The 144,179-nt window shown below is 42.5% G+C and overlaps 2 protein-coding genes across 14 annotated transcripts; both read right to left on the bottom strand.

The window, feature by feature from the left end:
• Positions 1 to 59,604: 59,604 nt before the first annotated feature.
• KCNA2 (potassium voltage-gated channel subfamily A member 2) lies at positions 59,605 to 63,999 on the bottom strand. Of its 3 annotated transcripts, none has more exons than XM_048496696.1 (2): positions 63,334 to 63,999; positions 59,605 to 62,112 (listed from the first exon to the last, which is right to left on the bottom strand). In XM_048496696.1, exon 2 carries the CDS (start codon positions 61,965 to 61,967, stop codon positions 60,468 to 60,470), a length of 1,500 nt encoding a protein of 499 aa, XP_048352653.1. In that variant the 5' UTR covers positions 61,968 to 62,112; positions 63,334 to 63,999; the 3' UTR covers positions 59,605 to 60,467. The 3 variants fall into 3 exon arrangements, with proteins under 3 accessions (XP_048352653.1, XP_048352654.1, XP_048352655.1); XM_048496697.1 differs by having other exon boundaries at positions 59,605 to 62,109; XM_048496698.1 differs by having other exon boundaries at positions 63,870 to 63,987.
• A 13,115-nt stretch (positions 64,000 to 77,114) lies between these two features.
• KCNA3 (potassium voltage-gated channel subfamily A member 3) lies at positions 77,115 to 125,986 on the bottom strand. Of its 11 annotated transcripts, XM_048496520.1 has the most exons (8): positions 122,424 to 125,986; positions 119,008 to 119,089; positions 117,832 to 117,903; positions 117,552 to 117,643; positions 116,911 to 116,994; positions 113,822 to 114,146; positions 94,455 to 95,037; positions 77,115 to 77,125 (listed from the first exon to the last, which is right to left on the bottom strand). In XM_048496520.1, the coding sequence occupies exon 1, from the start codon at positions 125,842 to 125,844 to the stop codon at positions 124,057 to 124,059; it is 1,788 nt and encodes a 595-aa protein (XP_048352477.1). In that variant the 5' UTR covers positions 125,845 to 125,986; the 3' UTR covers positions 77,115 to 77,125; positions 94,455 to 95,037; positions 113,822 to 114,146; positions 116,911 to 116,994; positions 117,552 to 117,643; positions 117,832 to 117,903; positions 119,008 to 119,089; positions 122,424 to 124,056. The 11 variants fall into 11 exon arrangements, with proteins under 11 accessions (XP_048352477.1, XP_048352478.1, XP_048352479.1 ...); XM_048496521.1 differs by lacking the exon at positions 113,822 to 114,146; XM_048496522.1 differs by lacking the exon at positions 116,911 to 116,994.
• Positions 125,987 to 144,179: the final 18,193 nt, after the last annotated feature.

Genomic DNA, 144,179 nt, shown 5'->3' with positions numbered 1-144,179 from the left:
GGTAAAAAGATCACTAGATTAGCCATTTTTGAAAAACCTGGGTTGAGGGAAATATAATGGACCAGTCCCTCATTGGTAAAGGGACCTGTGTGAACTACTTCCCCAAACCGGAATATTTCCTTCATTAGCTTGTTATATTTCTACTTTGCAGAATCCACCAGGCAAATGCAGTGTGGGAATGGGAGGAGGAGGAGCAGGAAGAAGAAGAAGAAGAAGAAGAAGAAGAAGAAGAAGAAGAAGAAGAAGAAGAAGAAGAAGAAGAAGAAGAAGAAGAAGAAGAAGAAGAAGAAGAAAGAAGAAAGGAGAAGAGAAGAAGAAGAAGAAGGAAAGAGAGAAGAAGAAGAAGAAGAAGAAGAAGAAGAAGAAGAAGAAGAAAGAAGAAGAAGAAGAGGGGGAGCTACAATTCTTCTTCCCCAACAAACACTCCTGTGAGGTGGTGGGTGGGGCTGAGAGCTCGAGAGATCACTTAGCTGAGTGTGTGGGGAGTGCACAGGCTGATAGATTTCCCCAGATAAGCCTCCACAGCTCAAGTGGCAGAGCTGGGAATCAAACCCGGTTCCTCAAGGTTAGAATGCACCTGCTCTTAACCACTAAGCCACTGTTGCTCCACTTGTTGTATTTCCTTCACTTGTTGTATTTCCTCCACTCATGTAGCTGTTAAGGCACAGAATCTTCACCAGGGAAAAACAAAACAAAACAAGCTGATGATTGATATTCCTAGATGTCCTCTGCCTTTTTACAAAGCCTTTGAGGCGCTCCCTTAGTGAAACTGAACTCTATGTGCTAGATTTGTGCTAAAACTCACCCTGGAAACACAGGACAGAACTATCCTGGAATGGGTGTGAATGAGAAACGGTGTTAAGAATAGTGGTAACAAACAGCGTTTCAGCTTGGAAAGATGGATCTGAAGAGATCATAATTGCATGTGGCTCCTTCTAGTTTCTTCAGTAACTGCAGACATACTGCCCTTTATGCCTGGAATTCTCCCCCAGGGCACTTGTGTGGTGCTTCCTCTCTCCTCTCCTTAATACCTAAGTCTTGTTCTAACTATCATACATTGTGACATAGGATGTTTGGATTTTCTGTTGCCATTCCTTCATAGTTCCTCCTCTGTATTGTGTTTTCCCCAAACACCCACTGACTGTATACCTCCTCTCTATAGTAAGGTCTGTAAATACACAAGCCTACACATCGCTAGGGTAATAGAACCATTGTTGCTTCTCTCTGCCCTCTTCCCATCTTCTCCACCTCCAATGCGCTGTGCCTCTGCTGTTTAGAAATCTTCCAGCAAAATCCCTCCGGGTGCCAAAGGGAGGCAGGGGAGAAGCTGCAGCTGTGCCTTCCCCTTTCATCAACAGCTCTCGTGGCAGTGCCCTGACTCAGGGCTGAGTCCCAGCTGTCAGCTATTCTTCCTTCCTTGGAGGAAGCGGCTGCCTCGTTCCTCCATCATTATGTGCCATTTCCATCTCATTCCACGTGCTCGCATAGCAAGTCATGACACACAAGGGAGGGCAGGCAGCCTTTGTCCTGCTTTGGCCATGTGAGAGAAGACTCTCTGCTGCACAGTAGTTTGCACTGCAGAATTGTCCTAAACAAAGGCTTCCCTGGCTTGATGCTGGCTTTCAAAGAGGACGTTGTATGACGATCCAGTTGGCTCAGCCGTCAGAAATAGGGCAGCTCTGATTGCATCAGTCATTCAAAAACCTTCCTGTACAGAAATTACACCATGCATGTGCACATAGGACATATTTTCCAGCATTTGGGAGGCAAAAGGAGGGACACTGGCTACACCCTTTGTTGTGCTGCCTTTTCCCAGGAAATAGATCATTTTTTGACATCTTTTATGGGAAAGCTTTCCTTTAAAAAAAAAGAGTCCTGAAGACTTATGGTAATGTTCTAATAATTTTATAAATGTTTAATTTAAAATGATAAATATATACCTTGTGCCAGCTGTATTGTGGTGTATTATGGGATACAGAAGCAAACAAGTAGGCAGGCAGGGATTTATCAACAGCCCCAAAATCCCGCCTCAGCTAGAAACTCCCAAAACCAGCTTTCACACATCAAATCCCTAGAATTGCTGCTGTTCAGCTCTCCTCATATTGTCCAGAAGAGAAGTACAGAAGTTTGCTCAGCATAAAATAGCAGCAATACAACAATACTGTGTGAGAGACTAGCTTGTAGTGCAGTGAAATATTATGAAATGTTATGAGATACAGTAGTCCACAGAATAATCTTGGAATTTCTGAATATTTTCTTTCCATCTAGACAGCACATATTCTTACACCAAGACACTGCAAACAAATATATATCTTAAATCCTTCCATTTACAGAACATCAGAAGAGTGTAGTCTAACATGCTTGCATAGATGTGAGTAAAAAGCTGGTATTTTGCCAGCAAGATAAGTACATGCAGATGGCACTTCAGAATTTGGCATCAATTCAGTGCAGAATACTCAGTGGTATACATTCCAACAACCTGTTGTTAATGAGCAGTGTTCACTGGAAATCCAGTGTAATAAAGATGTCTGGGCACCCCATAGCCATTACTCACTGGCCAAATCAGACTTGAAGATTTTGTTCAACAAGTAGTGATTGTGTAATCTTGGACCCCTTTCAACAACTCATTCAATTTGTGAAGCTCCTGCTAACTACAGTTCAGTGCAGATGTGTGGGGAAAACTGGTGGTCTGAACCCAACTTGTTTTGCTCAAACAAAAATACCATTATAATACATTGCAATACCTGCCTCAGAGAAAGACCTCTCACTTTATCCCAGAGCACTGTTTTGACCAATAATACAGCCAGTCAAATGGTTGAAGATTGGCCTGGCTGAAAATAATGGCTTATAATCAGTGGTGATGTAATTCAGGTTGTCAGTGGTCCATTGTTAATTATTTAGGAAGAAAAGGCTAACCTAGACTTCATAGGGCAAACATGGGACAAGGTCCCCTGTTCTATGCAAAGCGGCCATAAGAAATAGCAAATATTTCTGGGAAAACAGCATGATGGACAATTCCCATGGTCATTGTTCTAATCTAAATTTAAACTCTCCTCTAGGAATGCAACCATACTTCTGGCCACACAATGGAGAGAAGCCGATAGAGAGGATGAAATGGAACCCCAATGGGGAAAGATTACAGCCCTTTTTCCCAACCCTCTATGCAAAGTCACACCTTTAAACTGATATTTAAGAAATGGGGAGACTGTTCCTGATACCTGCAGTATAGCATCTAGTTTGGCCTTTGCTTGCCTATATAATGAATGCTGCCATTGCCAATCAAGATCCTATTTCAGCCACTGTTCTTATAAATAAAATATATCAGAATTGATTACAGGCAATTCCCTCCTCCCATTTCAATCCACGACCTCTTGCTTGGTTGCATTATTGCTCAAAGCAGTGCTCTGGCAGAAGTAGAAAGGGTTTTTTTGAAGACTGCAATGTATTGGGACTGTATTTTTATTTGTGCAACCTCTATTTCAGCCTCAGTGTAACAGATCAGGGAGGAGGTTCAGCTGGAGCCTTTGGATGATGGTGCACTTAAAAAATATTATTTATTTTCATTTGGATCAATGAGGAGAGGGCTCTGGAGGGTCATAAATCTTCTATATCATATCAGGACTTTTATTCTTTTATGCAGTAATGCAGAATGTTTACAAACAATAAATTTAGAATAAACCAAATGTTTTGTTCAGTCATCATTGATTTAGGCTGAGATGGGACTGTAGAATGATTGGTACTCAAGGAGTGTTAGCTTTCAAATACAGAGGAAAGTGTTCTGCTCTGCACTGCAGGTTCTATATCAGTTACTTAAAGATATTTTTATGCATTTGTTCCAAAGACTTTCCGTAATCTTCCATAGACTTTGGGGGACATGCCATTGATACTGGTGTTGTGGAGAGACTCTGGCTTATTCTGCCCAGGCCAATTAAAATGGGTTGAGACCCTTTGTAAAAGTGTTTTTTTGGGGGGGTGGGAGTTTCACTTACAGACTTGTCCCCAAAAAAAAAAAAAACACTGCTAATCTGTTTTGAATTAGCCAGGGCAAGGTTTATTAGAAATCGCTTTTTTTCTGTAATTTTTTCCCTCGAAACCTGTTGGCTGCAACCCCGCTTGTGTAACCCCCCATGCCCAGAATGGGCCGGGCTCCAGAATGGCTGGACCCAGCAAGGTGGAGACTCGAGCAGCAGAGAGGTTGAAAGAGCCTTTCGCAGAAGAACAAGGCTACCAGACTCGACCTTGATTTCTATAAGCCCTTAACACCTTGGTGCGGTAATTTCAATATTGCTGGGAACTACTGAAGGTAGCTGCTTGCCTTTGCTGTGTTGTAAATGTTGAGCTTATTGTTTCAGGTTTCCTTTTGTGGCTGTATTGCGAGAGTTCTCCTGGAGACCTTCATCATGTTGCAACCTGTTCATCAAGCCCTTGGAGTCTTCAGGAGCCAGCCAACTTGCAAAGAAGATTTGGACTTGGCAATATCAGTAGACTGTAAATAGAAGGACTTGAAATGCAACCTGAACAGGACCTTGAATTGTAACGTTAAATGTTGATGTTTTAAAAGTGTAAATTGTAAAGAAAAGTAAACCATTTTGTTGTTTAAATTTGGTTCTTTGCAACTCATTCCAGGTTCTGCCCCACAGAACCCACAGAAGGAGGTTACACTTGCCTGTGCGAACTATGGCAAGCAGGAAGCATTCACTCCCCACCCCCTTCCCTCCGCCATTATGGTAGATTGTCCAGGTGGCCACCATTAGAGGGGATATTCTAATAGGTAGGTGGGGGGATTCTCAGGATGGGGAAGGAATTCTCAGCTGTGTGGTTCACACAGCATTTCCATGTGAACTGTGCTGCCTTCTCCCAGCAATCCCAGTTGACCCCTGCCGTGCCATGCAAACAGTGGCAGAAGCAGCAGAAATGGGTTCCATAAACCTGTTGCTGCCCATGCAAAATCAGTCTCTCTGAGTACTAAAAGAAAAAAATTCCACTGGAGAAGGTTCCTGTGGGCTGATGGCAACCCCCATGAGAGGGATTGAATCTTCCACCATCACTACCCCACAGCCCCCACTCCTCACATTGTGGACACGTGCCCCAGCCAAATTGAAACCACGACAAGACTATCCCCTTAGTCGCCCTTGTGGGGTGGGGGGGCACAAAAGGAAACTCAAGATTTTGCAATCGAGCTTCATTTTCCCTGGCTCCCGCTATCTGCTTCCTTCCCTCCTTCTTCCTTCTTCCATTGAGGGATGGAGCAGGGCCATTTCCTGTCCACCCCTGAATCCCTGTCCACTCTTACACATAGGTGGGAAACACAAATATTAGTGCAGTAATGACATTTTAGGACTTTGTTTTTATCCCTATAGCACACATAGGGAAGAGGCTAAGACTGGGAGAGAGAGACTTGCTGAAAGCTGCCTCATGAGTTCACAACTAAGTTAGTCTTTGACGCTCACCACAAGAATCATACCACACCTGTTCTGAATGAGGCCAAATATTTGGAGATGGAAAACTCAAACAGAAAAGAATATAACACCCTGCTTAGCAAATTCAGATGATGGATGAAGGAGATCTTTTAGGAAGTTACTCCAAACATATCTTCTTCTAACTTCACGAGAACTGGATAGAACCTTTTTGTATTGAATTATTGTTACATTTACTTATTTCCCCTCTATTGTAACTAGTTTAAGTGGTTATTTATTTATTTATTAGCTTATTAGCTTATTAGAGATATTCTAAGTAGGTATTTATTGAGAGGGATATGAGCTGTTTACAAGTTGTTGTTATGAATGTGATGTATGTATGAATGGATAATTTGTTGATATATTCACTCTTTCACACTGTTAAATTCCTCCCTTTGCAATATCAAGGTTTGCTAAGCAGGGTGTTACATTCTTTTCTGTTTGGCCAAATACTTGGACCCTTATACCTCCTGCCAACAGTAGCGTAGAGCCAAGAGGGCAGAGGTACGCACGATGCACCAGGCTCGTGCGATGTGGGGATGTACCAGGGGTGTTCCGGGGGTTTTATGGAGTCATTCCAGGGTGTGGGAATTGGGCGGGAAATTTGTAGCGTAGCCACTTTGGGGCGAAACCTCCAACCCATACTCGGCAAAGAGCACTAATGCTTCCATATAGAGGCAAGACTGGGACTTTCCAGTTAGGCTTTCTTGGAAAAAAGTGCAAAGGACTGATTCTGTCCTTGGGGAGGTTACAGCCTTCAGTGACCAACAGCTGGTATACATTCTCATGACTTTGAATAACTGAATGTGACATTTCATGGGGCTGATCTGGAAGTGTCCTTGCAGTACTTAGTCCAAAAGTATATTTTCTGATCTCTTATGAAAAAGGTTCTATTAATTTTCAGCAAAAACTGGCAGTGTATAGTACTGATTGGTTAATGCCTGTGCTGTCATCTAGGAACCTTTCGCACAGACTCCACCTAGCCCCAGAGCCAGTGGTATCTAAAATCTTTTCTCTGGGTTTTTCTTCTCAACTTTTCCTCAGTATTGGATTTGAACTTGTCAAAGAAGCCAATCGGATCTAGCCAGCTCGCCAACCTTTATTGCTAGTGAATTAAATAGGTACTCTACCTCTCCTATGCTGTATTGAACTAATCTTGAAGTACCTAAATATCAGAGGGCTTTTACTCTGGCCCTCCTTTTAGCTGTCCTTGAAGGCTGTCGGGAAAATTCCTTATCAAGAGAGACAATATCCCTGTGGATCTGGACACATAGAAACAACAGAACATGTGTTTCTCCAATGTCAGTACAATTAAACTATATTCACTAGTTTTATTTTGCTACTGCTGCATAGATTTTCATGCCACACTGGACAATTTTATATTTTCCTTGCTGCTTACAGATACCAATCCTGATATAACATACAGTGTTTTATGCTAATAAAAGGCATTGACTAACAACATACAGTGTCGCCAGGTTTTGTGTAATAGCACTTGAAGTATATCGCAGGATGGTGCTATAAAACAGGCTTAATAAATACTAAGGTAGTCTTACTAGAGCAGGGGTCTGCAACCTGCGACTCTCCAGATGTTCATGAACTACAGATCCCATCAGCCCCTGCCAGGGGCTGATGGGATTTGTAGTTCATGAACATCTGGAGAGTCGCAGGTTGCAGACCCCTGTACTAGAGTATATTGTGATCTAATAATTATAGTTTTTATCTGCCATTTTTGATAGTTAGTTTTAATATATTTTATCCTTTCAGTTGTGAGTATCCTATCTACCATGCTGGTCTATGACCACAATATTGATTGATTCATAGTTTCAGAGCAGTTTTACATTTCTAAAAAGATGATTAAAAAAATTAAGGACACACTAAGTAAAAACTTAGGAGCCGCGTGGCATAGTGGTTAAGTGCTTGCACTGCCACTCCACCTGCAGTCAGGAGTTTGAGCCCCCGGTGGGTCAGATATCCTGGCAGCTGGCTCCATGGTCAATATTAGCCATCCATCCACTTCTTGGTCCTAGTAGAGTGCCGAGGCTCATAGCTAGGTGGAGTAAAGAATGGCCATTAGAGAAAGCAGTAATGGCAAACTACTCCTCACAAAAGTGACTTTGCTCTATAAAATCACTGCTACGCAGTGGTACCCAGATCAGACACAGATTGAATCGGGAAACTTTACCTTTTAAGCATTAAAATAATAAATGTATAAAATACATATAGTGTGTAAAAAAAGATGGGATAGCATGCTTAAAATATATGGGAGGGGGAGAACTGGTAGCTAAGCCACTGAGGAGTTTGATGATATGCTCACCTTTTATTTGAGTTGCAAAGCCAGGTAGAAAATTAGCTCACATTGTGAATGATCAATGCACTGTGGGTTCTTTTTTTTATGTTACATTTGTCTTCACTTCAGTGGTTCAAAATGGTCTGATGTGAAAAGCCAAGCTACTAGAAATAAGAATATTCAGACTGCCAATGTCAATATGTAGCTCCCTAGACCCTCAAAAGAGAAAGTTCTTTTAAAATATTTAGATGTTACAAACTAGCTAGGCATGATCATTTTCAGAAGCTATAGGAAGTAATGGCTTCTAATGGCTGAAATTATGGGAAGTGAATCTATTCCACCAGGCACGGGTGGAAAAGTGCTCCATGCAGTTTTTTTCCCCTGAACTTGTTGTTATCTTTTGCTCTGCAGCAGAATCTGAAAACTGCATTGCAGACAATCAGATCTGCTCTGCCTCTTCTAGCAGGTATTTGGCTCAGAGCTACACAGACACTGCTTGGATTACATCTATATGTTGCATGATGTAGCTTTGATTCCCTGAGGACCTGATTATTTCTCCACAGTAGTATTTACAGGCTCCATCCTGTACATGGCATTGTTCTTGCCATATCCCATATTCTACACTGCACTTCCACACAGCAGAAGAAGGCCATTAATAGGGCCAGATCTAGGGTGTGAGATGGGCAGGTTCCTCAAGCAACAGGCAGAGAGGAGGCAGCAGTCATTGCCTAGAAGAAATGGCTTGTTCTGCAGCACATGCAACCATTCCCCAAATTAGGATCCTACTAGGAGATGAGGGGGCTCAAATGTCCACCAGAAGTGGCTTGTTCTGCAGCATGTGTGACCTCTCCTCTTATTAAGCTGCTTCTAGGAGATGGGGGAGAGGGAGATGCCAGGCCCCAGTTTGGGAGTCACAGCCCTTGGTAGAGCGAACCTCTGGCTGTTAACTGCAGACAAACTATATCATGCAAAGAGGAGGGGGAGCTAAAGGCTCCCAAGGAGATGTTCAAAGATGTCAAGTTCTATGCAGTGGGAGACATAGATCCCCAGATAACCTTCCTTGACCTCCCTAATCTCCCTTCTTCTCCTGGCTGAGGCACACTCTGCTCTTTCACCTGCAGGACCTTCCAATTCCTTGTCTTCCTGTCCACTCCTTTCAACTGTGGATTGACAGTGGTCACGTTAGGCTTTGGGTGTGTTCTAAACACAGGGGAAGATAAAGAGTTTTGAGAGACTTGTGATCACATTGAGGTCAATCAATCCTCATAGGTGGGAAGGTCTACTTCTTTTCCAAGTGCTATGCTAATGTTTCCTAACATTATTGTCTTTTCCAGTTAGTCTTTTTCAGTGACTATAGTACAGCAGGCTCCTTTTAGTCATTTTAGGGTCTAGCAGCAGAGCTACCAGATAAAGCTTTTCTTGGACTGAACTTTATCAGGCTGCAAAGGAGTGTGAGGTGTGGTTGGTGTTTCCCATGTCAAAATTATGTGTGCTTTATTTTAAAAAATGTTTAGACTGAAAAACTTTCTCCTTGGGTTGGATTATTATGTGTGCAGAGGTCTTGAGGGAATATTCAAACATTATACCGGTAGATAGAAAAAATGATGTAAAAGTATAATTATTCATTAACAGTTCATAGATGTCAAAGTAATTTATTCCACCATTTAAAAGAGTTGTTGATTATATAGAAAGAAAAATGTGTATATAATATATTGGGATGTCATTTTCTACTTTTACTCCCCTTCAAAAAATATAGATTCAGCTCTAGCCAATAAAATATAGTGTTACACAAACACAGGATGTTGTGGATATCATATTTGCCAGGATATTTAATGTGCTTTGGTATCCAAATTATCCTCTACTAGAAACACTACCCCAGAAATGTTTAAAGTGATAAAATATTAGCTAAGTGGAGAACACTATCAATTAACAACTGACTTGGAGCGGTGTGAATGTCAGACTAGGAATTTGAGAGTTCTCATTCTCCTATCAAGGTTACCATGTGACTGTGGGTCAGTCACTCTCTGTCAGCCTAACCTACCTTACAGAGTTGTTGTGAAGATAAAATGAAGGGACAGCAATGTACATTGCCCTGAGATCCTTGAAGGAACACTGGGGTTTTTTTTAAGTTACTGAATAAAAAAAGGGAACGGCACAAACAAAAATTGGTCAGTTATCACATAGAAGGATGGTACAATTCAAGAAGCTCAAATCCTTGCTCATCATGAAACTTACAGGATCTTGAGCTACTCATTTTCTGTTAGCCCAATCTACCCCACAGGGTTGTTATGAAGATGGTGGCAGGGAAAACTGTGCATACCCCTGAGAGCCTTGGAAGAGGGCTATGTTAAAAAGGTAATAGATAAATGGCAGGTTTCCTTTATATGGCAGATATGTGATGCACACAGCAGTGTTAGCTGTGGCAAACACTAAAGCATTAAGTGGAAACGTGTGCCTCTAAGCATGCTGTGGACATAAGAACAAGCCAGCTGGATCAGACCAAAGTCAAACCTGGTCCAGCTCTGCTACTACTTGAGAGTGGCTCACCAGGTGCCTTTGGGAGCTCACGTAGTGATGTATGAATTTACAAATGGGCCTTCTCGCGGCTGTTGCTCTCGATCACCTGGTTCTGTTAGGAGCTTGTTTACAATCTCAAGATCAAAGAGGATCAAGATTGGTAGCCATACCAATCGACTTCTCCTCCTCCATAAAATGCCTTATCCATTACCTTTTAAAAGCTATCCAGGTTAGTGGCCATCACCACCTCCTGTGGCAGCATATTCCAAACACCAATCCTGCGTTAACATTGAAGAAGTGTTTCCTTTTATTAGTCCTAATTCTTCCCCAGCATTTTCAATAGATACTTACCTGGTTCTAGTATATTGTGAGAAAGTGAGAAAAGTTTCTTTCTCTGTCAGCATTTTCTACCCCATGCATAATTTTTGTAGACTTCAATCCATATCCCCCCTCAAGCGCCTCCTGCTCAAACTAAAGAGGTCGGCGGCTGCGAGCCTCTCCTCATGAGGAAGGTGCTCCAGTCCGCAATCATCCTTCAGTTGCCTTCTGCACTTTTTTCTATCTCCTCAATATCCTTTTGAGATCACGGCTGACCAGCAACTGGACATTACAGTACTCCAAGTCGCGGTCGCATTCACTGCGTTTCTTTATATAAAGGGCATATTAATCACTTGCAGTTTTATTGTCAATTCCTTTTCTAATGATCCCCAGCATAGAGTTTGCCTTTTTCACAGCTGCCATGCATTGAGTTGACATTCCCATGGAACTATCAACTAAGGCGCCCTAAATCCATAGTCCTGGTCTGTGACCCAATTAGCACTGACCCCTATGGCGTCATATGTGAAGTTTACTTGGATTTTTACTATGTGCATCACTTCTTTAACATTTTGCTACGATTAGACTGCATTTACCATTTCTGAACCCACTCACCTGAATTTATCAAGGTCCGCTTGGAGCTCTTCGCAATCCTTTGTGGTTCTCACCACCCTACATAATTTGGTATCATCTGCAAACTTGGCCACCACGCTACCCACCCCTACTTCCAGGTAGGGGTGGGTAGACATAAAAATCAAGTGCAATCACAGGTTGACATAAAAATCAAGTGCAATCACATGTGTGTCAGTCTCAAGAGATACCTCAAGTATTATGCTGATATACCTGAAATGTGACACCGTTCTGAACTGTGGGATTACCTATCGCTTGTATTGGGATCAATAATTTTATTATATGTCTTTAAAAACAAAATGATGAAATATTGCAGTCATTGATTATGAAGGAGGCTTGGGCAAACCTGTAGAAAGAATTTGGAGATCTTGGAATCATTGTGGGTGGCTTCTGAAAACACTGATGCAATAATGACCCAAAAAAAGTGACAGCACAAACGAAACATTATGGGACTGAGAAAATTGTAGAAAACAAACAGGGCTGCTTTGTAAATTATTGTATGGCAAGTCCAAATCTGGAGGTCTGGGTGTACCATTCTGAAAATAGCAGCTAAAGTATGTTTTCTTGCTTTTTAGCTCATTCAAAACATTTCTTATTTCCTGTTGCAAAAGCTCCTCTGTCCTCCATATGCCAGTTTTTAATCTACCCGGAAACTCCCGTGCTTTGCTTTTTATATGAATGAGTGTTTGGTGAGAGTTTCCATTGCAACTTACAAAAGTGTGATTGGGCACATTGCCATTTTAACAGATGATTGGAAATGCAGGAAGCCAAAAAGGAACATGCCAACATTTAATGTGTGCACTAAGGGCATAAATCCCAAAGAGAACATCCAAAAGAATCTGCTACCCTGTAATCAATATAGACCACACCTACCAGACCAGAGTGAAAATATGCATTTCACTGGGTGCTGATACTCTTGCAGAGGCCAGTCACCAGTGCATACAGATGGTGTCACAGATGTTGAATCATGCAAAGCAAAATTCTCTAGAAGCACATGGCATCGAGGAAATCACGTTCTTGAATCCTGCTTGTGCTGTGAAGGTTGTTGGTGCTAACAGACATGGCTAATCTTTAGAAGTTTTAGAAAAAATGAGCGCTCAATTTCTAACAAGTTACCCCAGAAGAAAACTGAGCTATCGGTGGGCCCTTTTGCTTATCAGGTACTGTGCCTTTAAAAGTTTCATGAGAAGGAAAATTCTGCTAGGTATCTTCCCATACACACACACAAATATGAAACATAGCATGCAGCCCTACAACACAATTTTAATTCCTATGCAACTCTTAAAAGAACAGAAGCTCTTCAAAATCTTGGTATGGCAATATTAGCAGCCCTGGATTTTATCACCAATTAAGCCATCTGCTAGGATTTGCCTTTCAAAACAATGCTGAGTCACTATCAGTGCCAGCAACGGGCATGGAAGGAGGGAACTCTGCTTCAGATGACACTGAAAGGCTGCAAGCATATAAGCCCATTTGTGCTTTAGGTCTGAGGTTTGCTTCGGTTGAAGAAATCTCTCCCAAGGATGAGGTTCCTCTGCAGACAAGACCTAACCAATAAAGAACTGTACTGGCCGAAGAAGGCACTGAGAGTGAACGGTGTGGACAAGTTTGTGGAAGTTAACTCACCCCAGCAGCATTTTGTGATCTCATTTATTGAGCTTTTCTTTTTATGGAGAGCGTCTAGTGTTTGATCCATGACTTTGCATTCTACATTGAGCAAGCAGCTGTATCGGTATTGATGAGAGCAAAGGGAGGAGAATTCCTGAACATCACCAACTGCAGTGACAGCTGCAGTGCACAGCAACACTCATGACCTCTTCTGGAAATAATAAAGATAAATCAAAAGCACTGAAATATCATGTGCTAGAATTTGTGCAGGTCCATTGGATGGGTTAAAAAGGCTTTGGTTATTTGTGAATCATTCCTTGATCTTCCTTGATCTGAGGTTGCAAATGCCTTAGCAGACCAGGTGCTCGGGAGGCAGCTTGGCAGCAGAAGGCCATTGCTTTCACCTCCTGCATGTGAGCTCCCAAAGGCACCTGGTGGGCCACTGTGAGTAGCAGAGTGCTGGACTAGATGGACTCTGGTCTGATCCAGCAGGCTCTTTTCTATGTTCTTATGTTCTTATTCTGTGTGCATGCGTGTGTGCGTGTGCATGGTAGAAACATGGTAGAAACAGGCAGACAATATGTCTGTGAGAGAGACAGCATTTGTTTCTTGCTTTCTTTTTTTGTAATAGTCATGACTCAATAGCTGCATTTGATCTATATTACTCTCAGTTGTAATCAGTTTTAGAGACTATAAAACGGGACTTCAACTGAACATTGAACACCTACATAAAGCTTCTCCAAAATCTCCATGTCCTACACAAGTTTTTTAAAATAGCTGCTTACCTGAAAAATAATTTGGATTCCTCATCTTCATTTTATTTTTAAAAATTATATTCCACCTACTGTGTGTACCTTTAAAAAGTATCTGAAGATACCACTGTAAAACATATAGGGAAAGACGATATTGGACCCTGGTGGTAATTCCAAAAATCCTCTGCTGGCTGCAACTGCCCAAAAATATCCCTAGGAAAGGGGGGAAAGGTCTGAATTTTTGTTGTTGCTTTGTTTTTAAAACAGACCCCATTGGAATGCAGAGTTCAGTATGAAGAGCGAAAACTCCAGGGCAGAGGAGGAAATGATAATTGAAGGAAACTAAGAAAAGGAAGGTCTTAACAGTTGCTACTACAGAGAAGCCTGAGGGTCTGTCATGGGCCTGGTTGATCTTCCATTAAAAAGAAATGCTGGAATGATCTGAATTGGTCAGTAAGATTTATAGAGGGTCTTCAGATATGCGAGTCCTAGCTCATGAAGAGTCTTAAAGGTCAAATACCATCACCTCAAATTATGTCCAGAAACAAATCAACAGTCAATGTAACCGAAGTAATTTGATGTTATATGTGAAGGCTGCCTAGTATCTACTGAAAGGCAGACTATCATATTTGCACTCTAATGAGAGTGAAAGTTTTGTGATAATTTAGTTGGTACAACAAATGGTATTACACAAATTGTGTTGCTGTGTTTAGATTTTGTTGGATCAATATGGTTGCACAACTTTTTCTATTAATTTCAGCCAGAAAAGAGAGGGAATGAAAGCAGACACAAGTAAATACTGTGCTTTCAAAACAGAGTAATACCACTTAATTTAGCTTTAATCAGCTGTACTACCTTGTAACCGCTTAAATTAAACATTGATAATATGTACTTCCTATGGTTCTCAGCTTAAAAGGGAACAATGATTCTCAGTTGGCATCTAAGATAATTTTTAGATGAACTTTGGTGATGCTGCTTTACTGTGAGCAAACAAAGCCTACCAGAGACCATTCTGTAACTCTACACCACAGCCAAAAAGTGAAGAAGCTAATTGCCTGCCAGCATCTCACAAATGTTGCCAGGAAATGTATGATCAGGCCTTGAGATTATGGTCTGAGAAACTGGGGGCAGGCTAGGGGTGTTCCTGGGGGTGGAGCCAATGTCAGTCAGCTTTCACCATCCTTTCAGGCTTGGATTTTCCTCAGTGCTGACCTCAGAGTTAAGCTGTTCAGAATCCCTCTGGAGTCAGCATGCTGGTGCAACGGTGGTGCCATTCCCAGCCACCAGAGTTACTGTGGATTGGGCTATTAGTCAGCAGAATAAAAAAGGAATGAAAGATTATGAAATAGATGTCCATGGTAAAAAGCTCCCCTAGCAACTACTCTAATCTGTTTTTTCAAAAAAACAAGGCAGGGTCCAAAAGAACTTTTCTTTGCTTGAAGTGGCTAGGTCATTTAACCCATCCAGACTCAGAGAGTCCAGATCTCAATGTTCAAATGTTCAAAAACATTTGCTTTTTCAACCATCATCCCCCACATCTTGTCTGGACTCAAACTTCTTGTTCATCGTTTGGCCACAGTTTCTGACCCTGATTCAAGACAGGGTCATCTGGATGTTTAGGTAGAGACATTTATATGAACAAAAAGAGCCATTGTGGTGGAGTGGTCAATTGTAGGTGGACTCTAATCTGGAGAACCAGGTTTGACTCCCCCACTCCCTCCACCCAATAGCGAGCTGCAGACTCCTAATCTAGTCCTACTTAAAATTTGATTTCCTTCTACTCTCTACATTTCTGCTACCAGGTGACCTTTGGGAAGGTCAGTGCAGATTCTTTGGAACTCTCTCAGCCCCACCAACCTCACAAGGTGTCTGTTGTGGGGAGAGGAAGGGAGAGGAGGCTGTAAGATGCATTGCATCTCCTTAACAGGAGAGAAAGACAGGGTATAAATCCAAATTCTTCTTCTGGTTCTTTTTCAAAGAAAGCAAGATTGTAGTCCTCATGGTGTCTCTAAATATAAGACGTCACAGAAAAATAAGATTTGTACATGCCCATTGCTGATATAAAATATATGCTCCATGTAAATACCAATGTTTGTTCTGAGTATGCACTAAGCAGATTTTTCTTTACAATCGTGAAACAGAGATGTCTAAACATCTTTAATGCATTTCATAGTTTTAGGAATTCCAATTATCACAAAAAGATAGTGAAACAAAAATTGGGGAAAACTGAATTTCCCTGGTATGCTGGGAATAACTCACAAATGCTGGGAATAACTCACAAACAACTTGCCTGGGAGCCACTGTGGTGTAGAAATTAAAAGCAGGTGTACTCTAATCTGGGGAACCGGGTTTGATTCCCTGCTCTGCCACTTGAGCCATGGAGGCTCATCTGGTGAACCAGATTAGCTTGTACACTCCAACCCAGGCCAGCTGGGTGATCTTGGGCTAGTCACAGTTTTTCAGAGCTCTCTCAGCCCCACCCACCTCACAGAGTGTTTGTTGTGGTGGTGGAAGGGAAAAGAGATTGTAAGTCCCTTTGAGTCTCCTTACAGGAGAGAAAGTGTAGGATTATAAAATCTAAAGTCCCTCCCTTCTCCTCCTCCTCCTCCTCTTCTTCTTAAGTTTCCCAGTCTGTATGATTTCATGGTCCTTTTATCAGGTGTTTTCTTTTTAATAGAATGAATCCTCTATGACTGTTGCTTAAAGAGACCACTTTGGGGATGAGGCGGTCTACGAAAAATAAATAAATAAATAAATAAATTATGATGGTGATGGTGATGGTGATGGTGATGGTGATGATGATGATGATGATGATGATGATGATGATGATGATGATGATGATGATGATGATGATGATGATGATGATGATGATGATGATGATGATGATGATGATGATGATGATGATAGTGCAGGTGGGGATTGGCTATTTATTTATTTGCAAATTATGTTACTCATGCTGTGTTGGACGTTGATAGTGAGGAAAAAATAGTGAGGTAGTGATTTTTCCCCATCAAGGTCAAAAGCAAATGGAAAGGAAATGTTCAGCATAAAAATGGAATAAGATGGAGAGTTACAGAACCACTCGTCCCTCTAAACCCCCACCCAATACTGCCCCTCAATGTGAAACCACAGCAGCTGCATAGCGTTTTTAAATACCAAAATGTCAACAAATCATGGAGCTACTAGTGACAGGATCTTCCACTCTAATGAACCAGATCTTTTTTTACTACACATATCAATGACATGTGTAGTCGAGTTCCATTTGCTGAACGAGTCGAGACACGGAGGATAACATCTGAATGGCAGATTTATTTATTCCATCCGCATGAAGCGGAGCTCCGTGTTCCTAGCGAGTCTCCCGCGTGCTGGTTCCTGGCACCTTTTATTATGATTCTAATGGGGGCGTGTAGGGGGGCGGGATGGGAGAGTCCGGGAGAGCGGGAGAGCGGGAGATCATCATGTGATGCAAATCTCACCTGACTGCATACGTGCAATAATGCGAAACCGGTTCGGACGGTCGCATCCTCACCATGGGGGCAGATGAAGTTGTCCCATTGTCTTCAACGCCCGGTGACTCAACCAGATAGTTCATGACTATTGACTCCTACGGGGTTCAGTTCTGGGGGTCCTATACGACCACAAGGCCCAAGGTCAACGTCGAAGTGATAGCGCGCTACAACGCTACTGCAGGATCCAGCCAGCGCATTACCACGCGCCGTTGACCGTTATACATCTAAGCAGGGGGACCGAAATGTTCTAGCAAGTGATTTAAAGGGACGCATGTCTCCTCCGCCCGGCCTGCCCAACGTTTCCGAGTTGCTTGTGTAACATTAGAACCTTGGTTATGGGTAAGGGAAAATTCGATGCCTCTTACACACGTCAGCCAGGCAATATTAGACAATAACACTGAACGAAACAAAGATCCCACAAACCAGGCATACCATTTAAACTAGCTGTTAGAGCTAAAGAAGGTGACCCTTAACCATCCCTCCAAGCCAGCCCTAGAGGGCTTTTAATTCTACCAATAAGCAAAAGATCATATTTCCCCTTAGGATTAGATACAACTTCTTGCAGCTCAATGTGATTTTCATATGAATCAATTGGGAATTGTCAGAGAGGTTAAAGCAACACATATTATGTAAATTCTCACAACCCTGGTGATGCAATAACAACAAATAATCAATGGATGCACGATTATCTAAAAGTCAGCTTGATCGAAGTTCCTGCTGCCTCGGAGGCCAGGGCATCCAGGAGTAAATGGGAGGTGGGAGCTGAGGGACTTCGCAGCGGCACAGGCCAGCCGGCCAATAGTCTTGGTGTTACAGGAAACAAGTCCTGGGACTCCCACAAGGGAAGTTGGGCGAGGGAGACACACTCGGCCTATTAGGAGCCGCCGCGTCACTCCGGCAAAAGGGGGGTCGAGGGGAAGGGCGGAGCGGCGGCTGTGCTTGGGCTTCCGGGGTGAAGCCTGAGGCAGAACGATGGTGAGGCGGTAGCAGAGAGTTCCGGCAGACACAGGCGGAAATGCAGCAAACAACAAATAACATAACCGGTAAAATTAAGGCATGCACAATCCCCAGCAATAGTTGGTTCACAGTAAGCAATAAAACATGGCTAAACGTATACATAGGCTGGATGATGTATCGAAGGAAGGCAAACCCTCGGTTGCATAATTGTCCAATGCATGGCTCTTGCTGTTTGGACTACCAAAGCTACAGAGCCGAAGGGCGCTAGAGTCCATGGATTTCTCAAGAGCGTAGGGAGAGCTACTGATAGTCTCTTTAGCATTGCAGGTCTAAAGTGATTCTCACGCAGCAAGGTTGTGAGAGAAGGCTTGTTCCAACAATATTCAAGCTGCTGAAAACAGCCGGAGAGTCCTAAGGGTTAATCTATCAGGAATGTCTCTTGGCTGCAATTCCAAGTTTCAGCCAGGGGGGGCTGCAGAGAGGGAGAGAGAATGGCGACTGTGGGATGAGGGGCAGCGACACACAGTATCAAACTCTGAGCCATAGCTGGCCCAGGCTGCCGCTCCCCCCCGGGGTGGCCCCAGTGAGGGCTGCGATCTCCGTGGAAGAATGGGTGTGCTGGCTCCAGAGAGATCCCTCCCATCTCGGCCCAGGCTGGGGGGCAACCGGGCCCTCTCAACAGGGCGGCTGGGTTGGGATTCTTCCAGGGAGGCCCGCCTTCCATCTCCTCGGATGGGGCTGGCCTGGCATGGCGAAGCTGGACTCCTGTATGGAAGAGAAAAACAAGCAACGCTTTTCCCCCAGGGGGTCGGCGCGCATTGGCTGGGCCAGTAGGATGACAATAGAGGACCTGAGCCCTGAGTGGGGGGGGGGCGAGCAATTTTTGAATGATTGATAGAGAACGATACTTTGGATATGGTCTGCTGGATGAGACCTTGATTGGGTCGATAAGGGGGGGGGACTACTCCCCTTTCTTTCGTTTGTTTTGGCCAAGCTTTCCTTAGGCGCAGTTGGCCCATTAGAGAGAAGGAGGGTGTGCAGAAAAGAAGGCGGGGGGGTTGGAAGTCAGCTCTACCTTCCCCTCCTGTAAGGGGACTTTGGCCGGTTTGAGCTTGCTTCCTACCTTCACAGCGGAGGCTGTGTAAGATAGGTGTGGCGGGGAGACCCCCCCCCGGCACTGTGACTAGCCAGGGGGGCGCTCAGCAGAAAGTGTGGGAGCATGAAAATAATTCTGGCGCCACGCCAATGTGGCAGTGTAGGCTCAGATGGACGTAAGGAAAAGGTTCACCGGCGAAAGGTTTGAAGAAGAGTTTTGAAGGTTTAAACTAAGCATTGAAGGCTTGAAGCAGGTCCCATCGGGTATCCTAGGGAGCACGCGACGAAGCTGTGTCCCGCTTAAGGCGGATGCTGTAATGGGCTAAGCCTTTCAAGGCATTTCACACATAATCAGAAGGAGAAAACCTTTAATTGAAACACATAAGCATAGCTTAGAAGCTAATGGAAAAATCCCTCTTATGAGGGGAAAACTTTAGGGGTCTCTTTGAAAGGGGGCAAGACATACAGAACATACATAGGCATACAGAGCAATATATAAAGTAACCAGGGGGATTGCAACTCTGATTTGAGATCTTGCTCTCTCTGAGGTAAATTGACGCATTTTGTTGCCACTGGGAGCTTTGAGCTTAGGCCTTTGCACAGGCTCAGAGGCTATGAGATCTGGTTTGAACCTTACAGCTGAGAGAGGGCCAAGGGGCTTCTTCTTCTTCGCTAAGGACTTCATTTAAGGCCATTGTGCGAGCTGCCTTCCTCTAGCCATGCCTCTACTGGTCCCTGTAGATTGGCTATGGGGTATCTTCTGAGTGGGGAGGGAGTTCCAAAACCCGCAGTCCCTCTTTGACAATGAGATCGGATCTGGGCATAGTGCCAGAATGTTACGTTCTCTCCGGCCAGCATTTCTTTCTGTTGCAATTCAGTGACTGTGGACTCTGGCAGAGATTTTGAAATGCGTACATTCTGGGGCACCATGGAGGTAATGGTGGACTTTGGAAGTAGAAGGGGTTAGCATAGCAGGAAGTATAGACGTAGGGGGGGAGCAAGCTGGCGCTATCCAGCCCAATGGTCTCCCGTGGGGATGGGATCACCATACTGAGCTGGGGCAGCCAAGATCTCATGGGGGAGCTCCGGGGGAAGGGTTTGAGGCGCGGATCTTGGTTCCGGGCTGGGGAGATGCCCGGGCGCTGGCCTCCCCTTACGGGCATTGGGAGCCCTCGGGTCTTAGACTTTCCTGGGGGTCTTCGCCCTCTGGGGAGAGACCCTCCTCCGTCAGGGTTGTAGGCCCCCCCGCCGGGCAGCCTCTGCCAATTCCTCCGGAAATGTCCTGGTTTGCAGTTTACTGGAGCACACTCGTCCCGGGGCCGTCTCATGGCAGCGGAGAGGGCGGCGGCAAGGAAGGCTGGCTTGACGGGCGAAAGACTCGATATCCCGGCAAGCTTTAAGCATGTCGGCCAGTTCAGGGTTCCTACCTAGCTCCGTGGACTGCTTTGGCGGCATTCAGCTGGAGGCGCTCTCCTTTGGCAAGACGCTTTGAGTTCGCCTCTGGGCCTCCTCGTTGTCAACCTGCCTTTTGAGAGCTTCCTGGAGCCTGCTCACAAACTCGGCATAGGGTTCTTGGGGTTTTTGCCGGATGGTGGGAGAAGCTCTAGTGGGTTGGCCGGCATTGGGAACCCTGACAAACGCTTTGTGGTGGCGCACTCGATATGCGATCGTAAGGGTGGCCTCAGGTAGGATAATCTGATTGTAGGGGTTACCAGGCATCGAAGCCGCAGTGCCGCGGCGGTGTAGGCGCCGCCGGAGGCGGTTGCCTTGCTGAAGCATTGCTGGCGGAACTCGCTCTCCCAGATCACAAATTGTGCAGGGCTCAGGAGCATGCGGAAGGTGGTTTTCCAGTCGCCCCAGAACCATTAAGTGATTCATCGCGATTGCCTCTGGCATGCCTCTCAATGAAGCAGCTAGTGGTTCCTACGTCCCGCATCGCTTTATGCGGAGCTCAGTGAGGATGTTATAGCTTAAGGGGCTGTACTCGACAACCTACCGAACAACGCCATCCCTCCCCTCGGTATCCGGGTGGAAATGGATCGGGCACAATGCGAATATATCGGGTATCGTCTTCCGCCAGGGTTTCTTTCCCTTTGCAGATCGTATAATAATGCTCTCCATGAGTTTTGAAACCCGCGCCATTACGCGGGCGCATTGGACGGAGGCGCGGTGGCTTCGGAAAATGAAGGCGGAGCAAGGGGAGGGCGCGGCTGAGCCGCGGGAGAGTTTGAAATGGGCTTAAGGAGCAAGGGGGGCAGAAGGAGGACAGGCGCCCAATTTAGCGGATAGAGAAACTTCCGGGGTTGAAATTGAAGGTGAAAGATCGAAAGGAGGGCCGCCTACAGCAAGGGAGCCATAGGTCTGCAGGCTGATGGCGACATAACATTGTCTCCACGTCAGTAGCAGTGACCTCGGCGCGCGAGGCTCTGTGCGTAAGAGTGCGCCCGGCGTTTTCCCAGTCCTTAAGATTCAATGTCCCCCCCTCTGGGTACCAAGGGACACTGAGCTTCAATCTCCTCAACCACTCTTGGCGCAGCTCCCTTCTCTTTACCGGGACCCTGCCGCATTTCTCGCTAACGCTTTCAGTTCGTCAACGTGCTTGTCATAAGCCCTGCTTTTGCAAGCTCCCACACTCACCGGGTGTTCCGCCGGACGAGAGAGCGTCCCAGGACGCTGCGAAATCTCTGGACGCGCCGCATCCAGAGGACAGGCGACACCGGGTATCCGGGTGGTCCCTGGATGCCGCCGATCCAGCGGACTTCGGCATCAGCGGCCCCTTCCCAGGCGACGGTGAGCAGGGTGGAGGTTCGAGGATTCCCGGGTTTCGGCACCAGCTTGTGGTCGAAAGCTACACGCGGGTCAGTGCAAGAACGCAGACGAGACGCTGAGATAACATTCGGGTGGAGATCGCCAGCAGCCGGGAGCCGCTGGAGCTCTGTGGTTCCTAGCGAAGTCTCCCGCTGCGGCTGGTTCCTGGCACCTTTTATTATGATTCTAATGGGGGCGTGTAGGGGGGGCGGGATGGGAGAGGCCGGGAGAGCGGGAGAGCGGGAGATCATCATGTGATGCATGATCTCACCTGGCTGCTACGTGCGGAGAAGAGCGTAAGCGTCTGGGCCTAATCCTCACCTGGGGGCAGATCATTGTCCCTTTGTCTGGGACGCCCGGTGACTGAGCCAGATAGTTCATGACCCGTGACTCATACGGGGTTGAGGAGTGGGGGTGCGGTGCGACCAGAAGGCCGTAGGTCCGTTGGTGTGCCAACGTTCTACCACGGTGCTGCTGGATCAGCAGTGCATTACTACAGACATGAAAATAGAAAATGGATAAATAGCTCTTTCACTGATTGTAGCACTGCCCCCCACCCGTTTAATTAGCTGCAATTGTATCCCAAGTTAGTAATATCTAAGATCACTTCAGCAGCTGGCAAACAATCTGTCAAATGTTGGTAGATTTATCCCAAACTTCCCATCATCTTCCAGCCTACTCTTGGCTGTGTATTCAAGTTGGTGGACCACATACTCAAGGTAATGTGGGATAACTGAAAACTGTAAAAATTAACCCAAACACTGATGTATGGGATAATGAATAAACAGCAACATCAGACAATTTAAAAATAAAGGAAAGGGGGAAATACAACTGAATCACTGTTCACATTATAGGTTAGAATTCAACGTGCCAAAGGTCTTCAACGAAGAATTTTGCATATCAGCACCATGGACAGCTCACCAGTCCACCTGCATTCATCTTGTTATCATAGAAAAACTTCATCCGTTGTAAGCAATTGCCTTTGACTGTACATGTAGCCTCTCCTAGGAATTGTTGCCAGGGGATCATAAAGGCTTAATTGTCCATGAAGATTTCTATCTCAACCAATCTGAGGCCAATTCTTTAAAGTCCAGCTACTCCTGGAAAAGTTAATAATTGTGCAAATAATTCACCAGAAATACTAGAAAAGAGACCACCCTGACCCAGAGGAGGGTCAAAAGCAGGAAACTGCATGCATATTCATCTAATTTAAAAGAATCCTAGGTCTGTTGACTGACAGATATACTTGTTAGATAAATGGGAGAGTATTGGATTATAAGGAATTACACAACAAATGTGACTCTAAGTACTGGAGTTGTTGTTAGGTATGGTAAGATAGATGTGATTCTTAATTATTATCATATGTGCACAGTGCCATAACTGTACGGATTGTTTTAAAATACACATGGGTCCTGCCCGAGGGAGGGGAAAGAAAGAACAAGAATGACTTTGAGCAAATGCATGTGCGTGTATGTGGCATATCAGCTTGCCTTCAGGCATATCTTTTGGTTTTTACTAAAATATACACACACACATGTTATGGAAATGGAAGGACACTGTTTCAAGTGAAGCGCTACATGCATCGAAAGGCTAGAATTCATGGGGGAAAACAGAGAAGCACTCACCCTTTATATCATTTTCTTTAATTGAAAGGGCTTTAAAAACACAATCAAAATCACACAGGCATGTGATGAGGGGAGAGGTTGTCCCTGGGATGAGCTCTATGCAATGAATGGCAATTGTGCAAAAACAAAACAAAACCCATACATATTTCTAAGACAGCAGCACTGGTCACATTTGGGAGCAAGTTTTCAGATTTTACAGCCATAGTTACTATGCCCTACAAGTAACTAGAGAAAGGCAAAAATGTTTCCACATCTCTGAAACCCTAAGGAGAACTAATGCGAAAGGGGTGAACCACACTTTTGACAGTTGTGGGGGAGGGGTCATTGCTTTTATGTCCCATCTTCTCTTTACTACCCGGATGTTTTTTTTGCAGCAGCAGCAGCATGATTTGCGTAAGAACTGAGAAGTGCAGCATGCTATCTAGGCATGGAGAGACAGTGACTGGAAAAGCTGCACCTATTGGATTTCTGCATGTTTAGCTTTTAAAAGCACTAAGCCTCTGCCAAGTGTCAATGCTAAATCTAGTGGTACAAGGACATTTTGTGAGTATCTCTCAGGACTATATTCTTCTGTGCGATTTCAAGCAGTTGAAGCTCCTTGTGGTAGCATATTTTTGGTTCTTAAATATCTGACCTTTCCATTTGTGCTCCTAAATTTTAGCTCATATTTCATTCCACAATCCATCAGAGGTTATCTACTTGATCACTCCTAAATTTCTGCTCTATATTTAACACATGTTCATTTAGTCCAGGAGTTCTCAGGGTTTTTTTTTGGGGGGGGGGGGTTGCAAGGAGACCCATTTCTACATTGGCTCTCCCTTTTGATAGGCTCATTCCGCACATGCAGAATAATGCACTTTCAAACTGCTTTCAGTGCTCTTTGAAGCTGTGCAGAATAGCAAAATCCACTTGCAAACAGTTGTGAAAGTGGTTTGAAAACGCATTATTTTGCGTGTGCGGAAGGGGCCATAGAGAAAATCTATGTAGTAAATCAGTGCTATTTTCCCCTCCCCAAAATAAAAGGCAGCAAACAAATTACTGAACAAGATTATATTTTATTTTTCATTTTAACATTTATAAATGTAGAGCAATTTCAAACTGTATAAAGATCTCGATGTGAAGATTTTATTTAACTATTTATACCTGTATTGTTGAAGGCTTTGCCAGCCGGAATCACTGGAGTGTTGTGGGATCTTCTGAAGATGCCAGCCACAGATGCACGCGAAACTGGAACACAGTCATACAGCCCAGAAAACCCACAACACTCCAGTATTTATACCTGCTTTTTCCCTACTGGGGACTCAAAGTGATCTACAACACTTTCCATTTTGTTTATTAATTTAAATATTTATATCCTGTCTTTCCTTGTGGTTTTAGGTGGCTTACATGTCACAGTTAAAATATTATAATTTAAAACCAATGATATAAACTCAGATACCCCCTCCCCTCAAAAAGCATGTGTAGTTTATACCCCATTAAAAGCCCTTTCAAATAAAATGGCCTTCCACCACCTTCTAAGGGTTTCTTAAAACAGCAGCCCCTTACCTTTTCAGGGAATATATTCCACAGACTGAGAACTAGAATGGAAAAGGAACAGGCTCTGGGTGATACCAGGCAGACATTCTTAAACGGAAAGGGGGGCAACCAGAAGGTGGCAGCCTGAAGATTGTACTTGAAGAACAAAGACATGTGGGAGGAGATGGGTCTCTGTGGGTCTTAGGCCACGAAGAGCTTTAAAATTCATAACAAGCACTATGAATTGGACTCAGAAACAAATTGACAGCTATTGCAGCTATTTTCAGACGGGCAAGACATGTTCCTATCATCTAGCTCCTGACAATAATCGGGCTGTTGCATTCTGAACAGCCCCCCATACTTTCCAGGTTGTCTTCAAGGATAGCCCAATGTCTATATGCCATTAAAGGTTAAAATGAAATCAGTAGGATTTAGGATAGCCCAATGTATAATGCATTGCAAAAGCACATCTCAGCATGACAAGACCAACCAAGTCTAAGAAACTAGAGGACTGGCAAAGCAGATGCAACTGGATGTTATCCTCGCAAAAACAGTGTGAGCAGGATTTACAATAGGCTTGGAGAAAAGATATCCTGCCCCCTTGGTATGCATAAAAATGAGCAAGTGAAGGATTTCATTGGATGAAGGCACCTGGCAAATAACATCCCATTAATCCTCTGTTAAAGGGAAGGACATTTTTTTCTCTAGGCAGTTGGCATCTTTGCAGGGACATTTAAGCTTTTAAATTAACCAAGGAGAAAAGGGCAACAAAAGTGAGGCAAACTCCTAAGGAAAGAGGATTCACTTCAAAGAGGCTGCAGTTGCATTTTTTCAAGGGATGGAGCAGGTGCTCAGTGAATTAAGCTTATTCTACTTTCCTGTGGTAAGCATGTCCTTAAGAGTCTACTTCTCATATGACAAATGAAGGTGCACAGGAAGGAAAACCGAGTTAGCTAAGGGCAAAAATGCTGCAGATGACAAAGCCTCATACATGGTAAAATGCAGAATGGCTTTGTAATGCTCTGTTTGTTGCTGGCCTAGGTGGTATTTGATTTAAAATTCATACCTCCTGCATTAAGGTTTCTGAAGATAATTGGTTTGTTGTATTATTTTATGCTGTTCCCAGCACTAGCAAACCATTGGATTTACAGGATCCCTTGCAGTTTTCATTGCTTAGAATTAGTAGATTCATAGAATCACAGAGTTGAAAGAGACCACAAGGGCCATTCAGTCCAACATCCTGCCATGGTGGAACACCCAGTCACAGCACTCCCAGCATGATATAGTGGTTAAGAGCAGTGGGCTCTAACCTGGAGACCCAGGTTTGATTTTCCACTTGTTCACATGAGTGGCAGGTTCTTGCCTGGTGAACTGGATATGTTTCCCCGCCCTACACATGAAGCCTGCTAGGTGACTGGATTACTCACAGTTCTTCAGAACTCTCTCAGCCCCACCTACCTCACAAGGTGTCTGTTGTGGGGAGAGGAAGGGAAAGGTTTGTATATCATCTCTTCTTTGCAGAAGAGATAGGCAGAGTATAAATCTAAATTCTTCTTTTTCTTCTTCTCCTGAAAGATAGCCATCCAGCTTCTGTTTAAAAACCTCCAAAGGAGGAAACTCCACTACCCTCCAAGTAGCATACTCCACTGTTGAACAGCCTTACCATCAGGAAGTTCTTCCTGTTTAGGTGGAATTTCTTTTCTTGTTGCTTGAATTTATTACTCCATATCCTAGTCTCTGGAGCAGCAGAAAACAAGTTTGCTCCGTCTTCAACAAGACATCCCTTCAGATATTTAAACATGGCTATCATGTCACACTTCGGTATAAACATATTAGCTCCCCAAATCTCTCCTCTCCCTATGGGGCATGAATTGCAGACCATTTATCATTGTCAATATTCTTCTTGAATTGTGGCGCCCAGAACTGAATGCAGTATTTCAGGTGAGGTCATACCAATGCAGAATAGAGTTTTAATATTACTTCCCTTGATTTAGACACTATATCCCTATTGATGCAGTGCAGAATTGTAGTTGGCTTTCTTAGCTGCCACATTACATTGCTGACTCATGTGCAGCTTATGGTCTATTAAGACTCCCAGATCCCTTTCACATGTACTGTTGTCAAGCCAGGTGTCTATATCTGTGCATTTCATTTTTTTCTGCCTAAGTGTAGTACCTTACATTTCTCCCTGCTGAAATTCATTTCTGTTCATTTTGGCCCAGCTCTCTAATTTGCCAAGGTCATTTTGAATTCTGACCCTGTGGTATTCACTACCCCTCCTAATCTGATGTCATCTGCAAATATGATTAGCATGTTTTCTATTCCATTATCCAAGTCATTGATAAAAACATTGAATAGCACTGCACCCGGGACAAAATCCTATGGCACCACACTAGTCACTTCTCTGATGCTCTGATGTACTCTGATGCTGGGAGGTATTAAGCATGGATTGGGATATATCTAGTGATTTACTGGTAAATCTTAACTGTTGGCACTGAGTTATCAGGCTCCGGCATAGTGTAATATTCATGCAATGTCATCATATTTTGTAACTGGGATTGCCGTTTCCTATGCTTTCAGCAATCCTACAAGGCAGAAATTCAACCAGGATTGCTTTTCCCCATTGCATCTTTGTAATAGGAAATATGCTCCTGTTGGATTCACCTGCCATGTAGTTCTTAAAGGCACAGAGTTCCTGTCTAGGAAAAAAATAATAAAAAGTGACAACTGTATATTTGTGGGGTGTTGTGTGGTTTCCAAACTGTAAGGCATTGTTCTAGTAGCATTTTCTCTGTATATTTGTGATTGTCATAGGTGTAGGCATGTCCTATTCTAAACATTTATTTTCTGATGTATCACACAATAGTAGTCTGATCCATATTTTGTAAAATAACCATTTGCTTATTTTGTATTTCCATAAAAAACCAGTAATGTGTTAAAAGGATATAATTTTTCCACCCTTGCAAATAAAAGACAGGAGGAAAATATCTTGCATATTTTAAAGTCCTTGACTGTGATAGCAAAAGCTGGTTAACATTTATTAAGAGCTCAGTGGTCACTAGTACTCTTAGAGCATGATTTTGGTTATCCTTCCTGACCTAGAATTTTGCTGTCTATTTTGGTCTCAAGAGAGCCACAAGATAAAGCGACACCCTGTTCTCTTAGCATTCAGTCTCTGAGCCATTTGCTACACACCCGAGTGGGGGAGAGTCAATGAGGCAGTTATATGTTTGTTTTGTTTCCATTTATTCCCCACCCTTTACCACTTCAGGGTGGGTTACAATAAAAACCATACAAAATCTCCAACAATGGTAAAATCACAATAAAACCTCATTTTAAACCCCTCAAACAATCTAAAATCTCGAGCATCCACCCCACAAAAAGGGATAGATGTGTGGATACCTCCTTCCAGTGGGACAGTCAGCCAAATGCTCAGGTGAAGAGTCTTCGCCAGGTGCTGAAATTCCAAGAGAGTAGGTGCCAAGTGAACCTCTGGAGGATGGGCATTTCACATTGTAGGGGCCACTGTAAAGAAGGCCCTCTGGGGCATTACACCCCTTCACCTCCAAAGGGGGTGGGACAGTCATGTGGGCCTCCCCTTCTGATCTCAGTGCCTGGGCAGGAATATATGGGTGGATGCACTCTCTCAGGTACCCAGGACCGAAGCTGTATAGGGCTTTATAGGTTAGCACCAGCACTTTGAGTTACTAGATAACCTCCTAGTGTCTTGTCCTGTAATATTATAGAAACCTACCTGCTAGCTTCAGTCATCTTTGGAAGCACTACTTCAATGATTCCTGCCATCTGATACCAGACAGCTGGTGACCTGAGAAAGGGCCCTCTCAGTCATGGCACCAAAGCTTTGGAACTACCTCTCTAAGGAAATTCATCTGTCCCCTATTGGTGTCTTTCACCAGCAGATGAAGCCTTTTTTAAATTTCATCTGGCATACTCCCAGTAATGATTTTCAGCCCCCCCCCCTTTAGTGCTGTTCATTTCTATGTTTTTAATTGAATTTTATATCTTAACTTTATTTTAATTGCTTAAACATTTTAATGTTTTTGTGTTCACCATCATGTAGACTGTGAGGGGAAAGGCAGCGTATAAAATTAATGAATATAAATAGATAAATAAATCGGGTAGAAAGGTGACATAAAATGTTTTAAATAATAAATAAAATACATAATTTTTGGCATTGTTCCTCCTCCTTGGAAATCATTGTATCCTAACTAAACTGCATTTGTGTGGACTTAGGGCTAAACTGTAAATTACCCTGACACATAGGAACCAGTCAAAATAGTTGGGATATTCATGTATGGAGTTAGAGGAAAAGAGGGGGAAATGTATGATATAAACTGTCTCATTGTAGCGAGCAACTTGTATGACTACCCCACCCCTCACCAGTCACTTTATCTTCATTACCCATTGAATTACTGCTTATCCTGGAAAACCAACATGGCAAACACACAGAGGCACCACTAGTTTTGGCCAGGTCATTGCTGTGACAACAATTTAATGGGTTAATATTTTACAGTTATTGGAGCCTATATTGCTTATTTATAATTTGTATTTTATTTACATGTTCCATCTGTTTCATTGTTTTATATTATGTTGTACACCGCCCAGAGCCCTTCGGGGGTAGGCAGTATATAAAATTAATAATAAAATAAATAAATAAATAAATTGTGATCTGCATAACATAATGCATAGAGAATATCTTTGCCTCTCTATGACATGAATGGCTGTGGAGATATCTGAGAAACATAAGTCACAAGTGGGAGCTACCACAGATCATTCCTGTGACTGGGTTGTCAGTAAGAACTGGTGAATGAATCCTTGACAAGGGATAACTGCCTCTAGATGTTCTTCCAAACCACAAGGCACAGTATAGTTCTGCTTTTCTTATTTTACCATCCCCCTTGATGTCTACATTTGGAAATGTACTTCTGGGGGCTTCCATATCATCAGTAAGACAATACTGATCCAATTCAGAGGTGAAGTCATCAGAATGGGTTTCACCTATAGTTGTGGTAAGAAAAAAAGATGGGAATATACGACTTTGTATAGACCTGAGAGAACCAAACAAAGCTATAGTCATTGATAGCCACCCATTGCCTCATATAGAGAAGATATTTTCTGACTTGGCAGGGTCAAAAATGTTTTCTACTCTTGACTTACAGAGTGCATACCATCAAGTTACATTGCATGAAGAAAGCAGGGACCTTACAGCATTTATTACACATGATGGATTGTTTCAATTTAAATGTGTCCCATATGGGTTGGCCTCAGCTCCTGCTGCTTTTCAAAGGATGATGTCCTTAATACTAAAAGGGCAGAAAGGAGTCCAGTGTTATTTAGATGACATTATTGGGTTTGGAAAGACTCCTGAAGAGCATGAGAGTAATTTACAATCTGTATTGCAGTGTATTAGTGTAGCTGGGCTGAAACTTAATATGGAAAAGTGTAAACTTAGGCAGAAAGAACTTTCCTTTTTGGGACATAATGTGTCATCAGCTGGGTTGAAACCAGATTTAAATCATGTGGAAGCTATTTTACAGGCACCACCCCCAAGTGATTTAGAAAAGCTGTATTCCTTTTTGGGTCTGACTTTACGGTATGCAAAGTTTGTTCCTAATTATGCTTCAATTACTGAACCACTTAGAGAGTTATTGCGTGGGAATGTAGTTTGGCCATGGTCAACTGAGGCCCAGGCCAGTCTTTGATAATTCGTTAAAGATCTGATTGTCCATAGCCCAGCTTCTTTAGCATTGTTTAATCCATCACCGCCCACAATTGTAAATAAACGGATGCCCTCAGAATATGGCTTGGGAGCTGTAATGACCCAGCTCCATGAGCGGGTGGAAAAAAACAGTTGCATTTGCATCAAGGCAGTTAACCCAGACTGAAAGGAAATATTCTGTGGTTGAAAAAGAGGCGCTTGCTTGTGTCTGGGCTACAGAAAAGTAGAGAGCTTACTCAGGGCCATGCTTTTAAATTGCGTAATTGATCATTGTCCCCTGACAACATTGTTGACATCAAAAGGTTTTAGGGAAGGGCAGGGAATCGAATTGCTAGATGGTCAGCACGGTTGCTTTCTTTTACTTATGAGATGGAATATAAACCAGGAAAGGAGAATGTAACTGCAGATTGCTTGTCCCGATTGCCTTTGTCATCTCCAGAGACATCGCTAGAGGAGGATATAGAAGTAGTAGCACACCTTTCAGGCAGTCCAATTGCAGCAACACTGGAAAAGCTTCAGGCTGCATGTCTTGTGCATGCCCAGCCCAAAGTAGAAGTTAAGAAGGGTTTCTTTTGATGACCCTCAAAATGGCTCTAGTAAGGGAAAAAATGGGCTTGAGCCAGAATTCGATGCCCCCATTTTAGGGCAATGGAGGAGTTATCCTTACAAAATGGCTGTATATTACAAGGAACACATCGACTGCTGGTCCCAGAATCATTGTGGCCTACACTGATACAGCTTGCGCATGATACACATCAGGGTATTGTGCGGACTAAGCAGAGATTGAGGGATCTGTATTGGTGGTCTGGGATGGATTTTGAAGTAGAAGTGGCCATTAAGGCTTGCGTTATTTGTCAATCTCATGACAAAACAGCAAAAACGCACCCAGCACCATTGCAGCCAGTTCCGTTTCCCCATTCTGCGTGAGAGAAGCTTGCTATTGATATTGTGGGACCTTTTGAGAATGCCCCTATTGAGTGTCGCTATGCGATTACCCTAATAGACTATTTCAGCAACTGGCCAGAAATAGCATTTACATCAGGAGCAACTTCTGCTGCTATAATTAAGTTCCTCTCTGTAGTTTTCAGTAGGGAAGGGGACCCCAAAGGGCTGGTCTCTGATAATGGTGCTCAATTTACTTCCTGGGAGTTTGAAACCTTCCTGGCAGAACGAAATATTATACATAGGAAATCATCAGTGTATTATCCGCAAGCGAATGGTGAAATTGAGTGCTTTAATAGAAGTTTGAAAGATAGCTTGCAGACAGCTAGATTGGAAGGGAAGGCATGTGTTGCATTTACCACTGATTTTTTGCAAGCGTATAGGCCCTAGGGCAACTAAACATGCGACAACTCAGAGATCACCAGCAAAATTGTTGCATGGGAGAGAAATGCATACTAAGCTGAATATTAGCGGATTCCCGAAAGTAAGAACTGTTGTACCATCTGAATCTGGTTTGAGGAAAAGAGTGGATCAGAGGCAAAAGCAGTATAAAGCTTCTGTTGATGAGCGTAGGGGTGCTAAGGATATTTCATTTGAATGTGGATCATTGGTGAGAGTAAGAAGACCAGATATTGTGCGAAAGGGAGAATGTAAATTTACACCACCCTTTAGGATAATGGAAAGGAAAGGATTATATACTTATAGATTGTCAGATGGTCGTATATGAAATGCTTCACATTTGGTACCTGTACATGGTAGAGGTAGCAAAGTGGGTTCTGAAATAGATGATGCCTTTTTGTTGCCAGTAAAGAATGAGGATGAAGTGGTTGGTGGAGAAAATAACTCTGATTCACACCCAGGATCCTCAGGCATGTCCCAACAGATGCCACCAGGACAACAAGGACCTGTGGATGTACCTCCACAGATACCATCATCACCACTGACCCACAATATACCACCTGACATAGTGAACAGAAGTAACAGAACGAGACGACCACCTGTTTGAACTAAGGACTATGTTTTGGGTTAAAACATTTTTTAAAAAAGGGAAATGTGGTATAGTGTGTATGTTCCTTTAAGAGATAAGTACTTAAGGGCATGTAAGGAAGGGGAGTGCATGCAACTGTTAGAGTGTTTTATAGTGTGCTTGGTCGAACTTTAATAAAGTTGGATTACAAAGTCTGGAGGCTTATTGTGAAGACATAATAGGTTTCTATTTGTATTGCTTCTTATATCTTAGCTCTGATCTTGCAAGGAGGAATACATCACAAATGGTTGGCTGGTCATGTCAAAAAAGAAAGCAGAGTTTTTGGTATTCACCAACAAAAATGACTATGTTCCCCACTGACTTCACCAATATATGGTGGGAGCATGCTTGCTTTTGAAAATGTGTGCCCCATAGAGCTTCCCATTATGTAGGTTGCCAGCTCCAGGTTGGGCTCCACCTGGAGGGTGGAGCCTGAGAAGGATGGGGATTGGAGGGACTTCAATTAGGAATAATGCCATAGAATCCACCTTCCAATGTGGCCATTTTCTCCAGGTGAAATGATCTCTGTCACCTGGAGAGCAGTAATAATAATGGAAAATCTCCAGCCACCACCTGGAGGTTGGCAAAACCAACCTGTATGCCTTATATCCTCTGTTCCTAACTGTAGTGAGGTTCTTACACCAGTATCCTTTAATTATTAGGGGCATGACACTCTGTAGCCACATGCCTGTAACTTTTCTCCTGGAGCTTAGGGGGCTGATAAAGGACATGTGGGACTTCTGCTCTGAGACGGTCTTGTCTGCAATGGTGAGTCCATACCCTTGCTTACCTTTTGGGTCTACTTTGGTTTTACAGCCCTTAATGCAGCTGTGAAGCGGGAATTCCTGGTGGATATGAAGTCTGAATTCCTGCAGCAGAGTACCTACAAAGAGCCCTTGAGAAGACAAATGTTAGTAACCAGTTCTTCCTATTTCCTAGTACCTCTGGCAGTTTGTTGTTTGTGCAATGAAAACATCTCATTAATATGACAGGGAGTAAAAGCTGATGTAAATTTTATATTTACTTGTATAGATGCTATTGCCCATTTAAGACAAGAGGAGATGGCAGTTGGCAGACTGCAGCACTAAAGTGATTTTGATTCCAGAAGTGTTTTAGTGCATATTTAGTATGTTCAGAAGAAATAAAAGCCATTTTTCCCTACATATTCTACCTTTTCTGCTGATTGGAGTGTAACATTAACCTCTGTGGGAAGAAGAGTCTTACCTGTGTTTCTTGCCTCTTTCACTCTGTTTATTTTATTTATTATTGATTTATGATTTATTTTAAACCCCACCCTTTCCCTAGGGGCTCAGGGTGGCAACAACACCATAATAACACAATAAAATCATAATAAATAGTTAAAACAGTTTAAAACAGATGGCGATTTACACATTTTAATAGATCCCCCCACCCCACCCCCACCCCCACCCACCACTCTCCCTTGGGAGACCAGGAAAAGATGTTAACCCAGCTGGTCATCTGGGAAAGCCTGGCAGAATAGCTCCGTTTTACAGGCCCTGCAGAAACTATTCAAGTCCCTCAGGGCCCTGATCTCAGATTGGAAGGTGGATTCTATGGCATTATTTCACCAGGTAGGGGCCAGGACTGAGAAGGCCCTGGCCCTCTTCGAGGTCAGCCAGATAGTTTTTGGGCCAGGGATTTCCAAGAAGTTCCCTTCTGAGGAGCGGAGGGACCTACTAGGGCAGCATGGGGAGAGGTGGTCCCTGAGATATGTAGGTCCAAAACCGCTCATGGCCTTAAAGGTCAAAACCAGAACCTTGAAAATAATCCAGTACTCAATAGGCAGCCAGTGAAAGAGGAAGTGGAAAGGTTTTATATGATCCCTACTCAAGGCTCCAACTGGAAGCCTTGCGGCTGCTTGATGAACAAGTTTCAACTTCCGGATTAGATTCAAGGGCAGGCCAGCATAGAGTGAGTTACAATAATCTAATCTAGAGGTGACCGTTGCATGGATCCAACCCCACAACCCACATCCTGTGGGATAGGCTGCAGGTCAGACAGAAAGTGAGCATTTCCATATCTCGCCCTGTGCCTCTCATGTGGCCTGGGTCTACCACGATACCTCCCCTGCCCAATGATCCCTGCCCCCCCCCCCCCGGTCTCTCAGGGGGAACAGTAATAAAGTCAGCAACCTAGACTAATAACTCAACAAGTGCACTGAAAACTAATCCTTACCACTATCCTACAGTGCACCTGCTACCTACCCCCAATATCACTAGTGAGTAAACAATAACAATAAAGAAGCCTATCTATTAAGGAACAGAAACCTATTAAAGGGGGAAAGTAACTAACAATTTCTAACTAACTACCCTACAACCCCAACTACTATCCCTTAACTAAACCCCCTAACCCACAACTTAAGCTTACCCTAGAGACCCTTACAAACTTTACAGGACAATGTGATAAGTGCAGTACAGATCTCTTTCCTTAATATTAGTGATGGTATTTTTCCTCAGGCTCTCAGCCCCAAGCCCCAAAATCTTGATGTTTCTCAGCTCTCTGCTTGTCTTGATCCACTCCACACTCCAGCTCCCAGCTCTCTCACCACTGGGACGGGAGTCCTTGTTCTTAAGGGCTCTGAGGGCGATGGGGACTCTCTCTCACTGCTGGGGCATCAGAAAGTTATGAGCAGTCTTGATGCTGATAACAATGCCCCCTTCCACACACGCAGAATAATGCACTTTCAATCCGCTTTCACAATTGTTTGCAAGTGGGTTTTGCTATTCCGCACAGTAAAATCCAGCTGCAAAGTGAATTGAAAATGGATTGAAAGTGCATTATTCTGCATGTGCGGAAGGGACCAATAACTTACACATATTAACAACCTCCTTAACAATTAAAAAATAACATGATCAGTGCTGCCATTAATTATTTCTGGACTTCATGCTCTCTCTCATTCTACAATTTGGCATATAAGTCAAATGAATAAACAAAATAAGGGAAGCTTGAATTTTTAAAAAGCTGGCTGCATACTATGGCTAGACTGAACACACAAGAGTAGCCATTAATACATCTTAGCCCTTGCCATGAACTGTCATCTCTAAGCTGTTACCTGCTGGATGTATTGAATGCTGACCAGAATCCATCCTATTAAGCTAACAGGCCTTGACAAATGCTGGAATTGTGAATCTTCCCAAGACTTCATAATCACTTTGCAATGGCACTGCCCCAAGGTTTTCCCGTCTTTGGCAGGGTGTTTCTAACAGAATCGATCTAGGACTAAAATCAAAACTAGTGACCTGACCATGTTTTCCTGTTGGCCAAAAGCCTTATATTTGTTGAGCTTCTGTCTGGGCCCATAGCTAACAGTCTACACATTCTCACAGTCCATTGCCTGACAGAGCCAAGGCATCCTTTAGGAATGATATGATATGAGAGGACTTATCCCATGTTTCATATCACTTCTGATTATTCCACAGGGTCATTTTTTGTTCTGCACATTTATTATTGATGTTGTTAGTATAATTGTTATTGATAATGATTATGATGATATTAACAACTAAATGGTCCTCTGTGCTACTTATGAACGTCATGGGTGACTTTTTGAGTTGTGTTAGTTATAGCAGAATATTTAAAAAGGCGCTGCAACTCATGCTTTTAACATACAAGTGGGTTGAGGGACGTGGCAGTTTACTGCTAATTGCTATTTTATGAAACAGATTACATGATAGATATTGTGTTTATGTTATTTATTTGTTTGTTTTTACTTCATTTATACCTCATTTTGCTCCACAGTTGAGACCTAAGCAGCTTGTAATATTATCCCCTTCTCCATTTTATGCTCACAACAGCCTTCTGAGGTGGTCTGTGGGTAAAAATGTGGGGCTGGCCCAAGGCTGCCCAGAAAGCTTCCATGGCAGAGTGGAGATCTGAACACTCAGATCCTAGTCTGACATTAACCATGAAACTATTTTAAAATTTAAATAAAGCAGCAGCAAATCTTTAAAAACTAGCAAATTTATGGATAAAGCAACTCTGAACCTTTCTAGTAATCATTTTTTGTCCTGGTTTGAAGAATAATTTCAGTCATCGTCCTCCTCCTGTGACAGTGCAACCTGTTGGTTATGTTTGCCAGGAGTCTAGTATGATATGAAATGGCTTGAAAAGAGCTCAAAGTCGGGTATATCTATACATGAAGCAGGATGAGATGGTAGAATCCTGAAATGGCAGAATGTGTTATTTATGGCTAGGGGAAAGACACACAAATTTGAATGCTTCCTTATATAAAAGACTTCCTAGAAGAAGAAGAAAAAACAGCACAGTATTCTAGTCAGCTTGCTCCTTGCTGTGCTTTTGTGGTGTCATGATTAGGTGTCAGACTAGGATATAGAAAAACTGTTTAAATCCCTACTCTGTCTTGAATTTTGGAGGGGGCTGCTAAGTGTCCAGGAATTGTGTTTCTCCAGATTAGGAACTACACCCCACGCCGGGCCACCGGCCATGCTGAAGGATGGGAATTGTAGTTCCTGAACATCTGGAGAGCCGCAGGTTCCCTACCCCTGGGCTAGTCACTCTGTCAGCCTAACGCTGCTCACAGGGTGTTGTGGAGAGTTGCATAAATCTCCCAGAGCTCTCTAGAGGAAGGGGAGGGTTGCCATGTTCCCCCAACAGGTCGTGCCCACTATTTATCAGCTGAGAAATATGAGGGAGTGCTGGAATGATCACCAGCAGCCCAAGACACTGATGTCACTTCCAGCGCAATAGAAGCATGCTGATGACACTCTAACATTTGATCAAAACTGGAGCATTGAAGGTGACACAATGATGTCACTTCTGGTTATGCTGAAGGTGATGCATCCAGTACCATTATTATGTTACCAACAAGCACCACCATCCCCACCCACCCCCCGGCCAGCCTTGTGAAGGCACCCCTAGGGAAGGGTGGATTGAAATGTACCAAATGGATAAGGATTTTTCTACGTGGGCAAACATTTGCAATAATCCATCTGCAATCTGAAGTGGTGTGATTCTTTCTACCACCTCAAAAGCTGCTAATTCATTCTGCTGCTTGTATAGACCAGGCCCTGTTCTGTTCAGGTAAGAAATCTGACAAGAGTTTACTACTCCCTTTTCTGGCAAATTAAATTAAGCAAATTCAAGTTTCTGTTTCTGGATTTATGCTAAGCTTCTAGTCCTTTGGAATTTCACATCTAGCACTAATTTTTCATCCACAATTACAGTGGCAAGTGTATATTCTTCCTCAATCAGTCCTATCATGTGATATCTATATCATCTTTTTTCAGTGCCCATCAGTCAACCATGTTTTAATACTCCAATATTTTTAAGTAGTGCTGCCAATCTTCAGCTGGGGTCTGAGGATCTCTCAGATCAATTCCCCTGAAGAACATGGTTACTTTGGAGGGTTGACTTCATACCATTATACCCTGCTAAAGTCCCCTGCTTGTCCTACCCTGCTTCTACCTCCAAATATCCAGGAATTTTCCAGCCCATTGTTGGAAATCCTATCTAACAGATATTGCCACACCTTGATGAACTGGTTATGTTTTTGAAATAATAGAATTGAATTACAAGCAGACAACTTGTTACTGTTTTGTATCTAATTTTGTGTGCTTTGCACAGTTCCTCAATCTATGCCATTTCCTCATTACACCATCTGGATTGCATCTAATTTGCAGTGAACTGAAACTGAGATAATAATCCAGTAGCCTGCAAGTGATATATAGAACTGATCAACACTTCACTATGTAGTAAGTCCCATGTCTTGGCCTTGGTTCAAGAGAGGGATGTTTGCTACAGCCCAAGCATACTGAAAGACCATGTTTGGAAGCGGGAAGCAAAGACATTGCCTGGCTTGTAAGCATGCAATGGAAATTAAAAGATTTGAGCATCCACATATTAATTATATTAGGGGACTCCAGCACTTCTCTAATTGCAATACTTCTAACATTATTTATATTTTAAAGTACCCAGTAAGATTCTGCCTAGCTGAACTCATTTGTACAGACTGTATTTAGATTGTAACCAGCAAACACTGGTCGCTGGTTAGAAGTGATGTGATCCAGAAAGTTCATTATGAAGCATTGTGGTCCAAGAAGTATTGTATTATAATTGGTTTATGCGTGATTTGTATGTTTTTAATTGTAATCAGTATCTTTAAATATTATCTATATGCCCAATAAAGGTGGTGGTTGTTGTTGTTGTTGTTGAATTACGAACATTATCAGCATCTATTATTTTGTATTTAATTTTTTGTTTTGAAATTTCTATAGAAAATATTGATGCTACAGACTAATCATAATTACCAGGCCTTTGAAGGTATTCAAGCAAACATTTATCTAGAGATCTTATAGTTTTGGTAATAGAAGCAACATTGTATGATTTATTGAAAAGAAATTGACACTGCCTCTAATGGAATTCTACTGCTCAGCTGATTCAAAGAGATGGGTTTTTTCCTCTCAAGGACTACTTTCTGGCTGTAGCTGAAGAGATGCTGACATTTACTCTCATGGAATGGTTTTCTTTTGGCTAACAGGAGTATCATATTTTCATGTTAACTGAGTGTCATCACACCAGGACTTTTGTTTATAGACTGTATTAGAACAACCATTTTTGGAAGTGGTCACAGTCACTTTAAGATACAGACTAGCAATCCATTTTGAACAGCCTTGGGCTGTGCTTTGGGAAGTTTATTAGAGCAATCATTGTTGGAGTGGTCATTGCCAGTTTAAGAAACAGATCTTTTAGTAATCCCTTTGGAACAGCCTGTAGCTGCATTTTGGGAAGTACAATCTGGACCTGAAGAAGTTTATGTTGATGTCTGAATTTTATTTCTTTGTTTCATTGTTGATGACCAGAATGCATGACAAAAAATGTGTTTGATTTGTTCATGAGATTTGTATTATTATTATTATTGTTGGAATTTGTAATATGCCAAGGTCTCGTTGAAACACTAATTAAGCACCACTACATTTGGCTGAAGCAATATTATTTATTGCTTAATTTATAGAACATTACATAGTTGATTGGTACTTACCTGGACATTCTGCAGAGATTGTCTACAGGTGCAGATTGTTGTTTATTCCTTTTTGTCCACCTTCTTTTTATTTTGTACCACCTGGAGTTTGGCAACCCTCCTTACAAATGCTGCAGTAAGTAAATATAAAGACTCTTGAGCTTCACTCACTCACAGTACTTCCCCAAGAGCCAGATATTTGGTATATACATCATTCAAAGTATCACAATTGCTAGAAAAATAATGAAAAATAATGAAAATAATAAATGAAAATTTTTCTCAAAGCAGGATTCACAGTGTGTTAAAAGATTTCCTGACTACCTTTGGTATATGTATTGCACTCAATGTTCTAATTATTACAGAAATCCAAAAGGGTGATGTTTATATACCTTATCTGGAAGTTGAGATTAAAAAGTGCACTCCAAATGATTAAGGTACTTCCAAATGACATGCAGTCCAAGACCCTAATTACCAAAATATTATCAAATTGGAACATATGTCAAAAACTGGGACATGATGTTTATTTCATAATCACTCATACTAATAGTTAACTGGCTGGATTCTGCACAGTCAGTGAAAGCTGCCATACAAGACCATCCTCATACAAGGTATGGAGGAAGTATGCAATTTGTTTTTTTAAATTTTTTAAATTTTAAATAAATTTATTTTGTTTATAGACTGTATAATTTGTAATTTATTTAATTTGTAATTTATTTAATTTATTTTGTAATTTATTTAATTTTTAAAATAGCCAAATGAGGACTAGGTATTCTTTGTAAGGAATTGAAAGCTGAAAGTCACTCTCAGTTCAGGAAAGACAGGGGAGGAGAAATCACCCTTCTCAAGCTCCTGAAAGACCATGGAATCCTTCAAACTTGGAGGATGGTGGGATTGGGGGTCATTTCCAAATTGCCTCCTCCCTTATGCGATTCTTCAGGGGCCCCTAGCCTGTATTTACTTATGAATGAAATCCTAGAGCAGTCCATATATATTGGAATGTGGGAGTTCTGTTGCATCTACAGAGTCAGATTGAGGGAAGGGGAAACTTTGGAAGGAAAACCAGTCAAGCATCTATGCTTGCAGAATGTGAGATTTGTTTGATGTACATACAACAAAGCCTGCTCTCTTGTTACAGTCTGTTGGTCACACTAGATTTCCAGTGGAGTTCACTTTCTGGGAGTCCTCTGTAAGGCACAGGCCTTCTGCACTCACAAAAAAAGCAAAAGATAAAGAAGGAATGTCACAATTTGTCTGCTTTTGGGATTAGGCTTTTTATATTTTACATTATATGTGGGTGCCTTATTGTGTTACTGGCTACTCTGAGTTATTGTAAAAGTGGAGCATCATTTTTAAATAAATGAATGAATAAAATGTCTCCCATTAACTTTTACGGGACAAATATAGGGGCTGCAATTGTGGAGAAAATATACCTCCCTCTGCTAAAACTGGGGTCATCACTCCCGGCATAGAACCTTTTCTGCCCCTACTTTGACTTTGTCCCCATTTGTCACTGATTTACGTAGAAGAAACTAAATATAGCCCATTGTGCTGATGGCCCTTTGCTAGTTAATAATAACAAGGTGATGGCACTGGAATGAACAGCAGCTCTGATGAGCTTGGCAAGAGTTCCAGAAGAAACAGTGTGTAACAGCTCATAGGGGATAAATTGCAACCTTTTTACAAACTGGTTCTCTCAGTGTGGATAGAGACTGAAAGGGCAGATATGTCCAAAGTGGGATGGCAGGCTTTGCAACAGCCCTGCCTGCAGCAATGTCCTATAGTCCTAAGAAGTGTGACAGGAAAGTACAATTGATTAAACCACTATTCTTGAATCTGCACACACTCTAAAAAGAAAACATAAACAACAATATCATGCATAGCATCAGTGGCAGTTTAGGTGTATCGTTTCTAATTTTCTATCAAACAACACAGTATTTGTTAACATTGGAGGACCCTTGATGTGGTTTCCTAGACCAGAACTAGAGGATTACTTCTGACAGAAAAGAAGTTTTTTTTAAGTCTCAAATGAATTAGATGGCAGAAAGCAGGCCTAATGCCTCTGGCTGAAGAGCTTCTCATTTGTTAACATGAGGGTAAATAGGGTCCATGGGTCCATCTTTTCATGTCCTGAAACTATGTCATGAGTCCATGTTGCCTGACTCTCTCCCTTCGGTTATTTTAACTTGGCTTGAAGCCCAGGAAAAAAGGGAATGTTGCTAGCCAAGCTTTGTGTTTATGTTGAGTTTTTTGTCACCATGGAGGAGAGAAAACATTTCTTATATCTTAGTAAGACAAAGTTTGGCAGATAATTCCATGGAACCTGTGTTGAACAAGTCTAGGATTTGGAACCTGTCACACAATTCGACCTTCAGAAAACCTTTTGATCCCTGCAATGGTCCATTAATCCTATGGATACATTTCCTAAGGAAATCTGTAAGTGAGGCTGAGATAGTTTTCAGAGGCTATTTGAGCATGTACTACATACCTCACAGCTGCTTACTTCATAGTAGAATTTTCCCATGGTTTCCTGCTTACACAGATTCTTCCCCATGCAAATTGTCCCTAGCCAAGTTGATCCATCATTTTGCCTGCTGCAATTTTCTTATTGTTTCTGTGCAATTTCCATTTGGGGAGGTCGCCTGCCATCTTTTTTCCCTTCAGTCTTTGGTCTAGCATTACTTCGCTACACCATATTTATTTCACACAGGCTCCAGTGACAGACCTTCATTGTTAATTTTTTTTAAGCCATTACGATCATTCTGAAATGGTGGCATGAAGGATGGGAGGAACGACCATAGGGTGGGTGAGGGAAGGCAAGGAGGAGTCAGAAAACAATGAAATTGTAATACATTATGATCTCCTTTGCCTTTTCTGCAAAGGGAGAAAAAATATTGCACTTTCACAGCTTTTGGACATTGTGGGGATTCTCTGATCTGAGAATGCAGTGCATTCCAGTGAAGGGAAATGTACTTTCCCTTCATTGGAGGGAATGCTTGTTTAAAGCAAATGATACCATGTGAGTTAATGGTCAGAGAGTGGGCCTTCAAAGCTCTATATCATTCCTGATTCTCCCCAAATTTAACAGAAATTCTGCACCGTAACGATGCGGGGGTGCGTCGGCATAAACAATGCCAATGCACCCCCCTGGGACCGTTCGCATGGACGGTCCCAGGAGGGCGGCAGGCGGCAGCACAGCCTTCGCACAGGCTGGGCCGTCACCGAATGCCTACCTTGTCTCCTGGCTTCCATCTCGTCGCAGAAGCCAGGGGACACGCCCCTGCAGCCTGGAGCGACGGCTCTGGAGTCGCAGGCCAGGGGGGCGTGTCCCCTGGCCTCTCCGACAAGCCGGAAGCCAGGAGACAAGGTAGGCGTTCGGGAAGGGGGGGAATGGAGTCTTCCAGCAGCTGCCGTTTGCACGGCAGCGGTTGGAAGCCGCTGTTTCCGAAATACCTCGCCCAGGGAGCAAGGTTCAGAAGCAGCGGCTTCGCGCCACTCGGGGGTTGCGAGGCCGCTGATGCTGCGATGCGGCGGCGGCGGCTGTGCGAACCCCTCCCCAGGGACACTGTTTTTAGCGTCCCTGGGTCGCTGTATTCCACCTGTGCGGAAACAACCATAGTAAATAAAGGTTAAGGAAATATATGTAATATAATGCACATCTATGCTTTCCTCACATGATCTGAGTCGGCTTATATTTTTATTCTAAAACTTCTGTTTCTCTTATACATTTTCTACCTGCCTTCCCATTTTATTTCTCTTTTTCTTTTCTATACATCCATTTTTCGTACTTGTCAGTGCAAAAGAGTAAGTTAGATTGGCCTTTCGCCAGAATATATTTTCCTAGTGACATATCACTTTTCGATTTGCCCTGGCCAATTGTGCATATGGAACCCAAGACGGCCGCCTGTTAACCAGAGGGATTGATATAGTCCAAGCGAATGTGCCAAACATACATGGTTTGACTAGTCACATTAAGAGCAACTTTCTTACATATTGATGCATTGATTGTAGCCCAGCATTAACTCAAAATTATGAATCATTTTATCATTACATTGAACAACAAAAGTTTCTTAATTGTAAAATGCAACTTTAAAAACATTCAGAATGTATATGGCCTATACAAATATGGGAAAGCAAAGATTTTCCTTTCTCTAAATCAAGAGAAAAGAAAAGGGAAAGAAAATTCTGAGTTTTGACCCTCAAAGCTTTGATCACCAAGAACTTTCATATAGGCAAACCATGGGTTTATTTAAACATCTGCAGGCTCATGAGCTACAAATTGTGGTGCTCACCTTTACAAAGAGACCACATATTTTGAAGGCCTTGGTTCCAGTGTTCCTCTTCTGTTTAAACCATGCTGGATTCAAATATCTTGTTCAGAGTTTAACACATGGGATATGATTCTTCCCGATGAGATGAAACAGTTTCTTAGAATTTTACCAGTTCAGTCTTTTAAGGCAGATCCATTTGTGCTGACAAATGTATGTTTCAGAATGAGGACAATAACTACAGAATCACTGCAACATTGTGCCTTCTGGCTTTGGGCTGACATCATAAGCCGTCCCGGAACACCATGCTTGTACAACTGCATGGGTCCATCCTGCAATATTGGCAACAGACTGTTACGCAGACTTGGATCCAGCCAAATGTTTCTGCAGACAGAAAGTTCCCCCAGGAACAGCCTTTCAGAGGTGTGTGTTAGGCATCAGAAAGAGGTGGGAGGCAAGGAAGTCATTCTCCGTGGGTAGAAATCCTCCCATGCACAGAAATGTTCAGCTATATCTAAGCCACAGTAACGACACAAGAAATGGTTGCATGCTGGGGAAAGGGAATGATGCGCCCTCCTTGCCTCATACAGGCTGCTGCTGTAGCTACATCAATTAATGTTGGTTAGTGTTTTATGACAGGAAAATTTATCTGATCATGGTTCCCAGAAGCAACTTTTTCTACCACAAGGTCTCTTCTAAAGAAAGCAAAGTATCATCATGGCTTTTACGAATAAGTTCTGCAAATAACATGGGCACTTTTCTTTAGAACCATATTGTAGCTTGTCTCAGAACTGATATTGATTTGTTTGTACAGCAGTAAGAACTGTACACTGACGTGCATCCTATCATTCTACTCATCAAAATTTGAAGCCTTCCTCCATCTAAAGTGAAGCCTTCTCTGATGAAACTAGCACTTATGTGGGGGAAAAATCTCTTCAGACTGGAGGAAAATTTCAAACTTTGCTGAGCATAGTGGTAGGATATAGGCCACCATTTATTTAACAATCATTTATCATTCTTGGAAATATTCCCCTTGAAACAATTTGTCCCCTTTTGAGAATTCTTTGTTAGGCCAGTTAAAAGGAAATTACCCATTAATAGCTAAATCACTCTCCTATAACTCCAGGAACTTAAGCCAAACATTCTGCCTTGACCTCCTAATTCTGGTGGCTGAAAAGATTCTATGAGGAGTGAGAAGGGCTCAGGGCAAGCTCAGAAGCATCATCTATGTTGGTTCTTAAAAGAGGAGTGATTCAGTTTCTAACTTTTCAAACCAGCATCAGCAAGCTATGCCTCCAATTAAGCACTAGGTAACAGTGACTGAAAAGACTTTTCCATGATGCAAGGAGCATTGCATGCAAGAAGGATGAATTCAAAGCCAGAACATAGACAGTGAAAGTGGAATTTAATGCAAAAGGCAGACGTTGGGATAATATTGAGGATGAAATATTATTAGTGATAGGCATAGTTTGGCTAGGAAACAGAGAGATAAAGAAGCAGTGGAGGAGGTACTAATGCAGCAGATGTTACAAATTATGTTTCATTGATGTCCTACAAACAAGACTTGCACAATGGATTGTCTTTTATCAAGAATTAAGCAGAACAACATCATAATAGAGCTTTCCTGCAAGTGACCTAAACAAGAAATGAAAGGTTTTTTTTAAAAAAAAATCGTTTTGTCCATCATTTAAAGAATGTATGAGCCGGAATTGGTGTTTATGGAATTTAAAACTACCCGCAACTCTATGAGAATGCTTGTGTCCATATAAATTGAATATGATCTATGAGCATAGCCCATAGAAGATAAAAAAAAGCATATGTCAGGTCAGTAGGGCTTGAGCACCTTTCCCAGTTACAGGAAAGGTTTGCAGTTTTCAGTGCCATGTCTGCACCAGCCCATTGGCTTTTTCAAGAAGTTGGTGCTGGCTTGTCCAGCTGGTCTCTTGTCCTGTTTCCTGACTGTCCCTCATAAGGTTGCCACCCTGGGCACTGGTGGGGGGCAAAGCACTATGGTGTAAACAGGCAGCCTTTTGTAGTTAGGCAGTACAGGAAGGAACTTTGCACTTCACTGGAAAGACTGTTATTGAAAGTTGGTAGTGCCTTGTGAAACCATAGTGGATTCTGCAGTCCATAGTGGCCATTATTGCAGTCATTATTTTTGAATCCGGGTATATTTTATTCCATTTTTGTCCTTTGCATGGGTGCCCATTTTCTGTGAAGGAAACAATTCATTTTCTTCTCCTTCACATGAACCCACTGTTGTTGTTGTTTTTTACAATGCAAAGCGCAGGCGCCAACATCCCATTTTTCCTGTGTTCTGATTGACTGTTCCATCACTACAGTCCCCCTTCCACCCACTCCCACCCAGTGGTGGGATTCAGCAGGTTCACACAGTGGTGGGATCCAAAAATTTTAGTAACAGGTTCCCTCGCCAGCCCCCCCTCAGCAAAGGGGGCAGAGGCGTACCTAGGCAAACCTGAGCCCTGGGCAAAACCTGAGTTGGATGCCCCCCCATGGGCAGCCACCCCACCACGACCCCCCAAATTTTTTTTCCCAAGGTCATTTCTAAATCATCATCACATTATAGAAAATGCCCCAACTCACAGATCTAAACCCAGCAATGGTGAAACACGAAGGTTCTTTGATAGAGACTGGTGAGATAAAAGGTATGAAAGGCTGAGAATCAATGAATTGCAGTACCTGGAAGGGATTAACCCAGTTCAGGGAGTTACATTATTAGTCACAATTGCTATATGGAACCTTCACGTTCAAAGGCAGGATGCCTTTCGGGGGGGGGGGGCGAGGGCGTGGAGGCGGAAAAGCGGACCCAATTAGTAACCCCCTCTTGGCACACATAAATAATTAGTAACCCACTCTCGGGAACTGGTGAGAACCTGCTGGATCCCACCTCTGGGTTCACACCACTTCGGCCGAACCGGTTGTTAAAATGGTGCTTGTAAACAAACAGTTGTTAAATTATTTAAATCCCACCACCGGAACCGGTTATTAAATTATTTGAATTCCACCACTGCCCCCACCCTCTGCTAAGGGAACGCCTCTGATTGGTGGAGAATCTACAGCAATCCCAGGAGCCCAAGCAAGATCTCCCACTACCACTTCTATAGCATGAGGGGAAGTTTAGGGCTTTGAACCACGACACATGTAAACATGAAGCAGGCAATCCCCCACCCCATAACATTATGATATACAAAATAATAAAATCTGTCCAAAAAGGGAGCAAAGCAATATGTCCCATCCACATCCAAAGGTGTGCATCTGCCTAACTACATGCTCTGAACACACAAAAAAGAAAGCATTTGTTGTGAATGAGTGCCTATACAAATATGGGTGAAATGGCACTCACAGTCGCTGCCAAGGGGAGAAAATGTGCTTGGTGGATGTTTCTGAAATGGTGAGCTATCACAATAGCAGAAACAAAACTGAAATGACGGAATGTAGGAGAATGGGCAGCGAGGCAGGACAAATAAAGCAGTTAGGCACCTGTGCTGTTCCCTCAGTAGCAGGTTCAACCAGGGATTTTTCAAAAACATCATGATTTTGGCATTTTTTGAAAAATCCGGGTTGAGGGAAATATAACAGGTCAATCCTGCTTTGGGGAAGGGACCCATGCAAAGTTGTTCTCCAAACCGGGATACTTCCCTTTGTCAACTGGTTATATTTCTACCATTTAGCATCCACTCATTAAAGCCAGAGTGGTGTAGTGGTTAAGAGCAGTGGACTCTAAGCTGGAGATCCAGGGTTTGATTCCCCACTGCTCCACATGAGCTGCGGACTGTTATCTGGTGACCTGAATTTGTTTCCCTTTCCTACACATGAAGCCTGATGGATGACCATGGGCTGGTCACAGATTCCTCTGAATCCTTTCACCCCCATCTACCTCACATGGGCTCATCCCGCATATGCAGAATAATGCACTTTCAAACTGCTTTCAGTGCTCTTTGAAGCTATGCGGAATGGCAAAATCCACTTGCAAACAGTTGTGAAAGTGGTTTGAAAACGCATTATTTTGCGTGTGCAGAAGGGGCCAAGGTGTCTGTTGTGAGGATAGGAAGAGAGGGAGTTTGTAAGCCCCTTTGAGAGTCCTTACAGTTGAGAAAAGCAAGGTTTAAATCCAAACTCTTATCATCTTCTTCTGAAAGCAATTTCTCTTATAGGAGAGAAAGGTGGGGTATAAAATCAAACTCTTCTTCTTCAAAGGAGTATTCACTTTACCATAGGCAAATATTTTACCCATGTGCTGCACTTCCTCCTTTATAAACAAGAAAATCCCATTTCCCCCCTAAAATATACTCAATGTGCCAAATACCATTCACTAACTGATTACTGCTGCAAATGTATTTGGATAGTGACAGAAGGTGGGACTTCCCTCAGTCATGACCTCATTCAATCTGTTTGGCCTGGACATTGTCTCTGACCCAACTCCACCAATTTCATGATCCCATTTTGATGTCTCTCAATCTCTCCCTCCAAGTTTTGCATGCTGTATTGAGGTTATTGCTGTTCTAGTAAGTGGAGGGAAGAAGGGAAGTCATTGCAGAAGTTTAACATTTTTCAACGCATCCTACAATCCTAAGACGAAGAAGAGCTCATGCTTGGGAGACAACAAAAGACATGAAGTTAAATTAAAAGAAATGCAGAAATGGTGAAGATGGAATGTTCCAGTAGAACCAGCCGAATAACAATAGCATCTCTATACAGCACAATAATGCAAACCACGCAGATATGTAGAACTGGGTAGGGGTTTCTTTTTCTATCACTGTCAATGTTGTTGAAATCCTCTAAAAGGATTTGTCATAATAATATCCATGAGAACTTAAGAGTCCTGCTTGATTAGACTAAAGGTCCATCTAGTCTACCATCTTGTTTCCCACACTGGCCAAACGGAAGCCCCTGGAAGCTTACAAGAAAGCTTCCACTATAGTTGCTCCCCATAGTTGCTCCCCCTAACCTTTGTATTCAGTGGTACAGTGTCTCTGAACATGAAGGTTCCACTTAGTCATCATGGCATCATTATCTGCAGTTACATGGTCATAATTGCACTGGGGTACAGAAAGGGAACAGTTTCGAACCATCATAGACTGATACAGTAATTTCTACTGTCTCTGTTTTCCATCAGCAAACAGCTTCATAATGCATAGAATATCACTGAGCAGACAGGAGAGTTAGGGAAAGACATCATCACAAGGATTCCTTTGAGACTATTAAAATACATCTGACTTCATTAGCCTATCAAAAGTTTATTCTTTTGTTGTCACACACAACGTATGTCAAAATGAATTCTCAGCAATATACCTATTTATTTTTCACCCGAGCTGATATTTACAAAATTGGTGGTACCCTATGAAGAATATTATGTACACACACAATCAACCAGACAGCAAATGTCCATTTGGGGATATATATATATATATATATAATATATATATGTATGTATGTATATATACATATATATATATGTATTAAGGATAGTATATATATATATATATATATATATATATATATATATATATATATATATATATATATATATATATATATATGTATGTATGTATGTATGTATATGTATATATATATACATACATACATATATATATATGTATGTATGTATATATACATATACACAGATAAATGTCCTTTTATACAAATAATTTATCCTATTGACTGGAAATATTTCAGTTCCAAGGGTCCAGTTAATGTTTAGGACTCCTGTGAATTGTCATTAACAATGAAAAGGACTATACACATTGTGCAATTTAAATACAGCTGGTGTCTAAATTTTTGTCAAGCAAACACACGGTTAAATGACTCGACATTCCCATGAGTTCTTTCTTTAGTGTCCTCTCACCATTATTGGTCCGTTCCTCCAGTAACCATGGAAACAAAAGATTCAGTTCCACGGCATCTTTATTATGAGTCCTTCTTGGATTTCCTTTCCTTATTGATTCTCTCAAATTAGGCGAACACACACTTATTTGATCCAATATCCTTTCTTTTGCATTTCAAGCAATAATTAGTAATATGACTTCGTAGGACATCTGCAACGTCTCAGGTAACAGGGAAGCAGGTGCAGTTGGCTAATTACATTCTTTGTACTCAGTAGAAAACAGCCTTACAAATCTTGAAATAATACAAACAGTTCCATTACGTATTTACACATACACATAGATTTTGGAATTAAATTCTTAATAGCACAACATTGCACATTTCATAGAAGCCAAAATGTACCCGAGAAGATATGAACTAAGGAATTCATTTGCCAGCTACCACCCTAAAATGTTTCTTGCGCCAAATGTTGGACTGTTACCAGTTTGATATAGTGGTGATGCAGCCAAACCAAACCTTAAATGTTTTAAAATTTGGAGCTGTGAAATTACAAGCAGGAGCAATTTAGGAGGAGAAGTTGGAAGAAAACAGTTTGAAACGCATTTTAGTCTTAGATTCACCTGGGACAGAGAAGTAAGATCAAAGAAATCATACTTTAGCAGCAGGGATTGAGTGCTAGATGCAGAGGAATGAAGAGCTCACAAACAACAATGAACATTAAAACCAAGGCAGTATCAGATGTTATGGCACAGAGTCATCTCCCTCCCCATCCATCTTTTCAGCAAGGGCATAGGAATCAAGAAGAAGGTGTGTACAAAGATGCAGTTTATCCCATAGTGCCACAAAGACTGCTGATAAGAGAGGGGAAGTATAGAAGAGGACCCAAATCAAAGGAAGAGAACCTGATCAAACTCTGACAAAATGGAAATAGAGATGTGTAAAGGGGGAGGAGGGGGAGAAAAAGATACCTGGACATCTAAAAGTATGCTTTGTGAAATCCATTTGAAGCTCCTGCAGTATGGGACTGTGAGCAGCATCAAGCATTAGGGGAGGGTTGGTTGCTTTGGGTTTTGTGCTTCAAAGAGGACCTTACCCTGAGAATCCATCATAACATTTAGAAAGGGGTGTGTGCCCAATGTAGCAAAAGCACCCAAAAATATTTTCACATCTTCAAATCCTAAGCTTTTGAGGGTAACAAAGTGAGTTCCAGCTCACAAATGTTACTCCTTAATAGATTTGGTAAACATCTTTCCATAAGAGAGAACCAATGCGTATGAAGTGTGGGGATGTGGGGGAGAGCAGACCAGGAGGAGCTGTGCTGATTGTTAAAATGGGATTGTCTCTTCCTACTATAGTGCTCTGGGAATTGTGAAGAATGCCAGGTATCATGCTACAGGTGCCAATATTTAGTGCTAAAAGCCTTCTCCTCTATCTTGGCAGGATGCAGGATGTAGAAAACTAACATGGTGCTCAAAGTAATTGTGTTGCTGGCCCCTGAGAAACTCTCATGGCCTTGTAATCAATGCATCTCTCTCCACTGTCTTTCTCCTTTTCACTTGAAGCCAGACACCTGCCCCTTAAAACTGCACTGACCTCCAGTGTGCTACTGAGTAATTTCTGGGTTCGTTCCTCTGCCTCCAGTTTAGAGGATATTTTCTTACCAGTGCTACAAGTGGAGTGGAAGGCAACCCAGGATGATTCAGTTTTTATGGACCCATGAAAGTGATGTTTAAATTGGAAAGGTGCACTGCAAATAAACAAATGCCTTAGCTCATGATTTGGCTTCACCTGCATAGTAACATAAATACTAGGGATGGGTCCAAACTGCAGACTTCAGATCCAGTTTAGAGTTCACACAAGGCAGAAGGGGATTCGGTTTCACTTATTTGAGAAAAGGGAGAAGGGATATCAGTACATTTCTTCGGTGTTTGAGAGTGCAGTGTCATGTTTCAGCACATTTAACCTTGTAAAAGCAACTGGATCTGTTGAGAAATTTGGGCCCTTCTCTAGCGTATTGCAAAGGCTAGGAGATTTCAGAAGAAATTCAGTAGCTGATCCATGCATGAATGATCTGATTGCAAAGCATGGCCTTTCTTGAAATTCTATCTTTTATTGTCTTATATGTTTATGTATAAATCCTCATGCTGCATGCTCTTTAACACCATTCTAGGTATAGCACAGTGTTGTGTAGGTTATAGAATACAATGCAGAAGAAAGCTGCAGAGATATGTACACCTATATACATTTCTAATAGCTGTTATGATTTATGAAGTTGACCAGTTCACCATATGCCTAGCCTTAGTAGATATTTTAGTCTTTTTTGTGTGCATTTGGGTGGCCAGGTTATTTTTCCTATTTATAATTATGTAAATATCCTGCATCATTATGTTAGAAAGTCAGAGTTTCTAATTCCATCTCCCTTAGTGACTCTTTCTCTGGCGCTGGGAAACTTACTGCATGTCCCCTAGTAATTCTGAAAATTTAAAGTAGCTACTAAGCATTTATTTTGAGGATTACTGAATATGTGCTCTAATATAATTTGATCTTCATGTCACAGTTCTGCAAGTCCCTAATCAAAGGCAACACTACAATATCGAGGTCATATCTTATGTGGTTCATCACGTCACAGGCAATATCCAAGCTAAGAGGTATGATATACCTCACAAAACCACAATAGTTTTTCTAGTAGAAGAATTGATTTTTTTTCTCCAGGTATTAAAATGCAGCATCTCACAACATCAAGCTAACCTGGGCAGTGGGAACCCATTTGGCCTATGCATACAAAAAGAGCAGCATGTTTATTGAATTAAAAAGTAATGGGGTTGAAGGGCTCTAAATCTCACAGTTTTGATGGATGCCAATGCAACCATGTTTTTATTCTGCTGGGAAAGCACTGCTGCTGCTATATCTAAAACCCAGAAAATGTGTACTGGATGATCTTAATGAACGAATGGATTATTGTCTCATCCTCTGCAATAAGCACCATTAAAGAACCCAGTGTTCAGGTGATCACTTTGCCAGTTTGGATACTAATCCAGTTTTATATGGACAGTTCTTCTGCTATATTGTGTAACAGCTATCAGTATCTAAAGGTCACGGTTTGTCTTCAAATGGAGGCCAGAAGAGGTTGTTTCATGTTTTTTATGTGATGCCCAAGTTGTTCATCTAACCTGGATTCTGAGAATGCTCCCTGCCCTGAGGCTCACCGGGTGACCTTGGTCCAGTCACTAGGGGACCTAGGGATCCTCTCGAATGACAGCTGATTTCCAGATGACACAGATCAGTTCCTCTGGAGAAAATTGATATTTTGGAAGGTGGACTCTATGGCATTATACCCCATTGAGGCCCTGCCCTCCCTAGGGTCCATCCCTAAATCTCCAGGAGTTTCCCAAGCTGGATTTAACAACTTTACACCTCCCGTCCCTGCTGATGGCTGGGGTGGGGGTTGGGGACCTGGCAACTCTACCAGTCATATACTCTCAGCATAACCTACCTCTCTGGAAAAGCAAACCTTGAACCTCTGCGCTTCTTGGAGAAAGGGTGGGACAAAAATTTCCTTGACAGATAGACAAGCCTGTAAATTGTTGACCCATCAAACCAAACAGCCCCACCAGCTATATCCTGCAGTCTGCCAGATGCTTAATAACACCAGTCCTCACACTCCATTTTGGGACTCCCACAGAAGCAGAGAAACAGGAGCCTTAGACAAGCAGGCTACTTTGCAAGACTGGTGGCCTATATTTGGCTTGGTGGGTCTCCAGTCACTCAAAAAATTTTCTATGCTTTCTATGCTTTTCTATGCTTTACAAAAATAACCTCTAGATCTCACTGTTGGGCCGTTTCCGCACGGCAGCGGAACGGTTAGTCGGCGCTTCGCCGAAGACGCTTAATCATCTCACATCGACGGTCCTGGAAGAGGCGGTGTCGGGCGCACGGAGCGCCGGTACCGTGATTTAATTCGGCTATGCCCTGGTGCCTGGCGCGCTTCGCCAGGTTGGGGACACGCCGCGCCGCGCCTGATCGAAAGCGGGCGAGGGCAGGCCCCTAGGCCTTCGGGCGATAGCCGGAGGCCCGGAACAAGGTGAGCGCTGGGTGGGGAAGTGGCATGAAGCCGCTGCCGTCAGCCGGGTAGCGGCGCTTCATGCCGGGCATTTCAAAAAGAGCGCCAGCGCCTGGGGAAACGCCGGCTTCAGGCCAGCCGGGCGGCGCGAGGGCGGCGCGGCTGCGTTGCAGCTGCGCCCCCCGTGTGAATGGCGGCCTGGAGACGGTGTTTTTACCGTCTCCAGGCCGCCATGATTTGCCCGTGCGGAAACGGCCTTGGAGAAATCAGATAGAAAATGTGAAATTTGCCTGATATCAAAACAAAAGTTATTAACTGAATCTGATCCATTCTTTATAGCCACCAATAGGGAAGTCTGTCAACTGTCTGGCAAGCAAAGGAGGTAGTGGAGAACCTTCCTATCCTATACACTGGCATATGCAGGATGGTGCAGGGCTTTCCTTTGCTTGTCCACTGGAGTCATGATTTTGAGCTCACACCTTAAGAAGCATGAATGAATAGTCAGTTACATTGATATCAGCAGCTACAGTGGCTGAAACAAAAATAAGGGAGCGAGTCCAACAGTTGGTTTTTATGATCAGCAAAACCACACAGAGAGTAATTTAGGGTTTAGCCGTGGAACCTTTGTTGAAGGTCAAAACTCAGCACTGGAAAATGGAGAGGATGAAGAATTAAAAAAGGATGCCTCAGAACACCTGTCCTCAAACATCCAGGTTTCCAGGCAAGTTTGAACTCTGTAACTGTTCTGGCATTGTAACAAAACCACATGAAGCACTCTCTAGGTCCAAGAGATAGACAGTACAAAGCACACCAAGCCTTTACCACAAATTCAGAAGCAGATCTGAGTGGCCTTAAATACTCAGACCTTTTAGACTGTCATACCTTCCTTTGACCAACCAAGTCCTCCATTCCTCCTTCCTTTTCTTCCCCTCTTTCTGTCCACCTTATTTTATCCCATCCATGTAGTACTGCCTGATTGATCAGGGTAGATGTTTGAGTTCTAAACACAAGAATACACATCTGACCTCTTGACTCAAACACACAAAAAAGTGTTGTTCATATAACGTGTCAAAGTTACACTTGCCTAATTTACATAAGCTTTTTGATTGCACAAGAACTTCTGGGTTCATATTTTCTTCTTTTGTGATACAGTATTCATCCTACTAGTTGCCCAAGTAGCCAGAGCTGCCATTTTTTCTGGAATGTCATTCAGGTGAGGCAACAGGCTTCCCATACATGATTGTAAGACCAGTGTTTACTGAATGTCCCTCACATTTGTCTGCTTTATGTTTAACTAAGGTATGCATGCAATGGGCTGCCCCTGCTTAGTATTTGGATGGCAGACATCCAAGGAATACGAGGGTGTCTATGTAGAGGACAGCAATGGCAAACACCTCTGTTAGTCTCTTGCCCTGAAAACCCTACTGGGTCACCAGACGTTGGCTGCAACCTGATGGCACTTTACACACACACACACACACACACACACACACACACACACACACACACACACACACACACACACACATTTATGCAGTCTGTCCTTAATCCCAAATAACCTTCCTCAAAGACACATATAGTATTAGCAGCTAATTCGCTGGATTGCTATCCAGATACTGCATAGGCAAACTGAACAATCCTACGGTGAAAGAAAGCCCCGTCTTAACCCTGCCTTCCTTATTTCTGCATTCACCATTAAGCTCCAGTCTTACCATCTGCTTCTTCCCACCTGTTGTGGTCTGCAGTTTTCGCTCTGCACCACAACACTACTTGGCAAGGTACAAGTAGTTAAACTGTGGTGGAGTTAAGATGGTAACTCCCTGCTGCTATTAAGCTGCTAATCTTACCTAGGCTCCAACCAGATCCTCATACAAATCATGCATAAATCTTAAATCTGACCTTAGAGGGAAATCTACACCCACAAGAGTTTCTCTAGGCTTCCTCTCTCACCACCCTTACAAGATATCTAATTACAAATCTTACTGTCTAGAATCAATATTTTGGCATCTCAGCATTAAGCCACAATATATTCAACTGGGCAATTTAGATCTCCTAATTGTAAAGATGCCAGCTTTTATTTGTTTGTTCTGCAGCATGCAATAGTTAATGAGGGCTAAAGCCCACAGAGTATATTGCTTTGGTCTCTGTTAGGCTTAGGTCCAGTCTGATACTGATATGTATGAAAAGCAATAGCAGAAGTCACACACAGATTCCATGTCTGACATTTTAACTTTACAATACATGACACTATCATCAAGATTTGATTCCTGCTTTTATACCCCTTCCAGGTTGCAGGAAGATATTAGCTGAACCAAGCTTAAATACTTTTGCAGAGTCACTGAGATGGCACCTAAAGGCTAAGAGAGACCTAATGCAGATACATCACCTGTGCCAGTACCAGAGTACCTCTGTGATATATGGGAATAGGGCTTAATCACCATCCTAAACTCTTTTGCAACTTAGCCTTTTGCAACTGAACCACTCTGGAATAGAACACTTGCCCATGAACTTGTTAAGAATAATGTTTTATAAATTCAGAGCCTTCTAACTAGCCTTGGGTTATTTCTACTATGCATGGAACAGTCAGAACACCAACAGTAATTGTGTTTTACTCTAAACCTGCTGGTTCACAGGATCTGCTATGCAAAAAGGGAGTCCACTCAACATCTCCTGGCAACTGCTGTTCCTGACCAGCCACAGTAATTTCTGTCTAGACCTCTACCCAGTTTTTTCTTGTAGAAAGCTTCCTCTAGTGCTTCATAAAAGGGGAGCAAACTTTTCTGCAGCAGGGCTGCAAGTACCTAGTCTAATGCTCCTTCCCTCTCTCCTAGGATATTGCTCCACTTTTTATCACGATGGGAATTTTTTCTTTTTGAAAAAAAAAGATACTGGATTTGAGCTATTGCACTTGTATACCCATTCGCCACTTTCTTCTATTAATTTTATGTTAAGGCTCCTCTTTCTGGAAGGCACACTTTTGCATATGCTGTGGCTCAATTATTATGAATGTGTTGTTGCTATCACAAATATTTCAATATTACTTTATATTTGAAAAAAAATCAAAAATCTGAAATTGCAAGAAGAAGAAAGAGAAATACATGAAAATAAGATACTGAGCCACCATACTAATATACGACATTAAATAAAATGGGATTTCTGCTAGTTTGCTACTCAACCTAATGATAGAGAGCAGCAGTAATACCCTGAATGAGAATTCCCTACTCAAGAATGCTAAATGTCATTATTATTGCCCTAGAGTGAGTTCAACTAACATAAATAGCAACAACTACTATTGAAGTATGTTGACTTAACTCTGGGCTAGCTAATCTCTGGAGCTGTTCAGATTCTAGTCAGTAATTACATGAGAAATGTGTCCAGCCAGAGCCCCTGAGGTAACCTCTACCCCTGTGCATTTTTGCATAGACATTTGCCCTCATCTCCTGGATAGGCAATCTGTCCTATCTAGGTCGTTAACCAAGTGTATTCATTCCTTTACATACATGGAAGGGTGGAAAGAGGAGTCAGAATATTTTTAGCAGTGGCTTAAGGCAATAGGACGGATTATTCCATCCCTGCTCACTGCAATGAAAGATATTCCAAAATTAGCCATTTAAATTTATGGCATACTTGGAGAGCAAGTAATTAGAAATGTAGTGCCAAGCTGTTCCTTTGTCAGCATTCTACAATAATGGTCTGAGGCACTATGACGTAGATGGACCTCATCCTGCTATGCCAACTCCAGCACTGCTGATTAGAGGATAGTTAAGCCTGCCAAATCAGAACAATCATGACATTTGGGGGGAAGTCATCATTTGTTTTCTGGCCTTTTCTAGGACATGTTGCTTTCAGTAACAGAAAACCTGCCTTTTTTGGAATGAAAAAAATGACAGAATGGCCCAATTTTTTTCACTGGAATATAATTATGCTTGTTAGGGAATTCTTGACATTGTTAGATCTGTGTTAAAACTGTGGGAGTTGGTTTCCCCGCAAATGTGTGTAGAATTAAAATAAACCCCATGCCAACAACCAGCTCTGCAGGAATCTCTTACATTCCTTTTCAAATGGAATTGTAGTGACATCTTGGCCCCTTTATACAAACAGATTTCATCCAGGGCCAAGTCACAGGAAAGCAGAGCTCTTGAGAAATATGGATAGAAATATGGCATGCAACGCTTCGTAGCTCAATAGAGGTGTGTCACACCACTGCAAAACTGCTGAAAGTAAAATGCAGCATCAATCAGTGAATTGCTTACAAGCTGCCTGCGTTAGTGTAACAACTGCAAAATCGCTTTACCACACACCAAACTCTGCTCAGATCCATTCAGTTCACATTCCCAACATGCCAACTTGGTCTGTTGAGTAGGACCAGTCAGCAAGACATCTGAGTCAGACTCGGAAGGGCCAATTATTCTGTTGGAAACTGTAATTGTGTACCATTTCTAATGGTTTGGAACCATTTCAAAGTGCCTTTAGACCGGAGTTGTTTTTTAATAATAATGTCAAAAACATATGTACCCTGTAAGTTTAGATATTGTTGAGAGGCACTAGGTTCTGTGTAGTCGTAAGGCGTCTCCATGGCACCCTGAGGATCAATCTACCATCAGCAAAAAGCAGTGAATTAAGAAGAGGGGATTAACTCACAATCCTCATTCTTCTGATAGTCCTACTGATTTCAAAAGCGTTTTTCACTGGATGGTGATAACAGTGTGGGACTGTACCAAGGTGCAATCATGCCTCTTGAAAGTTGAAGCAGCGGTATCAACAGAGTGCCAAGCCAAGATGTCAATCCATGAATTTTAAGAAAAGTCTTTTGGTCAGTACTTTTACCTCCTTTAAACAATTCTGAAATGTGACAATGGTCAAATTTTGCTACCACTTGTTACACTTGAGCATTTTTAACAGATTTATTGGTTTAGGCAGAATATGGGCTCTTTTTGTCTAAGCTGCAGAATGTTGACTGCTCTGCATAACAACACTCCAGTGGAAACCTTTACTCCTAAGTCATGCACTGCACGTCTTCACTCACAGCCACCTCCTCAGCTTCTGTAGACAACTGGTGCAGCTCTGTTAATTTCCACTTCCACCTGAATAAGTAACCTTGGTCTGACATTACTGCAAACACCATACGCACCCAGAAGACGTTCTAAAAAGTTCACGGTAGATCCCGTGCCCGACAACATAGTCAGAGAACCAAGCTGTCAATAGCATTCTGGACCTTGACATATTAGCTGTGATTTTCAAGCTTCCTACACTTTGCAGCACTATGAGTGATCTCTGTTGGCTCCAGTTTTATATGTATGAATATCAAATGTTTGTTTAACATTTGTTTAATAGTATCATCTAGAGATTCTTAACTCACAGTTATGTCTGATAGTCCTGTCATTTTGGTCATCTGTAGGTCTCTGCATATAATACCAAGATTAATTAATTACCAGTTGCTCCCTATATGCTGAAGACAGGTGCATAATCTTCATATCACCTTCTCTGGCTTGCATACACATGCCAGAAAACAAATGGGGCAACTGCCTTGCTTATCAGACCTGTGCTTGGCACTCACCTTTCCTCAGTCCATTGCTTTTTTTTTCTTTTATTGTAAAGTAATCTCCTTCAAACCACCAGAGAATCTAGAAACACTATGAACAGGAATACTGTATGGTCTACTTAAGAAAATAGATATATTTGGGGTATTGTATATTAAGATCCATGCAACAAATATCCATGCAGCTGTACTGTAATACTGGTTACATTTCACTGCAGTATAAATATATTCTAGGCCACAGCTTAGGTGCTCCAGCATTTGAAACAGGATGCTTTTCAGTTCTGAATATATGAGAGACCAACCAGCAAAAATACATGTTATTTTTGAAACAAAAAATGTCTCCAGGCTCTTCATGTATCCTACCAAAGCAACAGAAAATGTCCTACTAAACAGTGCTCTCTCCCTCCACCCCCCGCAAGCCTCACAAATGACATGCTGCAGTAGATGAATCCAATGCAGCATTTTTGGTTCAGAAGCACCACCCTGCATGGTATATTCTCCCTTTGGCATTTCTGGTCTGGAAATTTGAGCCTCAGAGTAGTTTGGATGGCTGTTCCATTAGTTAAACTATGCATGACCTTTCATATGATTGGAAGCTAGATGTATAGTTGCATACTATTTCCTTGGGATATATTTTTGCATGGGCTGAATTCTATTACATGTTATGTACGTAGCTGGCATTTGTTAGTTTTTGTTTACGTGGGGAGGTTTTCTCTCTCTCAAATGCCTTTCATTTGATATTGTTACATATTTTTGTCTTAAATGCTCCATATACTTGGAAACCCAAAGTCTGTAATGGAAAAAAGATTGCATGAAAGCTTATTGAGCATCAAATGTTAAAAAGAGTCACTTACACAACTATTGCTTTCCATGCAGAACCAAATACACGTTGTAGAACATATTGTATTAACTACAATGCAAGGTATTACGCAACATCTGCAATTGTTCCACTTGAGTTTTAAATATTAGGGGTTTTTATTAACTAGACATCAGTTAGCATTTTAGTTATATTAACATAGTTTGTGTTAGCTAGGGTGCAATTTGCTGTTTTCAAGTTCTCCTCTCTAAAGTCCTCATTACTATTATTCACACCTTCTTGTATCTCCATATAATCAGACTTACTAATAGTGGAGGCACTTCTGCTTTTCTTTAGGTCAGGGGAAGAAGGGATCTTTGGGCAGCTGGTGACTTGCAAGTATTGAGCTTGCTCCTCTCCCTCTGTCTCACGGTGATAGAAGTAGTTGAAATTGGACACTATAACCGGCACTGGTAAGGCAATTGTTAATACACCTGCAATGGCACACAAGGAACCAACTATTTTCCCACCTATGGTAGTGGGAACCATGTCTCCATAGCCAACCGTTGTCATGGAAACTACTGCCCACCAAAAAGCATCAGGAATGCTGGGAAACTGAGATTCACTCTCATCAGCCTCTGCAAAGTAGACAGCACTGGAGAACAGGATGACTCCAATGAAGAGGAAAAATATCAAAAGGCCTAGTTCCCTCATACTGGCCTTAAGAGTTTGTCCCAGGATCTGCAATCCTTTGGAATGTCTGGAGAGTTTGAAGATCCTAAACACCCTCACCAGACGGATCACTCGAAGGATGGCTAAAGACATTGCCTGTTGACCTTGTTGGCCATCTTCTGGTTTCTCAGCCAGTTCTGTTCCAAGCGTGATAAAGTAGGGGATGATCGCTACAATGTCAATGATGTTCATGATGTTGGTAAAAAACCCAGCTTTGCTGGGACAGGCAAAGAACCTCACCAAGAATTCAAAAGAGAACCAAATTATGCAGAGAGTCTCTACTATAAAGAAGGGGTCTGTAAAAGATGTTTGCTGCTGAGACCCAGAAGTGTTATTGGAATAATGGCTTGGATTGCTGCTGCCACCAGGCATGTCTTCATTCTCATCCCGAAACACAGGCAAAGTTTCCAGGCAGAAGCTTACAATTGAGATCAAAATGACCATGACAGATACAATTGCTATAATCCTGGCTGGTCCAGAGCTTTCTGGATACTCAAATAGCAGCCAAACCTGTCTCTGAAACTCATTCTCTGGTAAAGGCCGTTCTTCTTCTTTGATGTAACCTTCATCCTCCCGAAACATCTCCATAGCTTCTTCCCCAAGTTCATAAAACCTTATCTCTTCTGAGAAAATGTCTAAGGGCACATTAACAGGCCGCCTCAATCTGCCACCAGATTGGTAGTAGTACAAAATAGCATCAAAGCTGGGTCGGTTTCGGTCAAAAAAATACTCGTTCCGGAGAGGATCAAAGTACCGCATTCTCTTTTTAGGGTCTCCTAACAAGGTCTCTGGAAACTGAGCAAGTGTCTTCAGCTGGGTTTCAAACCGCAGTCCTGAGATGTTAATGACCACCCTTTCACAACATTCATGATCGGTTTCTGGGTTATAGGTATCCTGAGGGTGACCAGGCAAAGCTGCTGCTTCATCTGTTGGGTCTCCAGTAGCAACTGTCATATTTATGCCTTTAATCTGAAATTTTTGGAATGTCTGTTGGGAGAACAAGGTTCAAAGGGAGACTAATATCTGTTGTAAGGGTGAGCACATGGGCTTGGAAGTGGCTCATGAAAACGTGAAGAGAAGATCATAAAAGCCTGTCCTGCTGAAAGACATAAAGAATAATGAGGGCATTTTCCTTCTCTTTCTTAACAATAACAATACATACATACATCGCCTTTCAGTCGCATGCAGTGCCACATAAGAAATATTTAAAGACTCAAAAAGAAATGACAGAAGCTTTCTCAATGACAAAATTGTACCTTGTTTTTCACAGCCAGCACAGTTTATTAAAACTCTGGATTGCCCAGTCTTTATTTTGACACTTATTTTGACACTTATTTTGGCATCATTAGAGAATTCGACATTCATGACATTCAAACATCATATCTCCTATTGTAACATGCTAGATTATATATTTTATCTTCAAGTTTTGCAGTTGTCTTCTGCTTTCCTTCCCCCATTCCCCCCCCTTCCTATTTTTCATTTGCAGTTGCTACCTCTGTTATTTTAATTTCTGCATTTCTGTGCTGAGGTTCTTCTGCTTTGATTTTTCCAAAGAATAAAAGCAAATGAAAAACAAACTGCATTACTTGAAGAAGCATATCTGGGGATGCGGGGGCGGGGTCTGACTATCTGACCTTGCAGAGGAAGGCTTCCAAAGATCCCAGAAGTTCGTGAGAGTGAATGAGTGTGAGAGAAAGAAAGAAAGAAGAAGAAGAGAAGAAGAAGAAGAAGAGGAAAGGAGGAGAAGGAGAAGGAGAAGGAGGGAGGAGGAAGGGAGGAGGAGGAAGAGGAAGAGAGGAAGGAAGGAGGAGGGAGGAAAAGAGGAAAGGAAGGAAGGAAGGAAGGAAGGAAGGAAGGAGAAGGAAGGAAGGTGAAGAAGGTAGAGGATAGATCTGATAATGAAGTGGGACTGGACAGCAGAAAAGCTTCTTGGCAGCTGTTGCAGTCCTTTGCTTCAAACCAATGTCTACCTAAATAGAAAGCCTGCTACATGATAATGGGACGATGCCATACTCAGCAAAAAAAAAAAATGATGTTCCCAGTGTCCTCAGGAGGTGTGATGTTGTCTGGAAAACCAACAGTAAGATAGAACTGGAAGGGATTTCAATCAGCATTTGCAAAGACCTAGTTTTCAAGCACAGCCCCTTCCCTCACTGATCTGTATTGCAAGCACTAGCTATTCTGGATGAAATATAGACAGCAATTATGGCAATTTGAAAAACAAAGATGCAGCTCTCTCTCTCCCCCCCCCCCCCCCAAAATACACACACATGCACACTGAGCTACATATTGCTGAAGACAGAACAGGCAGTCTACACACCGTTAGGTTGCTTCCATACGGTCCTCTGCAGTGAAGTCTCTTGGTCTTTCTTCTTAGCAAATGAAACAGAGCATCATGCTGTCTGACACACATAGCTCACCCAGCTGCGGCCAGGTCCACATAAAAGAAGCACTCAGGTGGATTCTGCATGCAGGACATGTCCTGAAAAGGCTCAGCCCTAAGAATCAGCAGACTTCTCCATGCGGCCTCAAGATCTCAGCCAGAAATCCCTCCTGAGATTTCTGTGTCCTTAGTCCAATGTGCATTGCCAGCAGTCCAACCCCTGATTTGGTCAGCAATAGCCACAGGAGGCTGTTCTGTTTTGCTCTGAGGATACTGTTTTTCTTCTTCTTCTGGTTGCTAAGCCCAGTCAAAGGTTTTTTCCCCTCTAAGAAAGGCTCCCTGGCATCCCATCCTCAGCTGTAGACAGCAGCCTTCTTTACCCACTCAGAGTCAGGATTCAAGAACTGAGGGAGGGGAGGCGTGTGAAATGCCACCTTTTACACTCAGTTCCTAGGAATGAATTTTGCACACACCTGACTGGTTATCCTTCTTGATGCCTGCCATCCTCTTCCTCCCTCCAGGCTTTGCTTCAGATTCTCTTTTCATTGGATTTCATCCTTCTCCTCCCTCCTAGCCTCCCTTCTCCTTATGCTTCAGAAAAATAGTACAACCCTGACAAAGCTTGCAGCCTTCAACTGCTGTACTTAACCCCTTGAGTACCAATGCAAAAGCATGGATAGTTATATGCTCCTTCCCCCCCCCCTTCTCCCTCCCTCTCCCTTTGAATTGATAAGGCAGTCCATCCCACCCACACCCACCCCCGGGAACTGAGTGTTTTTAAGGCAACATTTTTAACGCAAAATGGCAATGATTGCTTGGATCAATTATGGTCCATCTTATGGGCACAAAAAAAGAGCAAAACAATCATGATCTCTACATGACTTTTCCCCTCTCGTTAACACTGCAAAAAGTCAAGATGAATCATTAGCAAGGAAAAACAGAATCCAGCATGTTTGTTTTTAATTTGACTGTTAGAAATCTCTGTTTTCCGGTTTTGTGTCCACAACCTCATAATGACGGCACTGCCTTTCACACAATATTGTCCTGTCATCAGTGTTTAATGCCTTTTAAAGACTCTCCTCTGCCCCAGTCTGGGTACTACCAAAATTGAAATGGGTGAAAGAAAAATCACTTGGCCTCTTGCACAAATAGGTTCAGTTAAAAGCTTTATTGGGATCCTTGGAGGGATGAACTACCCCCAGCTAAAGGTATGCAAGGTGGCCTCTTGTTGAAATCCATCTCAGGGCAGGCAGGAAGCCTTCCATACATGACAGAATGTTTATATAATTTCCCAAGGTAAGACGGTATGCACTGAACAAAGTGTCATGTTTAATTTATCCTTTTCAATTGAAATAGAAAGCATTTTTGCTGTTAGTGGTAAATCTCTATTTAACTGGGGGGGGGGGGGGTTGAGCACTGGCTTACAATTGGTTCTGCAGTTAGGCATGCAGCGAATACATAACAAGCTTTGTTCATTGTGGTGCCCCTTCTCACCTGCAGACAGAGGAGGCTAACTTAAAGGGAACGGTGCCTAGAGACAGAATGGAATAAGACAGTAAATGTGGCAGTCCCCAGTAACAGCTGAAGCAGAAGAACTGGGAGTTTTTATTTCCCTTCTGAAGCAGAGGCCCAGAGATCAAATCCCAAGAAATGGGACATTCCTATTAGCATTTATGCCTGCTGCTTCACCTCCTCCAGACTGCAACATGCTTTGTAATCACTTCACTTTGTAGAGGGATGGAAATAATAATCTCTCAGTAGAGAGAATTTTCTTCTCAATGACTTCTTTGGAGATAGGGTAACTCCTGAATGGGTCTCCCGCCCATAGCTCTTTACTGATTCTCTCTCTCTCTCTCTCTCTCTCACACACACACACACACACACGTTCATCACTTGATGACTGATCATGCAGTGACTAGCTGCTGAATGCATGGGCTGTTTCTATCAAGAATGATTCGACTTGAGAAGATGTGAGAGACCCTGAGAGCTCTAGCTGTAGTGTTTGGCGCATGTTATTACTTGAGCTTGCACAGGGCCACTGCACAATTCAGCCTTCAGGTTCAATTCCATAACAACTTCTTCATCATCATCTTTGCAATCAAGCTACAGCAGACTTATGGCAAACCCATAGGGTTTTCAAAACAAGAGATGTTCAAAGGTGGTCTGCCATTGTCTGTCTCTGCACCACAGCCCTGATATTCCTTGGAGGTCTCCCATCCAAATACTAACCAGAATCAAGGCTGAGAGTATATGACTAAATGAATAAAATACATGATACTAAGCCCAAGGTCATCCAGCAAGCTTCCATGGCAAAAGTGGAGAGTTGAATTTGGTTTTCCCAAGTTCTAGTCTGACACCTTAACCACTACACCATGCTGGTTCTCTAGAACATCCCATGCTACTATTTCCTAGGCACAAACTCCATATGTAGTGGCAGCTTACTATCATTTATTTTATTCATTTAGATATTCATACTCTGCTTTTTATCTATGGTGGAGACTCAAAGCATTTTGCAATATTATTTTCCTCTACTCCATTTTATCATTACTGTAACAATCCTGTGAGGTAGTTGGGCTGAAAGATAGTGAACAGCCCAAGCTCATTCAGTGAGTTCCCATGCCAGAGCAAGGATTTCACTCTGGATCTCCAGGATCCTGGTCTAACGTTTCAAGCACTACACCATACTGAGATCCTTCCCCTTCCCCTTCCCCTTCCCCTTCCCCAAACAACCCTACCCAAAGTAATAAGGTAACAAGGTATTTTGAAACAGAGGACTTAAATGGATAAGGCTTGGCCTCACAATAGCTTTCATCCCTGAAGTCAAGGAATGATTCTTACCTCTAACATAAAACAAAGAGATTCACAGTGATAGCTGTAAACTTTATTTTTATATATCACTTTTACATATCGTTTTTTACAGATCATTTTAGAATCATATAGTTGGAAGAGACCACAAGTCCAACCCCCTGCCATGCAGGAACACAATCGAAGCACTCCTGACATATGATCATCCAGCCTGTGTTTAAAAACCTCCAAAGAAGGAGACTCCACCATGTTTCATGTTTTGAAAGTTCCTCCATATGATAACATCTAAGATATATCAAATCCTGGAGAATTTTTTTTCAGTTGGTTGTTGTGGGTTTTCCGGGGTGCGTGGCCGTGGTCTGGTAGATCTTGTTCCTAACGTTTCACCTGCATCTGTAGCTGGCATCTTCAGAGGGAAGTCTGTTACACACTGTGTCCACACCACCAAACAAATGGCCAGCACCTTGTCAGCACCAATCACCTGCTGGGGGCTGGTACTCTCTTGCAATAGATGATTAGTGATTCCAAAGCTTGCAGACCTAGCTATCCTTTTGCCTCTGGAGATCCTTGCACACAACCTATTGCTACGCATTAAAATCTGTATAAACTAGAGGGCATCAGAAGAAGTACATTTTTTATGAATTAGCCATTGCACGGAGGCTGCTTGAAATGCCAGGTGACTGTCCCATACATCATGTGTATCTACTCACCGTATGCCGATTGGACTCTACTGTTTGTTTCCAGGAGTAGATTCTCAATGGAAAGGGTGATTTTTTAAAGAATATGCACAAAACAACCTGCCAAGCCAAACAGCTGCCATGCAGAAGTTGTTTCAAGCAGCCTTAGTCTGGAGACTTCATTGTGAGAAGCCACCTGAAGTTGCTATTTTTGGAACTCCTAAGTATTTTCCTAAAAGGAAGTCAATGTGCAACAACAGCTAAAAGCAATTCTGTGCAAATGGCATGTGAAGGAGAAACTCAGTTGCTGAGACTGGCACAGGCTGTATGTTGTATGCTGTAAAATGCCGCCACATTTCTCTTCTGTTGTACTTCGAAGTACAAGGGGAATGGAGACCACCATCATCATCACCAGTTCACTGTAGTCTCTGCAGAAATGCATGAGGCTCCTGTAAGGGTAACATCACACAATCACTTTACATTCCTTTCACCATGATGGGCCCTCTACAGCATGATGTTTGAAAGAGTACCATAGAAAATAATGTAAAAATAGCCTTGGGGAAAATTAGCATGATATAAAACATCAGCAGGATGGATATATTGATCATACAGACTGCACTGGCATATTTGGTTAGTATCCTATATTCTTAGTAAAGAAGGGAAATAGCAGAAAAGATCCAGCTGCAAATAACTGAAAACAAAGCAATTCCACTGAAGTCTATAGTAACCTTGGTCATACTCACCAATTACAATCACAGCATGCCAACAATGCCCCATACGCACAAGAGATGGGCCATTACTCAAGCAACATATTCCCCTCTGCCATTCTCAAGGGTCGACAGCTGAACATCCCACTCCAAGATAGAACCTGTCAGAATAGGGATGAGACCCTGGAACACATCATGTATTCTTGTCCAAGGTATGCATTACCTAGACGTTCATTACTTGCCCCAGCACTAGGGAATAAAATAGGTTGTTCTGAGCACATAACGACTACATGCCTGCTGAATAGCAGTGACGGTGGGATAACTGGAAAAACAGTGAATTTTTGTTAGAGATGATCAAGATAAGATCATAAGGGAAGCTGGTTCACCTCTTCGTTTCCGGCTTGATGTGATTTGTCCTGGTTTCAAGTTTTGCTTTAAGAACTGTGTGGATTTTTTTCCTTGCTCTGTTTTGTACTTTGTTTTATTTCTTGTGGGTATGCCTAACAAAGGTCAGTTGAAGTTGAACAGCTGTATAGTGATGGAGCCATGCCTCCTGATGCCACTAAACTCTACAGAACACTGCAAGGGAAGGAACAAAAGAAATAGCTTCCACTATGGGGAGGACTAGAGTATGCCCAGCAAGCAGTTTATGATCACACCCTCCCATGTAGCATGCATAGTTCATAACTAGAAAGGAATCTCTCAGAATTACAGTTCATCTCCAGATGAAGGGATCAGTTCACCTGGAGAAAATGGCTGATTTGGAGGGTGGATTGTATGATATTGTAGTTTCACAACCTGGATCTGGCAACACTCCCCTCCCCCAACCCTTGCTGGTGGTCAAGGAGGGGGTAACAGGCAGCCCTATTTGTAACACAACTGAAAGAATGACGGGGGTTGTACCCCTTGCCTTTGCTACAGCAGAAGAGTCAGTAATCTTCAGACCCCTTCCAGCATCAGTCCCATGCTAAAAGTAGATGGGAAAGTTCAAGGAAGTAACAAGAAATACACATAGATCCTTATCAACCAAACTTTGCTAAAACAGAGATGTAGCAAAGAAAATCCCATTCTTTTATTTGAAAGCATCAGGAATGGCATTCTGAAAGCAAATTCCCTAGTTTCTTGACCAAGCAAGGCTCCTGCCCCTTTAAAAGGTGCACTGAAAGGCCACAGAATCATAGGCCATTTCTGCACGGCCCCCAAACAGCACCCTAGGGATGGTAAAAACACTGTCCCTGGGGCACTGTTCGCACAGCCGCTGCAGCAGCGCCATGCTCTCCCCCACAAAATGGAGGGGGGCGGGAAATGCTGCTTTCAAAACTTGCTCCATGAATGAGTTTTTTGGGCATTGGTGTCTTCCTGCCGGCGCCATGCGAAGGGCACTGGCGTGAGGGCACAACTTTCAGGCACTGCCTGTTTGCGTCTTTTGTTTACCTTGTCTTCCTTCCAAGGCTCAGGAGGGAGAAGGTACATGCCCATACTGCGCTCTGACCCCCCGTAGGTCAGAAAGCAGCATGGGCATGTCACTTCCTCCTTCTAGAGCAGGGGTGGGCAATTATTTTTTCCATGGGGCCGCATAAGAAACAGAAAATATTGCGGAGGGCCGGGCCAAAACGCAGGGGGGGCGAGGTGGTTTTGAAAGCCCACAGAAGCCGGCAGCCAAGGCAACCGGCTTCTGCGGGGCTTTCAAAGACACCTCGCGCCCCAGCAAGGCAGGGGGGCGAGGTGGTTTTGAAAGCCCCGCAGAAGCCGGCAGCCAAGGCAACCAGCTTCTGCGGGGCTTTCAAAGGCGCCTCGCTCCCCAGCAAGCCAGGGGGGCGAGGTGGTTTTGAAAGCCCTGCAGAAGCCGGCAGCCAAGGCAACCAGCTTCTGCGGGGCTTTCAAAGGCGCCTCGCTCCCCAGCAAGCCAGGGGGGCGAGGTGGTTTTGAAAGCCCTGCAGAAGCCGGCAGCCAAGGCAACCGGCTTCTGCGGGGCTTTCAAAGGCGCCTCACTCCCCAGCAGAGGTGTATCTATGCAAACTGGAGCCCGGGGACAAAACCTGAATTTGGCGCCCCCTCCCCCGGTATGGGCGGCCACCCTTCCCCACCACGACCAAACAATGATTTTTTGCACCACTGCACAAAACACCCCCCACCTCCAGCAAAACATACATGGCTCTCTCCCCACCAACTCTCTTTCCTAATTTTGTCCTTACACCAACCCTGTGAGGTAGGTTAGCCTGAGAAACAGCTGAGGTAGGCCTGAGAAACAGCTCCAAGCCAGTGCAAGGGGAAATTAACTTTTAAGCATGTAAATCTCTCACAAATCACCCCCATCAGAAGATTTACCAAACAAATGTCAGCAATATCTCTCACAGATCACCCCCACCCCCAGCAAAACATACATGGCTCTCTCCCCACCAACTCTCTTTCCTAATTTTGTCCTTACACCAACCCTGTGAGGTAGGCTGGCCTGAGAAACAGCTCCAAGCCAGTGCAAGGGGAAATTAACTTTTAAGCATATAAATCTCTCACAAATCACCCCCATCTGAAGGTTTACCAAACAAATGCCAGCATCATCATCAGTTCTGTTGCTGCTGGGATCCAGCTCAGCTTCCCTTCTCCTGTGCCTATCGGAGCCAGTCTGCTGAGAAGGCTTGTGAGTAAGGGAGAATAAGGCACACTGGGTCAGAGGGAGGGGAGGCGGAGCGCCCCAGTCCTGCTCCTGGGAGCACAGTGGGATTTCTCCCCCGCCCCCTGGACACTCCAGGCCACCGTACAGAGTGGGCGGGGCTACAACAGGCACTGGCAACAGTCGCTGCCTCAGTGCCGGGCTTGCTAAGGCCTACTGAATCAGCTTGTGTGCAGGGACGTTTTGGCGCCCCCCACGTGACCAAAATGGATGCGCCCGGGGACAAGAGGTACTGTCCCTAGGCAAAAACGCCTGTGCTCCCCAGCAAGGCAGGGGGGCCGGTCAGGGTCATCTGGCGGGCCGGATACGGCCCGCGGGCCGTATAATGCCCAGGTCTGTTCTAGAGCCTTGGAGAGAAGACAACATAAACAAAACACGCAGACTGGAGGCAGCTCCATGTGAAGCCGCCTCTGCAGTTCGCAGCAGCTTTGAGGCCACCCACATGAGACCAAGAGAATCATTGCATACCCAAAATAGGTACAACTGTGTTGGTTACTACTTTGTTAAGTAGCATGCAATAATGCAAGAGCCAGGCTAGAAAAGAGAGTTAGAAACTACACAGCAGAAAGTGCTTGGGTCCATCCTTGCTACTGCCCCTGTTGGAATGCATCCTGGTAACAGACAAACAAATCAGAAGGATAATGAATGAATAATACTCACCAGGAGGTAAGAACTCTGCACACAGTGCAAGCTATGCAACTGAGAAAACAGCAGGACCTGGGTGCTCTTCCGGTTCTTAACCCACCTCCCTTCCTCTGGGGTTCTCAAATAGACTCAGGGAGAGCTTGTTTTCCTTCATATGTTCTGGAGCCCAGGGAAAAAACACAGAGCTCCACAAAACCATTTCTGCTGGCAAAAAATAGGCAGGAGAGAAGCCTGAAGTCCTTTCTACCCCCTTGCAGCATTTGGAGACCTGGAGAGTAACACAGTGCTTTCAGAAAGAATTACGCTGATCCATGTGTGACAGAGAATCAGGTCAGGCACCCATGTCCCTGCTCATGTCACATGTATTGTGTATTCTGGCCCTCAGCGCTGTTCTAAGCAGCTGCAAATTTCAGTTCTAAAACCAGATATAAGAGGAAAAGGAGAATGCCCCACACCCATACAGGCTCCTAAGGGGATCTTTAAAACAAAGTGAGAAAGCTCTGAGATGAGCCTAGAATGAACACAAAGGGCTCAGAATATTCAGATTGTTCTTATTCGCAAAACTGCAACATCTATCAGTTTTACCATACAGTTTTTGCAAATCCTAGTGCAGCAGTCTCCAAGGTGGGGATTTTGCCCATCGGGGCTTCAGATCAGTCATTAAAGATCTGATCGGCTGTGCCAATTCAAGAACAAACAAACAAACAACATTTCTTCGGTAACTGCTGCCACCACAGCACGAGGATTTTCACTGCATGACTGAAGGTAAGTTACGTGCATGCAAGAAAATGTTTTAAAACATTAGGTTCATTTTAAAAGACATCATGTTACACAGAGCTTTGGTCTGAAATGTTGAAGAGTTATCATTACAGCTATTCCTATCCTCACTTTCTCATATTTTGTGGTTGGCTCTGCCCCCTGCAGCAGCCGCCCCCCTCCCCCCCCCCCCCGTCAGAATTCCAAAGGTACTTATGCGCTTTAAAATTATGGGGAAACTCCTGTCTTGGATCATCCCATGGTGTCACTTCCAGATTTCACCTAAAGAAAAATTGGTGCCCAGGTGTGCCACTGATGTACTTATCTCCCTCATTACTCCTGGAAGTTGCCAGCTTTGGCTGACAGTCATATACATCAGCAGGACTCTACCTAGGGTTGCCAACCCCCAGGTGAGGCATGGAAATGTCTCAGGATTAAAACTGAGTTCCATGATACATAAATCAATTTGCCTGCTGAAACTGGCTGATTTGGAGGGTGGGCTGTATGCCGTTGTACTCCTTTGTAGTCCCTTCCTTCCCCCACGCTCCACCCCTCAAATATCCAGGAATTTTCCAGTTTGAAGTTGGCAACATGAGGCTTAATTACTGTCTTAAGCAGTTTGCTGAACAGCCTTAGGCTTAACATTGTGCCACTAATGCACATAACACACTTTTCTGCACAAACTGTTGTTTCTTCACATGTTTACCTGCTGTTTTTCTCTGTCTAGTCCTATTTAAAGTAGCCAAGCCATCATCACATTGTAGCTTGCTTATGTGAATCAGGTGTCTTACAGAGTGAAAAGTGCTCAGTACTGCTTAACCACACACCTACCTTTGCATTGTTAAGAATAATCCCTTCTGTAAATCTTAGTCTCCAATACATTAAATGTAGTCTTTTATTTTCTCTTTTTTGTGGTCACATACATTATTTTCTTGCATGATCATTGCATGTTTCCAAAAACTGATGGGAAAACATCTCACAAAAAAATCTGCCACCAGTTCATGAAAATAATTCCAGAGATACAAGGTATGTATAATTAATGTGGAAGACAACAATGTCCTGGCTCATGTGTACTGCTGCCCTCTGCTGAAATTTAATGTTTTGTTCATTTAAATCACTCCTCCATTAATGCTGTTCTGCATTTTAGTGTTACTGACCTCTCAACTGAAGGCTCTGACAGAAATCATCATGGCTGCACAGGATGGCTGCACAGACGTAAACCTTCCCCATGATTAAAAATGGGATTAAAAATGTTACTCCCACAAGAATGGTTAGGTCATAGGAGTCAAACTTGCGGCCCTCCAGATGTGATGGACTACAGCTCCCATCATCCCCTGCCAGCATCATGGTGGCGGGGATGATGGGAACTGCAGTCCATCACATCTGGAGGGCTGCAAGTTTGACACCTGTGGATTAGGTTATCTACAAGTCAAGAAATTCTCTACAGGAAACTGCTCCCTCTGAGTCCACACACACAAACACCCTAACTTGTTATTAGAACTGACCCAATTGTTGCAAAGTTGTGAATAAGCTTTCAAATTCCTTACAGGAAAAAAAAGGGATGGGGAGAAAAAATGTCTCCACATGGTGGAGGAGCCCCCAGTCTACGGTTTGAAGCACTCTTAACTTGGAGCATATGTTTAGTCATGCTGGATGCAACATGGATTTCCGGTTCCACCGAAGACTACTGGAATTGAGCGGCAAGAATTGACAGTTCTAACTTTAAAAACATTTTTGAAACAGTAATTTCGATCTCAGCTCCAAGAGGAATGGCGGTGAAGGTGGCATAGTAGAGCCCATTCTTGTCAAATCTTGAAGGCTAGGCAAGGTCAGTGCAATGGATGGGAGAACACAACGAAAGACCACCACTGCTTCTCACTTGCCTTCAAAGCCCTTGCTGGGTCATCAAAAGTCAGTTGCAGCTTGATGGCACTTATGTATGTATGTCCAAGAGGACCACATGGGTTCTTTGAAAGGCAGAGAGCAAGAGAAAAGGAAAAAAGCTATTCCCTAAACAAAGCTAAATAATAATTTAAGATGATAAGAGTCAAGAGATAGTAGACAAAATATGGTCCTCGTAGGTTTTTGAGTAGCAGATATTTATTTTCTGCTGCTTCTGGATTGCCACAATTTTCTGGCAGTGCTTTTGATTCTTTAACTGCTACATTATAGAGAACAGTGCATCTGCACCTTTGCATCTGTTGGCAAAAGATTCACCAGCTTAATTTTTATAAGACCGCAGGATCCTGCCAGAAAAACCAGTTGACAAGTAGCTGGCTCCTGCTCCAGCAAAATTCATGTGACTGGCCAGTTTGACATGATAATGATTTCCCTATGTTTGCATTGACTGGAGTCACTGGGGGCAGCCACTGCATCAGAATATGTCTTTGGTGGTAGTACTAGTAGTTTGAATGAAATAATCTGGAGGGCATCAGGCAAGTTTGCACAACACCATTTGATGAAGGTGAGTATTTGATCAACCCTCTCAGCATTTATTCCATATTGTAAAAGCATTATAAGGTCTTGGCATCAAACTACCATACAAAGAACTAAGTCTTATACTGACCTCTGACAATGTTATATAAGATATGAAGAATTCTGTTAGTTCTCTTTGGGCCTAAGGAGGTAAGGTATAAAAATAGCACACGCGTTGCCAACGTTGTGGGAGGAAACTGGGAGAGGGAAATCATTAGCAGAGGTAGGCATCCTGAGCCTTGAATAACTGTACTACCAACAGTGATTAGATCATTCGGCACACAGGAGGGAGGCCATTTGAACCATTGAGAAAGTTTAACCTTCTCCCCTATGCCATTTGGCAAACAGGTCTCTCATAGAACCAGGTACCCTTATTATACCCAACTTATAGCTGTTTAGGAGGAAAGAAGGTGATTCTATGAGATACAAGAGGAGAAGACCAAATTCTTGTTCCCGCAGAGCTATGGCTCCAATCCAACTGGCCTTCCCCCCCAAGCTATTTTTCCATTAGATGCAGTACCAAATTGGCGAAGGTGACATAAGCAAGCGATTCTCTCCCTTCTTGGCATGTATGTATGGATTCCACACAGTATTACTTTACGTGATGCATGATGACATTTACTTTATGATGCATTACGATGATGATGATGATGATGATGATGATGATGATGATGATGATGATGATAGATTGCAGCTGTTATTTTTGAACCCAGGTTCATTTTTTTCGTTTGCATGGGTGCCTGTTTTCCATGAAGGAATTGAGTTGAGGTCAGGGGAAATAATCAGTTTTCTTTCTGCCCCTTCGCATGAATCCACAATTTTTTTTTACAGTGAATATGTAGCTATGCAGGCAGAAACATCTATTTTTCCTGCATTCTGATTGGCTGCTCCTGTTTGGCTGCAGCCCTGCTGCCTGTTCCCACCCTCTGCTAAGGGAATGCTTCCAATTGGTGGAGAATCTACAGCAACCCTAGGAGCCTGAGCAGGACCTCCACCTCCCATTTCTCCAGTGTGGAAAAAAAAAGTTTAGGGCATTGGAGCTACAACACATGTAAACATGAAGCAAGCAAATGCTGTGATATACAAAATAATAACATTTGTCCAAAAAGGGAGGAAAGTAATCTGTCCCATCCACATTCAAAGGTATGCATCTGCATAGCTATGTATTTTGAGAACCAATTTTTTTTTAAGGAAATTGGGCCATTGTACAAATATGAGTGAAATGGCACTCACAATCACTGCCATGGGGAGAAAACGTGCTTGGGGGATTTTTGGGAAATGGTGGGCTGTGAGTCACACCGGTTGGCAGCTCAGCAGAAACGGAATAGAAATAAAGTAAGGCAGGAAAACAGGCAGTGTGCAGGAAAGATAACGCATTTGGCACCCATGCTGTTTGCTGAGGAGGAGGGTTCAACCCAAGTTTGTTTAGCAATTTTTTAAAAGCCAGGGAAATATAACAGGTCAATCCTGTTTTGGAGAAGGGACTTGTGCGAAGTACTTTCCCAAACCAGGATATTTCCCTTTGTCAGCTCATTAGATTTCTACCGTGTGGAATCCACCATACTTTAATTAAACCTAAAATGGAAAGATGGACAAAATACAATCTCCCTGGGTTTTTTTTTTAAATCATTTTTGCACTGATTACAGTGGGGCAAAAACACCTGGGTGGAAGAGCTAAACTCTCTCTTTCCCTCTCTCCCATTCTAAATTTTATCCATTTGGGATTGAGATAAACTCTTTTAAAACACAGAAGATGTAATGACAGATTGCCTGGCACTTCATCTGTTTTGATCCTCTCTCTTTTTCAAATTGCTACACTTGTTTTTCACACAGACATACACATCCCTGCCCTCTCCCTTGACTGGAATATTATTTAGTAGACATTGTCAGGGTGATGTTGGGAGGAATGTCTGGGAGTGCTTTAGCTTTTGCAGGTGCATCGCTATCTGGCTCTGGCCTTGGAGTTCTGCGGCTGCAAAGGGCCTCCAGGCTGGACACTTCTGACTCACTCTGCTCCCATGTGGGGGAGGGGATTATGCTATCCATATTATTAACTGTTTGGCGCCTTTTCTCCAGAACTGTCTTCTTCTGTCCCTCATGTGTCTTCAATAAAATCCTCGAAAACCTACAAGCATTTTATTGTCTGAGCGGGGGATTGACAGGCATTCATGTTGATACCTTCTGATGGATAAATTATTTGACCCAAAGATTCCCCATCTATTGGGAAACCATCTTCTCACCACTCAGCTATTCTGGACTAGGAACCTAATATAGGAACAGGGTTAGCTCTATAATGAGGCGACCTGCAATAGGCACCTCAAGCAATAGATTTTGCAGAGGGCAATCTCCTGTTCTCCACTTGAACTCTTGCCACTGCCTCTTGTGAGCTAGAGGGTAATTCATCTGCCTCCAAATTCTCCTTTTAAAAAGTGATATAGCAAGTAATCTATGGTGGTTCCAAACTCTCACAAGATTCCTTCTCCTCACAAGAACTTGGCACCATTTCTGCTTGCCTGCTATCTTGCAACACAGTAATTCCTGAACTCTTGTGAAAAAGTCAAGAGCAGGGACAGCAAAGAGAAAGGAGACATCTTCTCCTGCAAGAGTGTGGGGCAGGAGGGTAGTGACAGTAGTACTGAGGAGGAAAGGTGGAACTACTGAGATTACCTCAGTTAGCAAGTCCTTTGAACCCCCATTGCATGGGAATAGCACACCAGTAACCATAACAGCATGAATCCTTGGTTAAGATCCACCCGTTTGATTATTAGAATGATGTGAAAATCCAGCCTTATGAATGCTTCGGTTTTGAACAGAATGTAGCTGCTCAGTGTTTGTGTTTATGTGTATGTGGCGTAGGATTCCTGTTTATTTGAGCATATAGCAGATGGGCTTCATGTGACAGTCTCTTCTCATTTCCTTCCATCAGTCACATAAACAAATGATAAGAATAGCAAAACTCATCTATTTTTAGCAGGAAATGTTTAACTCTTCACCTCCCAGTGTAGATGCCACATTAAATTAAACTGTGAACCTAAGCCCAAGAGCAAGAGTCAAATCAAATTCTTGTTTAAATCAAACACTGCATTTTATTAGAATAATCAGATGGAGGATTGAGCCCAGATTCAACCGGATCAGTAATGTGCCAGAAGTATGTAACAAATGTCATTAGGCATATTAATATGACAACCATGTGAAATGGAATTACACAGATTGGGTGTGGGACTGATATATTTATCACCATGAGCCAAATTCTAGTGTGTCTTGGGGTAGAAATTTGTCCCACAAAAAAGACATTTTGGTGGCTGATGTTACTCTATTTCACAACCTACAGAGCTTTTTTTAAAGACCCAAAGTCTTGAGATGAAATGGAGTTTTCTTGTTTAAATTCCCGCTCTTTTTCTGCGTATTTATTTACTTATGTTGTTCCTTATAGTCTACCTTTCTCACTCAGATTCAAAGTAGGTCACAAAATTTGATAACTCGTACCAATTCTATGAATGTTATCAGGTCATCGTTTTGTGAAATGATGCATGGGCTATATTTTCTAAAATACTGACTTTTCTGGATCACTATTTTCTGGAAACGTTCATGGGATATTTTCTTTTATTTTAGAATACCCAACAGTGCTACACTGTTCTTTGTTATTCATGTTGTCTGGATAAAAACCTTTCTTTCAGACAAATCAGTTGAATTTTCTGATATTACCATATTTTTTTATTTACAGGAGAAACCTGCAAGTAGAACCTGACTGTTCTTTCATGACATTTTTACTAATTGCAGGTGACAATGACCTAAAGGGAATATATTCCACTTCATTATACATCCTGCAAAAAAAAAAAGTACAACCAGGGAGGAATTTCCTTCCAGAATTTAGTAACAGCCACGGGCCAATACTTTTCTAGGATTCAAGACTCATCAAATATTTGCAGATTTTTTAAAATATACGTTTTCTGCTAAGCAAAATGGGATATGCAGTGTACTGGCCAGATTCATATTGCACTGGTAAAGTTCTTACAGAATGAAGATCAAACTCACAGACTTTTCTAGGATTCAAGACTCAACACTCAGACCGGTAGTCAGATGGATCTATCACAGATGAAGATAAGGTTTATGGTTGCAATGACATCAACCATTCAGGTTTAAGCAGTAGAGGCACAACTGGAGATTGAATATTGTAAACTAGAGATAATTTATTATATGCACTTTGAGAAATAGTAAGCAAAAGAGTATCTCAGAAGGGCAACTGAGGTCAGTGCAAAGGAGATTGAGGCTCATTCCGCACATGCAGAATAATGCACTTTCAAACTGCTTTCAGTGCTCTTTGAAGCTGTGCAGAATGGCAAAATCCACTTGCAAACAGTTGTGAAAGTGGTTTGAAAACACATTATTTTGTGTGTGCGGAAGGGGCCTTAGTTAAGCTTGGATAGCCTAAAACTGGGCCAGAGAAGTCACACGTGCTGGTCTTTCATACTTACTTCCTTGAAATTTTGAGTGGATTTATGCCTAACATTAATAATTTGAGCCAAAATGCCATAGAACAGATTTCGAAAACTTATGATGTCTTGGTAGTATTTAAGACCTGTTCTCATCAGATCTCAGAAGCACTGGCAAACTACCTCTGAACATCGCTTCCCTTTAAAACTCTACAGAATACCCATAAGTCAGCTGTGACTTGACAGCACACGCACACATGCTCATGCACAAAATAATTCCTCTTAGCATTGTAGTTAGATTAGTGATCTGAAAATATGAGCAGGGAAGATGCAGATTTAGATCCCAGCATTCCATGTGCCTTCCTTAGAATTTATCTTGCTCCTGCATGTTGATGTAATTGTTGTTGCAAATGCAAAGACCCTGCTGGTGGAACTTCAACATGGGAGTTTTCTGTGAACTTTATGCTATCTCTTTTCTGATTTTTTCTTTCCTCGTATTCTACATAGTAATTCCACATTGGTTCTTGAGGGCTTGGTCATCACAGTTGCAATCCCAGTTTGCTGACTCTTTTTGTTCTTTTCTACACTTATTCACTATATCAACATAACAGTTCTCTTAAAATCTGAGGTAGATGAGTGGCAATAAAGCACTATAGCGCTGCAGTACAATGTCAATGTAAAAACTGTAGTCCTCCAGCTGTCTTGCAGCTTCCTTGTGCCATTCTTTTCCAGGCAACTGGGACAAAAAATGTGCTCACCTTTCTGCTTATATTTATGCAATGTAAAGGACTGGAAAGTTTAAAAAAGGAATTCAGAGAAATTGCAATTTGAAATTGAAATACAGAAGTAGCAACAGATAATTTCACTGCTATAGCACAATAATAAAAGGCAGGTTTGGAGGGAAGTGTACTGAGGATATGGGGAAGCCATGGAAAGGGGATGTTTCAAGCACAATTTTGGGAGGCTTCTCTCCCAAAATACTCCCATTTGGAAGCCAAGACAGATAAAAAGAGCCTGAGAGTGGCTTCTTAGTATTGCGCACATTGTCTGAAATTTCCTTCCTCTGATAGTCTACCCAAACCCAACTTTGACTTGTTCAAGAAGTGACATCAAAATATTAATTTTGAGCGTGGTTAGGATGGATCATACCTGGATGTCATGGTCCAATTTATCAGAGGTGTTAAGGCCAGGAACACTGAGATATTCTGTTAGCTTACCATTCTGTTATTATCTGTCATAAATAGCCTAGATTCCATTGTTGAAGCATTGACAAGATGTTCTGTACCTGAACCTCTGAGAAACATTGTATCTATGCATTCAGCTTCACTTTCCTTGACATTTTCTTGTTTTGTTTACAGTTGCATCCACACCCCTCCCCCCGTCACACTCTCTGTGGGAGATGTTCTAGTTGTCATGGCAACTTCTTTTTTCTTTTTCTTTTTCCCAGATGTTTTCATACATCTCTTTGTGGTCTATCTATTTATAGCCATGTAGCTTCCCCCTACCTCAGCTCAGCAAAGATGATAAGACTAAAGTGCTGAAAGACAGGTTTTTCCCACCGTTCTTTTAGAGCCAGCAGATTTGCAGGTTATGTTTGCAGGAACCATTTCAAATTCATACTTCCCTTTTCGAACAGATGACTTATGTTGGATGTGCAGTTGAACTTGGTGGATCCGTTATTGAGTGGGGGTAGCAAGTGATGCACTGGTTTGTTTAATTGTTTGCCTTTAAAATGTTCAGTGGACTCTAATGTGTACCATTACTGGAATTTTTGAATATTTGCATTTCTTTCTGTTATTATTGAGCATGTGAGCCTATTTTCAGTCCATTTAAGTACCACTGACCATAAAACAGAAATCAGAATATCCACTTGCTCCACAGATGACATTGTATTTGTTAATGGGAGGAGGAAAATGTTTTGAAAAATCCTTTCAAAACAAAATCCTCTAAGACTGATTCACTTAAAATACTGTCATTCCTTGGTTCTACGCTAAGCATCACATGCCACCAGCATAGGCAAGTGCTACAAAGGTGATTTCACTGTTAAACCATTTTATTAGTATTATTCTGTGTACCAGTATTGGTAATACTGTTTTGTATTTGCTTGTATTTCTATTTCTATTTGTATTTACTGTTTTGTATATTTCATTTTCTATGGCAGCACTCTTAAGCAAGTCAGCTCAGAATCCTGCCTGGTTCTATCCAGTGAAGCTTACTTCCAGGAAAGTATTTTTTTAAATGGCACTGTGAATTCTTTTTGTCCCAGGCACCATTCCCACCCCCACCCAGCCCCGCCACTGAGTCTCATCCTCTCCAGTAGCACATTGGCTACCAATTCTGCTTTTCTTTCTCAGGAACTTTGGGACAGAAGAGCACTGTTACCCAAAATGGTGGGACTCAATGATCCTCTTTGGTTGGGAATATTAGCTATAGAGCACAAGGTCGCTTAGCATCGCTTGAGGAGCGTTGGGTAACTTGATTGATATATAAATTGTATATATATATGTGTGTGTATATATATAAATCAAGTTACCCAACTATATATATAGTCTGTAGTCTGACGTAGTGGCTATGTAGTCTGATGTAGTTACACAGAGAAGCCATTGAAATCCACATGCTATTGGCGATAATTTGGGCTGAAAGCGGTAAGAAACCATGAAAATGAACAGAATTTGGCCGTCCGCTTTGAAAAACACTAGAGTCACGATAGTGACTACTCCGCTCCACACCGCCACAGGATGACTACAGATAATCGCGCGGGAACAAAGGCCAGACTACTTCTATTCAGATGCTCCCACCTATTGACCTTTATATCTCTTTTGTTACTCGCTATGCTACACTTCATTGTTACTCATAATTTTGCCAGGCTACTCTTATTCAGATGCCCTCACCTATTGATCTTTTGATTTACAGGTATATATACTCCGAACACTTGCTTTTTTTTCCAAATCCATCTGATCCTCTGGAAGATAAAGGCTGTATGCAGGCTTAAACGCCGTGGAGAGAATCGTTGCTGCGGAACATGGCCATGCAGCCTGGAAGCCACGAAACGCCGAGCCGGCATTTCCAGAGTGCGCTTTGGAAGCGGTGACTTTTCTGGAAACGCTGAAGCTGGAAGCCGCCGCTGCTGCGTAATGGCAGCTGCTTCCCGGTACTTCCCCCCCCCCCCCCCCCCCCCCCATTTTAATTCGCTCTCCAGCCCTTCTGGCATATCTACCTGGGGACACGCCCTCCTGCTCTATTATTACGGAAGTTGCGGTATGCGTGCAAGGGCAGGGGAGGCGTTGTCCTCAGGCTCCTGCATGTTTCGGAGGGCCGGAGAGAGAGGGTGTTTCGATCGGGCTACGGCACCCAGCAGCGCCGTCTTCCTGTTTCTTTCTGGGATCCTCCATGCGATGCAAGGGTCTCCAGAGACATCGGGTCAGGCGCCAGAAATCGCCGGAATCTAAAGCCCTTCCACAAATTCGCAGAAAGGGCCTCAGAGAAAAAGAAATAGTGATAGCTAATCCAACTTTTGACTTTCTGCTAGGTACATTTTGCATGGAATGTATAATGCTGGGAATGAGTCAGTCTGAAATGCTAGGTGAACATCCCATGACCATACTTTTTAAATGGTACATCTGTCTTCTTCCTGAGTAGTACTTATATTTGGTTGTTACTATAAAACTTTGCTAGGCTTCTTTAGGTTTGTTCCCAGAGGGTTTGCACTTAATTAATAAAACCAGAAAGGAGAAAATAAAACAGGAAAACTGTAGTAGTTAATTGTAGATGGAGGAGAGGGCTGCACAACAATCACTTTTTATTCAATCAGTGTGAGTTTCCAATCTGACATTTGGCCTAACAGGAACAATATGGAATTAATACACCTTTTTCTGTGAATTTCATTTATCTATTATTTCTTTCAGTTTATACGCCACCCTTCCCCTTATGAGTTCAGGGTGGCTTCCAACAGTAAAAACACAGTACACACCAATAAAACATTCCCCAAGGAGACTGCAACAAGACAGCTGAAACTTTGGGAAAACTCTACATCTGGAAGGATTCACCCAATGCCCCAACTGAATAACATATATGACATCTTTATTCTGCCTTTCCTTCACAGAGCTCAGAACAGTGTGCAGTCTGCCTGAGTCTGTCTTCATGTTATCCTTACAACCATCTTGGAAAGTATGCAAAGTTGAGAGAGACTGACTTGAAGTCACTAAATGGACTGCCTAGCTCAGCAGGAATTTGAACCCAGATCTGACTGGTTAAGGCTACTTCAGCTACTAACCACACTTGTTCTGCTAAAGACCCAGGCGGCTGTGCAGGAATGTGTGCCATCCATAGAGACCAAATTCAAGGCTCAGCTGAAAAACTCCTGCTGAGGGATGTGCTCAGTTTAATTTTACCAAGAAGGAGGTAGTTGCACTGGTAGTTGCACTGCAGGGGATGGTGCAGCATTGGCACAGCTGTAATGCCTCCAAAGATGTTTGCTGTGCTGCAGACAGCAAGCCAACAATGACACTGCCCCTTTCCTCATGAAAGTGCCTCATGCAGCTCAATGGGCTTCACCACTAATTTTGCCAGCGTAAGTCTGCATTGGTAAATGGGGGTGTTCCCTGGCTAAGGGGGCTCAGGAAGCCAACTGAAGCTGCCTCACCCCAAGGAATGTCTGCTTTGGCGCTGGTGCAGGCTCTTATGCTGGAGGCACCCTGGCACTGTGGCAGTGCTGGCACCTGGGCATTGTGCAGCTCCCCAGCACCAGTGTAAGTATGCTAGTGTAAATGCCCTCTTACGCCTGTGCAAATAGCATTTACATTGGCACCGGAATCATGCTGCCTCCTGAGCAGTTTCAACCCTTTGACCAAGGACTGCACTGTGAGACATTCAGCCTGCCTTAACAGAAGTCAGAGAAGAAGTCAAGATCTTGTGGTTCTGGGCTTTTTGTGGAACATACCACTTCCCGTAGTAATTTTCTCTCCCAAGTGGTGAGATAGCATTGTATTACATAAAGGTAATCAATAATATTTACACTGCAGGGATATCTATTACTGCTTAGTCAGCCAGATGATCTCACATGCCTATTCTCAGAGAGAAATGTATATGTACCGTATGATGCTAGTTATATCCTCTGTCGCATTTTGTTCTGTTGTCAGCCTTGGTAAAAACTGCTTCATACAAGGGTTAGGTTTACAGCCTGCTCCAGATGAGTTCATCTGTTCAATGCTGCTTTTTTTCTGCATAGGGAAAAGATATGGGGACCCTGTATATTTTCCCCTCGTAGGTGAGAAACCAGATCAGATACTGCAAACCTGAGCAAAAAATTGGTGAGAAACCAGATCAGATACTGCAAACCTGAGCAGAAAATTGCAAGAAAGGAATTTGTTCAACAGCCTTCTGCCCACCAATATCACTTGCAGGCTCTAAGGATGCTTTTCAGTTTTTTGTAAAATTGTAAAAACAGGTATGAGCACCTGTTTCACCCAAACTCATAACCTAATAACAATATCAAATCAATATCAAAATGCTTGAAGACATATTTGTAATTCACCCAAAGGGCCAGATTCAGATATAGCAGTATAAATGATAGGGAAAGGGGGCTGCCCATTGATGTGTGGTTGAAAACATAATATATATTGTTTCCCCAAATCAGGGAAATTGATCCAGTTGTCTGTTGACAGTCAGGAAATCTTTAGGGATACATACAGAAGTTCACAATAATTCCTTTTTAAAAGGACCTACCAGCTCCAATGTGGTGGGGGTGGGATGGGATCTAGTTTTGTAGAATCTTACAGTAGAAAGCAAGGATAGCCATTTACATGGAAACCTTTATTCTAATTGAGACCATTTGTTTATGTGTATATTCAACCTTAAGCAGTTTCCCTGATCAATAAGATGACTACAGGGTTCTTTGAGGGAATGTCCTCTTCTTCCCTTGTAACTTGGGGAGTCTGCAACATTAAAATAGAATGTCTGCCTTGCAAGTATTTCAGTCCCAGTTTTACTTGATGGGGTCATGGCACAAATCCTGATGTTTCAACCAGCTAGTAGAATCCCAATTTTCTCTCTAGCCTTAAGTTGACAATAAAAATGTGAAACATGACTGAAGATACATGTTAAGACATTTTATTGAGCCTTGTGTGTAAAATTCTTTGACATTTTAAAATTCTAATGCAAAATATTTAAAAAATTAATGTAATGTTAGATTTTAAAAAAAAATTATACAACCCCAAGGTTTGCTTGTGTTTACTATAACTTATCACAAGGACTATAACACTATGTCGTTTACAGGAATATAATATATACAGTTCAGTACAGTATGCATGTCACAGCTTGTTTTCATGTCAAATAGGTATCAAAGAGCATTTGAATAATATATCAATAATGGAGACTGATGCAAGAATACACACCAGGAAATGATTCAGTATTATATTTTGATTAATAATTTGGCTATTTCAAGAAAGTTCTGGTTGTGTATTCCCATTAGCAATTAGCCAGCCAAGAAGACTACTTTCGTTAGTTTCTTTTTTAGCTGCATATCATCAAAGGACATTTGTTCAAGAAAAGGCAGTTTACCATACCATGTGACGGGGACCCTTATATCCCGGGCTAGGGAGAGATATTATCCCACTGCTAGCCACCACTTGTAACGGGGTTGCTTAATATTCCAGGCGAGGGAGAGATATTATCCCGCCTTTAGCCACCCAAAATATCCCAGGCTAGTGTTCAGGGATCTTCTTTTTACTCTGCTGCAACCATAAAAGAGAAGGAACTAGGAATCCCAAAACTGCTGCTGGCTGCCAAATATATAAAGGATCCCACCTCACATTTGCTCTTGGTCTGAGGGGAATGTCCTTCAGAGTCCCATGTACAAAAATTTTGGAGTGGAACCTCAAAATGTGGCTTTCCGGGATTCTCGGTCATCACAGACAGGCACCTCTGTCAACCTCTCACACACACACACAAACGCGAGGCGACGCACGAGGGTAAATTCTTGAACACAACGAATTAAATTTATTTTTAAAAGAAAAGAAAGGCTTCTTAAACTGGCTCAGAGAGGTACTAACGTTTGATGGTTTCAGAGAGGTTCTTTTCACTTAAAAGTTACAGAGCTTCAGATATTACTTAGGTTTCTCAGACTTAACACACACTCAGACACACGCAGGTGTCTCTCAGAAATGACTTGGATTTTATACACTTTACTTTTCCTCACAGACACACCTTTGACCTCATTTCTTCCACTACCCACTGTTTCACACACCCTCAGTCCTGGCCCTGTGAGTTTCAGGCATTACACATCCTCCCTTCCCCACACACACCAAACCCTCTCTACCTAGAGGTTTGGAGGCTTCCCAGACTGGTGTTGTACAGGGGCTGGACAGACTCCTAGGTCTGGTCAGTGTCTACTGACAAGCCTCTGGCCGGCGCTTCACTCTGCACCAAAAAGCCAGTGCCTTCCTTCCTCTCACAAGCTTCCTTCACTTGAGAAGAGTCACTAGAATTCTGCCGCTATCTGAGCTGGACCAGAATTCCTTTTCACCAGAGAGAGAGCAGAGAGACTTCACTCCACAGACTCTGCTCTCAACTGAACACGAGCTGTTCTCTTCAGAGCCAAGAACTGTCTGACAGGCTCTCTCTGTCTTTCTGTTTATCTAGCAGCATTTTAGTGCCCCCTTACCTTGGCCAGGGGCAACAGTGCCTTCCATCGACCAATCACCTTGCTTTTATTAAAATTAGGGCCTGCTGCCTACTTTTACTGTCAGCCAGGCCTCTTTAAGCAGGCCTGCTTCACACCAGCCCTTCAGGGTGGGGCAAGTTTGTTACATTTTCCATTAGGGTTCTGATCAGACTGCTAATGACACGTTGTAGTGTTGCATAATGTACATTACAAAACGGGTGGAAAATTTAAAATATCTTCCAATCAACATTATAAGAACATGAAACCACAGTCAAACATTGTACCTGGTATTACAGAATTAGAACATTAGAACATAAGAACAAGCCAGCTGGATCAGACCAAAGTCCATCTAGTCCAGCTCTCTGCTACTCGCAGTGGCTCACCAGGTGCCTTTGGGAGCTCACATGTAGGATGTGAAAGCAATGGCCTTCTGCGGCTGTTGCTCCCGATCACCTGGTCTGTTAAGGCATTTGCAATCTCAGATCAAGGAGAATCAAGATTGGTAGCCATAAATCGACTTCTCCTCCATAAATCTGTCCAAGCCCCTTTTAAAGCTATCCAGGTTAGTGGCCATCACCACCTCCTGTGGCTGCATATTCCAAACACCAATCACACGTTGCGTGAAGAAGTGTTTCCTTTTATTAGTTCTAATTCTTCCCCCCAGCATTTTCAATGTATGCCCCCTGGTTCTAGTATTGTGAGAAAGAGAGAAAAATGTCTCTCTGTCAACATTTTCTACCCCATGCATAATTTTGTAGACTTCAATCATATCCCCCCTCAGCTGCCTCCTCTCCAAACTAAACAGTCCCAAACGCTGCAGCCTCTCCTCATAGGGAAGGTGCTCCAGTCCCTCAATCATCCTCGTTGCCCTTCTCTGCACTTTTTCTATCTCCTCAATATCCTTTTTGAGATGCGGCGACCAGAACTGGACACAGTACTCAAGGTCTGAGAAAGTTTTAAAAATACCATCTAATGTAAAAGATCATTAGTAACTTTCAGTTCAGTCTATGTTCTCAGGTGTGACTTGCTGCAGACCCCAGGATGTTTTTGAAGGCGGGATGTAGATCATACTGAGATGATTCGCATTTTTGGTGTGGTAAATTTGGTGTGGTAAATTTGAATTTTCAGCAAGTGCTTAGTGAGTCATGTGGTTGTTTTGCATATCACCAGATCACTGCTTAACTATATCCCCCCCACCCAAAAAAAAAAAGTGGGTTATGAAAGGAGGAGGAATTGGGAACATTTTGAAACAATCGCAGACAGAATGAAAAAAATGGTATGTCAGTTAGCCTTTAGAAGACCTGTGTTCAAATCCTAAATAACTATCCATCAGTTATAATGATGCTAACATTTTGATGCTATTGATGCTAACATTTTGAATACCTCTTGCTGCACCCCCTGATGTCCTAACCTGCTCCTGTAGGACAGAAAACCATTTCAGGGAACTCAATGGGTTGCAGCAGGAGAGGAGTGACAGAAAAGTTCTGGCTGTTGACAAAACTGTCTTCCACAAATGGAAACTGAATTTTGGATGCAATCCATTAATTTCTCATAATCCTTACAACAATCACATAAAATAGGCTCGTGATGTATTCCAATACATTTTGGAAAAATTCCCTTGTCACCAACATGTTATTTAACCCATGCATCCAGTCTGGATACATGTTTATTAATGCATCCATGTTCACTGACATAAGATCATTTCTATATATACAGATCACCAGCATGAGCATCCAAGATGCTAGATCAGGTTCCGATTTGCAATCCAATATTATGCTAATTGGAAATTGTTATGTGAGTGGGCTAATGTCTCATTTATCAAAAGCTTTTAGTAAGTTCATTTGAGTCTCCAGAGTCCAACTCTGTAAGCACATTAAGCAGCAGGGAAACAATATAAACAAATGTTTTGGCACCCATATTTGAATAGGTGTTTAAGAATGAGGCAGTCAATTACATCAAATTCAGAGCCAGTTGATTCTGATCTTATTTGTGCCAGTGTAAATCAGGTATTAAACATCTCTGAAAGCGCAGTACTCATAGCAATTGACATCAGATCAGACATCAAGTCTAGATATAATTCATTTGCTTCTTCTGTGATGTTAACAAGACTTCAAACAACCAAAACATCAATTCAGGGAAAACATTATGCTAGATATCTGGAAAGTAATCTACTAATTACAGATTTTAGGCCTCATCAACAGCAGATGAGAAAGTAAACTTGTTTTCAGATTTTTTCATTTTAGCCTATGGATCGGGGCAGTGGTGGGATCCAAAAATTTTAATAACAGGTTCCGATGGTGATGGGATTCAAACAGTGGTGGCGCCACACACACGCACCTCCAGTCCCTATTGGGCAGGGAGGTTGCTTTAGTAACCACTTCTCAGCACTCAGAAAAAAATTAGTAACCACTTCTAGAGAAGTGGTGGGAACTGGTTGGATCCCACCTCTGGATCGGGGTCTTCGTTCATGACGAATATTCCCACACACATATAGGAAACCAGCATGTTACAGAGAAAAACTATATTAGACTACATTCCAATGAGATCTAATTTTATAAGTGCATGAGGTATTTTTGAACAAAGGAACATTCAGCTATGTATGGACTCCTGCTCGGGCTGCCAACGCCACCTTGGGAAATTCCTGAAGATTTGGAGGCAGTTGGGATGGCAGGGAGATTAGCAACCTCCACCTATAGTATGATGGCAAAACTAGATGTGACCTTATTATGGAAGGAAGGGGGAGAAGGTGTCTTTCTTGCTGGGAAACTCTCTAAGACCAGGATATCCTGAAAAGTACCTTGGTAACCAGCTGCTGCCATTTACGTATCTCCTGAGAACGTCTAGACTGACACTCTGGGAAGGTATTCTTCTAGCGCAGTAGACCAGTAATGAACTAACAGGGTGAAAAACATGGAAAAGGCTTCAAAATAAGTTGGGAGTGCCTGTGAACTCTAGCAAATGGAGAAGAGATTAAGAGTAATATCCCACAGAAATAGATTGTATTAAACAAATCTCCCACAAAAGACTTCATAAAAAGTTTATTATAAAAGAGAGAGAAAAGAGAGAAATGGTGATTGGGTTCAAAAAGAGGTGGAAAAACAAAATACAGAAGAAAGGCACACAAACTCAAAGCACAGACTTACAAATCAAAGTAATAATGTATTTCTAATTCAATTAGTTCAATTTAGCTAATTCAACTTTACTTAGGTTATACCGGTAGTAGATTCCTCAGCGCGTGTGCAAAGTCCTTTGCAGGAACAAGAAGTTGGAGAAGTCTTTAACTGCTATCCAAACTCCCCTGGATAGCAGTTTCTGCTGAGGACCACAGAAAATCCCAAATGTGTAGATACTTACAGCCCAGTTCCTAGGGGCAGCTGGAGTCGGCACTGCAACCTCACTGCCTCCAGAAGGCTTCCAGATGGTGTGGGGAGGCAGCTTGAAATAAATTAAGGTAAACTGAAGTAATAGGATTTTTAAATTGCCTTCCATGGTCCTAGAAACACAAATCCCTAACCCTTAAAATCTACATCATTAATGTTAATGAAATTTATTTTCAAGTACAATCTATTCAGACTTAGGTTGTCAACTCAGATTTGAGAAATTCCTGGAGATTTAGGGATGGAGACCAGAGAGGAACCTTAGCAGCATATAGTGCAACCTTTTGAAGCAGCAATTTTCTCTAGGAGAATTGACCAGTGTTGTCAGGAGAGTAGTTGAAATTCTGGGATTTCACCGGCCCCGCCTGGTGGTTGGCAATCCTATTGAGGCATAAGATGTATTGTATTACTTGTAGCCCCAGAACTTTGGGCTTGCTTACTCATCTGTGCAGGCCCTTAGAAAACCATCCTGAAAAAAATCTGTACAGGCTTAACCATCCTGAAAAAACTGAAGTAACAGAACATGTCCTAAACAAAACTGGACATAACATTTTATTTGAAAACACTGAAATTCTGGACAATTCAGAAGGTTACTATGTCAGACTGCACAGGGAAGCCATTGAAATTCACAAACACCAAGACAACTTCAACAAGAAGAGATTCTGAGAATTAACAAAGCTTGACTACCAGTACTTAAAAACATCAGAATCAAAGGCCAAGGGCATGCTAAGTTCATGGACAATAGACTCCACCTAAACACCGGAGTTGCATTCACCAATACTGCTGCAGCTGCAGGGAACGCAAATGCGACTACAATGTAAATGGACTGATAACCCCACCTGCAATACAATGCACTCAACCACACCTTTGCACAGCATGTTCCACCCAAACACTTACTGATTGGTTCTCCACCCTGGGACATGGACAATATATACCCCACTAAACTTTCCCTTCTCACTGGACACAGTGTGTAACAGACTTCTCTCTGCGATACACCTCTGAAGATGCCAGCCACAGATGCAGGCGAAACATTTGGAACAAGATCTACCGGACCACAGCCACACAACCCGGAAAACCCACCACGCCCAGTTTACTGCTTATAATTTTATTGATTCAGCAGTTTTATTGTAGAACTATTTCAGTGATAAATTGCAAGGGGTTTACAGTAAATTTTACTTATTTATTTATTTTATTTATGATCAATTTTGTATACCGCCCCTCCCCCGAAGGGCTCTGGGCAGTGAACAACTTAATAATAACAACAATAACATTAAAATCCCAATTAAAACAGTGAATTAATTAAAAATACTACGGCGTCCGACAAAAACTTCATAAAACATAATAAACCCACCCTGGAAAACAGACCCAGAAAGCTAAGGGCCCCATAAAGGGGGGGAGGAGGGGGGGCACACATCAGCGGTCGGCCCTTCCAAACGCCCTGTGGAACAGTTCGGTCTTACAGGCCCTGCGGAACTCTCCAAGATCCCGCAGGGTCCGGATAGAAGATCTTCAGCCTGCCATCGCAAAGCCACACACACCAACTACTCAACAAAGATACACATGTCCCTCCCCTTTGAGGTGGGAGGCCTGGAGGGTATGGGCTGTCAGTTCAAGAGCTTGAAAAGGGGGTTGTGGGGATGGGGGAAGGAGAGGACGAGTGGCAGTTCTCCTCCTTTAGGGTGCTGGTGCTGCTGGCTCCTTCCATGTAAAGAGAGGGACAATTTGTTGATTGGAGCTCTTCAAAAGGTGTCCACTCTGCCTTCTTAGTGGTGCCACCTCAGTCCCTCCTACTGCTGTATAAAAGGCCAGCTCTGTGGCAACCCACAGGTGGACAGCACTGCATGTTCCCCACCTGCTGAGAGCAGAGGCACATTTTGTCCACTATCAGTAGCTCATTTGGGGGGACAAGGAAGGAGGAAGCCAAACAATCAAGCCAATGATTTCCTCCTGTAAAAGAGCATGGCAGTGCTCCATGATGGAAACTTCCCCTCTCCTTTGCTAGGCAGAGAAAACGAGGCTGCGGTGAGGGGAAACACCCCTGGATGCAGGTGGCAGAGGGGCTGCTCCAAGAACTAGGAGAGGAGAGCAGGCCAATACAAGGCTGGTAGCAAGACACAGGAAGACTCCTGGACGCTGGGACTACTTTCACCTGCAGAAGCACGCTACTTTTACTTCCTTTGCACCAGGACTGACTGTACTTAGATCTTTTGGTAGAAAAGGGTATAGGAAGCCTGTGAATGTATCTTTTGAGAGAGGCTAAACTCCATTGAAAATATCTGCTGAACTTACCTGATTAAGGTAACGTGTGTGCACGCGTGCACACACACATGCACGCACGCCCCTCTTGGTTAGTTCCTGTAAATAAAACTTTATTTTTCTTAAAAGTGCAATGCCTCTTGTGCCTTAATCTCAGGAGTCTAACAGGAAAAGAAAAGGGATATTGGTCATTGATATACAGAACAAATTCCTTTGTCATTATAGAGAAGTTTATTATTCTTGTCGTTATTATCGGTTTTTATTTTAAACAAAGGTGGGAAAATCAAACTATGCAACCTCAGTGAGAACAACAGTGGGAAACTGCTCAATGAGCCCTCATAGTGAAAATTAAAGTTTTGGCAGGAAAGTTCCCTGAGAACATCTTGGTAGGGCAGGAAGGAGTCATACTTACTATGTTGCGTTTGAAATTAAGTAATGTGAAGATGAATATATAGCATATGAAGCCTTAGCTCTATGCAGGTTTCACCCATAGTTACAAAGCTGGAAAAAGCTGATTATTTCTCAGTTTCTTGGTATACAATAAGGACAGGGTCTGATTTCTAAGCAGTTTAAATGTTCTAACAGGAGGAAAAATAGGTTACTCATCAAAACAAGAAGAGCCCCTCGCAAATCCAAAGTTCTCTAATTCTGCAAAACAAAATTTCTTTGTTCCTATACTGTAGCTGACACTGCTCTATAACTTTTGCAGCCACTTAAGTAATTGACAAGCACAATTTGCACTGAACCTCTGGGGAAAAAATCAGCTAATATGGCATGGTTTTTTTTTTTAAAAAAAAAGATAATACTGTGTAGAACTTTGGGAGGCTGAATCTGATCCTCCTCTATCAGTTGCTAGTGCAGATAGGTCTCTTCCCAGCAGCATTCCAAGGGCACCTCTGAACATGTTTCAGAATCAGGTCCGATTGGGCATGTGAACCTTGTATGAATGATGTACATGAGAAGAACATACTTAAGCTGCTTGCTTCATGACAGTTTGAATTTGTATAAGGCAATATTTTAAAAGGCAGAACAAATATCTGGATGTAAACTCAATGAGAAAACTTACAAAGCTATGCTACGGTTAATTAAAGGGAGGGGGAGCTCCTACAGTGAAGTGAGCATCCCATAATTTGCTGCTAAATTTTTTTAACACATAAATGCAAATTTCTACATGTCATATTAATATAATATTTCTTATGTTTGCTCCATAGTGAATAGCACTAAACAATTATCATAAAGAATGCATGTTTCACACAACTTGATGCATTGCATTTACTAAATGGTATAGAATGCCATTACCATTACCACGTGGCTAAATGCCCACCACAGAATCCCTCGGAACCAGAGAAAGTGCTGACTGCACAGATCTCATCCATCATAGCTACCACATTATACTGAATTTCAAATACTGGTTTGGGAAAACAAATACCAATTTTAAAATGCCAGTTCTGAGGATGCATTTCAAGACATGGCACTTGAATTCTGGAAGGCAAATTCAAGGCTAAACATTTTATTTGTGACTTTTTAACTGCATAAACTGCTTTATCAGATTCTGAGGTGAAGATCTATCACCTAAGACATCCTCCTGACACTAATGGCCTTTTCAAATGCTGTTGTGTTTGCACATGGAATGCACAGTTGTCGCCCATCTATTGTGTCAGTCCAAATGACCTTTTCCAGCTAAAACATCTATTCTTGAAAAGTTACATGATCTCTACAATCACACTGCAATACTGATGTCAACAAATGCAGTCTTCCTCACCCACACAAACACAGCTACACGAAGGCAGAAGCTAGATGAGAGGAAGTGCATTATATTCCCTTATTCACATGTCCTAGAAGTGCCCTGTCCCTGAGCCTTATTTTGGAGATACTAATTGGCCTCATTTATAGAGTTTAGATTTAATTGTCTTATTCTATCCTAGTAATTTGGGCAACTTCAAAAGTTGCTGTGCTTTGTCTTGCTAAAATGTTAAGCTAAACAAATCTGCAGCAATTTTTGAAATCATTATCTTTGCCAACAGCAGAACATTAGAATTAACACCTTTTAAATTTATCTCTTAAAGAACAAATTTTATTCCATAGATCAGCAAGTCTGATTCACTTGACAATAATTTGTACATATTCTCTATGTGCTGATCTGGGGCTGGAGTGCCAACACCATTATTTCCCTTAAATTTGTCTTAATTCATTAAGAGTGCTTGGGCAAGGAAAATGATGTACGGTATGTATTTGCTTGGGAGATATTGAATCAATTACTAATTTTACTGCTGCATTTTTATCACTCTTTTGATAAAATACACAAAATACTATTTCAAAAAAGTAGTCTTTTTATGGTGGTCTTTTAATGGCTCCATATTAACTTAGCTACAAGTTGCTTTATCTGTAGAGATGAGATACATAAACAAAAAGCATAGTGTGATCTAGAGACCATGGTGCTCTGAAATTATGCCATTGTCACTAGGATGCTGTTGCAATAACCATGACTGGCAATAAAAGTCTCTCTTCCACTAATTCATTGTGTTTGAACACTGGAATTCTCAGTTTTGAATACGCATTTTCTTTTTCATTCTTGCCCACCCACCCCCACCCCCACCAAAAAATAATTTTAAAAGAACACAGAATAAGAATACATTTTGCATTACAATGAAAAATTAAAATTGTACAAAACTAAACAGATGAATATTATACAATTGACACATTTGGAGTGTATATTAGTTCAATGTATGTCTTGTTTCTAGTGACTGATGTTTGAATGAGAGCTTTGATAAAGGCAGAAATGACATCTACTCTTTCCTCTTATATTGATCTTTCTTACAATACTGTATTTGGTTTATCTTACAATGTAAGAGACTTCATTTCTACATAATGCACTTGTCAGAAAATACAGAAAGCAAGAACTGCTACACATTAAACTACTGAGACACAAGATGGCAGACCATCCTTCAGTTCAGTGCATGATGCTTTAGTATAATTCGTTACTTCCTGATTTCAGATTCCTTTTATAAGTGTTTGAGACACTGATCAAGTCCTGTTATCTGACTTACTGAGTCATCTTCAGTCATCTGTTGAGTAGAATAAATAGCAGTATTTACTATGTATATCAGTGAAAGATGACACTTTTTTTTTACATCCCTCTAGTGTATTGGTGGCATTCTGGAACATCTGAATCTTCGCCCCTAAAATGAAAAATGAAATGTGTATATCTAAATAAAGTGTTGCAAATTATAAGGGCTAACTTTCTTACAGATAACATTGTGAAATACCAATTTTAATAGTGTTGAGTCTCATATATTTTTATTCTTTCATCAGCCCAATTGACATGGTTGGAATTCCAAAGAATTCCATATCATTGCTGAGAAAATAGCAGTTGCTTAACATATTGTTCTGCCCTGTAACATGGATTGTTCCATGCAAACACTGAACCATTATGGGAGCAGCTGATAAAACCATGAGTACATTTCATGTGACTGGAGTACAGTAATGTCAAAAACAACTCATTTTCTTAACAATAGCATAGAAGTGCCCTCTCTTCAATCAAGAAGTTTCTGGCCTTGCTGCAAGTATATTCAATTTGAGCTGCTGTTTCTTTGGTAGTATTTTTACTTCATGCTTAATCCATACTGAGCACATGCACCCGTAGCACATGAAGAAGCAAGTACAAACAAATGCCACACTTTTATGCCACACTGGACAGCGGGGGCGGGAGAGCAGAAGCAGCAGTTCAGAGGGCCACAGGCATATCGCGCCCGGAAACATGAAAGCCCACACAACCCCAAGACAGTTTTCCACAGAATAGGGTGGGGCTGGCACAGGCTAGACCAAACTGTAATTAAGGAGGAGGGCTCAAAGCCCTGAGTGGCCAATCCCAAACTGGCAGGGCTTGACGGACAGCCTACCAACCACTAATAGTCTAGAATAGGGAGCTCCAAGGGGGAAGGAGAGGGATGAGAAGTGTGCAAGTGTGTTATAAATGCCTTTAAAGTCTGCCTGCTGGAAACTGCTAACCTCAGCGTGCTTCTCCACTTTGTGAGTAGTTCACCAGGGTGCTGGCCTACCATGCAAGGATGGCGGGGTGGGGAGATGCCCACAGACTGAAGGAGAACATGGAAAACAGCATGTTTTAGACTTTCATGGGTGAGACCTTGGGGAAGCAAAAAGCTGATAAACAAATTAGTGCTTTCTGAATTCACATTCAATAAGGGATTCAAACCTTTTAACCACACTGTCCTGAGGAAGGGGATGAGAAGGTGGAGTTAGCATACTGACTACAGTGAAAATGCAGACTGATATAAGGAGAGGGGGTTCCCTCAAGTTACGAGGGACCCAGGGTGTGGGGGTCTTCAGCCATACTTCTAGAAGTCCACTTATGGATTTCTAGCATCAGATGAAGCTTAGCTATTAGTACTCTCCTAGCTTCCACATCTATTGAGGGAAAGCTATCTCATACATTTGAGATTCACTAAAGATAATTTAATCTTATAAAATGAAATTGATCTAGTGACATAGAATGAAATCCTCACTTTGAGACTAGACAAAACAGGGGGGGGGGATGTTGACCAGTGGTTCTGAAGATAAAGGACTGTTGAAATAAGACCCAGCAGACAGTTGAGACTTTATTGTCAAAAATGATGCTAAAGTTTTAATTTTATTTGATGGCCAAATATTGGAGTTTAGGGTTTAAGGGAGAAGAGGAAACTGGACATCTCCATGAAATAAGTTCTTTATAACTGTGTTGATTTTCGTTTTATGTATGTTCTGGAGTCTGACTTGAAAATACAAAGATTGTTACCTGAAAGGATGAACTCTTCACTTTAGAAACATAAGACTCTTTAAATTTTAATTCCCTGGCAAACGGAAATAATGGCCAAACATATGTAATATACACACAGGCTAATTCAAGGAACTGTTAGGTTTTCAGAAATGTTTTATAATTTGCTACCATTTTCCAGTTATCCTCCCAACATATCAATTGCAGCCACAGCATAAGAATAAATCCACAGCAACTGTGTCAGTCACGTCAACAGATTACTCTAGAGTTCAACTACCAGAACTAATCAGCATCTTATTCCTGGACTTATTCCCATGCAACACAACTTTTCTTTCTTTTGACAGGTAAATAAAAGAACATGAACCTGGTGCCTTTCAAGAATTCAGCTGAAACACACATGTTAAATGGCAAATAAAACATCAGTCCAGTAATGAGGGAAACTTTTCTTTATGGACTGCGTTTTCAACGTGCACAAATAATAGCTGATTATTTCCATTGATGCAACTTTCAATACTTGTCATCCAACAGTCCAAACTCTAGACTACAGCTGCTCTCATAAGATACAGGATCCCTAATGTTGAAACGTTAGCTACTATACTTTCAGCCCAACCAATAGCCACTCCACTGCCTCCAGAGGGCTTTCTAGTGGTGCAAGGAGGCAGGAAAAAACAAAAACCCATTGCCAGAAAGCCCTCCATGGGGCTAGATGGAGTTATGTCACCCAAAATGGTGGCATAATTCTGAGTCCTGGGCAGTAGTGTGCCTGGCTGCAAAAGCTGAGGTGGAAGACAATTAATGTTGGCTCCACCTCTGGGAATGCACCAGCCTGCCCTCATGGTGTTGGCATCCAATTGGACACCAACGGAGCTCTACAGTGACAACCACCACTTTTGACTTTCACTGCCGCAGAGATGAGTGGCAGCCAGATGCCAGTGGAGAGGACAAAAATGTCGGTGCAAGACCACACTGCATCTGAATGGTAATTCCCCCACACACACACACACACCCCTTTGAATAGGGCCATTAGAAGACCATATAGATGGAAGAATTAATTACTGTTTACATCCCTAGCACTCTAAAATGTTAGCGCCTTCTCATCCATCAATGTAGCCTATTTTTACAAGATGTCTAATGATGATAAGTGCCAGACTAACCGTCTCAGGAAGAAGTGAGGGGGTGCATACACATCTAAGATAGAGAAAAGTTGTAATGTTATTTCTTTCAAACCCATTCAGATATTTTAGGCCTTAAAACTAATTAACAATGCACAAGTTACGTTTCAGATACACAGCGAGATGAGAAAACCAGATTCTATAGAAATCGGAGGGTGGAGAACTCGCAAAGAGACAGCAAATGAAACGGGCAGTTCAATCCTGAGGGAGGTAGATTCATGGTGGCTAGGCATGGCGCAGCCTCGCCACTTCCAAATAGGTTTTTGGCGCCACAGGCAATCTCTGACAACAGTGAAAAGCCCCTATGCAGCCCAAGGTGCAACGCCACCTTTTTTTGTCATTGTAACTACATGCAAGCAAAAATGCCATTTCTAGGCTGAAAGGCTCATAAAGTCAGCTCTGCCCTAGGACATGCCCCCACTGGTGTTGGTGTGGGCTTCTGCCCCAGGGGAGTGCAGGCACCATGGCACAGCTCCCCAGTACCAGCATACTTGCCTTGGCACCAGGGAAGATGCTACATATGCTGCATTGCGTCTCAGGAAGAAGTGAGAGGGACATTTCCACCAACGGTGAGGTCATGCCGCATCCATAGCCCTTCCTTCCCCACCCCAAGATTACACAGTGAGTTTGGAAAGAAAACAGAAGCAGAATATAAGAAAAAAGTAGGGGAAATGTAAGCCATTCCAAATATGCACTGATACATACCAGTGTCCTTGGAACTACTGAAGTCTACAGGAGCCAAGGATATGTCTAAGTGAGATATGACTGGCTTTAATATACCCTGCAGGTTCTTCAATTTTTATTTTATTTTATATTTAGAAGGCCAGAGCAATTTGCAAAATCAGAGCTGTAACATGGATTCACTGACATTGCTGGAGTCTCCTTTTCTCAATTTTTTTAATGACAGTTGTCATAAAATATGTTGAAAATTAGAATTATGTATGAGCTGAATAGATTGTATAAAATAGTAATAATAGATTCCTAAACCTGTTTTAAAGGAGTCAGTTGTAGAGCCAGATATTTTCATTGCTGTTTGAAGATGACAACAGAGGACTAATACAAATAAATTAGCCATCTGTCCACAGTTCCAAAATAGTCATCAAGGCAGTTCTTGGAGACATGAAAGCCCTTTCAAGTTTTATAGTTCTGTGAAACAAATATTTCCCACTGATAAGATTACTTTAATTCATACGGTCTGAATTCAAATATGTGCATTTTCCTACAACTTCCCTTTTCTTTTCTATTGAAAACATTTCCCAGCCTCAAAGTAGGCTCCAAGGTGCTTTGCATATTTGTTTAGTTTACTGCTGATAGTCAGTATACTATGCTCATTCAGTAATGGAAAGAAAAGTACACAAAAGAGCACACAGCAAGGTGCAGAGAGCACATCAACTACACTGGCATCCCAGCATATGCCCTATGGCGGGCAGGTATGGAAGCAGTCAACTGGTACACAGTGATGCAGCCACAATCCCTTGATGTCAGCCTGCTGTTGTCCACATGCAGAGTGCTGTGTGGGAGGGAACAAAGGGAACATCTGCATGCAAGGGGAACAAAGGTGTACACAGGCACACCTGCATGCAAGAGGAATTATGGCACAAGTGGAAAGAGTCCTGTTGCAAATGTCCACCAGGGAGCTTCACATCTGTGGGCTCCTGTTTCCTCCTGCAACAGTATTCCCTTCTGCTAAGCACATGAACTTGAAAGGAATCATGGCCACTCCAAACACATCCCCCAACGTGTTCATTGTGCACTTGACAGAGGGAATATTGAGAGAATACCCAAGTCCCTTCCCACACAGGATTAGGCTTGGTGATGCAACGCTTCAACAGCACCATATTTTTGATAGACAATGGAAATTAGAGATTAGAGGCTACAGAAAGGGTGGACATAGATGCACTGTAACAAGTGATCTTTAAACAAGGCAGTTCCTTGCTCCTGGGGGCGGGGAGAGAGAGCTGGCTTAATATGCCCCCTACATGACCCACTTAAGTTGTGCCTGGGGCTCCTACCTCCCTACCCTCCATTACACATCTGGGTGGTACATTTACTGTGTATGTATGTCTAGAATAGAAGACTCTGCTCCTTCCCCATTATCTGTGTGATTTAGTTTGGTCCTACTGGGTGGAGCTCTTGGTTTCAGTTTCTAGTTCTCTGTTAGCTGATGCTGATAGTTGTAAGAGGTGCCTTCCTTGCAAATAAAAACTGTTGTTTTGGACCAGCTTGTCTCTGTTGAATAGATCTGAGGACTGTGTGGATTCTCCAGCCCGATCTTGTGTAAATAGAAAACTGCAGGAAAAACCCATTATGAAGCAAACAGCCTTAAGGCAAGCAGTAAGTGCACAAAAGCCCACTGGGTTTCTGTGGGGCTTGCTGTGAACCAAAAGTTCAATGGTTGTGTGTATATGGCTAATAAAAAGGGTTAGTAAATTTGTGGCTCTTGCAGAGGCACAGTAGACTCACTGCAGCAATGCCAATGCCATTGCCATTTTACTTGCAGAATGCCTGATGCTGTTCAATAAATGCCCAGGTTCTACTACAGCTGGATCTGTTTGAAACCCTCTTAGAAGGGGTTTGCTGTCCATGCTCACCCTACCCTGAGGTCTACTTCAATTCTGACCATTCTTTACAGCCTGTCTAGTAAGAAACATCTTTTGAGCTGCCAAACAAAAAGGTAGCCACTCTGTCCCATTTTCTGCAGCTCTGATTTAGTGGGATCCAACTGGGAATGGGGAAAGCTGCCAGCAGGATGCAGACTTAATAGAGATCGAGATAATTCAAATGAGAAACCTCGATTCTTCTTTTCTGCAGGCTGCATCAACCACATTGTTCCCATTATCATGCCTTAGTAGCATGAGATGTGCCAATAGGGCATATGAACTGGAGGTCACATGAATGGACATTCCAACCAAGAACTATGGAGTTTGAATTTATACCCTTCTTTTCTCAACCACAAGGAGTCTCAAAATGGCTTACAAACTCCTTCCCTTCCTCTCCCCACAACAGACACTTTGTGAGGTAGATGGGACTGAGAGAGTTCTGAGACAAGTCCAAGGTCACCCAGCAGGTTTCATGTGGAGGAGCAGGGAAACAAATCCCGTTCATCAGATAAGAGTCCACCACTCTTGACCACTACACCAAGCTGGCCCTCAAATGCCTAATCCCAAAGGAGTAAGCACAGATAAGGAAAAACATAGGCCAGTGATACTCATGCTTGGGAGTTGCAGAATCCTGAAGGGGTAAAATGGACTTCACCAATGTATGTCACATTTTTAATGTTCCCCTGCATTAAAAAAAAACTCTTTGCAAGTTTTTTTTAAAAACCCTCTATTACCTGAAGAAAAGGTACTGCTCTCTTGGCCCAACTCCTATTCCCGCGAACCTTTGGCACTCCAGATGTTATGGACTACAATTCCCATCAGCCCCTGCCAATTGGCCATGCTGGCGGGGGCTGATGGGAATTGTAGTCCATAACATCTGGAGTGCCAAAGGTTCACCACCAATGTCCTATTCTATTACATTAAACTTGCAGGGAGTTTTCTATACAAGAAGCATTTAAAATGTGATCCCCATTGTAGGCAGAAGTCATGTCTACCAAACATATGATTCTGTGGCTGCTGCAGATTGGGTCTAAGTTCCATTTGCTTCAGTGCAGTTTCTACTGGCATGTATTTTCAACACAAAATGTCCATCTTGTACATTCTGGCAGCTGTTTCTATCTGGCAGGTAATTCATTTTCAGACAAGGCCTATATATTTCTTCTGATGTATCAATTCTTCACCATGAGAAACTACTGCAAGGCCATGGTATAAATGTATCTTTTGCAAGATAACGTTTTTCAAATAAGAACACATCTCTCATGTTATCCCCCCCCCCCAAGTCCTCTTGTTTTTAAAAATGTTTGCTAAGTTCACACTATTTGAAGGTGGGGAACATAGTGCATATATTTTAAAAATAGTTTGTTTGACATATGAAACCAAATAGATTCAAGAACTCTGAAGGAAAATGACAGTAGTAGTAGTAAGAACAGGAACAAGAAATGCATTTATGTAGCAGTCCCAAGTGCTCCAAGCACTTTGCATGTATTATCTGCTTGTAGTCATCCTTACAATAACTCTGGAGGACAGGTTACTATTATTATCTCCATAATGCTAATGGGGTACGGACACTAAAGAGATGCCTGCCGCATGAATTCATGGCAGAGCTAATATTCAAACCAGAAACATGATGATTTTTAACTCAGGAATGAATTTGCACAATCAACCCATGTAACTGTAGCCTGGCAGCCCTTTTTGAAGGCATTTTCATGGTGAGTGATTATGAGGGAGAAGTAGTGGGCTGTCTCCCCCTACCTCAGGACTTTCAGACAAATATTCTCCCTAAATGGCAAATTTCCTGCCTCCTGGAGTATTAACTAAAACAACTTGCTATGTGAACTAGGACCATCATATTGTGAGGCTCACGGCTGCCTTTCAGAAGTACTATTGATATAGATTGTGAGCTGGGGAAGTCATGCTAAGATAGGAACAAATGATGCACTGAGTCATTCTAAATGATGTCTGGAGAAATGGGAAACCCACCATAAGGATACTGATTCCCACGGACATCTAGATTTGCTCCCTGGTTCAGAAAATGCAGTAACATGGTAACTGTGAAGAATATCTTTTTTTTCTGATGCATCGGTGTCTGACCTCCATCTTTTGGGTGTTGAACTACCTGGCAACTCTAGGCTTCCTCATCTGAAGACTAAGCCAGCCCTCTTCCATGACAGATGCAACACCTACTTGGCAGATAAAAACTGTTATTTTCCAACATATCCTGCAAAATATTGATCCAACCCAGTAAGAGTTTGCAACATCTGAAATTCATCCTAGTCTATGGCATCCGAATTAGTATCGGTTGGTTCCCTCATACACATATACGCTAATATGGAGGGGATTTAAGAGCATACAGAGGCAGGTCTGTACCCATCATGGTTAGTAGCTTCAGCAGAAGCTATCCAGAATTATTAATGCATCTTTCAGGAAGGGCAAGATGCCAGATGGCCTTTGGTTGTTTGTTCCCTGGTCAATGAACCAAACCTACTTGTATAGTTCTCAGCCAGTTAGCATCCCATTTCCAACCTTCTATTTTTGGGAAGTGCTGTCAAGTGAGCAATTGTTCTAGTACTGCTTCAGTTCCCCTTAATTAAGTCAGATTTCTGGACCGCTGCATGCCTGGCTTTTCAGTTTGGGCACTTTTTTTGCACTTAGACAGCAATGTACACCTAGATTTTGATAGCAGCAGTGGTTCTCTGTTCACCCTTTCTGCTGCCTTCCTATAACTGATCTTAAGGTATTCAAGATGTAGCTGCAAAATCTATTGACCATTTATGAGACTGTTCTTGACTGCTTCTATTTGAGTAGAAATCCCAGAGAATGATGATGGTCATTTCCCCTATGTGACTTTCTCCCCTATGTAATCAGCAAAGTCAGAATTTATAATATAAAGGTATAACCTTATCTTTAAGCATTAGAGAACTACTAGACTGAGGACTTGCCCTAAGTTCACATGACCTAAACCTGTTCTAGAATTGGGCTATACAAGGTGATTTAGTTGTTCTTTATATTAGAGTTGTTTTATGCCATTCTTCATTTACTAGTGAGCCCAGAATTATTACAGTTAGAAGGCCCCTTTTACCTCTTCAGCACATATATGATGCCCCAACACACATTTACACAAAAACACAAGGCTGCTGTGAATAGAATGAATTTGCAGAAGTAATGTTGAGCACCTTCTCAAAGCTAGCCTATTGGACCTTCCCTCCAAAAATCACTGCTAAAGGCCAAGGACCTTGGTTTGTAATCCCTCCTCAGCAACAAAGCTTGCTAGATTACCCTGGATCAATCACCCTCTCACCTTAACCTATTTCACAGGGTTTTTGTGACTATAAAATGAGGAGAACGACCTACATCACTCTGAGCTCCTAGGATAAAAAGGTTGGGATAACAATCCTTGAAAAGTAGGATAAAAATGAACTACAGAGAGACCCACTAGAACAGTGTTTCTCAACCTGTGGCACATATGTCACCATTGGAACACAGGAGCAGTCTGGGTGGGATGAAGGGTTTTCATAGCAATTACTAGGACTTTACTTTTTCTCAACCCACATGTCCACCTACAACTGTGTTGTGCCATCTCCTGTCAACCATACCTGCCATGAATTATCTATGACATTTTGATATGGTAGCAGTTGTAATACAATATCTGTAAACGTAAAAATGCTCTACTTGGAAAAAGTGGGCTTATTATGTCTGTCATGGTGGGATCCCAGTTCTCTGATAGAGAGTGATGGGTGGGATATAAAATACAAAAGGCTGAGAACCACTGCAGAAGAACACTTGGTCAAGTGGCATAGAGGCATGCAGAAAAAAAAGGAGTTCAGCTGAAGTACTTCTACCACCACCCCTGCTTGTTAAAGAGTTTGCCCATTCATATAAGAGTGAAGCTTAGGCAATTTTGGCCCCTCCCTCCCTTTCTTTGCTGTCAAGTCACAGTTGACTTATGGCAACCCTGTAAGATTTTCAAGGCAAGAGAGATTTAGAGGCAGGCCATTTGTGCACCGTGGTCTGCTCTGCAGTAAGAGTACATTACCTTTGTGTTAGACTCTGAATTGCACACACATTTTTCCCGCTCCCAAACTCACCTTGCGGCAGATGAGAGAATCCCTCTGTTTCCAAAAGCAGCGAAAGTGCGACTTTCCCCCCCTTTCAATGAAAGTGAAGGAGATGGCATACATTTGTGGGTTTCCTCACTCCCCGCCTTCCCCTGCCCTAGTTCCACCATTTGAGATTGTTCAGAAGGGCTTCTTTTATTTATTTTCTTTACAAGTCTGAAGTCTATCAGTGCAGCAGAACACAGTGCTAGTGAAGCAACACAGAAGTCATCCAAAAAAGGCAAACAAACAAAAGCAGAAGACAACAGAAACAAGGAAGTGGCATGTGGACAGTAGTTCCACCAGTTCCACCATTACATTGAGAATGATCTGAAAGGCATTTTTAAATATTAGAAATGAAAATCTATCTTTAATCCAGCAAAATAATGCTAGACCAAAGATGGGAAACAAACAAACAAAAAGGCACCAAAAGGAGGTTGCGCTGAAGAAAGCAAGGCAGCAGCAGGCAGGCAAAACGATGCATCAGTTCAGTTCAATTAGGGATGCTTTGCCACAAGAGATTCCTTTTTAAGTGACAAGCCACAGGGAAACCTAGTGCAAACCACACAATTACACCACAAACAATAAATGCACAAGAGGTCATGGTTTGCCATTGCCTGTCTCCATGACATGACCCTGATATTAGAGGTCTCCCATCCAAATACTAGCCAGGGTCAGGACTGAGAGTGTGTGACTGGCCCAAGATCACCCAAGCAAGCTTCCATGGTGAAAGCGGGGATCTGAACCTGGATTCCCAGGTCCTAGTCTGACACCTGAACCACTAGACCATGCTGGCTATCCAGTGCCACAAAGAGTATTCCAAAAACAAAAATTATATAATATCTTTTACTAAGATCAATTGAAGAAACAAAAAAAAATTATGAAATCTTTCAAGTTCTCCAGAAATCTTCATCAAATGTTTTTAAAAATCAGATAATGATCCAATGGCCTATATTTTGTATAGAATGCTAGTCATAAATGAACAGATAACATGGTGCTGAAAAGAGCTGGTCTCAGATGTCATCTTTACTCTTTTAAGAAGAGGGGAAAATGAAAACATCCTCTTTAAAATGTAAAAAACAACAATTTATCAAATGATGTTCTAACACCAAACAGGAAACAAGGATCACTTAAAAGGATGAGAGCAGAAGAAAAACATGGTAGTCATTATATTAATGGAGATTAATTTAGATGATGCACTAGATAAAAAGTCTATGGAAGCTAAATTGGATAATATTACCTAGTGATAGAAGGGAATCGCATACGCACAGTTCTTCCCAGGTCATTTTACTCCATTTGAAGAATCCCTTTCCTCATTGGATGTGTTCAGATTTTTCCAAACCCCTCCCCCCATACTGGGAACAAAATGTTGACATGGCATACCAGTCAGGATATGCCCGTCTTCTGCAGTGTTGTTTGCAGGGGGCCTGGATTTCCTGGGGGAAGATGCTAAAAATGTTTGTATAACTTCAATTCAGTGGGTCTTCAATTAAAAAGGAATGAGGCACCTAGTTATCAGACATGCCTTTGTAATTTTGAAGAAGAGCTCTCAGTGAGGCTCCTCACATGATATCATGAAAACTACACCAGGTTCCAAATTTGATGATCTAACTCTTGACAAAAGGTATCATTCTGGATGGAATATTATGTTAGCGCTTCAGTATCTACATTGGCTCTCTATAGTCTGCAAAGTGCTAAATTTTAGTTTTTGTCTTAATAAGCTTGGATCAATCATTCTGAGAGATCACTTTGACTTATTCCAATGAATTATCCATTCTGCATTCATTGATGCTTCAAATACAAAGGCATCAGCAACAGCAAGTCCACATGAGAGTTTTCTGTGATCAGCAGCCATTTCCTCAGCATTTTCTCCCATGTACTACTAGAGGAGTGTTCATGGGCTTTTAAAAAATCTAGTAATTACTACAGCAGTGTAGCAATAATCATTTTAAAGCTCTGAAAAAACTCTCTTAACTCTCCAGTGGCACAGAGGGAAAAATGGCAGCTGCAAAAGGCTGACAAAAGGTAAATGATACAGATATAGGTAGGCCCTTCAAAAATGTACACCTTCCCTTCCAGAGAGCATGCTAACATGCTTGGACTATATTCATTAGAATATAGGAAAGATCATATTAGAATATTATTATCATATTAGAAAAGATCATAGTCAACCGGGTTTGAAAAACAGCATGCTTAGGATGGGAGGAACATAGAAAGTAGATGAATGCAGTCCCTGCATTCTGTATGTTTCAAAAACAACATTCCAGTTTGTGAGCAGAGTAAAATATCTGCGAGCAAGCAACCCAAGTTTCCTGTTTTGTAAGGTCAAATCCCACTGAGAAACTCCAGCTGCATTTACCAAAGAGCTGGAAATCTAAAGAGGTGGTCACAATGGCTGCTTCTCCTCACACACACAACTATGGGATCTCATCCCGCTAGCGACTGTACCAAATACGAGCATCTTTAAATACTGCCTATCTGTTTAACTGAATTCATATAAAGTTGGGAATCAGCTGCTACATGTCTTTTTTTTTTTGAAGAAGAAGAGTTCTCAGTGAGGAAGAGCTCCAAGTCTACAGGACGTGAATAAATAAATAAAATAAATATTTTAAGCAGTAGCTGTCATTTCAGATATGCAGATAAAGCTCAACATACATAACATGGGAATAAGTGAAACACATTCATGGAACATTAACTTTGCGGCATCTTTTCCCACCAGTATACATCAAGTGTAGAAACCTTCAAACACCAGAATTAAAACTGCATGACTACATTCTGCAGAGTTGCAGTAAGTGACCTAGATTTATGGTGAATGTTAGGCTTTATTAATATGATGACCTTGGATCCAGGATGTACCATTTTGGAATGTAGATGGTAGCACAAATGACTGAATGCTCCTCTATCCAAAACAAATATCCATACATATTTGGACTAGCAGATCATGGAGACAGTTGTGGCATAGCACTTCTCTCTGATATTCCACTTCTACGTGTGGAGGATTTTTTTTCCTGTAGAAAAACATTCAGTCCCATAATTGCAGTTTCAAGCAGTACATCGCAGGCACAGGTTCTGGATTCTAGTGTCTCAATGTGCCCTCTCTTTTCTGCTTGACATCCCAATTTTGCAGTCCCTGCATCTTGTTTCCCCCCCCTTTTTTCTTTTTGGAACACATATGCGAACAATATTGTGTAAGAATAACAACATTAAAATTAGGATTCTCATTTTTAATTCAGTGAACAAAATGTTGATGGTGAATGGCTCAGTTAATTTAGGATTAAATGTTGAATTCAATTGTAGACTGGGAGGTGGGAAGCCAACCCCCTAAAAAAGCAGATTCAAAGTGATGGCCCCCACTTTGCTAGACCCTTAGATTGTGGTCCAACAACTACCCTCTTTCCTGAGGTACAAATAGCCAGTAATATAAGGCATGACATAGTACCATCAAAGTTCATATAATTAATCAAGGAATCATAGAATTAAAAAGTTGGAAGAGATCTAAAGACCATCCAGCCTAATCCCCTGTGCCAGCAGAATAATCTAATTTATTTAATGTATGCCTGACAAGTGTCCAATTTCCATTTAAACACCTCTAAGAAGGGAGACAGTGTTGTGTAGTGGTTAAAGTGCCAGGCTAGGATCTGGGAAACTCAGATTCAAATCCCCTCTGTGCCATGGAAATGTGCTGGGTGATCTTGGGTGAGTCAAACATCTCAGCCTTGCCCCTGGAAAGTATTTGGATGGGAGACCTCTAAGGAATACCAGAAGCAGAAGCAGATAATGGCAAACCATGTCCAAATATATTTTGCCTTGAAGCTATATGGGGTCATCATAAGTTAGCTGTGAATTGAAAGCTTAAAAAATGTAAAGGGAGAGCCCATAACATCCCTGGGCAATTTATTGATGAAATGTCTTCCTAATTTCCCATTATTATTTCCCCACCCATAATGTAAACCCATTATTACAAGTGCTATCCTTCAATTGAAACAGCACCCTACCCTCCTCTACATGACAGTTTTTCTAATTCCCACAGCCTTTCCCCACAAAGATTAGTGCCTAAGAAGTCTTGTCATTCTACTCTGCATCTGCTCTAAAGTTTCTAGGTTTTTCCTACAAAAAGACTTCCAGAACTGGACACAGTACACCAAATAGCATCTGACCAGTGCAGTATACAATGGTACCATCATATCTCATGTCTTAGGCACTATCTGTTGATGAACTCTAAGACTGAATTAGCCTTCTTTGCTGCCACATCATACTGGCTATCCATACTCAATTTGCAGGCTGTTAAAATCCCAAGATCTAATTCACACACTACTACCCAGAAGAGTATCCCCTCCTCCAATCAGGTAAGTGTGCATTTTTACTACCCAGATGCAAAATCTCATATTTATTGCTATTAAATCACATCTTGTTCACATATGTCCATTTTTCCAATGCATCAAAATCTGATTGTATTTTATCTCTAACTTCTAGAGTATTCACTACCCAACCCACTTGCAACTTAATGAGTAGTCCCTTTACACTCTCATAATTGATGAAAATATTAAAAAGCTCTGAGCCCAAAAATAGGCTCTGCAGCACCCCACCAAATACTACCTTCCAATCAGACATTAACTATTACTCTTCAAGTGTGATAATCCAACCCATTTCTTATTCACCTAACCATCTTAAAATCTAATTCACACCCTACAACGTGCTGATCAAAATACCATGCAGAGTCTTATCAAATGCCTTTCTAAAAGCCAAATATACAGTATCCATGGCATCCTCATGGGGTACTGAACCTGTCATCCAATCAAAAAAGGAAATGAGATTGATTCCTATTGGGGACAAATCCATGCTACTTATCACCTAGTTATCCTCCTGATGTTTACAAATCAGTCCTTTTAAAATCCAACCCAAGATTTTTCCCATGAAAAATATTAAACTACCCATCATTCCCTAGATCATCATTCCTCCCCTTTTTAGAAACTGAGGCAAAAGTTGCCCTTTTCCAATCATCTGTCACATCACTCATCCTCTGAAGAAGCCTTGAAGATAATGAATAATGGCTCTACCACCTCCTCAGCTCGTTCTTTAAGCTCGTTCTCAGGTGGACAACATCTCAGCTCGTTCTCAGGTGGACAACATCCAGCCCAGAGGACTTATACCCATCTAGATACTTCTGAACAACCTCTGTACCTCTATCCACCTGCAAAACTATATCCTGTACACCATCCCTCAGGTAGGCTTCTACTCCTTCACTGAGAATACTGAGACAATACGCTGAACATTTGATGATAGCCTGTTAAAAAATTATAGATTCTATGATTTAGCTCTCTCAACAGTCAGAACTGTAACTAAGACTGTTTCCGCACGGCCACAGTAGGGGTTGGGTCGGCGTACATGACGTCGACCCAACCCCTCTGGGACCATTCGCATGAATGGTCCCAGAACCTACCAGGACGACGGCACTACACTGCGCCGTCGTCCGGTCGACCTACCTGCTCTGCGGCCCTCCGGCGCGTTGCCAAGGCCAGGGGACACACCCCCCTGCCCTGCGCGACTGCTCCAGAGTTGCAGGGCAGAGGGGCGTGTCCCCAGGCCTCGGCAATGCGCCGGAGGGCCACAGAACAGGTAGGTTGACTGGACATGGGGGAGGGAAGGCGCCTTTGAGCCGCTGCCGTTTGCCTGGGTGGCGTGGCTGTGAAGCAGCCGTTTTCCGTAAACCTTGCTCGGGGAGCGAGGTAGGAAAACGATGGCTTTGCGCCGCTCGGGCGGCATGGCTGCGAAGCAGCTGCGCCCCCTGTGCGAACGGCTCCCTGGGGACGGCGTTTTTGCCATCCCCAGGCCGCCATATTAGGCCCGTGCAGAAAGGGCCTAAGATTTGATCCATTTTTGTACTATTGCTGTACTTTTTGTTTTATTGCCTTTTACTTCTTTTTGTTGTTATTGAAAAAATTAAAAATAATTAAAACAAACTCAGGGCCTTTGCTTTGTCAGTCAAGGTTTCTCCATTTTCACCCAACAGGAGAAATATCACCTCTTATACCCTGTGTTTATTCCTCACATAACTGGGGGGAAAACCCTATTTAGGGTTGGAGATTCGGACAGTCCAAATCTGGATTTTTACCGAATCTACACTGATTCGGATGGATTCGGACGAGCAGGGAATCTGAATCTGAGAATCCCATGGATTCGGATCACCAGCCGAATTGCGTTTTTATTTTTTGGTGTTTTTTCACGTTTCGGCCTGCAGGGGGCGCATTTCTAAACATATCGGCACCAAAATGTCAGGGTATCATCAAGAGACTGTCCTGATGATACCCCCCAAGTTTGGTGCAGTTTGGTTTAGGGGGGCCAAAGGTATGGACCCCCAAAAGGGGTGCCCCTATCCCCCATTCTTTCCAATGGGAACGAAGGAGATGAGGGCTACCCTTTTGAGGGTCCATAACTTTGGCCCCCCTGAACCAAACTGCACCAAACTTGGAGGGTATCATCAGGACAGTCTCCTGATGATACCCTGAAATTTTGGTGCTGATACATCTACAAATGTGCCCCCTGCAGGCACCCCCAGAAATTTGCCCAAGATTCTTTGTTCTGCAGTGACTTAGCTGCATTGCTGTCAATGGGGAATTTCTGATAGAGGGCTGTGGAGTGCATATTTCTCATGGTAAACCCACAAAACTTTCAGGGTATCTTCAGGAGTGTCTCTAGATGACACCATCCAGGTTTGGGGAACTTTGCTTCAGGGGGCAGTGGGAGATGGGCCCTACCCTTTTTGGGTCCCATAGAATTAAACCCCCTGAAGCAAAGTTCCCCAAACCTGGATGGTGTCATCCAGAGACTCTCCTGAAGATACCCTGAAAGTTTTGTGACCATACCTTCAGAAATGTGCACCTCACAGCCCTCTACCAGAAATTCCCCATTGACAGCAATACAGCAAAGTCACTGCAGAACAAAGAATCTTGGGCAAATCTCTGGGGGTGCCTGCAGGGGACGCATTTTGAGATGCATCGGCACCAAATTATCAGGGTATCATCAGGTGACTGTCCTGATGATGCCCACCACGTTTGGTGCAGTTTGGTTCAGGGGGTCCAAAGTTATGGACGCTCAAAGTGTAGCCCCCATCTCCTGTTAGCTTCCATTGGAAACAATGGGGGATGGGGCACCCCTTTTGAGGGTCAATAACTTTGCCTCCTCTGAACCAAACTTCACCAAACTTGGGGGAGAATCATCAGGACAGTCTCCAGATGAAATCCTGAAAGTTTAGTGCCGCCAGCTTAAAAATTGCGCCCCCTGCAGCCCCAAACGTGTAAAAACACCAAAAATTCAAAAATAAAACGGACTCGAATTTTTCGGATTTACCCGAATTTTCAGGCATATCCGAATCGGCTATGATTCGGATTCTGGCATACAAATCATTTTATGCCTCAAAATACCCAAATCCGAATTTTACCGATTTTTTTTAGTATTGACCAACCCTAATTATTATTGTAAGCTGCCCTGGCCAATCTCAGCTCATTTTGAGGTTTCGCCTCCTTAACAATCATCCTACAGTGTTTAGCCACTTGCAGGTACTGTTCCTTGATAACTCACTCATCCTTCCATTTCCTAAGCATAACCCTCGTCTTCTTCAACTCGACATAGAGCTATAGAGTTCTTGAAAATCCTACCATGTTTCCATTTTCTCATAATGACAATAGCTTGAGCCTACAACAACTCATGTTTATATAACCCACCCTTCATTTGCCCCTTTCCCTTCCAACACTTCACCATGGAATTCTTCCCGTCATCTTTGTATATTTATTATTAGTTTATGAAAATCAACCCTATTAAAATCCAATATACATATTTGACTACACGCACTGTTAATATTGTATAAAAGAGAAAATTCCCCCTGATATGCTCATCATTCTCACTTCATCTACCAGCTCTTCCCTATTACAGTAGAACCTCGATGAAAACCGAAACCGATGAAAACCAAGGCAAACTTTTCCATAGGAATCAATGTAAATCCAATTTATCCGTTCTAGGAACTCCAAAAAACATACCAAAACACATTTTTGGTGAATGAACACAGCGTTTAGTGCTGAAAACAGTAACAAACAATAACACTAGGACCAGCTTCAGAGCTAGTGGACCAATGTCGCACCAGAAAGCTGTCCAAAGAGGTCTGTTTCTGACGCCTCTTTAAGATTTGTCTGAAATGGGGCAAGACATTGTCATTAAACAAGTTGAAGACACAGCCTGCAACAGCTTTGTCCGGGTGATTTTTCTCCACAAACCCCTGCACCTTACTGCAAATCGATGAAAACCGAGGCAAATTGATGAAAACCGAGACAAATTTTTCACTGACACATTGGACACATTAGTCAGCTATTCCAAGAAGACAGCATCCTCCTCCCTGCCCTGATCAGGTAATCTGTAACAAACTGCAGCCACAATACCATTGGTATGTCCATACTTTTCGTTGGATCAACACATTCATCATCCTATATTTCCTGATACTTATATTGTTTCCTAACACACATTCTCTTCTCCAATTCTTGCCTATTCTTTTTAAACAACTCATATATCCCTTCGCTGCCATACTCCAATCAGGAGAATCATCCCACTCTCTATAATGCTTATTCAATCACATCCCTCTGTTTAGTTATAAATTCAAGCTTCTCTTGCTTATTCCCCATACTTTGATCCTTAGTATACAAACAACATAATCCTCACACACCCCAATATGACATTCCTCTTATCTCAACATTTGGGATGCTCCATCTGTTTCCAAAATGCCTCCCTTTTATCAAATCACCTCTAAGTCCAAAGCGCCCCCCCCCTGAAATTCCCCATCGACATCAATTTAAAATAAACTTGCCAAATTCTTGCCAAGCACATTTTTCCCTATCCTTGGAAGATAGAATCTATAATTTTTTAACAGGCTATCCTTAAAGATTCCTAATGGTCTCCAAGGAATCTTCATCTATGGTCCCAAACTGCTTCCATTGGGATCATCATATCAACCATCCATTTACCTCCAAATCTTCTTCTACCCTCCTCTTTCTCTAACAGGGAGGACTGAAAGAAATATCACCTGACTTCCTGTATCCTTTAACTGTCTCTACAAAACCTCATAACTCATCTTAGCCTGTTCAGCAGTATTATCAGCCACATCATTCATTCCCACATGAATCATAACAAGGGGGTAATAATCCCTGAGATTAACATACTTTATCATCCTATCCATGACATCCCTAATCTATGCGTCAGGCAAGCAATACAGATGCTGAGTCAAGGGAACCAGCCCAGAAATATAATGTTCCCACCATCTTAGCAGGGAATGACCAACTCACTCCATTGAAAGTAGCAGATGTCCATTCTTTCTCTGCACTTCTTCATTCAGGCTCACAATGATCTCCTTCTGGCAAATCCTCTGCAACTGAATCTTCTGTTAGATTCTGAAAACAGCTGCTCAAGGGAAGTAGTATACAGGGCCATCGAGATATTTGCAATTCATTAAGCTTCTGATCAGTTTCTCCATCTCTTCACAGAGCCTCTTGGGGGTAATTTTCCCTTTCCTAATCAGTTGGAAGGTAGCAATATATTCCTCCAGTCCTTCTATCTTCTTCAACAGGGCTGCCAGATTGCCTTTCTGGCAAATAGAATCTGTGTTACCCTCTGGGAAGAAAACAAACACAGCACTAAAACTTACAAGTTACTGGGAACTGATTCTATCTATTTGTAATGTCAATTCTGTTACTAGGCACTTAAAGTCCAAACAGGAGGAAATATCAATTTCAAAAATCCCTCTCTTCTTGAATAAAAAGTTCTACAAGGCTACATTTTCTTATTGGTGCACTTTTTCATAAATCCGGATGAGAGCTTATCTTATTGGCTCCATTACTGAAAAAAACTTATTTTTAGATAGCAGCCACAGTTGAAACCACCACCAGCAGAGGCGTAGATACAAAGGGACTGCGGGATGTGCGCGTGGGGGCGGGGGGGAGCAAAAATTTCAGGTTTTTTTGTATTTTTAGTGTTTTTCAGTTTTTGGCCTGCAAGGGGTGCAGTTTTAGGCTAGCTGCACCAAAATTTCAGGGAGCTTTCAGGGGACTCTCCTGAGGATACTATCCAAGTTGGGTGAGGTTTGGTTCAGGGGGTCCAAAGTTATGGACTCCCAAAAGGGGTGCCCCATCCCCATTGTTTCCAATGGGAGCTAATAGGAGATGGGGGCTACACCTTTGAGAGTCCATAACTTTGGACCCCCTGAACCAAACTTCACCAAACCTGGCTGGTATCATCAGGAGAGTCTCCTAAAGATACCCAGAAATTTTGATGCTGCTAGCCTAAAAACTGTGCCCCCTGCAGGCTGAAAACTTAAAAAACACTTAAATACAAAAAACACATACAAACATGGGGGAGCAACAAAACTCAGATTTTGCACCAGGCTCCATTTTCTTTAGCTACGCCTCTGACCACCAGCAACCATGGATGCCATAGCATGTTTCTAATTTAGTTCAGGGTTTCAAGGCCAAAACACCTCCATTGTAAAAAATAACAATAAAAATAAAAAGAGAAGTATAATGATAAAAATCTAGTTAAAATTCACTTAATAACTAAAAAGTCTTCATAAACTACTAGAAATCAAGCTGGATGTGCTGCACCAGGCTCCTTATCTGGTCCAGGGCTTCAAGGCCTGGTTTATAATCCAGTCCAAGGTTTCAAGGCCAAAACTCCTCAGTTGTAAAATAGTGAAATAAGAGATTAGTGACACAATATCCAATGAAGACCTATTTATCAAATCAAAGCTAAAAACTCATAACAAATCCACTAAAAAAACACAACCATAATTTAAAATAAATAAAGGTTTGAAGATAAAACCTTTAAGAGTAAACGAACTGGCAGCTTCTTCTCATCTGCTGCCATGATGAACTATATGTGTGTTTGCATATGAAAAATGTTTTTAAATCGCACCTGGTCCAGAATGCAGGAATTGGGCACTACATGGGAGCTAGCTAGCGATATATTACATCTGCATAGGTTGCCAATGTGCTTCCAAGACTAAGGTTTTAGTTTGACCTTTAAATCCCATCAATGGCCCTTTCTGCATATGCGCGGATCTGAGCCTTTTTGGCATAATTTATGCTGGCAGAGGCTCGGGGGCTGTTTGCATGCTAGCGTGCGAGCGGCCGGCACTTCCCCCTCAGCCGGAGAGCAGCCAGCACTTCCTCCGGTCACCCCCCTCCACTCACCGTCCTGTCCTTCGTCGCTCTGGAGGGCTGCAGGGACCCGCCCACGCTGCCCTCCAACCTCAAGGGGTTGGAGGGCAGCGTGGGCGGGGCTCTGCAGCCCTCCATAGCGATGAAGGATAGGACAGTGAGTGGAGGGGAGGGGGAAAGCAGCGTCTTCCCGCCGGTGCTGTTCACACTACACCGACCGGAAGACGGTGCTTTAGAAAAACCTCGCTAGTTTTGCAAGGTTAATAGGAGCGGCTTCATGCCACTCCCGGATGGCCAGGACGGCGCTGCTGCAATGCAGCAGCACCTCCTGTGTGAACAGCTGCCTGGCGGGCGTTTTTGCCGTCCCTGGGCCGCTGTAAATCACCCATGCGGAAAGGGCCCTTGTCTGCATACATGGTATCCGAATGAATGCCTCTTCCCATCTGTTCCATTTATGAACTGTGATGCTCCTTTATGTTCCCTCGTTTCTGGAAATATGGACTATTTATTTATCTAATACAGTGGAACCTTGGTTTTCATTGCCTTCGGTTTTCATCGGTTTCAGTTTCAGCTATTTTTTCAGTGAAAAATTTGTCTTGGTGTACATCGATTTGCCTTGGTTTTCATCGATTTGCAGTAAGGTGCAGAGGTTTGTGGAGAAAAATCACCCGGACAAAGCTATTGCAGGCCGTGTCTATAGTATCACCTTTTGGTCAGATCTCCTTTCTCAGGGAAATGTACCTGGTCAACTCTGAAAGCTTTACAGGGTGACCTATAACCACCATTACCATATGGCCTCTACACTAGACTCAATACAAATATAATGTAGCCAGAATGCCATGCTCAACCAACAGCAAAATCAACAATTCAACAATAGCTGAAGAATGAAACACAAATTTACAAATACCAATAGACATCCCCACATCCCTGGAAATTTTGCCACCCTCTGTTAGAGTCTAACACCCTCTAACAGTACCATTCACTGCTCACAGCCCCACATGATCCATGCATGGAAGACCTCAGTTAGCATGAGATTAGCATGTTACCATGTTAGCAGTTAGCATGAAAAATTCCATTTCGCTTAAGTTAATGCATGTGTAACCTTTACACACCTCACATCAGGCTTACTATATTTAAAGGTCCCAGATTCACTTGATGATAACTCAGATCTATGGACAGTTCATGCTCCAAGATTGTTTTTTCACTGTACCAGTCCCTCTTACCCTATCAAAAAAGATCCTTGACTCAGACCTATGGACAGTTCTTGCTCCAGGATTTCTTTTTTCATTTTACCAGTCCTTCCCATCCTATCAAGAAAGATACACATGTCCATATTAATTTTGATGGATTTTGGTATCTACTGTGCACCTGGTTATCAATGGACTTTCCCCTTCTCCCATTTTGCATTTCATGCAATCTAGCTGATTGGATTATCTCAACAGAAGTAGCCATGGGACACCAGGAGGTAATTTTGCTGCTAAAGCCACCCTCCTAATTCTTGCTATTACACCAGTGGTCAGACCACGGGCAAGATATAGACCCTTAGTGGGATGCTGGTGAAGTGCCATGATGGTACGCTCTTATGGACACAGCTGAGGTGAGTAATAGAGAGATGGTGGTTCCCTAAGTGCCAACATTACAAGACAAAGGTACAGCTGAACAGTCACACCTTTTATTCAACAAGATTCTGACAGCACCACCAAGGAGGCTTTTTGGCAAGTCACAGATCCTGTGTATTTGAAAATCATATGACAGAGGAATAACAAGACAGCTTTCCCCATCATTGCATCTCCATGCTGACTTGTTACATTACAGTCTGCCAATCAAGCTGGAAAGGCACAGCGTGCCTGGAAGCATAACCTACTAGAGGCACAGCTGGCTTCTCTATTGCTGTAGGCCTCACTCGTGCTCTGCCAGGTGCTGGGGTGAAGCATCTGTGAATGGCTCCCTGGATGCCTGTGAAGAAACAAGAGAAAAATGGGGTGTTATTATGCCAAGGTGCCCATAAGAGATTGCTGAGTGACTAGATGCTCTTCCGTCTGTACTTTTAAGCCTAGCTCCCCGTTCTCCCACTGGTGGTCCCTATGTCTGCAGTTCAAGCTTCCCCTCTTGGGGAAGACATGTCGCGTTGCAGCAATACTCACCCATCCAGTGTAGGAAGCTGGGCAGGAATACTTTTAGTAGTTTCTGTTTGTTTTGCTCCTTGTGCTCTGACTCTAATTCAGCAAAGAAGAATACGCCATAAGTGTTCAGCTAGCAAGAACAATAGAGCAGCTTGTCTACTATTTAAAGAGTGGCTATATTGCTTTTCCTGGTATAGGATATGAGCAACTGTGAAGCATGAGAGGGGTTTTGGGATACTACAGTTTCCTAGTACAGAAGGGAATAGGAGATGCACTGTATCTATGTTTGAATGATTTGCATATCCTTCCTCCTTTTTGAGTGGAGGTTGAAGAAAAGTACAGGTATTGAATTTTAAGACAGTGGTTCCCAAAGTGAGTGGTACTTAACCCTGTGGAGGGGGGGAGGATGATTAATTGGAGAGATACAAAGAGGCAAAGGAGCAGATGATGCAGATGGGCTTCTTCAATTGTTCTCTTATTATGACTGACCAGGCTCCAAGTTTCTGCTTGTGAATAGTGCTGAAATCTGATGGAAACTATCAGGATTTTTTAACAAATGCACCACCAGAACTCTAGTTGTACGAGTACACTACATTTTGAGAAACTGCAGTCGCCATGTGTGTTTTTGACTCTGTCAGTTTTCCAAGTTTTTCTGAAATTTCTGATGACTACCCTGTACTATGGAAAGTGGTTAAGAAGCTCCTTGTTGCGTTTCCCTTGTCGTATTTGGTGGAATGTGGTATTTGTGTAGTCATCCAACTTCTCTCCATACAAAGAAATTGACTTCAGATTACCATACATGCTAAGTGACTTTAAATCAGACATTGGGAAACCAGTATCATTCATCAAGCCAATGCATTGCATTAAGAATTTACTGAACAGAGAAGTAGTTACTAAATTGGAATCTAAAATTCTTGCTATATGACTATCAGACTTTGAAAAGCTAAAGATGGCGGATCAAATTCATCAATTTTTTTAGAATTAAAAAGTGTTAATTGTTACAGTTTTAAATCTTGTTTTTATTATCTTTCTTAGAGGGTCGTGCAAGCTGCTATTCTGAATATTTTAGTAGGAGGCACCAGGGATGAATTTATGGAACGGAGGGAACAGTGGCACAAAAAAAACTTCGGGAACCGCTGCTTTAAAATGTGGTTTTTCCCTCCTCTGGTGAGCCCCACCCCCAAAACCATTCCTTACCTATATGCAGGGTGTTCTGTTATTGAAGCTCCAGTTGCAGGTGTAGAATTGAGGTTCCTGATGGGTGTTTGTGCCTGGATTCCTGAGGTAGGATAACTCTGTTAATGCTATGAGAAGACAAGCATCATTCAACAACCTTTTGTTTATTTTATTCTTCTCTGTGATTTACTGTAGTTTAAGCTCAGCTTGTACAAAATCGCACATTGCAGAGTTTGCATTTGTCTGTTCCTAGTTCTCTCAACATGACCAGATTGAAAGAGTTCCATGTTATATATCTTGATATATGGGATCTGTTTTTCCTAGTTGAGACTTGCAGGTAAACTAAATTATATGGAAGAACTACTAATTTGGGGGGGCAGAGATGGGATACAGCTTTGGAATCTACTCCCTCTGCACAGTTGTTCTGATCAAAATAGCCTCTAGAGCAGTGGTTCTCAATCTGTGGGTCACGACCCCTTTGGGGGTCGAACAACCTTTTCACAGGGGTCGCCTAAGACTCTCTGCATCAGTGTTCTCCATCTGTAAAATGGATAAATGTTAGGGTTGGGGGCCACCACAACATGAGGAACTGTATTAAAGGGTCGCAGCATTAGGAAGGTTGAGAACCACTGCTCTAGAGTGCTGCTTGTTGCACAAAGAAAATAACGTGGGTATAAACAGAACAGCTGGGGGAGGGGAATCAGGAAAAAATGGAGGATGATTATGACACCCACTGTTTCACTGATCCAAAGAAACTGGTACCCCCACCCACCCACCCAGTGGTTCTACTTCAGGTAACAAAGCCAGAAAATCCAGCCATGGATGTTGTGCTTAATGTATATCTTGGGTTTATATCTTTCTCATGTTGTGTCATGACAGGCTACAGCAGAATCCTCCACTATGGCTGCCACAGTGCCAGAGTATCCTCCACTATGGCTGCCAGAGTGCAAAGGCAGGAGGTGTGAATATTTGTCTTGAGCTCTCCATTTGGTTCACTGGGAATGTTCTTAACATGCCACCTTTTTTGGAGGCAAAATATTGGACCACCCTCAGTGATGAAACTGATGCCTGAGTGAGCACAGAAGTCTCACCAACACTCATTTTTCCTCCTCTGTCTGTCAGTGGTAGTAAATTCAAGGTATTGCTCCCTTGGGGTATGGGGACAGATGGAAAACAACATCACCTGGCCGCACTGCACTGTGGATCTGATCAGGATTGGGGTCCTACAGCATTTTTAAATGGCTGAGTTCAGCTCAGATGGCATCAGCATCCACAGTTCTAATTCACGGATACCACAATGTCTAGTTTGGCTCTCTGGTATCAGATTACTTTGGGATGTTTCGAAAGATTTGTCAGAAATGCTTTGTGTTTCTGATTAGATTGTGTAGTATTTTGAATGTTTCAAGGAATGAATTACTATTTATTGCTTGTTGTAACTCATTGCAACAGCTTTTGGGCTATGTTTCTAGGGCATAAATTTGGTAATAACAAGAACTAAACAAAACAGCAGCAGAGCAACCAGCTTGAAAGTCTGGGTCTTCATTGTATTTGGTATACATGCTACTAAAGAGAAATAATCTATTTAATTAGCACCATCTAGATTATTTTGAAAATCTGTGGATTCATTTTCTGCTTGGGAGGGGAAAAGACTATGATGATACACTGTGACTATCTGTAGCCTTCCAGAATACACATACACATAGTGGCGGGGAAGTTATCCTTTTGAAACAAATGAACATACCACTCACATAGTATCTCCTCCCACTCCTTATAGAGAATGCTTTCATTATTTATGTCTTTTATGCAATGGACCTATCCTTTAGAATGTGTAGATTCAGAATATCCTACATGGGAACAATAGCAACAATATAGTCCTTTTTCCAGTCTTTGTTGTAATCACTGAATGAAGAAAAATCCATAAGGGAACCCAGAATGAGACATTTTGTCACCCATGACTAGGGTAGAGTGGGGCTATTCATCTTAATGGCCAGGATCCAAGAGCCGTGCAGCTAGTTCTGCATACCCAAAAGGATTTCAGACTTGCATTACCTCTCTATGCTGTGTGACAAACCACTTTGGACAAAGAGGAGAATTTCAAAAGCGGTTTGTGACATGCCATGAAGGTCTGCCAAGGCAAAAATTCCCACGATGTTTGCAAAAGCCTCACATGCCTGAAATGGCTTTGGATCCCAATAATATGCTATGTATATCAAAAGTCAATGATAGCTTAATAAAGCAAAAACATAACATAGTCAAAGGCTTTCGCAGCTGGAACCAACTGGCTGCTGTGGGTTTTCTGACCTGTGTGGCCATGGTCTTCTAGTTTTTGCTACTAATGTTTCAACCACATCCCTGAAAGAAACACAACTTACTCTAAAGATGCCAGCTAGAGGCAGCCAAAACATTTGGAGCAAAAACTACCAAACCACGGCCACACAGCCCGGAAAACCCACAACGGCTACAAGGAAATAACACTCCTATAGAGTTTTTTCCCCTCTTATTTTTAGTTTCTTATAGCAAGTTGCAGTCCCAGGATGGAAGAGTTACCATGACCCATGCCACTAGCACAGCTCTGCACATCCACAGATACTAATTAGCCTGCTGGTGGAAATGACAAGTTTCAATTGCAGTTGCATAGAGTGCCACAAATGGTCAAGGAATGACTAAATAATTTGTGTACTGAATCTATTGGCAGAAAATTAAAATAGATGTGCATGTTTAATTGTATCTGGATAAATCACCATAATAGCATGTTATTTAATGTCCCTTTAATTAAAATGATAATCTATCTGAAAGCTACAAGAAATAGACCAAAGTTGCTGATAAAGCTTTTCTCACTCAATAATTATTAAATTTTCTTTAAACCCTCAAACTACTGAACCTCTGATGTCTCTGTCCATTATGACAGATGTGATACCCATTTTGCTTAACAGTATTTAAAGAAGAATATAAATAACTTCCTGTATTAGGGCCTCACTGTTCACAAGATTCATTAACTTACATCTCCACAGGTTTTAAATGCTTACATGAACTTGCATGCAAAAGGAGATTTTAGCAGAAGTCCTAGTGGAAAACACTGAAAATCATACTGATTGTCATTAAGACACACATCCTGTTATTTACCTCTCAAAAATACAGTAATCCTGAAAACAGCTATTTCAGGAGCCACCTTCATAGAAATCAATGGAATTGCTTTAGAAAAGGTAGTGAAGTGTAAGCTAAAACTGAAGACAAAGAATTATTCCAAAGCAACTGAGTTGAAGAAAGCAAGTAAAAGTGATTTAAAATGAAATAATGTGAAATTAAAATGAATTTAGACTGTAAGCCTCAAAAATTGAATTTGTTTCAGCACTACAATTCTTCTTCCTCACCAACAATAGTAAGATATCTATATATTTACAGGATGATCAAATCTTGTTGCAGCACAAAAAGCTCACCTGTGTTTGTCTGATATTCCATAGCCCCAGGTGTATAGACTGGAGAAAATGGGTATATGTTTCCCAGACGATTTTAAGTATTTCTCACCCTTACTGTTTTCTCACTCTTACTGTTGTGGTCCATCTGCATTTATTCCTCAACTTGCTTCATTTTGTAAGAAATGTTCGCTCTTGTTCTTCAATGCCATATGCATTTTGAAAGTGGAACTGCCATTTGTAGAGGAATATTTTGGGTAAAACTAGGTCATGGTCTATGAATTAATATGTGGTTTATTCTGAAAGAAGCAGGCAGGGAAGTCATCTTTTTTCATTCTTTTGCACAGTTGTGAAGGTAGAACATACAAAAAAATTCTCCATTTTCAACTATTAAGCATCAAATTGACTGCAAAGGAGACCTGGAAGCTTGTTTCATTTACAGAGAAGGCATTTTGATCCTATTCACAATGTGAAGACCAAGTTAACTATTCCACATTATCTCTTTTCTTCATCATTCTGTAGGCATCAGAACTGAGAATTCTGCATATCTTAAAAATGGTGCATAAAGTTTCCACACCTAAATCTCTTGGGGATTAATTTTGTGTGTGTGCGTGCTTTATCGGAGCAGCAGCTTTCCTGTGGAATCACAGAAGTTGGAGCCATCTGGAATGGTTACTACAGCAACAGCAAAGAACTGGGGGAGAGAGGGAATGGATGCCATGACAACCTTAGGGAGTTTCCCAGGAAACCAAAGTTGCTATGGAAACTGCATCACTGAGGTCCAAATTAGTAACTTCCGCTGCAAGGCGTGTTTGCCACTTTAATCTTCTTGTGATAGATGCAGCCGCTTATCATAAATGCCTTGAAAATGGATAGAAATATCCCCTTTGTTTTTCAGGTTTTGATTGAGGCTGTAGTCACAAAAAGGCCCATCACTGGTTCGCTAGAAGTCCCAGAATTCTTGATAAGTAGTTGTTAAGCCTTGTGATATAAGAAATATATTCCACTATACCTTGTAGCTAGAATTTCAGATTGAAGGAAACAATTCTGTGGGTTTGAGAACTGAAGAAATCTTGAATCATAATGAAGACTTCTCTCTCATTGTATCAAAAGGATCGCACCCATATCTAGGACAGGTTCAAATTTCACACAAGCTCTAACCTGGCATAACGTCATCAAGATTGTACCCTTGCATGACATGCATCAGATGTTCCAGTACCAGGCATAATTTTGCAATGGAGTGACAGAGATGCTTTGTGAAATTACATGATTATAATTTTTGCTGTCTGCAACATGGCTACATTCACTTCTCTTTCATTTCATAACTTTCAAATGCATATATGGAAGGAAATTAGAATGGGCAACATAGTTGCTCTTTGCAAAATCAGACATTTCCAAACAAAACCTAAAAGCCCTGCAACAAATATAGCTCGGAACAAAAACCTGTTTCAGGAGAGAGCATCACATTCTTCTTTGCATCCTTCTTAAGCTGCTTGTTTTTTCCTTCTAAAAATCTTCAGATTTGCTCTTCAGAAAGAAGGATCAAAAAAGTACATGTATTAAACAAGAGCACAAAGATCAACGATGGTGCATGTTCCTCACAATACTGATTATACAGACCTCCTGTAATATTTTTACATATCCTTGAAGGCTATCTTTAAACATCTGTAAACATCTTTTTAATATTCACACAGTTGGGATTGTTTGCGGCTGTGCAATTGCCTGTTTTAAAAGAAGCCTGTTTGAATGAACTGTTACTGATGCCTCCCTCTTCTATCACCATGTACTCTGACTTGCTAAGAGTAGAATTGCTACGAGCTTTCTTCAGTTCCTCAGTAGATGAGAGGTGCTGGCAGCTTCCTACATGCATATATTGGGCTTGCTCCTCACCTTCCGTTTCCCGGTGATAAAAGTAGTTGAAATTGGATACTATCACAGGCACTGGCAAAGCAATGGTCAGAACCCCAGCTATGGCACAGAGAGACCCAACTATTTTGCCTCCAATAGTGACCGGGTGCATGTCCCCATAACCCACAGTAGTCATAGTCACTACAGCCCACCAAAAGGCATCAGGAATACTGCTGAAACTTGAAGTGGGATCATCAGCTTCTGCAAAGTAGACCGCACTAGAAAACAGGATAACTCCAATGAAGAGGAAGAAAATAAGCAAGCCAAGCTCCCTCATGCTGGCCTTGAGAGTCTGACCCAAGATCTGCAATCCCTTGGAGTGCCGAGACAGCTTGAATATTCGGAAGACTCTGACCAGTCGAATGACTCTGAGAATGGCCAGGGACATTGCCTGTTGGCCATTCCCCTGCCGCTCTGCCAGCTCAGTGCCCAGGGTGATGAAATAAGGTATAATTGCCACAATGTCAATTATGTTCATAATGTTCTTAGAGAAGGTGGGCTTACTGGGACAGGCAAAGAAGCGGACAAGAAGCTCAAAAGAGAACCAGATAATGCACAAAGTCTCCACCACAAAAAAGGGGTCAGTGAAAGGTGACACCACTGAGGCTGTTGAGGAAGAATTTGTGAAAATATCTGCCACAAAAGGACCACCACCAGTCCCAAATGTCACTGCAGTAGCTTCATAGTCACGGTCATCTCTGAACTCAGGCAAGGTTTCAAGGCAGAAAATGACGATGGAGATGAGGATAACGAGAACTGAGACAATAGCAATACCCCGGGCTGGTCCAGAACTCTCTGGGTACTCAAAGAGGAGCCACACCTGACGCTGGAATTCCTTTTCAGGAAGAGGTCTCTGCTCCTCACGGATAAAACCTTCATCTTCCCGGAATTTTTCCATAGCTTCCTCTCCCAGTTGATAGAAACGAATCTCTTCTGAAAAGATGTCAATAGGGACATTGACGGGGCGCCGAATACGGCCTCCAGACTGGAAGTAGTAGAGGATGGCATCAAAACTGGGCCGATTGCGGTCAAAGAAATATTCGTTTCGAAGGGGGTCAAAGTACTGCATCCTCTTGCGGGGGTCCCCCAGGAGCGTCTCAGGGAACTGGGCAAGTGTCTTGAGTTGGGTCTCAAAGCGCAGACCTGAGATGTTGATCACCACTCGCTCACAACATTCATGTTCTCCATCTCCGCTGCTGCCCACTGGATGATGGGTGGGGGGAGGCAAGGCGTGGGCCATGGGGTGGTCATAGCGCTCCCCTCCCAGCAGGGCGTGGGGGGGCTGGGACTCTTCAAGCAGAGGGTCTTCTCCTCCCACCACAGTCATGCCCCCCTCCAGCTCCCCGTCCTCCCCCTCTTCGTCCTCTTTCCCTTCCTGAGGGGCGGTCAGCGCGCCCTCGGGGAAGAGCTGTTCGCTGTAGCCCAGGTTATGGTGGCTGCTCCCCACGATGCCGCTACTGCTGCTGCTGCCGCCCCTCAGGTGCCTGCAGGAGGACGGGGCGGCCGGGGAGTGCAGCAGGCTGAGGTGCTCGTCCATAAATGTGGCGGGGAAGCCGAGGGGAGCCCGCCTCCCCGGCCGACCGACGGAGACTCCGGGCAGACAGCCAGGGTGACCCGACCAGCTCCACCCGCCGCTCCCGCCGCTCTGAGACCAGGCTCAAAAAATCCGCCTGCCTCCCGCCCTCCCCAGTCACTCCCTCCGCGCCGTCCCCGCCTGCGCCGTCGCCCTCCCACGGGAGCCGAGGGAAGGCAGGAGGGCGACGAGGGGGTCCGACGCTTCTGGAACGAGGGAGGGGGCTCCTGGCTTGGCCCGCCTGGGAGAAGCGTGCCCCGGACGCCGGCGCGTGGTCTCGCCGCTGGTCGGCTCAAGGAAGCAACATGTCCTCACCCACCCAGGGCGATGAGAGAGCCCAGTAGACGGCAGCTGAAGGGAAGGAACCGTGCCAGGGGCTACCCCGTATGGAGGATTCCTTCCCGCCTATTAGCCTCGACGCTCCCCGAAAGGCTTTCGGTGAATCCCGATTCCGAAAGAACCAGCATGCTCAGTTTGGGAACATGGGAAACAGCAGCGGGGGTTCCTTTCCAGCGGGAGAGTAGCCGGGTTGATTTCTAAAGCCCGCTCGAAGCTGAGTCCTGCTGGAACGACTGCGTGGTAACTAGTTAGCCCGAGCCGTCCGCGGCAAGGGACGACTCGAGATCACGGAAACGTCGTTTAGGGATCGTATCGCTTCACAGGTGAGACTCCTGGGGCAAGTGCAGGACTCTTCTGCAATTTGACGCCTGGGCTCACCTGACATCTTGAGTTCTGGGCAGCTGTGGATTTTGCATTCCAACATGCTTTGTGACGACACGACTGTTTCTGGGCCTCATCTTGGTCTAATTTTGTTGCGCTTTCTCTCTCTCTCTCTCTCTCACACACTCACACACACACACACCCTTTGGCAGCACCTTGGGTGGTTGGTGCAGAGTCACGACTAGAAGCCTTTATCCCATCCCTATATATGTTCAAATATGTCTAATCAGGCACGATTGGCAGCACATGTTATCGATGACTGTACATCTTGGACTGAGACTTGCCACTGAGATTGGAATTTGAATCTGAGATATCACATCAAACCATTAATAAACCAGTTGTGCATTTAAGAGAGAGTTGCTCAACGAGAAGAGACTTACTTCAGGAATAAGGAAGAGAATTCTTGCATGACATCTATGATCACCATGTGCATATGCATGGGGCAGAGGTGGCAGATTTTGTAAAATGGCTCATGGGAAGATGCTCCATCTTGGCATCTTTGCCTTGAATCAGACAGATGGGGTGGGGGGATGGATGAATACAAGCATAGATGATAGTGAGTGTGTGGGTTGATGGATGGATAGATCCTGAAAGCAGGTATTAGGAAAACAGTGGTAACAGCAGTGATGGGAAATACTTGTTATACGAACATTACAATTTTTTTTAAAAGGGCGGGCTTTTAAATTCATGTAGTCTATATAAATACAGAATTCACCATTTATTGAGATGCAGATGTTGACATTTAATGGTTTGGCACACTGTATGTAAATATGCTAATATAGAACTAAGCTATAATTTTGGAAATCTGCTGATTATGAGCTGTACTCAGAACTGCTTCATAACATTATAGGTTCAAAGTGTGAATGCTGTAAAGTTAACATTATTTCATCACTTGCACATATAGTATTGACCTGTAAACATAATACACACTGTAAGTTATGATGTAGCTAAAAATAATCCATTCGTGTGTATAAGCTTTTTTTTTTACCATCAAGTACCAGCTGACTTATAGCGACCTCATACAATTTTCAAGGCAAAAGATGTTCAGAGGTGATTTGCTATTGCCTGCAGTTGCCATGCCTTGCTGATACATATTCCTGGCATTTTATATGGAGGTAAACATATCCAGGTAGCCATTTCAATTATGGCAGTAACTCTTAAAACATAAGAAGCATGTCTTGTATGCACGTAGTTTCAATTTTGTTCATCCTCAATATCGCATAGTTAATTTTTTCCCTTAATTTTGTATACTGTAATGCATTTCAGTTACTGTTGTTAAAAGTTACTGCATACTGCCCAACCACCACGGCCAGATATTGTTTCCCACATTTCTGGTTGTACACTAAGACTTCAGGGGTGGAAAACACACCTGTGCAGATACACCTTCAGCCCAAGGTATATCCAGTAGCAGAAGTGCCAACTTGTTCATTTCACCAATAGTAGGGCACTTTGCTAGTCAAGGCAGGGAGATATGAAGGTAATAATGCCATTTGTCCTGCTGCCCATTGAATGGAAAGACAGATTTGCAAATGCACGCTTATTTCACAGCCAGTGTAAAGATTTAGCTGAGTTGGTAATACTTAGTGCAATTTTATGAAGGGTTACTCCAATATAAGTCCAAAGTGACTTGACAGCTCATACACACACACACACACACACACACACACACACACACACACACACACACACACACAATTACTTAGGACAGCATTGGTATTTTCTTACACTGAAAATAAGTGTGTAATTTCCTTTATACCTCATTTCAGATTACAAATGCATTCATAGGGCTAAACCAGAGCCCTTCGGGGGTAGGGCGGTATAAAAAACCCAAAATAAATAAAAATAAAAATAAATAAACTAATAGAAAATAGGCTACAATTTTCTACATGCTTATTTGGATGTTCAAGTAAGTTTTTTTTAAAAAAAATTTCTGAGTATACATGAATAGATTCAGGCTTACAATGTTACCTAGTACAATAACCACAGTATTATCTTCTGCAGCAAAACAGAACTGACAAAATATAACTCTCACTCCATGTTGGAGGCATAACAGATAAGCCAAATAAATTATTAAAGATTCTACTTTTAAAAATTAGACAATACAAATGAGCTTTTTTTTCTTAGCAGTTATAGTCTAAGGATATAACAATAATACTGAACAATGAGATTTGATGATGAACAAGACCAGTTTTTCCCCTGCTCAAATTACACAGGTTTATTTAGCTGGATGACTCCTCAGATATTGATGGAAACAACCACAGCCAAATTCCATTTATTTCTTTTGATGCGCAGAAAGTTTCAGCTCATAGTATAAAGAGATCCATTTTAATATTCTAAAAGTATGATTACAGCATGGGATTATGCTGGCCAAACAATGTTAATTCGTATTTCATCATAATAGAGATTGTGTTGTAGAACTATTACAGTAGCAACAAAGGACATCAAGTAGGCCTACAGAGCTCCTATTACATTTCATTGTTTTATCATAAGATCTAAGATCACATTTGCAAACCAATTTAATCACAAATCTGCAGCTTTCCAGTGGTTCAAAGGTCTATGCAAATATAGGAACACCACACTTAATTAAGACTGGAATAGATTATGTGAAAACACAGTCCAGACAAAAATTAACTTTCAAAATGATTTTATTATTATCTTCTGACATGTGAGCACGACATCAGTGCACAAGGGTAGGGCAATGACACACTGGTTGAGTTTCTGCTTTGCAATCAGAAAGTCCCAGGTTCAATTTCCAGCATCTTTTTTCCAACTAAGAATTCAGATAGTAGGTGATGCGGAAGACCTCCGTCTGAGATCCAGAGAGCGGCTGCCAATCAGAATAGTCAGTACTGACTTTTATTTATTTATTTATTTATTTATTTCTCAGTCTTATAGACCGCCCAACCCCCGAAGGGCTCTGGGCGGTGAACAACATAAAATAACAGTTACATAATAGACTGTAAATAATTTAAGTTAAAATGCAGCAATTAAGAAATCCACTCAATAACAGCAATGCCCAAGCGAACAATCCCTTCTTGCTGTTAAACTCTCCCAGAAGGTGGAGAAGGTGCTGCGGGCCCATAGATGGTAATGGGCCCAAAATGTAGGAGGAGGCGGGGGCACTTATATCAGCGGCTGGACACTCCAAAGCGCTCGGGTGGAACAACTTCAGCCTTGCAGGCCCCCCGCGGAACTCACCAAGATCCCGCAGGGCCCGGACAGCTGGAGGAAGAGTGTTCCACCAGGCAGGGGCCAGGGCTGTAAAAGTCCTGGCCCGCGTGGAGGCCAGCCGCATCATTGAGAGGCCAGGGACTACCAGCAAATTGGCCTCCGCTGAACGTAGAGGCCTTTGATAGACTAATAGTTGGATTCAGCATAAGAAAGGTCCCTGTGTTTTCAGTAAGAAGGCTGTTTAGTTCATTCATGGTAGAACCTGTGATGTTTATGGGTGATGAATTTATAATAGATAAATAATTGAATGAATTTCACTTTTTTTTCTGCAATGTGTGTAACAGCCACACATTCTGAAGAAAACAAAACAGCCACAAAATAAACATTTGTTTTAAACAACACATTCTGATCAAGCCAGATAATTTTCCTGTCCACCCAAAGAACCATTGTTTGCATCTAGCCCAGGGGTCTGCAACCTGCGGCTCTCCAGATGTTCATGAACTGCAATTCCCATCAGCCCCTGTCAGCACAGCCAATTGGCCATGCTGGCAGGGGCTGATGGTAATTGTAGTTCATGAACATCTGGAGAGCCGCAGGTTGCAGACCCCTGATCTAGCCCTACTCAGTAGGAAAGGATATTGCAAGTGATGACAACTCTGGAGATTCATTAACAGGTACTCATGCCACCTGAAGTAACCAATGCAGTATTTCAGATCAAGCTTCTGTAACTACTCCTGTTTTGCAAGAACAGAAACACACATACACACGCGCGCACACACACACACACACACCCCTATTCTACATACACCAACCTGCTGTAATCATTACATGCTTAACAGCCAATGATCCAGTAGGTCCTCAGCATTCTTCATGTCATTATCAAAGACATTCGGATGACATTTAAAAATAGACCATGGCTGAGAATTATAATTGCACTGTTCTCAATGAAAGGCAAGGCAAATGAAAAGCAGGCAAAAACTCTGTACGAGCTTCAATTTATCAGTACAATGACTCTCCTAATAGAGATCTGTATCACCCGGTCTTATTTTACAGAAGTGGGATTCGAAAAACTTTGTGAGCAACCACCAAAAAATATTGCCCTGGGTTTTTAAAGACAGGCAGCACAATAATGGATATAGGGAACCATGCTGATGCATAGTAAAATCCAAGCGCAGAAGTCCCTATTACAGCCCTTATAGAAAAGAAAGGCAGGTTATAAATCCAAACGACGATGACGACGCTGCTGCTGCTGCTGCTGCTGCTGCTGCTGCTGCTGCTGCTGCTGCTGCTTCTTCTTCTTCTTCTTCTTCTTCTTCTTCTTCTTCTTCTTCTTCTTCTTCTTCTTCTTCTTCTTCTTCTTCTTCTTCCCAGATGGTTATTTAGGTGCCCTGCACCCGGCCAAAGCAGAATGTAAGACTTTAATTGTAAAGCTTTAATTGTAACAACGTTGACAGACCCTGACTCCTCCCGGGTCTAACTAAATAAAGGTTACTTTGTTGCAGAAACTTTCTGGAGTCTGGAATTTATTGACGTAAATACTGTGAGCCTATAACATCTATGACTTTTTAGCTTAAATACTGAGAGTCTATAACATCTTTGACTGTTTAACTTAAATACTGTGAGCCTATAACATCTTCGACTGTCTAACTTGTTGCTGTCACCCAGCTTCCGTTGGCACCTAACTGCCAAAATCAGACGGGTTGCTGGGTAATAACTGCCGTAGAACACCAGCCCTAGGCCTCTTAAAGGGACAGAACTAAATTAGGTTCCCTCCCATTGAATACTATACAAAACATAGCTAAAACCATTCCTTCTTGTTGGGATTTGTCTTTCGTCTTTAGGAATATGTTGACATTCAAGGAGAGTAGGTAGTTTAAATTGCTCTGTCCCATCAGTTGATTGCAGAACAAATCCTGGTGCTGTTCTTCCTGTCATGATTTGATTTCCACTACATGCGGTTATGACATATTCTATCTCTTCTGAGTGTATGTTAAACATCTCAAAAAACTCTGGAGTGGCTAATGACGTATCGCTTTGTGCGTCTAATGCCACATACATACGTTGGGCTTGATGCGGTGAAGCTTTTGAGTAAACATCTGCGAGACAAATCGGATGGCAAGTACGTATCTTTTTTGTTCCATCTTCCTCTTCCTCTTCTTCCTCTTCTTCCTCTTCTTCCTCCTCTTCTTCTTCTTCTTCTTTATAAGATTAACCAAAAGAACACAATACAATGTGCAAGCTTTCAAAGTCTCCAAAACTTTACACTGGGATGGAATGAATTTCACTTTTTTTCTGCTTTGCGTATTACAACCACAGTGGGGGAGATCTTTGAGGCATTGATCTAAAGGTAGCAGAATGACACCCAGGAAACTGACAGCGCAGTGCAGGCTGCAGTGTCTGGCAGTGGCGTAGCACCAAGGGAATCGGGGGTGTGATGCACTGGGCACGCGCTGGTGCGGGGGCGTGGTGTGGCGTTCCAGGGCGGGCGGGGGTATAGCAGGGATGTAGCAGGGGCGCAGGTCGCATGCTTGCCCCAAGCACAGTTTCCCCTCGCTCCAGCCCTGCTGCCTGGATGATGATAAGATTGCTGCTAAGTTCCCTAAATTGGCATAATTGGAAGTCATCATAACTTTAATGTGTGTGTGCTATTGTAAATTGATGTGGGAAGAACAGGTGTGGTATGGAGAAGTGATAGACCAGACAGAGGTGAGTGCTGACTTATGGCAATTCATTAAGATTTTTAAGGCATGAGATTAACAGAGATGGTCTGTTGTTGCCTTCGTCTGTTGTTGCCTTCGTCTGTATACTGACCCCGATGTTCCTTGGAGGTCTCCCATCCAAATATTAACCAAAGTTATGCTGTTTAGCTTCTGAGATCTGATGAGATCAGACTAGTCTGGGCCATCCAGGTCAGAACAACTAATCATTAATCAGAATCATAAGCCCTTCCTATGCATCTAATAGGAAGATTCATGCTGTGGGCCTACCAGAGGTGTAGCAAGGGAAAATAGAGCCCAGGGCGAGAACTTAGTTTTCCACCCCCCACCCAGTGGTGGGATTCAGCAGGTTCGCACCACTTTGGCAGAACCAGTTGTTAAAATGGTGCTTGTAAACAACCAGTTGTTAAATTGTTTGACTCCCACCACCGGAACCGGTTGTTAAATTATTTGAATCCCACCACTGCCCCCACCCCCCGCGTGTCCCACTTACCTCTGGGGCAACACATTGCCTTCCCTCCTCCATCATCCAGGGACCAGCCAGGGAGCTTTTGGGGGCTGGGCCGCAGCCCAGCTGGCCCCTGGACTGGGGGAAAGCCCCTGGCCGAGTCCCTGGTACTGGCTGGGAACCTTTTGGGGGCAGGGCCACAGCCCAGCCAGCCCCTAGATCGGGGGAAAGCCCCTAGCCAGTCCCTGGGACCGACTGGGGAGCTTTTGGTGGTGGGGCCGCAGCCCAGCCAGCCCCTGGACTGGGGGAAAGCCCCTGGCCAGTTCCTGGGATTGGCTGCGGACTTTTGGGGGCGGGATGACACCCCTGCACAGCCAGCCCCCGGACCTTGGCCAAGTCCCTGGTGGTGCAAGGGTGGAAGGAGGAAGGGCGTGGTGCAATGTTGGCTGGCCTGGTGGGCCATGGTTGTGCTCTCCAGAGAGATAGAGAGTACGCCTATGGCACATCAGGCCATCCTAGGCGTGGCTTGGCCCGGGCGGCACATACACATTGTGCCCAGGCCCAGTGACACCCCTCCTCCTTCCCAAAAGTGCCCCCCACGTGGCTCCACAGGGGCTGCCAGGGGCGCTTGTTCCCGGATGTCTCCATGGCAGCTACGTTTATGGAGCTACCTCACTCTCGCCTCAGATCTTATTGAACTACAAGCACAAAAGTGAGAACTTTGATGGAAACATTTTGCACAAACAATAAACCATTAGGGTAAACAGCAAAGTCAGAAGAGCAGACGAATTACTGATTCAGAATACTGGCAACAGTAATACTGTTGTTTTCATACTTGTTAGTACTATTTAGCTTCCGAAAAACTCTTTCAGAATCCTCAGTTGTAGGGTCTGCAAAAAAATGGACCCATATAGATAAGCAAATGGTGGAACTATTGGAGACAAATCCAGACTCTCAAAAACAGGACACCTGAACATCGTCTTCGCTTCCCTTATGAACAACGTAAGGCATGGAAGCAGGAATGAAAGTAAGCAAGTATAGGCCAATGAGAAGTAGAAGTAAAAAAGTGGCTGAAGTGCTCCTTCTCATTTTATGCTTTGAGCATTCCAAGAGAGATAGTACCTGTACCAAATCTAATTTATTTTCACACCTGCATGCAGGGTACTCAAGCAGTCATGGCCCCAGAGCATCTCCCCAGCTCTCTGCCATATTTCATGACAAATATATTTTCCTTATTTTAAACCATCAATTCACTCACTGATGAGCATTTCTAGAAAATCAACAATCAGCAGAGATTCTAACAGTGGGCCTTTCCCCACTTACCTTAAGCCCCGCACTACTTGAGGAGAGTAGCGCGGGGTCCCCCGGCACTCCCCACGACAGGGGCGGCAACAGCGCAGCCGCCCCAACGCTGCCGCTGTCATGCCCCCTCAGCGCGAGGCATCCCAGGCGCTCTTCTTAATGGCACCTTTTGATGACCCCGCGCAGAGCGCGGGGTCGTGGGGACACCCGGGTGTGCGCCTGGGATGCTGCACGCTGAGAGCAGCACGCGGCATAGGGGGGATCGAAGAGAGTGGGGAAAGGCCCAGTGCTATCCTAAGTGGAATATCCTTCTAACACCTTTGAAGTCAGTGGGCTTAGGAGATGTAACTCTGTTCAGGATTGCACTATATATAATATTGGCATATACCTCACAGGACTTACATTTCTTGGTGTTGCCCTTGAATGTATTATTTTTCAAGCCACTTTTACCTTGCTAGATAATAGACGACACTGCTTTTTGAGGGGCTGCATGTGATGGAGCGGGATGAGAAGTGCATCTGTTTGACAGCATCTCCTACACATGGTTCACTTGTTTGTTGCTAAATCAATCGTGTATAAAAATGCCCTGGAAAAGAAAGTATGATGTGGCGCAGGAGAACTCCATGCTAACATTGCAGCTAGGGATATGTGTATAAAGCCACTCAGTCTGCACTGTTGTTCCCATGTACATATAATGTGACATGTACATGGATGGAACTGGTGAGAATGCCATCTGAACTATATGCCAGTTGTGGGATTAGATACCCAAAATAAATGTGCCTGATCTCTCTAAAATGTTCTTAATAGACACTCTTAGGTGGATTCTGCATGGGCCAAAAACAGCAGTGTGAAAACGGTATGAAAATGGTTTAAAATGGTATAAAAATGTTTACACTGTTTTCGCACTGCTGTTTTTGGCCCATGTGGAATCCACCTTACTGTTGCCAGATCAAAGTTTTGTAATGATTTTGGAATTAATTTGGAACTCCATTCTGTATACAGGCCCTTTTCAGATAATAAAAGTGTAAACCCAGGTTTCACAACTGAAATAATAGTCACAACTGGTTGTTAAATTATTTGAACCCCACCACTGGTCATACGACCGACTCAAAGAGTGGCTTAGTTATCCATCAGTCTTGAGAACCCAAGTTCTTCATACTTCCCTAACTGTGGCAGGCTCCAAGAGACATTTGTGTTCCAAGCATTTGCTCAGTATGGAAATACATGATATTCATTATGTTCCATGAGGCTTGAAATCTAGCATATCATTTTAAAATAAGGGTGATCAAAGCCCTAGGTCAGACTTTATTGTGAACAAAATACTGGTCAAAACAGGTAAATCCATTGTACACATGATGATAATTTAAGTGTTGAGTTATTCAAGGAAAATCTTGTAGAAATACATCTACTTTTTATCCTACACTTCCTTCAGGTAACTCAATATACATGGCTCTCTGATATAGCTGAGTGAATGATTTGTTTGTTTGTTGGCCCAAGGTGACCCAGTAAGCATGTCTGCATGTGGATTTGAACCCAGGTCTTCCCAGCCCTAGTCCACCATGCTTACCACTATACTATTGCAAGTTATCTAGAAGACACTATGGGTTGGATCCCATGAATCTGCTGTACTAAAAATGGTACTTTTCCCCAAACAAGAGCCATCACCTGATGCAAGAAGCTTTTCCACTGGTTGAAGAGTGTCTTGTATCAAGGGAATGGATGCTCCTTGTGCTATGGGACAGCAGTACCATTGCTGGAATGGATCCAAGGGAAGGGATCCAGCCTTACATAATCAAAATAGCCTCACAACAGCACAAGCACAAACCTAACTGCTCAAAACAGATTTAAAAAGATTCACCTTTACAAAGATGCACATATTCATAATCATGCCAAAAATCTGATTGCTTTGATGTTTTGCAGAACAGTTCTTAGGGATGAAGACATCTATCAATATCAAGACAATGCCCATATACTAAAGAGCAATAAACCCAAAGCAAGCCCAAGGTCAGCATGCTTACTGAACCTTTACAAACAATACATCAACTGCTGCAGTTAATAATTCTGTTCCAATTTTTTTATGACATTGAGGACAAAATGATTAGACAACTATTTCAGAGGGATTTCTTCATTATTTGCTGGTTTGAAATATGGAATTTGGATTTAGATTTTAATCAGTGCTGCTGCCTCATAAAAGTATTCACACTGTTAATGCTGCAAAGCATGGATATTTTGTTTCAGGCTATTCCATGATAACTGGATTGTCTGTGCTGTGTAGCTAGAATATTGAATAAATATGAAACTTCCTCAAAATATCGCATATAATCTATTTATTTTTAATTTATTTACAAAATTTGTATTCTGCCTTTGTGTCCTTACAAGGACCACCAAGGGGGCTAACAAATTAAATCATACATGATAAAGTCACATTTTAAATTCACTAAAATCATCCCTTTCAAAACACATAATTAAAACAATTTTAAAAGAGTTAAAACACATCATTGACTAAAAGGGTTAAAATACATAATTGGACCATTGAGGCAAGTCTTCACCTGCTGGCAGAAGATCACAACAGAAGAGGACAGATGAATTTGCCTGTGGAGAGAGTTCCACAGCTTTGGTGCCATGACTGAGAAGGTCCTCTCCTGGCTAGTAACCCACCTCATCTCAGAAGGCAAGTAAGCCTGAAGCAGGATCATTGGTCCCAAACCATCTAGGGCTTTGAAAGTCCAGATCAGCACTTTGAATTGGGTCCAGAAACAAAGTCAGAGTCAGAGTGGATCGTGCCAAGACTCAAATGATATGTTCCCTCCAGCTCACTCCAGTCCACATCCTGGCAGGAGCATTCTGTACCAACTGAAGTTTCTGAATACATCTCAAGGGCAGCTCCACATCGAGCACATTGCAGTAATGTTATCTAGCTGTAACAAGGATAGTGAAAAATTATATTTTAATCAGTTAACAAAACAGATCAAAGCATCAGAATTCAATAAGCACCAGCAGATTGATCCTACAATCCTGCAACATTATTTGAAAGCCAGTTCTGGCAAAACGAGATCACAATTCTGTGCTCAACCACAATCAAAGGCAATATCACAATCAGAGCTGTGAAAGCAATCAGGCAATAAATAAGATCTACCATACATGCCCACCACATCCCTAGTACTCTGATGCTACCCACAATTTATGAGATTGTTCATTGATCATACTGTCAACATATTCCATGTGCGGAATGCTTCAGTCAAGGAAAGATCCTGTTATGTCACCCAGTGTGGAACATATGTGTCTCCCCCAACCACCACGGTGCTGGAAAAAAATGGATGTATGCACAAAGGAATTTCCCCAGCACACTCTCTCTCTCTCTCTCTCTCTCTCTTTCTCTCGCTCTCTCTCTCTCTCACACACACACACACAGAACAACCCCTTTTCAATTTCCCCCTTCTCAGATGCTTCAGAAGAGTGGGACAACCTGGGCCCTGGAATGTAGTAGTCACAGAGCTTATGCTACTCAACATCAGAGGGATTCATTATTTTTATTCCAGAATGAAAACAAATTGACCCTGGACCAATGAGATCTTCCCAGCCTAGCTGTCTCCATCACACCAGTTCATTATAATAAATGTTAGCCCTTCCTAAGATGAAATAGTTTTCCCTGTTCTCATCTACAATAATCTCTTCCTACCCAAACCATCTAATTGACAAAGCAGTAGAGTGGAAGACTAAAACACTTGTCCTTAAGGTAAAAAAGCAGTGTACTCAGACTGTTAGTGTACCCAGACCTTAGAATGTATCTATCCCCTTGCAGTTTCCAAGAGTTGTGCGTACATTAACTAGCAAAGGAAGGAAGAGATCGGAAGACAGGTTAGAATTTCTGTGATCTATTTGGAATGTAATCAGCCGCGTGGGGGTAGGGAGCTAAAGCCAGACAATGAGGGCCATGTGGGAATCTCCCAACCACAGATTATTGTACTTTCACCAGACCTTGCTGCCTAGCCATGGTATGAGGCTTGCTGGGTTGTTTTCCATTATCATGTATTCCATGCTTGTCAGGTAGGAGACAATTCTATCCCTAAGTGAACTCTGCAGATTTCTTTGTCCATGCTTATTTATTGCATGGAAGCCTGCTTTCTTCATGAGGCAAGATGAGGTGAAAGAAGAATTCCTTCGGAAAAGCAGGCATAACCCTCATTTTATTAGTTTCTCCTTCAGCAAAAACCTATTCATCCTTTCTGCAAATATCCACTGTAAAGATCGATTTTATGTGATGGTATGTGAAGAATCAACAATTCACTTAACCAAACAAGCCTCCTTTAATCTCACTCCAATTTTTGAAAGTCACCGTGCTTCGTATTTTCACGTATACTGTGAATTTATTACACGAAGCAGGCAGCCTGATTGCGTAGTGTGTGTGTGTATGTTTGTGTTATTCGTCTAATCTCAGCCAGGTCTGAATCTGTGTATGGAGACTACTATGGCTCCTCCACTTTAATCAGGTTTTTGTCCATGATGGTGTCCTTAAAATGTCACAGTTTATTAAGGCAAAAGGAGCCTCTGACAGATGCCCTACCCCTGCCAAAGGCCAATGTGTTGTAACCATTCTTCTGTCCTAAGTACATTCTCCCTATTATGTCCTTAATTTGGCATCAGCTTGGTACTATAACAATAGCCTGCGGTGGATGAACATAGAGCTTTGAACATAGAGAAAGGACCATTTAGTTTATTTCAGGAATAACAGTATAATTCAATAGTGAATACAGTATGTGTTTGGCTATCATTAGACTTAGAAAAGATCTGGCTGGGTATAGATAAATCAAAGCAAACAAACATCAAGAAAATTTATATTCCTTGGCTATACTCTGTGAGAATAGAAAACTAGTAGTGAAAAATGACAGCATATTTCATGTCGACATACACAGTCAGTATACAATAATTAGCCGCAAATATGTTGTAAGAGATTATACAGAATTTGGATGCTGTAAGTAATACGTATAGCACAACTTGCACTTGAATATTTATAAATAGTATTTTTGTATGCATTTATGAATTATGTTGTAAACGGCAAATTGTACAAATTATGTTTATTTTAAGCATAAAATAACATAATTCATATATAGATATTCATAATTAATATATAGATATCCATAATTCATGCATAGATATTCATATATAGATATCCACTAACCTGGATAGCTTTAAAGGGGGCTTGGACAGATTTATGGAGGAAAAGTCGATCTGTGGCTGCCAATCTTGATCCTCTTTGATCTGAGGTTACAAATGCCTTAATAGACCAGGTGCTGGGAGCAGCAGCAGAAGAAGAAGAAGGCCATTGCTTTCATCCTGTATGTGAGCTCCCAAAGGCATCTGGTGAGCCACTGCAAGTAGCAAAGTGCTAGACTAGATGGACTCTGGTCTGATCCAGTAGGGTCTTTCTTATGTTCTTCAATTAATGGGAAGGTGACCTTATAAAGAAGCAAGCAAGACTGATGATACCATAATAAGGAAGTGGACAATAATAAATTCCATGAAACAAGCAGATACCAGGGGGCTCGTCTGTTTGCACTGATGAACTGTTGTATTTGAGCACCAATATTGGATATGTATTGCCTTCTTGCAAAATTTCTGTGGCTGTTATTGTGTACATGCTTATATAGACAATAAATATTGCACTACCAGTTTGTTATTCCAACCAAGTGTAGCCTAGTTGATTTGCTTCATCATTAGAGTACATCAGAGTACATTCTCACAGTTCTTATGTCAAGCCTGCTTAGAGTTGCAGAATCATGTAATCACTAAATGCATCATTCCAGTCCACCTCCCAAGCCTAAAGCAGAACCTCCTAAAAACATCTACAAAAGGTATCTGCCCAGCCTTTTCTTAATGATTCAAGGCTTTCACAAACTCAGCAGATTATGCACAGGAGCTTTTAGGGTCAGAAAGCTCCTAATTGTTTATTCAGTGTTTACATGTTTTATCAAATAGCTATTGCCCAATATTTCTCAGCCTTTCGAGACTTTGGCCTCTGCTTCTAAATTTACAATCATGGTATACCTCCAACCTAGAACCAATGTTTCTTTGGCTGGTGTGCAATCAATACCAGAGACTAAGGCCCTTTCCACACGGAGGCGGAAGGGCTTGGGTCGGCGTTTCTGACGCCGACCCGACGACACTGGGACCGTCCGCATGGACGGTCCCAGAAAGAACCGGGAAGACGGCACCGCTGGGCGCCGTCACCCAGTCGACTCACCTGCTCTCCGGTCCTCCGGCGCATCACCGGGGCCTGGGGACACGCCTCCCCTGCCCTGCGCGCCTGCTTCTGTGTCGCAGAGCAGGGGGGCGTGTCCCCAGGCCCCGGTGACACGCCGGAGGGCCGGAGAGCAGGTGAGTGAAGGCAGGGAGTGTGGGGGGGGGGAAGCGCTGGGAAGCACTCTGAAAACGCCGGCTCGGCGCCGGGCGGGCGGCGCAAGGGCGCCCCCTGTGCGAATGGCGGCCTGGGGACAACGTTTTTGCCGTCCCCAGGCCGCCATATTCCGCCCGTGCAGAAATGGCCTAAGTGATCCTAAAGACCACCTTAGCAGGATGGCTCTTTACATCCCTTGCCAGTTTTCCTTGGGTTGATCAACCTAACCTTCAGTTGTGGGAGACCAATTCAGAACCACAGCAAGCAGGGAGAAGGGGCTCCCCACAGCTTTCTGCCCAAAAGACTAATGAGGGGTTCTGTTTGCCCCACTAGCATCTACACATGTAGCCCATCAGTCCACATGCAGCAAACCAGTGGGGCAAATAGAACTTCCTGGGGTCATATTGGGTTGGGAAAATGGCTTGGGGAAAGACAGAAGGCCCCTGCTTCCTGCACGCTTTGGTTCCAGATTGGGCCCCCATGTACTTGGGAACTGAGTTAGAGAACTCACAGTCAGCAACTCACAGCTGTCATGTGACTGACTAAAAGTCACATCAGGGAGCCTAGACAACCATAATTTGTAATTTGGTCCTTAGACTGCAGCTTTAGAACAAGCAAGGGAATGGTGCTGGCTGGGTTTTGCACTAAACCTAGGAATAAAACTGGCATTCTGCTCTCAACTGATGATCTGGTAATGGGAGGATAGAGTGCAGAGTTTGGTGAAGCTGGAAAAGATGAAAATGTGGTAACAGATAAAACTCTTGTGAATATTAACCAAAACTGAGCACATTCCCTCTCCATCAGCCTCTTGCTCAGTTCCCACCAAAGCTCCTCTTGGGGGATGAAACTGGATGGAGGAAGATATAGACCAAAAATTCTCAGCATGGAACAAGCCATCTCTTTAGCACTGGTGCCTTGGAATTCCTCCTAGGTCTCCAACATTCTTATCCTTCCAAGCAGCCCTTCAAACAAGTTGAGAACCTAGACTGTGGCCTAAAATGACTGCTTGTTTTTTGTCCTCTTTTAATTTCTGAAAGCTTTATTCTTCTCCCTTGTCTGTGCTTCCACATTTAACGTATTCAGCTTCTTATTGTAACAGAACACACAGTAGATCAGCTCCATATTTTGAGAAAGATAGGAAAAAACCATTCATTTTCAGCCACTAACCCATTAAATCTTATTCTTCAATTGCTTCATAATCAGAAGTTTCCATCTCTTTGTTATATCTTCTTTCTACTGACTCTGATTCTCCTGGCTTCAAGGCAGGAAAAGAGGCATTTTATTTGTTTCTCACACAGCTAGTAATGGAGACACATCATGAATAAATTAGTATCTAATTGTTAAGATCTATTTGCAAATGAAAATATCACAAGGGGAAGATCAGTAATTCCCAAGATTTTAAATTGATGATAACACCTCCTTGGAGGACTTGTGTCCTACATATTTCTAAAACAGCAGGAGGGTGTCATGTGACAACCTATAAATCTGTTCTTGTTCTGTATGCCTTGCAGCAAATCAGGGAAATGTCAAAGGAGTCACTTACAGAGATCTGCTGCTGAAAACAAAGAGGGCCATATCCCAAGTTGATATCTATTTGTGTCACGTCAGAGAAATCAGCTGAATGAAGCTGATTCAACTAGCTCATGAAACTATTCAGAAGATGCTGATCCATGCTAGAGAACATGAAAAGAATTCTACTCACAATCAGATGAAAAGCTGCTGCAGCCTTTGACAGAGCCTCCTTTCCTTTCTTGGGAGCTGCTACGGCCTTTGACAGAATCTCCTTTCCTTTCTTGGTGTGACACTTCACATAATTCAATTCTGCAGTGGGACAAAGTTTAGCTCTATATGGTTACCAAACCAGAGTGCTGTGTCTGAAAGGCTTCATATCACTTTTCATATTTTAGTATTTTAGAATTTCTATCCTCAGAATTACCTTCTAGCTCTAAAGTTGTTTCGAACCAATAATTGCTTCTGTGAACAATTGTTTCTGGTACCCACAGTTAGCACAGGTGCCAACACAAAGCAAACTGGATCAGAAACAAGTTCACAGAGCCACAGACTGGTAAAGAGTCAGTGTTGTCTGGTTGTTGGTCTGTGTAGTCTAGCATCTGTGAGAGGTGAATAAAAATCCCTGTTTAGCCACAAAGTTCACTGAGTGATCTTGGGTTAGTTGCTTGTTCTCAGCCTAGCCTACCCCCAAAGGGTTGCTGCAAGAATAAAATAGGGTACAGAGAATGATACATGTTACCATAATCTCTTTAGAAGGAAAGTGGGATGAAAATAAAATAGATAAAATCAATTACGCAAAATTTTGTCCATAGAAGGATCTTTTGAGATTGTTCCTAAAGAGTAGTCTTATTAATGGGAAATGTCCAGCAGAGTTCTCAACCATCAAGAAAGCTTGTAACTAAAGAAAGGGGTCAAGAAGCCATAAGGACAGGACTAAAAAATGTTGGGTGTGTAACATCCATATCATGAGAATAATGTTGATACTTAAATTCCTTTATGATCTGGGATACTCATGTATCTGTAAAGATAGTCCCATCAAGTCACAGCCAACTTATAGCAACCCCAGTAAGGGGCTTTCAAGGCAAAGGCAAAGGTGGTTTGACATGGGTCAGTACTTTGAAGCCACCTTCCCTCCCTGAAACACTCACACCACACTCTAAAAGCATTTCCCAGTATACTCATGTGTGCTGGTTGTGCTCTTTAGAACATCTTCTCCAGGTAGAACTCTCATCTATGATGATCCACGTGGCAACAGTTAGGTCACAGAAATTCTCTCTAGTAGCTGTTTTCCTCTGGAATGGCCTCACACGGTAGAGGTGGCAGCCATTTTCATTTGCTGACCTTAAAAAAGGTATAAGTCTATTCTGTTCCAGAAGGCATTGGGTAGAGGGTAAATGGTCTTGGCCAACTTTATCAGCTTTTACTTGTTTTTAAATGTGTATTAGTTTTTCCTCGTTGGACACTTAAGATGTCTGTGTCCTTCAGATTCTGCTGTTTTGTTAGCTATCTTGAGTTTTCAGGGATAAGGCAAGGGATCAATATTTTAAATAAGTAAATACATATATTTAAACAAATGAATAGATGAAAAAATCTAGTAGAGATAGTTGCAGTATTTCTAAACAAAGAGCCAAATATAAGCTTTTTTAATTGGACAAGCAGTTTGTTCCCTCTGAAACAGCAGGATGGAATTAGATGATAGAAAAAAGGTTAATCCCACCCCCCACCCCCCAAAAAAAAACAAGCCTGGGAGGGTTCCTGAGGTTGCATAAGCACTATTGTGTCCCAGACAGCATTTGAACAAAACGTTCATCACTTTTGCAAGTATTCAAAGAGGGTTGTTGTTTTTTTTAAAGGAAAGTGATGATGCTGCTATTGTGTCTTTCAGGGTGTTTTTTAAAGTGTGCCTTTAAATATGGACACTGTGAAACTTGATCCTGTTCCAAGGGACTATTTACATTATGCATGTTGGAGATGATTGTTAAAACTTCAGAGTAGATGGAGCCCAAGCAGAGTTTTGTGGCCTCCAGTGCAGAGG

The sequence above is a fragment of the Sphaerodactylus townsendi genome, linkage group LG05 (genome assembly GCF_021028975.2).
Source record: "Sphaerodactylus townsendi isolate TG3544 linkage group LG05, MPM_Stown_v2.3, whole genome shotgun sequence".
NCBI classification, from domain to species: Eukaryota; Metazoa; Chordata; class Lepidosauria; order Squamata; family Sphaerodactylidae; genus Sphaerodactylus; species Sphaerodactylus townsendi.
The sequence above is the reverse complement of the archived record's forward strand: the minus strand, read 5'-3'. Positions and strand labels throughout refer to the sequence as shown.

What these genes read in the sequence shown, in the direction of transcription:
- KCNA2 (XM_048496696.1), bottom strand. Translation starts at nt 61,967, where the DNA reads ATGACAGTTGCTACTGGAGACCCAACAGATGAAGCAGCAGCTTTGCCT.
- KCNA3 (XM_048496518.1), bottom strand. Translation starts at nt 125,844, where the DNA reads ATGGACGAGCACCTCAGCCTGCTGCACTCCCCGGCCGCCCCGTCCTCC.